At 40.7% G+C, this 138,902-nt stretch overlaps 1 pseudogene; it reads right to left on the bottom strand.

Annotated features, from left to right (window-relative positions):
* Positions 1-52,510: 52,510 nt before the first annotated feature.
* LOC122808263 lies at positions 52,511-138,543 on the bottom strand (annotated as a pseudogene).
* Between the last annotated feature and the right edge of the window lie 359 nt (positions 138,544-138,902).

Raw genomic sequence — 138,902 nt, 5'->3', positions numbered from 1 at the left:
CTGTCATGGAATATATGTGGATTGTAATAGTCCACACAATCCCAGAACATGTCCAACAGCATGCATAGATATCCCCAATAACACAGAATGGCAGATGTGTAGCAATCACATAGCAAGCATACCACATGCATATGTGGAAACATAGTGGCAGTGACAATGGCATGCAGGTGAAATACTCTGTAACAGCCCAGCAGCTCTAGTGTCCCCACAGGGAGCATGTCTATAAACACATAGCAGAAAGTGTTGTACAATACAGTATATGTCCCAGTGGTAGATAAACCATAGCCATACCACTTGCGTTATGTGAACATTAAGTTGGAGCTGATATGGTGGCGGAAGACTGATATGTGTTATGTATTATATATTATGGTAACCGTGCCATAATAGTTGCTCAGACATATTTCCATCTTTATGTCTTTCAGGGACAATGGGACATCCAAGGAACCCAGCCTACAGTGCCACTGAGGATGACATCATACTCACCATCCTCATCCAGCACTATCAGCTGCTGTTCTCCAGGACAAGCCATGACCAGTATAAGCACACCATCATGTGGAATGATGTGGTCCACAGGGTGAATGAGTTGGGCATGCACAGCTGTACCTATGACCAGGTCCACCATCGTTGTAGTGACCTGCTCCACCATGTATGTTGCCATGCCGCTGCCATGCAGGGAGACCACCTTGCAACAGTGGGGGGCCATAACAGCCATCCTCCCTCACCAGAGTTGAGGAGCTGCTCTAAGCCTGGTGGCACCTACCTGCCCACAAGAGCTACAGACCTATACAGTCATGGAAGTAGGTGCTACCCACACACCAGACATGGAGCATGCAGCTAATGTCCCAGGCCATATCAGTAGACCACTGTTGTGTATGCATCTGTACAGGTAGATCATGCATATGTGAGATGTGGAGTCTGTTGATGTGTAGTACTGATAATAATTTGTGCATAATCTGTAGTACTGTGGACTTCAGCTGTTGTTTTACTGTAATATTGTACCCACCCTGTAGCAATGCCACAGCTTTTGGCCACTGACATCAACTCTATCTCATCCCAATGTAGGTACCTCTGGAATACCAGCAAGGCAGCAGCCAGGTGCTGGTGGGTATATGGTTTAAGGTCATGCTTGGCAATACACTGTGCATGTCATAGCTAAGGTGTAGGTCATGTGCACATCTAACACACCTACCCATAATGCATGCTGTACATGTTCACTGACAGAACACACATCTCATGAATGGGATTACCTCAAACACATGCAATACACAGAGCATCTCAGACAACTGTGGCTACACTCAAGTGCACATTGCCCAGACACAGCTGACATCTGCCTAAAATACACAGCTATGTCATACACAGAGCAGTTGAACAGGCTACACATAAGGAAATCACAATCCCTCTGCAAACACATGCTCCAAGGTCCTAAACATCATCAACACATTTAACAGAATATACTGGTGGGATAGGGTCCTGTCCTGGGGAATTCCCACACTCTGGAACAGACTACCCATTCATGTCAGGTAATGCTACTCATTGGCCCTCTTTACCAAAACACTTGACAACTGGATGGGAAATGTGGAATTCACCCTGGGTAGTACATCTGTGCCACAGCCTGACAGGGGCACAGGGGAATAACATTATTGGGTGGTGCATGCCTGGGAACCCCTGTGGCTAGGCTTATGTAGGCCCTAGGATCAATAGACTCATACTCACCTATGAACCTATGTGTACCACAGGCAACATCAGCCAGGGCTCAATACAGATATAACCTGCATAATGGTGGGACATTGCCAAAGCCATGTGTTGCAATGTGTTCTGATGTAGCAGCACCATGTTGGAGAAGTCCTGGAAGTTGCAGTTATGATACATATTCTGCACAATCCACACCTCACCCCAACCCAGGGATGATATCCCCATCTGTACAATGCTGGTGCCACTGTACACCTGAATGTTTGCCCTGCATTGGCAGGGAATATGCCAGTATACATGGTGTTCCTAGTTTGGGATGCTGCAATATGACACACATGTAGGCCACAGATGTTAAGCATTTGCAATGTAGCAGGAGATGGTGAGGGTGTGTCATCCTGAAACACAACAGTGCACTGGAGGGGAGAGACAAACCCACTGAGAATAGCTGTATCTGCACACAGTCAAGGTCATGAAGTGTAGCAGAGATAACCCTGACTCCATGCCACTAGTGATGGTATTGTGTGACCTCCAAGGGGTGTGCATGTGTCTAACATCCAAACATGCTGGTTTGGGGAACATTTGCAGGCCTGACTGACCAACTACTGTCTCATGATGATGGCCCATGCTACTATACCACTGCCAGGTAATGTGACCACAGTAGTACACATAGCAGTTATTGCTACCCACCATCATATATGTGTGCACACATATGCACCCACAAATGGTATGTATCCCAATCAGCATTTGCACAACTGACACATATGGCTCATAATGCAATTGACTGCCTAGGTCATATGTCACATATCAGGTGTGTGTAGTGTTGCCATATACAGTAGTGTTGTGCCATGACATGTCATGGAAGAGGGTGCCTTGTCAATAATGGTCTGTACACTCACCATAGGTACAGTGCATTGTGTCTGTGGTTGGTCTAATGGTATTCTATCACGCATACATGCACCACTGATGATGACATCTGTGATTACACATCAGGCATTCACAACACACGTCTCCACATATAACCCAGAAACACACACAGCCTGTGAGCAGCAGAGGAAACATAACTGACACACAGATACACATCCTGCAATGGTGTGTACACCTGTGATGTATGGTGCCCAGTACATGCCAGGGTGCTGAACAGATGCACAGCAATGCTGTGGACATGGGTGTAGTGTGTTCCAGGGGGAGGGCCATCACCTACTAACAGAAGCCATGCATCCCAGCCATGTATAATGTTGGTAACGGGGATTGACTACAGTTGCACTACATGCTGTTGAGCACCACATGTCCTGCATGCTGTCATGTGTGTAATTACAGGTCTGTGTGTGATAATGTACTGCACCATCACCTGCTATTGTTTGTGTTATGATGGTGCTGGAGTTGTCTGTAGGTGCTGTCTGGTGGAGTGTATGGGTTGTCATGTATGTCGACTGCATGTGTGTATGTCTGTGTGTGGGACCATGTCTACACACACACATGTGTGTGTATACTGTTTAGCAGTGATGTACAGATCTTTCAGTCTGTTCCCAGTTTTCCCCTTACAGGTGGCGAGGTGAGGCTGGGTCCCTCCCGCAGGGAATCTGATGTCACTGATACAGACAGTGACCATGAAGATAGGTGTGTTGAGACACAGGCAGAGTCATCAGGGGCTGCCGCTGGGCCACCAATTGACATCCCACAAGTATCCACCCCATCCACGCAGACAGTCACACTCTCTCTACATACCTCATCACCATTGACCTTAGCTGAGGGACAGTCTACAGTTGGCATTGGCCAGGACAGTTTGGTATCCATGGCACATGTGTCAGGACACAGCAGCCATAGCCAGATGTCCGGCGGGGTACCACATAGGCAGATGTTTAAGGGTGCTCATTGGAGCACTGCTGGTCATCATGCCCCTGGCAGACATGCCACATGTATATCTACCACAACAATGTTCCAGGCTGTCATGGAGGCACAGTCATGAATGGAATGGTACAACAGACAGGGTCTAAGGGCACAGAGGGCTCATCACATCTCTGTAAATGACAGCATCCATGACCTAGCAGGTGCCATTCGTAATTACACTGAGGTCATGGATAGATGGTGAGGTGAGACATTGGATCTCATCAACAATGTCATGTCCATGCATCAGGACAGGGCAGGATGGTTGTGATGGCCACATCAGAAGCTGGAGGTTGCTATGGATGACCCACCAGTCACAGTCACTCTCGTAGTGGCAGTACCAGCACTGTGGGGGGGACTGTCCACAGACCGTCATAGTAGATCATGTGCACATGGCCCTGGCCAGTCCCAGGAGGGACCTGGATCCAGTGGACATTTGTCAACCTCCTGATATTGCCTGTGGCACCCCTGCCAGGCACAGGTCCCATGTCCATAGCCAGAGATGGTGAACTGCAAACCCTGCCAGGTACAGTCTGCAGCTGTCTCACAAATCCCCATATAGGGCAGCCATATGGAGGAAATGTGTGCATGCAGACACATACACATAAACAACAAACCTAGGGCAACCATATACCTGCACACATGACATCAACATTGGCCCATAACACTACTCAGCCCCCTCACACACACAAGCACACATTGTCAATTGTATGGCTCAGGCTAAGCCTCTGGCAAACCAACAACACACCCTGTACATATGATGATACCTGTGCCACATCCTGTAATCTGTAACATCGATGCAGGGACAGGCTAACATGGTGCTGATGCACAGGGTGACTGTACAACAGTGTAGCATTAGAAAGCTGTGTAGCAGATTGTCAGCAGTAAAGTGAAATGTTTATCATCCTGGAAGGTGTAGCTGTGCAGCCATGATGCATTATAACTGTAATTAACAATGTTGTATTGTTTTCACCATGATCTATTCTGATTGTGTGGTATTTGTCCATGTGCAACATGGCTGTTGGGTGTAGTGGGTTCAGCAGGCCTTCTACAGTGGACACCAGTAAGTGTAGTGGGTGGTACACATGACATGTCTGGGTACAACACACAGATCCTTTGGTTTGGATGCAGTACAGATACAAGACTGTACACATGGAGGTATGTCCCCATGCAGGTAACACATCTGCTGCCCATGTAATCTCACCAAGACAGGATAGGCACATCCACACATTGGTATATATGCAGTCTGCTATTTGAATGACATTGAACATGCTAACAGCAGGGTGTATGTCCCTTTCCCCACTCTACTGCAATCCTCACTTCAGCAACATGGGTGTGCCAGTGCTGGTGCCATAGCCCTACCCTTTGGAGGGTGTGAGGCACTCTACTACTGTGAAAGGTGTAAACAACAACTAACCAACTTGATAACATACACTGTACAATATTACAGACAGCTATGTGGAGGGATAGATGCAATTGTAACTTCAATGATGGTGGATGTGTCCACAACAGCCACACCCAGTGAGTTATAGCAACCCCAGTATTACTGCACACCTCTACAGTGTGGAGGAGGGCATTAACACATCTATGAGCTGTGAATGACTGTATGTCCACGGGATGGCACTTGTGGAATGTTGGCATTTGCCAAGCAGTCCTGGGGGAAACATATTCTGTGAACGGAGGTAGATCCCTTAACATCTACACACATTCCTACATGTGGGGTGGTGTACAAAATCCTGCTATGATCTACATAGGCTGTGTGCACCTCCTAACTCTCATCTACACCTGTCATGATTGCGTCAAGGAGGTATACCAGGTTCAGGTGGTATTCTGTGCCTTTGACAAGTCCAACATTGGTGGGGTCCAGGATTTTAAGATTACCAGTGACATTGGCCATGGGTTCATTGTTGATATGTTCCATGTCCCTGCAGACCAGGCTCATCAGATTACTGGATGGTAGTTCCCAGATGACATGGTGGATTTGTGGTTGTCCTTGGCAACAGTGGTGAATCCATTGTCAGGTGTAAGCCTGTTGGATCGTATGAGGGATCCCAGCTACTTACTGAGCCTGCCCAGGAGGTTCCCCAATCATGAAACTTCACTTGACTGTATTGCATGATATGTTACTGATGCCAGCCTGACATCATACAGGTGGGATGGAGTACTGTTAACATGTACTGCCCTTGTTGGGTAAGGTCCTGATTATGGGATCTGCTAAGGTTGGTAGTGTATTGCAGGCCAGACGTGCTTGGCTGGGGAGGGAGGAATACCTATACCTGCCAGACATATGTTGTTTGGGTCTCTCAAACCCATTAATGGTGCATGTGGACATATATGTTTTGGTTATGTTCCCAATTTCATCTAAAGCTGTATGTCCATATATACCTATATAGATATATATGGGTTTACCTTTGAAAGGGAGAAAAATAATTTCACTGAATGGCCCTTTCTGCAAACCGAAAGGACAAATCCATTATTTTGAATCACACCAGAGTTCAAAACTCAGCAAATCAAAATGCAGATTCACCGATTTTCTGCTGTGAATGACTGTATGTCCACGGGATGGCACTTGTGGAATGTTGGCATTTGCCAAGCAGTCCTGGGGGAAACATACTGCTCCCACACCCCCTACTTTAATATTCCAACTCCAAGATCACACCACAGTGGGGAAAGGGACATTTTCCCGATCTCCACTATAGTGCAATCAGCACCCAAAATGCTAAATCTGCAATGAGTGAATGCATAGTGACATTTGCTCATTGCACATTTGATGCATTTATTCCAAGATTTTGCAATGTTGAAACTTACCTTCGACCTTCCAGCTTTTGGAGAAATGATTTTCTCACATTGAAAGGTTAACCATATATATGTTTACATATATATATATATATATATATATATATATATATATATTTATTGCTGTATATCTGTGGACATATGGATGTATACATATATATCTATAGATGTATGCATGTCTATGTATATATGTATGGGTCAATGTTCATTAATCAAAAGTATGCAAGCCCCCCTGCACCCCCCATGTGGGAGGCTCCGTCCGCACACCCCCCTACTTTAATATTCCCACTCCGAGATCGCACTACTGTGGGGAAAAGGGAATATTCCCTTATCCCCACTGTAGTACGATCTCAACAAGTTTCCTTAGTGGTACATCAACGGTATATATTGATGTACAACTAAAGGTATATGCTAATGGCATGTATTTTTCTTTTGTTGCTTTCTTTAGCGAACGTGCATTTTCGACAAAATGCACGTTCGCTAAAGTGATTTCGACAAAGTACGGTTTGATGAACCGTACTGTAGACAAAACAACAATGACCCATATGTATATATTGACATATATGTATGTATATATTTCTATATCTATATTTACAGTCACTCCCCCACAACTCCCTCTACCTCCAGCCATACCTACGCGAAAGTGCTTCTTCGGTAAAAAGCACTTTCACGTAAGTATTCAGGGCTGTTTCAGATTCAGTGAAACGACCGTTCGCTCATTAGTCCCAGACCCATATATATATATATATATATATATATATATATATATATATAATATGTATGTATATATATATATATATATATATATATATATATATATATATATATATATATAGGTATATATATCTATATATGGATATATATATATATATATATATATATATATATATATATATATATATATATATATATATATATATATATGTATATATATATATATATATATATATATATATATATATATATATATATATATGGATAAATATATATACATATATATGTATATACATGTGACTATACATACACATGCAGATATATGTACAGTACGATAGATTTGTAGAAGGTGCACACAATATGGAACAGCCACTATGCCTACAGTTAACAACTGAACAACTGGACAGTGTATGGGCCACCCATACAAATGACATTCATTGCCTGCAACATATACCCACAAAGAGGTCATAGGGAAAACACCACACACAGGTCTGCAGAAATGTAATACCTTTCATTGTGTACTATTATATTTCTATATGCCATATCGTATAGCTGTTCAGACACTGACATCCATATACACAGAGGAATGCAACTGTGAAACAATTATACTACTGCAGTAGTCTGGAAAGGTTCACAACCGTTGCTGTCCAGGCCAGACTCTTCGATTTGTACAGTAGTAAGGACAGACTGTGCCATAGGATACCAACTGGTCAAAAGTATGTAATGCAGGTATATAGTTCAGCAACCTCTATCTACACTCTGTACAACATCAGTAGGTGGTAAAGATGTCATGTGACCAAATGTTTCATAGGTTCATAGATTCATAGGTAAGTACTAGGCTGTCTGCCCTTGGGCATTTATAAGCCTAGCCACAGAGTGATGGCTTTCGCCTCCCCATTAGATTAGTAACCTGGGCCTCTGTCAACAGGGCTCCTGAAGTGATCCCAGGGTAGAACTTACGATTACCCATCCACTCATCAAGATTTCTCTTGAAGAGGGTCAGAGAGGAGCTCTGTCGAATATGGATTGGGATTCTATTCCAGAGTGAGGGGAGTCACTGGGACAGGAATCTATCCCTCCAGCATGTTTATTGTTGTACATAGGTTCAAGTCACTAGAACGAGTGGTTCTGAGGGATCTCGTTTTTTTGAGGTGAAGCATGTCCATTAGTTCAGGGTGTGACATGGCCATATAGGTCAGGCATAGGTCACCTCTGAGCAGACGGTAAGTGACTGAGAAGAGCTGGAACTTTTTTAGTCGTGCTTCATAGGGTAATTGTTTAAGGCCCTTAATCCTCTTAGTGTGGTACTTCTGTGGTCTTTCTAGTTGTTGCAGGTGTCTAGTGAGGTACATCCCAAATGGGGCAGTGTACTCTATTATGGGCCTAATAAGTGAGGAGTAAAGGGGCACAATCACCTCCTTGGATCTGGATGAGAAACCCTTTATGATCAGGTGTACCACATAGAAGGATTTCCTGACCATTTTGGCTATGTGGTTATCAAAGGAGAGCATGCTATCTACTTGAGTACCCAGGTCCCTAATTACTTCTTCTGTACTTAGTGGATTCCCATCTATGTGGTAGTTTGTAGGTACTTTGTTTTTCCCAAATGGGATTACTGTGCATTTTTTGGCATTTAGCTTGAGGCCGTGACTTTGACACCAGGTGTTTGTCTCTGTGAGACCCTTTTGCAGGATGTCTGTGTCAGCTGGAGAGTCTATTATTGCAACCAATTTACAGTCATCTGCGAACATGGTTAGCCACAGTCCCTCCGCCTTTGCCTGTACTTCAGAGAAATATATACCGAACAGGAGAGGTCCCAGGACTGAGCCCTTTGGGACTCCGCTTGTGACTGGTTTAGAGTCAGATATGGCGCCTGCCACTCTTACCATGTGGCTTCTGTCTGAGAGCCAATTGGTAACCCATCTCGTGACATACGGGTTAATATTTAAGCTGGTGAGTTTGTCTATGATTCCTGAGTGTGGAATGGTGTTGAACACCTTAGCGAGGTCCAGAAATGCTGTGTGGACCACCTTCCCTTCATCTATAGCCTTAGTGACTGTTTCGAAGAAGTCATCCAGGTTCAGGAGGCAAGATCTGCCTTTAACAAAGCCAAACTGGGTGGGTTCCAGTGTCTGGAGATTCCCAATGATCTTGTTAATGAGCTCCATGATAATGCGTTCCATGGCTTTGCAGACCAAGCTAGTCAAGCTTCTAGGGCGATAGTTCCCAGGATCAGTTGTGGCACCACCTTTGTGGAGTGGTACGACTGTTGCTGTACGCCATTCTTTGGGTGCATAGCCTCTGGAGAGGCTGAGTTTGAATAGTGATTTGAGATGGGGGGGTTAGTTCATTTTGAAGCTCGTGTAAGACACAACCTGGGATAGCATCTGGTCCCATTGATGCTGTGTTTTTGGCCTTTTCAAGGGCTGTCTTTACTTGTGTGCCTGAGATATCTGGAGCGCCACATTCGTCTGGGATGGGTGCTAGCCCCTTTGGTGGAGGGGGGGGGTGAAGTTTGCACTGAACTTGTCAGCCAGGATTTTGGCAATGTCGGTTGGTTCGGTGTATTTATGGCCATTATGCACTAGCTCGGAGCATATCTGAGAGTTTGCCCTTAGACACTTGACATAGTTAAAGAAGGCCTTGTGGTTATCCTTACAGTCATTGGTTATTTTTCTTTCGAAGTTGGCCTTGGATGATTTAATGAGAGAGCACAGTTTTTTACTGATGTTAATCAGAGATGCCTTCTTATTTTTGGATTTCGTTCTATCTTGCAGGAGTTTCCTCCTTCTGTTGTAAAGTTTATTTATGGCCGGAGTTGTAACTGTTACATAATAAGGCATAACTGACACCATCACATGCACACTGACAAACAGAACAGTCTGTATGGCAGGAGGCGGTAGGCTTGCATTAACCCAGGATATGTAAGTAATGTAAATATAGGTGAAGTATACAGTACTGTACATCCAGATACCTTAAGGTAGCTCACCCCTGATACCCCCACATATTTTAACAGCCTAGGTCATTTATGGTGCTCCCCACTGACTCATTAATACAGGGCCATGTACCACTGTTATATACACTGGCCTCTGAAGTGCATAAGAGCACACATTTATTATGTAGGTGACACCCACACATATATGGCCCCAGCCCCACCATATGTGTGGGGGATACATTAGAAGTGAACTGCTGGCAGCAATGGCAGTGTGATGTACTCACAGTACACTATGGAACAACTGCCTACAGAATGTCATATGTGAAAAGTCTGATATGTAGGTGAAGAACAGAGACTGGGACTCAGGCACACATGTGGAGAACTAAGCAGGTTGCTGGTGTTACAGGATAGTCTACAACATACCCTTAGTCAGGGTATTGAGATCAGAAACAGAAATGGATGTAGCCATGTACTGATAGCACTTAATGCACACACTGCCATTGGCATATCTGACACAGGACCTGTGGTGGACAGATATGACATGACAGGCACACCTCTGGCCACCAAGAGGATAGGCCCACAGTTGAGAGCTATGCAGACAGACTGCATTCCAAGGTATAGTTGTTTGTACACACACACCGTGTAACACCAGTGCTATACAACACATAACACAACTCTACTCACACTCTGTCTGTAGTTCCTGATCCTCCTAAAGATATGTAGCTGCCCTGAGTGTGCAGGCTCTTCTGTAAGAGGTAGTGCTACCTGCTGTCTGTAAAACTGATCCCCATACACAGGTAGGATCTCCATCATCACACAGAAAATGTAATGGGACCACACCCACATGATGTAGGGATTTATAGTGGGTGGTTGCCATGACAGTGGTAATTGGAAGTACTACACATGTGTAATCATATAGATATATGGCTATCTGGATAAGTATATGTACATATATTTCCATCATATGTCCTGGACATGGAGTGTAGCCCTACCCCAGCCCCTATAGTCCCAAAGCTGTAGTGCAAGGGGATGTCAGGTATGTATAGCAGGAATATTAGTACACTATTGCTACTGTCATTGGGATTGTATCCACAGACATGATGTGTGTGGAAGGTCACATCTGTTTCTAACATGTGTGCCATTGGCTACTGACAGCCATCCTAAGAAAATAATTGTAATGTACCACTGCTAGCATGTAATGGCCCTGTGGGCTGCAGCAGAGATATTGGCCAATATATGTGGACATTCTGACACACACTGTACGGCCCAGAGGTATACACATAAGCCCTTAGTGCACAACACGTGTAACATGCCTGCCAATATGGATGTAGACAGCCATGTAGATGGGTATAACACATAAAGACTGGTATACATTTGCCACCAGGGTTATGCTTTCACACAATCCTGTCTGGTCTGACCACATAATGACTGCTGGTGCAGGGGTGCCATGGCCACATACTACCCACTAGATGTTGACATACATCTGTACAGCATCCCACTGCTCTGTCTGATGTACATGACTTTTAAGGGAGGCACAGCAGCAGTACATATGGCAAGTATCTGCACATGACATCTCACTGGGTAAGTACACTAAGCTGCTAGGCATGTAACAATGCAATGTTCAGGCTAGAGGCGGACTATCTCAACACTGGCCTACATCCCCTATGGAGGAATGCACATGTACCTGCATATATAGCAGGCTCCACAGGTATGTCACAGCACAGGGTAAGATACACCTTTGTGAAAGTGCATAACCACAACCAATGTGAACACAGCCACAGCCTCATAAGGTAAGCTAGCATAATATTCCAGTATATGGACTATATGTTCTACACCATCCTCATATGTGCCACTCACAGAATGACCTTACATATACTGGACTGCTACACAGTCTGTCTGATGGCTGTCTATGGTATGGGACATGTGTGTGTATGGCCGTATGAACATGTATGCCAATATAGTACCATGCAGTCGGGCAGCATGTAACATCAGATAAGAGTGGAGCTAGAACAATGACATCTACCACAGTCTGTACACAGTCTAAAGTACATATTAACAATACACACACTTCCGACATTCACCATTAGTACACAGACCTCAGTACTGTACAATCATCCACAGAATGTCCAGGTTATGTCATGGAATATAATCCCTACTGTACATAACATGTGTAGCAGTCTGATATATCACTGGCTTGTTATCAGATATAAAAAATAAAATGGGCCACCAAGGTCAATTGCTCCACTTTATTCAGACACACAAAAAACAAAGGAACTGTGTGTCTGAATAAAGTAGAGCAATTGACCTTGGTGGTCCATTTTATTTTTTATTTTTTTGTTTAGTTGTGCTTGGTCCCTGTGGACTTGCTGTGTTTTATTTTGTTATCAGATATGATGACACTAATTATGGTGTATAGCACATATGCACCACTTCATGCACGTCATATGTACAATGGTTGACAGAGGTGTGGCTGGAAGCACATACACAGGGCCAATATTGACATGTTGCTGTGATACCCTCATACATTTACTGTTGTAACAGGGTTTGTTGCAACATATGTCCTTTGAGGGATATGAAGTCAGTTACTGTCATGGCCTTCAACATCTACAGACTGCAATCCTTACACTACCTTCTGCTAACACATAAAAGCAAAGGCACAACACTGGCCAGTCTGCAGATGACCTTGCGGATGGGGATTCCTCATAAACATGGAACTGACATGGCAGGCATTGCAACATGTACAATATCCATATCCAGACAAGCACTGTTAAACCAACATTACTCCAAATGCAGTATTGCAGCACTTACAGTCTATAGTCAGGTCAGGCACATCCCCCTCCTATTTGTTGCCCTCTTTCCACAGTGTATTTTGTTAGAGGTAAATCCCCAATCCATCTGAGATGTTGTTTGCTGAACAACAGATCTAGTTCCTGCTCACAGTGAGCGAAAAGGGCCAACACCACCATGATGTTCCTAGATATTGGAGTGTTTTCCATGCAATTGGCTATGGGAATGTTACCACAGCTGTTCTGCATGGAATCAGCTAGGGGAGGGCTGCAATTTGTGCAGAGGCCATCAGCTAATCATGAGCATCACTTAAAATACACATGCTGCTGCCTAAGCAAAGCAGGTGTGGGTCTCCCCATCCACCAAAGAGGGTGGGAAAGGCAGACATAGGCAAATACCTGTCAGGGAGGGGTGGGAGAGTAAAACTGTAGCATGTTTGTGTCACACACCTACAAGCACAGGGTATCAAACCCCTGACAACTATGTAGTGCTAGTACAGTTAGATGCAGTTATTGGATGCACCACATCGATTACCTGTTGTGGAGCACTCAGAACATATATGTGATGGTGAGTGACATCTGCAACAGGGATAAGGTACATATTAGGTAGGTGACGTACACATGCCTGTCTGTATGAACAGGTGCCAGTGTCAACACAGCCACAGTCTCACAGGGATGCACAGACATTGGCACACTTGGCAGGGCCAGGAGTGCAACTCATCAGTAGTGGGATTGCCATGACACATCACTGTGTAGGTATCATATGCAACACATGGGTCATATGGAGGTTATAAGGGAAAAGATTATGAGGAGGTGTCAGACATTGGACAGCATGCTTCAGTATGTCCATGGGGGTTGTAGTGAGTGTGGATGTGGCCATATGCACCATACAACACACACACACAAACACACTGGGTGCCAGTACTGACATGCATGGGTGCATGTCTGCACAAGTGTGTGGTGGTCAACTGTGCCAACAGGCTATACAAGGGCAGGTGATGGGTATACCTTGGCATCAGGCCACATAACAATGGTCTGCATTGTGGCTCAGAGATGCCCTGGTTCTGCATTTGCCCACACAGGTGGGTATTGTATCCCCATCCAGTCACCTGGGTGACTATTGTGTGTGGCTAATGCTGTGCATCTCCTGCCATGTATGTGTTCTTTAGTCCATGACATGGATGGTATCTAGGATGGGCACAACTCCAACATGCATGTACAGTGATATGTGGAACTGTACCTGGGGTGTCTGGTCCATGTTGTGAACATGGATTATCATCAGATATGCTAGTCTTGCCCACCTGTGGCAGGAACTGGTAATGGGCAGCAGGTTTACCCTGCATCTACATTGATAGCTTGCTAGCAGTATTCTGTACCTGGGGTGTCTGGCCCATGTTGTGAACACGGATTATCATCAGATGTGCCAGTCTTGCCCACCTGTGGCAAGAACTGGTTATGGGCAGCAGGTTTACCTTGCACCTACATTGATAGCATGCTAGCAGTATTCCCTGGTGTCAGTGGCATCTGTCCATACAGGGTATGTTGCCAGGCATGGTATGTCCATTGTGGGTCATATGTGAAGGCACCACAGGTGGTGCAGGTGTCCAGTGGGGAACATGGGGGAGGTGCACTGTCTGCATGTACATGCATATTGGACAGATAGGCAGGGTGACATGCCCTCTATAGCCCACTGCTATCACTCCATAGTCACTATTGGTGGCCAACATGCAGTGTACTACCCACATATTGGCTGTTGCCTAGGCATGTGTGTTTATGAGACATGGGTAGAGAGTGTGATCTGGGTAATACTGGGTTTGCAAACTGTGATTGCCTGGCCTTGATGTCACATGTATGGGTATGGCTTTGCACCCCAGCCTCTCAGCTATTTTACATCTGTTATCCCAGTACAGTTGACATTGTGATATATAGTAGGGCCACCATATAAGAAATATGCAAAACCCACTATACATTGGCCATGGGTGTCACACACTGACAACCAGCTCTACACAGGCTATGAGTTACAAACCCACACACCTGTCATGTCTTGGAGTAGAACCCCTATCTAACTAGTTTATTACCCTACAGCACTACACAGTCATAATACATGCCACAGACATTATTGGGGTGTTTTTTTTCCCCAAAGGTGTATTTCACAATGGATGACATCTGCAGGATTATCAAAGTAGGGCATTTCAAATGTACTGTGAATGAGTTGCCTAAAATGCAATGCTCCCTACATAGACAGTGAGACACATACAAAACATCCACAACCAACATGTGTGGCTATAGAATCCCTGACTGAGGTCTAGATCACACTACAGCATAGAACTGTTATAGGACGCACCACATGGATTGCTAGAGAACTCCTTCCCCAAAGGTGTATTTCACAATGGGTGACATCAGCAGGATTACCAAAGTAGGGCATTTCAAATGTACTGTGAGTGAGTAGCCTAAAATGCATTGCTCCCTACACAGACAGTGAGACACACACAAAACATCCACAACTGACATGTGTGGGTATAGAAACCCTGACCGAGGTCTATATCATATGATTGTATGGAGCTGTTATTGGATACACCATGGGGACTACTAAAGAGCTCAATCCCCAAAGGTGTATTTCACAATGGATGACATCAGCAGGATTACCAAAATAAGCCATTTCAAATGTAATACAAGTGAGTAGCCTAAAATGCATTGTTCCCCTACACAGACAGTGAGAGACACTCAAAACATCCACATTCAACATGTGTGGGTATAGAACCCCTGACTGAGAGCTATATCACATTACAGCATAGAGCTGTTAGAGGACACACCACAGGGTTTATTGGAGAACTCCTTCCCCAAAGGTGTATTTCACAACGGATGACATCAGCAGGATTACCAAAGCAGGTCATTTGGAATGTACTGCGTGTGACTAGCCTATAATGCATTGCTCCATTCACAGACATTGGAACACACACAAAACATCCAGAACTGCCACACTCCAGCAGTACGTAGTTACCGGATGTACTACAGGGATTACTGGGTTGCAACCTTTTCAGAGGTGTATTTCTAGGTTGGTGACATCAGCAGCCTTGGCAAAGTTGAGTACATGAATTGTAAGGAGTGTGAGTACCCTAAAAACATTGCTCTCTACAGAGGCAGGCACACACACACACAATTGCCATGTCTGGGGTTAGAACACCTATCTAACTACTTTATCAAACTACAGCAGTATGTACTTACAGGATGCGCTACGCAGATTACTGGGTTCTAATTCTTCCAGTGGTGTATTTATAGGTTGTTGATATCAGCAGCCTTGCCAAAGTTGATTATATGTATTGTAAGGAGTGTGAGTACCCTAAAAAACATCTCTTTCTACTCAGTCAGAGACAAACATGCACACAAACACACAGTTGCCAAGTCTGGGGTTAGAACACCAACTTAACTACACTACAGCAGTGCATAATTACAGGATGCGCTACAGAGATTAGTGAATTATAATGCCCCCCGAGGTGTATTTATAGGTGGTTGACATCAGCAGCCTTGCCAAAGTTGAATATATGAATTGTAAGGAGTGTGAGTACCCTAAAAACATTGTTCTTTATTCAGTTAGAAACAGACACACACACAAATGCACAGTTGCCAAGGCTGGGGTTAAAACACCTACTTAGCTACTTTATCACACTACAGCAGTACACAGTTGCAGGATGTGCTATGGAGATTACTGGGCCATAATGCTCCTGGGGGTGTATTTATAGGTGGGTGACATCAGCAGCCTTGCCAAAGCTGAGTATATGAATTGTAAGGAGTGTGAGTAGCCTAAAAAGAATTGCTCTCTTCACAGTTAAACACACACTCCCAATTGACAAGTCTGGGGGTAGAACTCCTACCTAACTAGCTTATCACACTGCAGCAATACACAGTTATGGGACGTGCCACATAAATTACTGGGCTATAATTCTCCCAAGGGTGTATTTCATATTGGATAACCTCAGCAGGCTTGTCATAGTAGGGTGATAGGGTGGGCGGTGTGTGCATGGGCCAGAACCCAATCATCTAGGGGTTGACATGCCACATACGGGCACACACGGGGTCATATGTCACAGGTACGTGTATACAGCTACTACATGACTATTTCCTTGTATAGTCATGTTGCACAGCTGGCACATGCACCACATAGTCTGCAATCCTGACAGATACTGGTGGCTATTATTTGCAGTGGATGACATCTGCACCTCATGTGTTTGGGGCCCTTTGGCTGTGTGCTGGGTGGGACAGGGCTGGATGGCTCCTTGTCACAGTCAGCCTCTTCCACACATCTATGTCTGTCTGCCTTTGGCTTATTATAGTGTGTTGTCCTTACATATATGTCTGTATTCCTATCCACTGTGTGTGCAAGGCAGGAGTGGTGCATACTGCACTAAGAACTGCGACTGCCAGATATGTCTGGTTCACTGGTGTTTGCAGACATGACCTTCATGTGTTTAAGTGTGTGACCATGCCCAGTATAACCTTTCAGTATGTTGTTGACTGACATTGCCTTCATTTCTCTGTGTGTGTGAGCATGCCCAGTATGGCCATTTGCATTGCATGTGTGGATCAAGCCTAGGTAGTTTGTACTGCGGTGCTGACCTTTGTGTTGTACACTGACAGGTAGCATGATGTGTCTGTAGGGTATCCATTGGTCAGTTGGCATTGACTGTTGCTACATTTCTGCATAGTGGGGGGGGTGTCACCTGACTGTTTCTACATTTCTACACAGGTCTGGGGAGGGGCCACACCTGACTGTTACTCTATTTGTATGAAGGATGGGGGAGGGCACACCTGACTATTTCTACATTTCTACACAGGAGTGGGGGGGGGCACACCTGACTGTTACTATAAGTCTATGTAGGATGGGGGGGGGGGGTCACACCTGACATTTATACACATTTGTTAGGACTGAACTGGTATGTTGGTTACTCCATTTCAGTCTGTAGTCTTACCTATCGAGCTGGCTAGAGGCATACTAGTGTACTACAGATCTTAGCTTTTAATTACCTAAATATTCGTTTCTGACTTCCTAGACTTCACAACTGACATCTAACTTCCTGGCCTTCTGTAGTCTGTCTGTATAGGCCTGGGGAGGGGGTTACCCATAGGCCTCATTCAGAGGCCATAGTACAGCATTTGTTTGTGTTTGTCACACCTGTCCTGCTGGCTGTCACTGTTGTTGGGTTTGTGACTGGCATGTGTGAGTCACTTACCCTGTGGGTGTTCCAATATTGAGGGTGGTGCTGCAGAGCTGCCTATGTCAGATGCACACAGTACACTTCCTATACATGTTTGAGCACAGGTAGTGTCATGTTTGGCATCCCTTTTACTGCATGTGTGAGTCAGAGAAAGGTGTAATTCCTGGGTCCTTACTGTGTCAGTGCATGTGCTATGCTTTGCCTCTTCGCCAAGGCCAGGGCATACTGGGCACACCTCCTTCTGCCTATTGGGGCAGGCTCAGGTTGTTCCTCCTCCAAGTCACTCTGTGCCTGTGCAGGCCTTGGCAATGGTGGTGGTGGGGGGGGTGTGGCCATGCCCCATGCTGTTCCTGCTGCAGCTGTTTCTGCAGGATCATATTGTGTAGCATAGCACGTACAAGGACAATTTGGGTACATGTAGTTGATGAGTACTGCAAGGCTCCACCAGATGTGTTCAGGCACTGGAACCATGACTTGAGCATCCCAAACACATGCTCTATTATGATTCTTGTTTGTGTGTATGCCTCATTATGTAGTTCTTGTTTGGGTGTGTGTGCATTTCTGATGGGTGTCATCAGCCATGGCTCCAGTGCATATCCAGCAACCTCCACTAGGTGACCGTGTGGGATGTCCCCATTGGCAAATCTCTGGTACAGCTGCGTCAGATGCTAGATGTGGGAATCGTGATAGCTTCCAGGGCAGCCAGAACACACATTCATTATTATGCCCTGGGCATCGCACATGACCTGGCAGTTGATGGAGGGGAAGCCCTTGCATTTGATGTAGACCCTACCTCCCTCCCTGGGTGGCGCTTTGATGCATATATGCATGCAGTCCATTGCACCCACTACCTCAGGGTATTCTGCTATTCGGTGGAAGAGATGCATATTGCTGGCCAGTGCCTCACGAGTGTTGAGGATATATACGTGCTCACCGACATGTGCTGGCATGGCATCCAGGAACTGGTGGAGTACCCTGGATACTGATGCCTGTGAAATAGTCATCATATCTCCAGGTGGCCTTTGGAAGGTACCTGTAGCTAGTATTCTTAGGCCTACACATACCTTGGTATCCACTGGGATGGGTTCCCCTCTGTTAGTTCTGTGTGTGAGACGTGGCCGGCACAGCATATAGTGCTCCATTATCTGCAGCTCATGTAGCCCTTGGTAGGTTACCCTGGGTCTGTACACTCTTCTTCATCTCCTCACTGTGGGTTGGTCAGCAGCATTCACATCCTCACCACCCTCAACCTCTTGCACATGCTAGCAAAAGCAGCCCCTAACATTTTTTGTTTTGCTTTCGTTTTGTAAAATTTCCCCATTTGTATACACAATGGTGGTGCAGAGTTTTTGGTAAAAAACTAGGGGGAAAGGTGTTTGCATAGTTTATAGTGGTGTGCTGGGCTGGTCTGGTCTGCTGCCTGTGTAATTGGCTGATTCTGATACATTTCACCTGCCAGTTAAGCTAGTTCCCCTTGATTACTTTCCTACTGCTGTTTTCCCTTCCCATTGCCTTCCTGTTTAAGGTCAGGGGCGCACTGCACAAACAGAGTGCTCAAATGTGCACAGAGCTATTTCCTGGTTTACTTTTTTTTTTTGTTTAGAACCTGGTGTGTGGTGCCTACACCCACTTAGGCTTTGTAAAGAGTGCTAGGCAGGTTTAGACACACCCCCTAGCTTAGCTATGCTAAGTTAGGAGCAATCCCGAGCCACAGGGCTCCAATCTTCTTACAGTATGCCTGAACCCCCCCCCCATGATGTCACCTATATCCTAGTCTTGCACCCAGCTGTTCATACTCTTACACTGTTGGGACCTGCCTCACATGCTGGGGAAAACTGGGATTCACTGTCCTTCCCTCATTTGCATAGGATTGCCTGCTAATGCATAGTTACATGTCTCACACTGAGCCTCCCCTCTTGGCAACCATTACTCATTGGCCAGGTTGCCTCCTGCCTGCCATTGACTTGCATGGCAGAATACTGATTTTAGTTAGAATGCTTATTTTAGGTTTATTTTATTACCCCTCCCCCCCCGATCCCATTTGCACTCCGCTGCCCAATGCTTAAACAGCTGAGACTGGTGAAAAAAAATAAAAGTTCTTATTTTTATTTTTTTTTATTGTTTGCAATGCCAGTGACCTTATACTTGGCCATTGGCATGCTTCCTGAATGATATGCAGCCTTTATTTGCAGCTGTCATAGCTCCATTTCGGATTTTGCAGAAATGTACTCGGTTACTAACCGAGTACATTTCTACAGATAGCACTAGTCTTGTACTGACTATTGCAAGCTTCCTGGATTGCAAATCACCTCATTTGCATGAATGTCCCCTGAAAATAAGTTGATTTGCATACCAGGGCTTAGTCCGTTCATGATTAGTGCAGGAGCTCTCGTGCATGCCCCTTCAGGCTGTTCCTGGATCGCACGGCAGACATATTGCCTGCTAGACTCCTGCACTAATCATGCACGCCATGCAGGGCATAGAGAATCCGGAGGATTATTGGTTTTGTCAACAACAAAGTTATCACGTCCACTGCTTTTTATGCATAGGCCAATTCCTTGCACTTACAGTGGATATAAAAAGTGTACACACCCCTGTTAAAATGCCAGGTTTTTGTGATATAAAAAAATGAGACCACAATAAATAATTTCAAAACTTTTCCCACCTTTAATGTGACCTATAACCTGTACAATTCAATTGAAAAACAAATCTAATATAATAAATAAAAACGTACAATATGCTGGTTGCATAAGTGTGCACACCCTTAAACTAATACTTTGTTAAAGTACCTTTTGATTTAATTACAGATTCAGTCTTCTTGGGTATACACCTGCTATCAATTAAAGAGACTCTGATTAATCCCAAATAAAGTTCAGCTGTCTTAGTAGGATTTTCCTGACATTTACTCAGTTGCCTGCTACAGCAAAAGCCATGGTTCACAGAGAGCTTACAAACCATCAAAGGGATCTTTTTTGTTGAAAGGTATCAGTCAGGAGAAGGGTACAAAAAATTTCCTCAGTATTGGATATACTGTGGAACACAGTGAAGACGGCCATCCAAAAGTGGAGAAAATATGGGACAACAGTTACATTGTAATGAACTGGACATCCCTCCAAAATTGATGAAAAGACAAGACAAAAACTGGTCAGGGAGGCTGCCAAGAGACCTACAGCAACACTGAAGGAGCTGCAGAAACTTCTGACAAGTACTGGCTGTGCACTACATGTGACAACAATCAACCATATTCTCCATATGGCTGGACTATGGGCTAGGGTTACAAGACAGAAGCCTTTTCTTACACAGAAAAACATCCAGGCCCAGCTAAAATTTGCAAAACAATACATCAGGCCTCCCAAAAGCATGTGGAAAAATGTGTTATGGTCTGATGAGACCAAGGTTGAACTTTCTGGCCACAATTCCAAAAGGTACATTTGACGCAAAAACAACACTTTGCATCAACAAAAGAGCACCATCTCCATGGTGAAGCATGGTGGTGGCAGTATCATGCTTTGGGGTTGATTTTCTTCAGCTGGAACTGGGGCTTTAGTCAAGGTGGAGGGAAGTATGAACAGTTCCAAATACCAGTCACTTTTGGCTCAAAACCTTCAGGTGTCTGCTAGAAAGCTGAAGATGAAGAATTTCACCTTTCAACATGACAATGACCCCAAGCATACATCCAAATCAACAAAAGAATGCCTTCACTGGAAGAAAATTACATTTTTGGAATGTCCCAGCCAGAGCCCAGACCTAAATCCAATAGAAAATCTCTGGTGTGACCTGAAGATGGCTGTGCAGAAGAGATGCCCTCTCATTCTGATAGATTTGGAGCGCTTTTGCAAGGAAGAGTGGGCAAATATTGCCAAGACAGGATGTGCCATGCTGATAGACTCCTACCGAAGAAGACTGAATGCTGTAATTAAATTAAAAGGTGCTTCACAAAGTATTAGTTTGAGTGTGCACATTTATGCAACCAACCTATTGTACATTTTTTATTTTTTATATTTTGTGCCATAACAGAATTGTTTTTCAATTAAATTGTACAAGTTATAGGTCACATTAAAGGTGGGAAAAGTTTTGAAATGATTTATTGTGGTCTCATTGTTTTATATCACAAAAACCTGGCATTTTAACAGGGGTGTGTACACTTTTTATATACACTGTACTTTTAAATCTACCAGTTGTAATGAAAATTCTCTAGGCATAAAGAAGGTTCAGAAATTAATAGTCAACAAACCTACAAAAGTTGCAACCACATGGTCCTTTCTTTCTTTTTTCTTTCTTTTTTTTTTTTTGAAACCTATTTAGGGGAACTGTTGGGCTTTCTAGAAATATATGACATTGTAATCTTGTTTGAAAGAAAATTAAATCAAACCATTCTCTTTTATCAACTCATCATTACTCAAAATTATCATCCAGTTGTCTTTATATTTTTATAGCAAAGGAATTCAAAGAAAGGGAAAGATCAAATGAGCTGGTGAAACTGATATAACTTTTTCTCGAGTTTTCACTATCACCATTCCTTCTCATGTAGCCACCTGTTAAAATTGTAGAGAGATAAGTATGTCTATTTTTAGACTATTCAAAGCTCAAAAAATAAACTAAAATGTCTGGGTCCTCAGTCTGACCACAAATAAAAATCATTGTTAAGTTTGTCATCTGATGTACGTTTGGAAAAATCATACAAAATGGTCTGAAGTAATATGATAATATGCCTTAGTATGCATAGCATAACTTATCACAAAATAGATATATCCAGCAAGGCTTGCACACGCTCAAGCAGTCATGTCAAATATGTATATGTCCAGACAAGTGGTTCATAATCTGGGCTGTGCATTAACAATGTCCATCAATGGAAATGATGCACCCTCAATGCAAATAACATAAAATCAGTAAAAGACATTTGTGCAGCATCCATTAACTGAAAAATATTTATAAACAATTATGGATTTCATGCAACAACATTCATAATGAGGAAAAATGTTTGCAGACAATTACAGATTTTGTTGTAATGCTTGTATGGATGTATATTGGCTACAATATATGGAATCTGACAGAATCTGCAAAAATCCACATTGCAAAAACTTAATTAAGGCAAAAGGCCATTACAGCCTCTTTGTCATGGCTTATAGTAGCTAATATTGAATGTGGGACCTGTGCGTGTGTGTGTGGGGGGGGGGGGACAAGTACCAAAGACCCAAGGAAATTAGGAGTTAGAAAAGCAGATGTGGGGTAAGGATTAAGAAGAGGGACACACGAAAGTATACAATTTTTTTTTGTTAAATAGGCCCTATTTTTTTTTGAAGAATGGAAGGATTGGAAAGAGGGAAGAAGGAGGAGGAGGGGTAAAACAGCAGGGATAAACTTATAACAAATATAAAAGGATATAACAGCCAAAGGAGGGTGGAAAAAACATTAAGAAGAGTTAAATTACAAAGACAGCACACTGTACAACATGGGTGAAGGAAAATGGACAAACAGGGCAGGGATGCATTCCAGCTGTGGTGCAATGCATAAATACAGATGCAACTATACATTATATAGTGCTGAGATGTTGTGAGCAATTTAATAGTCAGGCTTGATGCTGTATGACAGCTGGTAGATGTGTGTTGTAGTGAAAATAAATGGTGATTGCAAAACACAGTTGATACTGAATCCAATCAAGTCTGTCAATAGTGCAAGTGTAAGCCAACCAACAGCATACATGAGCAAATCCAGACAGGAAAATGCAAAAGGAAAGTGGAAGATAGATCACAACCTCCACTCCTGCATGTGAGAGGCAAACAAACAAGCGCAATGCCAAACAGCAGCACTGTGGCAAGGCAAGTACGTGATTGTGTAATACATAGCATGTACACAAACTAAATATAGGTGAAATGGACTGCATAAGTGCAAACATATGCCTTGTCAGAGGCAACACAGATGTGTTGTCATATATATGTGACCTGCATTGGATTAACAATATCCTGTCTGAATGAGAACTCATTATTCACACACACACAGCAATGACATGGAATAATAACCTGTAATTAAAGTATAAATAATGTTAGAAAAGGAATGTCAGCTTGTGCCTAGGAATGGGTAAAAACAGTTCTGTTTAGTACTCAGAACAAAAGTACAACAGGAAAAATGACCTTGCCTGCATATGCTTTGTTATGTGTATAATGACAAAAGTTTTACACAAGATATTATTGTGACAGTGAAACTACATGACAACAATGATAATGTAGAGGAAGTTAAACATATGGCATGTATATGTGCAACATATATGAAAAAGGTTAAAGGGGAAGGGAGGTGGACAACAGAGATCTACATCAGTAAGGAAATGTAAGAAAAAGAAATCAGGCACACAATAAATATAGGCAATTGTATTTAGAGGGGCAAATTGCACATGATTATGTTCACTACATAGAGTGGTGTGGAAGTCCAACCAAGCTACACTGAAGCAAATGGCTATTATATGTCATATGTGTAGACAGAATATATGATGTCTCTAAACACGATTGTGTACAAATTACACTAAAACAGTAGTGTGCAACAATTAAACAGCAAAATGCATAGGTACACAAAATAATATTAATTGTCCCATACACATATATACTGTCATTTGAACACAATAAACAAGGCACAACAAACATACTGTCATTCCAACATAATAAAACAGGCACAACAAACACTCCTATATATATATATATATAGAGAGAGAGAGAGAGAGAGAGAGCACTGTCCATGTGTATGATTGAGCAAGGAACAATCCTGTACATGAAAATGGAAGAACTGAATTTACACAGTTCCAAGGTACAAGGGCATTTGTGTCATGGACATACTATAGTCAGAGACATGTACATGTATGAAAATCATTGTATATCTACAGCTAATCTGTAAATGTGGGCATCTTTGCCAATATGACCATGCATGCTGTAATATGATATAGAATGACAAATAAGGCATTCAGGAATCATAATAAATAAAGCATCAACTGTACTTTGCATACAGTAATGTAAAAATGACTGTCTACACATTATGAGAAAGATAACTGTCCATGAAAAGCATTCACAATATGTGCCACTGCATGCCAAACACAAAGCTATTGTCAGTGAGACAGCATGATGGCATGATGTTACTCAAAACACAAGGGCAAGAAGCGGTCATGCTGTTGAACAGACATAAGACAGCAACAATCACGAGAGAAACAGGTGCAATTCATATACATGGATATGTGTAAATAAAAGAAATGGACCCATCTCACTGAATTATGTGCAAAATATGTGAATAATACATTTGTTGGTTTGCTATACAGTGGAGCAATACAAGCAGAACAAATGCATCTCACCTACACCTTGTTAACTGCACCAGTCAGACCTGTCACATGCATACAGTCCACAATGAATTGGACATAATATTATGCTACATTGCATGCATAGGAGTACACACATCCACACACAAGTAAGGAGTAGCACCCCTGCACTATGGAGCAATGTATGCATTAAGTATAGCTCATCATGTAAATGTAATTGCTTACACATGTGCACTTGGTTAATGTGTGTCATACGTCAAGTGCAACCTAATGCCACCTATCTCAGTATGTCTGCAGTGTACAGTCAGATGCATATTGGGTACATATGACAGCAATATACTGTGCCCACACAACTGTGTCTTATACATTACATTTTGTTAAAATGCAAACACCATGGTGGCAGCATTACATAATTGGATCACACAGACAGCACTTACAGTCTTGAGGGGCCACCCTAATGGGGTTGAACATCATGAGTGATGTCACATGCAGTTTTCTAGAAGCTTTAGCTATTTTGGGAACAAATTCCCAATCAGGTCCCTTATCTGTGTCTGGAAGACATCTGTCATCACCTTCTGGATCTGGTCTCATAAATCATCTCCCCATTACAGTGGTTGATGTCTCCTATGACATGCAGCAGGAATGATGGCACATTTAAGTCCTGGTTTATCATCATCATCGTCATCATCATCATCATCACCATTGCCAGTGCTATCATCATCCTGGTCCTCTGACTCTGATTTGCTTGGCAGGGATCTGCCATGTCATCTTCTCCATTATCCAAGAGGAGAGCTGTCATGGGTCTCACTCTCTGTCAAGGTCCCCCCCCAAAATATACAGAATCCATGTTCACCTAAATTTAGGACTACATAACATAAACAGACTGACATGATCTATGGGTAGAAATGGTTCATTATGTCAAATTACAGTACTGTATGACCATATGCCACTGTAATGCCATATGTGATGGAAGGCATTTTAATATATAACAATGTAAAAAAATGTTGTCTATCATACAGTCATGTGCAATACATCTTTGTCATAAAACACTATACAATGGACACAAGTGCTGTGAAAGACACGTTATGTTTTTAACATGATAAAAAAAATTTGACACTGTAACTGTGACATGTTTGTTGAAAGTGTGTCACAGTACAATACATATGTCAATTAAACATATTTATCAGAGCAATATTGCCCATAAGCTGTCTTTATACTTTGTGTAATATAATAACTATGGTTAGGAGGTGTACAGTCAGGATCATACAGTATTCTCAATATCCTGTTATCAATGTTTATTGATGATATCAATAGAAGGCCATGAGTGGGCCACTATGTCCATCATAGAATGTCCTTATTTTACTCCAGTGCATTATATATCATGGAAGACACAGTTTGTCAGAGAAAATGCTATTACTTGTTCAGGTATGAAACAACCATCAATATGCCTGAAAAACATGTACAAAAACAGAACATATATACATCATGACATGTCAAGACAAGCATGACATGACAGTGTGGTATGCAATAATGATACATGTCTGTATTTCAAAACAATTACTACACTGTCAGCTAACAATATAACATTTTAAATACAGCCTATGATATAAGACTCTTGACATACCTTACAACATTGCCATGCAAACAGTCTAACAGGAATCATAACCTCCATGGTACATTATTTTGTATGGGTTCCTCATACGATTAAGTTGAGGTGTCTACAGCAAAGTTAAGATCATGTTTAACTGAGGATTATGTGGAACCAAAGTGTCATTTGAACACCCATGCATAACATATGTGTCTTAACAATATGTAAGAAGCACAAGAAGTGAATAACTTAATAGCTATATGCAAATGAGATGAGCAATGTAGCATGGTCAATGGAAGACATCACAACATCAGAGAATTAAAATGCAGTACAGAACCTCAGAAAAACTTGACAATCATAAACACAGGGACAGTATGTGATATCTACCAATTTAGTTTATTTCACACAGTATCCTTCATCAAGAGCTGCATAACTGTCATTACTTGCATTTGTAGTTATTCTTATTTTTGTACCTAATCAAGTCAAACACTATAATGATGATTAGTAAATATTTAACAAGGAAACAGATAAGAATAACAAGACTGGGTTTGTGCAAAAAAAAAAAACTGTAGAAATAGGCTGGCAATTTTGTGTTAACCTGTCAAGTTGTTTACTAAAGAAGTGCATGATATGTTAAACTGAAGAACATGTCAGAAATCATCTACCACCCTCATTACAAATGTTAATACAGCAGACACCCATTCAACAATAGAATAAGCAAGGTATGCACAACATACAGTTACTGAGCACCACTCCTGGACATAGAAGATTGCCATCACCTCCTTTTCAAAAAGTGCTAACACAACAACTTATATATGAAACAGTCCAGGTAAAAACACTATCACAGTTACACATATATGTCTGTCATTTAGATTGTGCTTAAAAATAAAATATTTATTTATTTATTTATTTGACATTTTCTTACCAGGAAAATCTGACTTGGATAATATCTTGTTTTCAGTGGAGGCATCGTGAGAAAAGTTCCAGACTGACATAACATGGTTATTGTTAAATAAAGTTATTACAAACCATAATACAGAAGAATGGCATCTTAACTAATTAAAAAAATCAGTTTTAGCTCATACAGTGTAAACCTATGGATACATACTTCAAATATTTACGCAGCTATAATAAGTCTCTGCCTTATATACCAATATTCCCCATTGGGCGGGTTTGGATGCCCTGGAGTATTGGTTACAGAGGTCTGAATTTTATTCTCCAGGTTTTAATACTCTCCTTATTGGACTTGCTGAACATGTATTGACTAAGAATGTCTTTTACTATCAAGACAAATATCATTGGCAAACTCAAGGGACGGCCATGGGGGCATCATTTGCCCCAATTTACGCAGATTTGTTCATGGCCTATGTGGAAGAAGTTTTGATCTATGATAATACTCACAATATTTACCTGGATGAAATCGACATCTGGAGAAGATTTTTGGATGATTGCTGGATGGTATGAAGATGGTATGTTATATATCTAAGGGAATTTGTAGAGTACTTGAACGATAATAAGTGGGGTATTAACTTTACAGCTAATTATCACTCCCAGAGTATTACAGTTTTAAATGTATTAATTACGAGGAATGAGGATCATACTCTAGTAACACAGGTATATCGTAAGTACCCCCAGTACAATTCCCTTCTCCATGCCTCCAGCTATCATCCACCCCACATCTGCAGGAACATAACCAAGTCCCACCTCCTCAGAATCAAATGTATCTGTTCGGAGAATAACGCATATGAACATCATAGGGAGGACCTTATTTCTAGATTTAAAGATAGAGATTATGCTATAGGGCATGTCCTAAATGCTAGCAATACTGTCTCTGCTATGGATAGGCAGGAGACTTTACAGTATAAACAAAAATCAGGGAATAACCAAGCAGTCACTCATCTAGTGACCACCTACGGCAGAAATACAGATCTTCTACTCAATAGCATGCAGAGACATTGGAATATAATATAGGCTGATGAATATTTTTCCATGATTTTGAGTGGCAGGTGTCTGTTCTCATTTTGTAAGGGTAGAAACATTTGTTCCCAGCTGAGCCACTATAAGCACATTCTCAGAGGCCCCAATAATCTTAGTCAAAGAACATTGATCGGGGACCCACTAGTAGGTTGTGTACCATGTGACCACTGTACTCATTGTAAGACTTTTAGCAAAACAAAGGACTTTACTAGTCATAATACAGGCAATATTTTTAACATTCGTTTTTTTGCTAACTGTGGGTCTGATTGGCTGGTTTACCTAGCTACCTGTACCTGCTCTGCATTCTATGTAGGTCGAACCGCTAGACCACTGTGGATCCATATTTCTGAACATCTAAGTGAAATCAGGAACAAAAAACCTAGTAATGTCTTATTTAAACATACTAACAAACACCCCAGTGCTGCATTTAAATTTACAGTTATTGATAAAATCATGGGCAATAGGGATTCTAAAGCAAGATGGCATAACATAGCCTTTTAAATTCGAAAGTAAAGAAATGGATTATAAAATTGGGTGCATTATTTTCACCTGGTTTAAATGAATATTTGTTAGGAGCCAATGGTTGGTGGTTATGTATTCACATGCATAGTACTTAAATGTGCCTAACATTACTCATTTGATACACTGAGGAAGGCTAAGTTATAGTGTTAGCCAAAACCGGTTTGTTGCTTTGGACTATATAGGAGTCTATTAAACTCACAGTTTTGCCATTGTCTACTGGCTTCCTTTTTTGTGTTATGCTAAATGAAAACAATGAATTCTGAGAGCTTCTGTAAGTTATATGTTAATAATTTACAGTACTGCCTTATGCTTACTAATGTATGCACTATAGATGCAGCCAAAATGAAAATATATCTATAGTGCATTGTGATAAACCTGTAATGTCTGTGTTACGTTTTCAGAGAATGAAGAATGATGAGTGTTTCCATAAGTTGTATGTTTACTGCATAGTTTACATATACTCTGTGATGGTTAGTAATATAACAATAGTTGTTAGTACATTCAATCTGATAGAGATGTGGGGATGGCTTTAACAATTCACTGTTTACTGTGGCGATATGCAAATAAATGAGTGTGTGGCACAAGGATTGTGTGGTTTTACTTTAGTTGTATTAACCTCTACAATGGGTTCAAATCTCCCATATAACCTATACTGATAAAGTAATGGATTGCTACACGTGACAATGTTATTACATGTCTTACAACTTCAGATGTGGTTTTCATATCCATTATTATGTTCTTTAATACATAACAGTAATAAACACGATAATGGATTATTTTGAATTACTTACATTAGTAAGATGAACAAAGCAAATAACTTGACAAATGCTTATAACATCATTGTGTCATTTGCAAGCTTTCATAAGATGCATAACATGTGCATATAACAATATCCTCCAAATGTCAAAGCATTCTTGAGGAGACAATTTCTCTCAGTGTATGAATGACATTATAATTGAGGCTCTGTGTCAACATGGCGACAGCCTCCTTGGATGGATGGGAAATAGTGTGTGGAGGAATGAGGTATGGCCAGAAGTGATGAACATCATCAATGCTGTATGAGATCCCAATCGATCTTGTGATGCATGTCATTGATATTGCTCAAACTTGATCCTCCATGCAGCTAACTGAATATGCCTCAATGAGAGGGTGAGGAATATGAGATCCCAATCGATTTTGTGATGCATGTCATTGATATTGCTCAAACATGATCCTCCATGCAGCTAACTGAATGTGCCTCAATGAGAGGGTGAGGAATATGAGATCCCAATCGATTTTGTGATGCATTTCATTGATATTGCTCAAACATGATCCTCATGCAGCTAACTGAATATGCCTCAATGAGAGGGTGAGGAATATGAGATCCCAATCGATCTTGTGATGCATGTCATTGATATTGCTCAAACATGATCCTCCATGCAGCTAACTGAATATTCCTCAATAAGAGGGTGAGGAATATGAGATCCCAATCGATCTTGTGATGCATGTCATTGATATTGCTCAAACATGATCCTCCATGCAGCTAACTGAATATGCCTCAATGAGAAGGTGAGGAATATGAGATCCCAATTGATTTTGTGATGCATGTCATTGATACTGCTCAAACATGATCCTCCATGCAGCTAACTAAATATGCCTCGATGAGAGTGTGAGGAATATGAGATGCTAATCAATTTTGTGATGCATGTTATTGATATTGCTCAAACATGATCCTCCATGCAGCTAACTGAATATGCCTCAATGAGATGGCGAGGAATATGAGATCCCAATCGATCTTGTGATGCATGTCATTGATATTGCTCAAACATGATCCTCCATGCAGCTAACTGAATATGCCTCGATGAGAGGGTGAGGAATATGAGATCCCAATCGATCTTGCGATGCATGTCATTGATATTGCTCAAACATGATCCTCCATGCAGCTAACTGAATATGCCTCAATGAGAGGGTGAGGAATATGAGATCCCAATCAATCTTGTGATGCATGTCATTGATATTGCTCAAACATGATCCTCCATGCAGCTAACTGAATATGCCTCAATGAGAGGGTGAGGAATATGAGATCCCAATCGATCTTGTGATGCATGTCATTGATATTGCTCAAACATGATCCTCCATGCAGCTAACTGAATATGCCTCAATGAGAGGGTGAGGAATATGAGATCCCGATCGATTTTGTGATGCATGTCATTGATATTGCTCAAACATGATCCTCCATGCAGCTAACTGAATATGTCTCAATGAGAGGGTGAGGAATATGAGATCCCAATCTATCTTGTGATGCATGTCATTGATATTGCTCAAACATGATCCTCCATGCAGCTAACTGAATATGCCTCAATGAGAGGGTGAGGAATATGAGATCCCAATCGATCGTGTGATGCATGTCATTGATATTGCTCAAACATGATCCTCCATGCAGCTAACTGAATATGCCTCAATGACAGGGTGAGGAATATCACTGAAGGTCGGCCACCATTAACTCCTCCGATAAGATCTTGGCATTTTTGGCATCACATCATACCACCAGTCATGATTGTTATATAACCGCTGGAGCTATTGAAGTTGGTGTTCCAGGTCTTGCCTGTAAGTCATGCATTTCAAACTGTTGCAGCATGTACACTACGTCCAAATTATTAATGTATTGCCATTTGTTTTTTGTTCAGCAGCACAGTTGCACTAGCATTGTGGTCACATACAGGATGTGGATTCCTAAGGTAAGAGTTATTGAATATTATGTTAACAATGCTGTACATACTTAAGACTTCAAGCAACAAGTGTGATGTTTGTCTTTTTCAATTGCGTAGGTCCATCAGCATCTGCACAGCAGCAACCCATTTCACTTAAGTGTCTTCATATATGCTATTGTGATCAATAGATTTCTGTGCTTCTGCCACCTGTCATGACAGTGGATTATGTTCATGTGTTGATTTGTTTATGCCATTGTAAATTACAGATACATCACCTCAAGACATGGCCCATGCAGATGCACCTACAGACAGACCAAGAATGGTTTGTCACCTTGTTTATAAGGCATAGTTAATCAAAGCACATCTGTGATGTATGATATTCATGATGATTTTTTCCATACACAGGGACACCTGGACACCATGTTTACCATTTGTTATGGGAGTATGTATATATCATGTTAGTTTGCACTTTAGTTGTCCTGTGCCTCTGCCTTCAGTCAAGTCTGTGAAGCATTCCCACATGTTGACATTTGTATGCCTTGTCATACTACAGGATCTACATTACAGCAGATAATGTAATTCCCAAGCAGGGATGATGTAAATGGCAAGACATCCCATATGTATAATACATATCAGTATTGATGATCACATCTGTATACTTCATAACTACTGTGTTCTTCTTCACCTGCCTAGGACAACAGCAATCTTCACATCAGCCTCAGCCAGACTGTATGTGTCTATCGTATGTTGTTTGTGTTATACCTCTGTTGGAATGTGACATAATGGCTGCTATTTAATTACTGATGTGTTTCCCCATGACAGCTTCAGTTCAAACTTCACCTCTGGTGATGGAGTCCCAGCAGCACATCAGGTATGTTTTACTATTTTTTTATTTCCAATTGTCAGCTGTGTGCAATAAAATCTCATTTTTATATAGTGTCTATAAACCTCACCAAAGCATGATGTCATGCTAAGTCCATATTCTCTGTAGTTATATGAGTATAGTATGTCCATTAGTCATTACCAAGCTGCATTATGTTGTTTGTCCATGTAAGTAACTTGTGAAATCTATCTCTTCTTTTAGCCTGTCCACTGTCTGCCTTATTCAGTAGCCTGTTCACTGATCCTGAACTGGGATGAGATACAGTATTTCCCACAGTAATAAGACAGTCCATGGCAGGCAGGCTACAGATTTGGGTTTATTGTACAGCCCAGAAGAGAACAGCCATGTGGATCATGCTGTAGCCTCAGATATTAGGTAGGTATCTTGTTGGAGCTTTTCTCCCCGGGCCTCCACTGAAAATGGGCTCTTTTAGGCCCAGTGGACTTATCCCAGTAAACTAATGCAATAAATAAATAAATATTGAGGACGATATGGCCAGACATTCTGATGATGTAGTGACAGCAGCTGCCAGAGGTGATAATGTCCATGAGCCAGTTTCACATACAGAGTCAAGTGATGAGGGTGACTGTTCCCCACAACTGAGAGGTATTGTCTGTCACTGGACACATGGGAGTGTTGCTGCTGTGCATGGATGTGTGTCAGAGGGTGACTGTCTACTATTACAGGTGAATGAATATTCCCAGAAATTCATGGACTTGACCGTTGTGTACCTTCCTGTGCTACTGATAGTGTAGCATACCAGCTATATGTGTTATACAAAGATCAAGCATTCAAACATTATGAGATCATGTCTGCATTGGCTGAACAGCATGACAGTGCATTGTCTGTTGCCCTCTGCATTGAAAGTCTTGTTGCAGCAGTGTTAGAACAGTTCCATAGTAATAACCAGGTATTAATGGAAGACCTGGACTGCAAGCCACTTTCTCTCTTTTCAGAGATCAGATCTGTGATCTGAAAGAACAAATGGTATTGATGCTGAGTACAGAATGATCTGAGGTACCATTGTATTTTCCTCATCTGTAATCTCACCAGGGAAAGCATGACAATCTTCAATGCCATGTACCCCAAAATCCTAAGAAACTCCCTTGTAGGTACATGTCTTTGACTGGAGAAACTTCAGAAGAACTTTTGAAATATATCTACTTTGTCTAAAAGAAGAAAGACACTTCCAAAAGCAGAGTTCAGCAAAATATGAGAAAGGATGAAAGATGACATGAAAAATTGGTTTAAAAACCAAGATTGAACAGTTCTTAATGACTCTTGTCAGCTGGAAAAAAAGAGTCTGCAAACATATGTCAATCATCCAAATATAGAACAAATTGAATACCCTGAAGCCTGCAGTGAGTAATGACTAGAGCTAGGCATTTTGAGAATATCATTGGTACACTGGAACATCCAAAGGGTGAAACAGAGAAGTAATAACATAAGCATACCTCTCAACCTCTTAACACAAAAAATTTGGACAAAGCCTAAAATAATGGGCGGACAAAGGCCCAAAAATAGGGACAGATTTTAAATATTGCACTTATAAACTTAGAAAACTGCTAGTATAACAGGATTTGTGTTAGCATGCATTATCTGAAGGATATAAAGCAGATCTGTGATTTTAAGCACTTCAAATTTGAAATACCTCTGCACTTTTTAGCATAGGCTAGATTCAGTCTTACAGAATCTAGACTGTCTTGTATTACATGAGAACTAAATCCAGCTCTTCACTGAGATACTGAAAGATCTGAGGCATCAGTTGCTTCCAACTAACTATAAGTGCCTGTTTTTATTCTTATATTGCACTCTTAATTAGTATTTGCGTTCTACTGTCTGTTTGAATTGTTGGAACTGTTTTTGGCCACATTTTGCTGCATACTGTACTAGTTCACCGATAGCATAGCCCAGTTCCAGGCTTGCTGTTTCTAGGTCTATTTTGTAACTTCTGACCATCAAATTTAAGCCATCTTTGTTGGAGAAGACCTTTCCGCACACTTGTGGGAGGAGAGTGTTGTCTGGGTCCCATCTAATTGAGGGTGATTGTTCAGAGAGTGCATCCTTATTGGCTAGTTTGAGTTAAAAGGGTTATTTCTTCTTTTATTTAAGCCCCACATCTGCACTTGCTTGCGTGTAGCATTTGTTACCATTGGTGGTTATAGTAGTAAACGTTTTGCTTGTTAAATTTTCCCTTAACACTTTGCTTGTGGTCCTCCAGAGGTTTTATGTGGCTCAGCTCTACCGTCAGGCAGACACTAAGCCTAGCCCCAGAGGTAACAGCACACCTCTCACCCACTAGCCATTCCTAAGTGTGAACTTTCTTCTTGACCATATAAATTTACCTAATATTATGGATGGACAATTTCCCAGTTTCTCCAGCCATAGGCATCCTGAGACAGTGTAGTAACTGCCTGATGTTTAACAACCACCCTCTGCCCCAAGACCACACAAACTCATCATGTGAGAGATGCAACTATATTAAGAACCTTAAATCCATGCTCTCTCACATACCAGTCAGCAAATATGACAATGAGCGGGTCATAAGCATACACACCTCATCTCCTATTCCACTCAAACCTACATCACACATACCTATATATGCAGAGGTCCTCCCCTGCCATAAACAAACTTTACAACAAAAGGAATAAACTGTTGCAGAAAAGAGGAAAATCCCAGGATGCAAAAAACTTCCTTACCAGCCTCAGTAAGAAATTGAGATCCCTCATAAAATCCTCCAAAGCTGGTTATGAAAATAAAATTGCCAAAGATTCCAAAGACAATCACAAGACATTCTATAACTATGTCAAGATTCTAAATGGCAATGCTCAGATCTGCTCTGAGCTACAACAATATGGCATTAAATATACTGATCCCAAGGATATTGCTAATATCCTGGCAGATCAATTCATTTTCAACTTCACCCCCCTCTCACCCCTTAAACGGCCCATCTCAATACCGGAAGATTGCCAAATTCCAGTAATAATGGCCACACAGGTAAAAAACGCACCATCCAAAGCTAAGAATACAGCACCCATAGGACCAGATGACATCCTGGGCTGTGTACTACATGAACTACAAAATGAACTGGCATCTCACCTAAGTGTCATGTTTAATCATAGCCTCACCTCAGGCTTCATGCCCACTGAGTGGTGCACAGCTACAGTTATCTGACTCCATAAGGGGGATCCACCTTGGATCCTGGGAACTACCGCACCATCAGTCTGATGAGCCTGATCTGCAATGCCATGGAATGTATTATCATGAAACTTATAAACAAAGACATTGGCAACCTTCAAACACTGGACCCCACCCAGTTTGGGTTCATGAAGGGTTGATCTTGTCTCCTGAACCTGATTTACTTCTTTGAATCAGTCTCCAGAGCAGTGGATGAGGGTAAGGCAGTCCACACATCCTATCTGGACCTAGCCAAGGACTTTGACAGCATCCCCCACTCTGAAATCATAGACTTACTAAGCTGGGCCTTAATCCCTACGTCACACGATGGGTTTGGCAACTGGCTTGCTGACAGAACCCACACTGTAAAAGTAGCCAACTCCAAATCCAGCTCCAGACAAGTGACAAGTGGTGTACCTCTGGGTTCAGTCCTGGGACCGCTCTTATTTGGCATCTACTTCTCTGAAGTACAGACAAACACTAAGGGACTTTGGCTAACAAAGTTCACAGATGACTGCAAACTGGGAGCCATTATTGAATCCCCAAATGATGTGGATACTCTACAAAATGGCCTTACAGAAACAGATGCTTGTTGCCAGAGCCGTGGGCTCAAGCTCAATGCCAAGAAATGTATAGTTATCCACTTTGGGAAAAAACATGTACCCATGAATTACCATATAGGTGGTAGTACACTAACACCGAAAGTGTGATAAGAGACTTAGGGACACAGGTGGGCAGTGGTCTCACCTTCGATAACCACATCACCACAACATTCAGGAAATCCTTCTATGTGGCACACCTCATCACTAAGGGCTTTTCATCCAGAAATAAGGAGGTCATTGTCCCACTGTACTCATCCCTCATTAGAGCCATTATAGAATACAATGCCCCATTTGGTATATACCTCTCAAAACAGCTGCAGCAACTGGAAAGGCCGTAGAAATACCCCACTAAAAGAATCACAGGCCTAAAGCAGATGCCCTACGCTGACTACCTTAAAAAAACTCCAGCTATACTCTGTCGTATATCATCTACTCAGAGGCGATCTCTGCTTAACATACAAGGCCATGTCAAACTCAGAGCTGTTGGACATGCTACACTTAAAAAAATCCCAATCCCTCAGAGCCGCACACTCCAGGGATCTAAACCTTGTCATCACAATAAACAAAACATGAGGGATACGTTCCTGACTCAGAGACTCCCCAGACTTTGGAATAGTCTGCCTATACATGTCAAGCAGACCGCCTCTTTGTCCCTCTTCAAAAGGAACCTTGATGATTGAATGGGAGAAAGGAAATTCACTCCGGGGATCACGTCAGTCACCCTGTTAGACAGGGGTCCAGGGAAGTAAATAGTGTGGGAAGAAATAGCCAGGGAATTGTTATGGCTAGGCTTGTATAGACCCTATGAACCTATGAACAGAAACATACCTAAACAGAATAGACCTCCCAAACACAAAGTCAAGCCCACTACACATACCACTTCCTCTGCAGAACACAATACACATAATAGTTCACATACCAGTGTCTCACCTGTCAAGCCCCAAAGACAAAATACAAAACCAAACATATTAGTCATAGGTGATTCCATCGTGAGACACACAGCTGACCCTCTCACCAGGCTGGATAAGGAGAAGGCCAGGATCAGCTGTCTGTCAGGTTCAAGGATCCGCCATATCACACAAGCACTCAAGTCTCTCAACAACAGGTACTGTTATGACTCCATCATAATCCATGTTGGTGTAAATGACTTGAGCTGTACCTCTTTGGACTATATGAAGAGAGACATGATTGAGCTCTCGGACTCTCAGGCTGCTATGTCCCTAGCCTTAAGCAGCATTTTACCTTCACCTGAGATGATGCCTCAATACAAACAGAGAATGATTGACTTTAATAACTGGCTTAGTTTCTGTTGTCATTCAAAGGGGATACAGTATCTGTCAGCCTGGGATGACATGATTGACAGACCTCGATGCTTTTCCAGAGATGGTCTTCATCAGTCACCCCTAGGATTTCAGCTACTGGCCAAAGCTGTTGTCACCCCATAGTTCCTTTTTTAGGATGTTCCTCAAGGACAAAATTCCCGATGTAAGAACTTCTAAAAATGACCTCAAGGATTTGCTGCTAAACAATAGGAGTCTTAACATGAAACTGCACTTCTCACTGGAAACAGTCCTCACCTTGGAAGACATACACATTTGTGCAGTCACAGAGACCTGGTTCAAGACTGTGGAGACCACCCTAGCCATATCAGGCTATACCTCCTTCCACATGTTCAGACCACAAACTGAAGGTGTGAAAACTAAAGGAGGCAGTGTATCAATATTCATTAAAGGCAAATACACCTGGAGATACTTCAGTTGCAATTAACTGTTGGTATGATACCTATTCAAGTCATTGCTGGCTGCAGGACCCTCTCCTTGAATCAGGGCACCCACTCTGCCTATTTGGATCTACTTGAGTCTGTCAAGATACATCTGAACACCATGGTTTTGGGTGACTTTACTACCCATCCATTGACTGGGGAAATTTCTCATGCGTAAACTCACTTGCCTAATGGTTCCTCAACTTTATTAACTCCAGTGCCCTGGATTAGCTAGTTGACACCCTCATAAGGGGTGCCAACATCCATGATCTGGTGCTTACGAATATGAGGGACCACTGTAGCACCCCCATTGTGAGGTCTTCCCTGATGAGATCTGACCACGCATCAGTCTCATTCAAAGTAACTATCACAACTGACCCCCCCCCACCCCACCCCACAGCACCAACTAAACTAAAAAACTTCTCCAAACCAGATTATAATCTCTTATGGGATGGTATAAATGACTTCATTGCACCTCCCCCCTCAGATGGAACTGGCAACTATAGCGAGTTCTACACAAATGCTTTATACAAACACCTGAATGACTGCATTGACTTGGCCATACCTGATAGGACCAAAACAGGCTCCTCAAGGAAGAACAAACCTGTTTAGTGGACAACTGCCATTAACAGGCTTTACAATAAGAGAAAGAAATTGTTGTCTATGAGTAAGAGGGAGTGAGCCTTAAACTTGAAACACTCCCTCCTCAGGTTAAACAAGCGAATAAGACTTCTTGTGAAGTCCTCCAAATCTAACTATGAATCTAAATTAGCTTTCTCAACTAAGGACAACATAAGGCATTCTTTAGTTACATCCATAACCTCAAAGGAAAGGCCTAGATTTGTGCAGAACTGGTAGTTAATAATGCCACATTTACCAAGTCTGTGGACATTGATAACCTATTAGCCAACAGATTATGTGAAAACTTCATTCCCCTGTCCCCGCCACACTTAGGTTCATAGGTTCATAGGTTGATACTAGGCTATCTGCCCTAGGGCATTTATAAGCCTAGCCAGAGTGTGTTTGGCTTTCGCCACCCTTTTAGATTAGTTGACTGTGCCTCTGTATAGTAGGTCACAGAAGATAGCCCTTTTAAGGTTAGTTTACTGTGCCTCTGTCTAGTAGGGACACAGAAGAGATCCCAGGGGTAAACCTGTGATCTCCCATCCACTCGTCAAGATTTCTCTTGAAGAGGGTCATTGAGGGGCTCTGCCTAACATGGATTGGGATTTTGTTCCAGAGTGAGGGGAGCCTCTGGGATATGACTCTGTCCCTCTAGCATGTCCTATTTATTTCTGCGCTGAGGTTTAAGTCCCTGGAGCATGTGGCTCTAAGGGATTTGGATTTCTTGAGGTGGAGCATGTCCATTAATTCTGGTTTGGACATGGCTTTATACGTCAGGCACAGATCGCCTCTGAGTAGGCGGTAAGCAACTGAGTAGAGCTGGAGTTTCTTTAGCCTAACTGCGTAGGGCATCTGTTTGAGTCCCTTGATCCTCTTGGTGAGGTACTTTTGGGTTCTTTCCAGTTGTTGCAGGTGTCGCGTAAGGTACATTCCAAATGGGGCATTGTATTCAATTGTGGGCCTGATGAGTGATGAGTAGAGGGGCACAATGACCTCTCTTGATCTAGATGTGAACCATTTCATGATAAGGTGGGCTATATAGAAGGTCTTTCTAACCACTTTGGCAATGTGATTGTCAAAGGAGAGATTGCTATCTACTTGGGTCCCCAAATCCCTAATTACTTCTTCCGTACTTAATGGATTACCACCTAAGTGGTAATTTGTGAGCACTTTGTTTTTCACAAAGGGGATGACTATGCACTTTTTGGCATTTAGCTTTAAGCCATGGCTCAGGCACCAGTTATCAGTCTCTGTGAGTCCCTTTTGGAGGATGCTTGTGTCAGTTGGCAAGTCAATTATGGCACCCAGTTTGCAGTCATCTGCGAACTTGGTCAGCCATAGTCCTCCCATGTTAGCCTGTACCTCAGAGAAATATATACCGAGCAAGAGAGGTCCCAGGACTGAGCCCTGTGGGACACCTCTTGTAACTGGTTTAGAGTCTGACATGGCACCTGCAATTCTGACCATGTGGGTTCTATCCCTGAGCCAGTTTGCAACCCATCTTGTGACATAGGGGTTGATATTTAAGCTGGTGAGCTTATTTATGATGCCCAAGTGGGGTACTGTGTCGAAGGCTTTTGCGAGGTCCAGGTAGGCTGTGTGGACTACCTTCCCGTCATCTATGGCTTTGGTGACTGTTTCAAAGAAGTCGACCAGGTTCAAGAGGCAAGATCTGCCCTTAACAAAGTTGAATTGGGTAGGATCCAGTGTTTGGAGGTTCCCAGTGTCTTTGTTTATGAGTTCCATGATGATACGCTCCATAGCTTTGCAGACCAGGCTAGTCAGGCATATAGTGTGATAGTTTCTGGGATCCATTGTGGCACCACCTTTGTGGAGTGGGACTACTGTTGCTGTATGCCATTCCTTGGTTACATATCCTGTAGTAAGGCTGAGATTGAACAGTGACTTTATGTGAGGGTTCAGTTCTTCTTGGAGCTCGTGTAAGATGCAGCCCGAGACACGGTCCGGTCCCATTGATGCTGTGTTTTTTGCTTTGGAGAGGGCAGCTCTCAAGTGTGCATCTGTGATGTCAGGGAGGCTACACTCTGTTGGGATAGACATTTGCTCTTTTGGGGGGGAAGGGGGAGGAGAAGTTTGCACTGAACCTGTCTGCCAGGATGTTGGCAATGTCTGTGGGTTCAGTGTATTTTTTGTAATTTTACACTAACTCAGAGCATATCTAGGAGCTGCCACCCAGGTTCCTGACATAACTAAAGAAGGCTTTGTGGTTATCTTTAGTGTCTTGTGCAATTTTTCTTTCGAAGCTGGCCTTAGACGATTTTATGAGGGATTGTAGTTTCTTGCTAGTACTGATCAGAGATGCCTTCCCTTTTTGGGATTTTGCTCTATCATGTAGTAGCTTCCTCCTTCTGTTGTATAGCTTATTTATGGCTGGGCTCCACCAGACAGGTCTCTTGCCTTTGGAGGAGTGAGTCTTGGTTTTATTTGGGATAGCACGATCCATGCATTCCTGTAGGTGTCCATAGAATGCGTTTGTAAAGGATTCTGTGGTTTGGGCCGTATTTTCTACTGGCCCAGGGGCTTTGAAGGATTCCACTTCGGTTTTGAGAAGTGTGAAGTTTGCTTTTGAGAAGTTCTTCACCGTGGTTTCCTTGGCTGGGGGTGGGGACGGGATATGGATGTCCAGTGAGATTAATTTATGGTCAGATCTTACCAATGAGGGGTATACCTCTGGTATGGAAAATAGAGTCCCCATGTTGGTGATGATCAGGTCCAATATGTTTTCCCCTCTTGTGGGAGTGGTGACCAGTTGTTCCATAGCATTTGAGTTTATAAATTCTAGGAACCATTGGGCAAGGGCATTGGGGCTTGAGTAGTGCTCCCTTTCTATGTTTGGGTAGTTGAAGTCACCCAATATGATGGTGTTTGGAGAGACCTTCATATTCTCCAGTGTTCTCAGGAAAGCCGAGTGGGGTTCCTGAGTTTGGGAGGGTGGTCTGTAGCAGGCTACAAACTGAAAGGCAGTTTTGCCCACTGTTAGTTGCACATGGATGGTCTCCGATGCTTTGTGCAGTGCCACTAACCTGTAGGTGTGGGTATCTTTGATGAATATGGATACTCCCCCTCTTTTTGTGGTTTGGTCAGAGTTTTAGGGCCAAAAAGCATGGTATGAGGTATAACCTGGTAGCGCTGGGGTGCTCTCGGGATCCTTGAACCAGGTTTCTGTTACTACACAGATATCGATATTCTCCATATTGAGGAGAGCCTTGAGTGCGTGCATCTTGAGGTTTAGACTTCTGGTGTTGAGCAGCATTACCCTTAGTTTCTTTTTCCTTGTGTTGTCTATGGAGGTGGGTTTGTCTTTTGAGCCTTGCATAAAAAAGGCACTATGGGGGTGGCAAGAGCCTTAGCCAGTATTCGAAAGCCCAGGGGTGACAGGTGCAAGCCATCCCTAGGGAAGCAACGTGGCTTGTCGAGCATGTCATCCCAGGCTGACAGACACTGGATCCCCTTTGAATGACACCAATACTTTAGCCAATTATTAAAATTGATCATTTTGTCTTTATACTGTGGCATCATTCTTGGTGAGGGTAAGATGCTACTCAAGGTCAGGATCATACCGGCCTGGGCTACATGATCAGAGAGCTCCTCTATGTCTCTTTTCATGTAGTCCAGGGAGGTACGTCTCAGGTCATTCACAACAGCATGGACAATGACGGAGTCATATTTGTACTTGCTTTGGAGTGACTTGAGTGCTTGTGTTATGTGGTGGATCCTGGCACCCGACAGGCAGCTTACAGTGACCTTCTCCTTGTTCAGCCTGGTGAGTGGGACGTCAGTGTGTCTGACAATAGAGTCACCTATTACAAGTGTATTAGGTGTGTTGTTTAGCCTTAAGGGCTGTGACTGTGTGGCACACTGACTTTGAGAACTATGTGATACGTGGGTATTGTTGTGGGGTAGCGGTTGCTTGGAAGTCTGCTTTGGAGGTCTCTGCTGCTTGGACAGATTTTTATTTAGAGCCTCCAAGTATGTTTTTGTGAGGTTTATGTGTTTGGTTTGCTGTTGCGATAGGTCTATGTGAGACTGGATTTGTGGTGTGTGTGGTTGTCTTCTCCTCCTGACTGACTTACCCCAAGACATCCCCACCACCTGTCTTCTACCTTGTATTTCTTAAGAGCAAGTCATGGAGCCCTCTCTAGGGTCAAAAACACACCATCCAAGGGACCTGATGACATCCCAGGTAGTGTCCTACACGGGCTCAAACAAGAATTAACAATGCCACTGTGTACTCTTTTCAGTCATAGTCTAAGCACTGGCTTCATCCCACCTGAATGGAAAAAGGACACCATTATCCCCTTGACAAAGGTGGTGCTTCCACTGACCCTGGGAACTATAGAGCAATTAGCCTGACTAGCCTTATCTGCAAGGCCATGGATAGAATCATCATGGACCTTATTATGAAAGATATTGAACGTCTTTGAGACACTCACCAAGGCCCTTGATGAGGAGAAATCTGTGCATACAGCCTACGTAGACTTAGCCAAGGCTTCTGACACCATCCCCCACTCAAGTATAATTGACAAGCTCACCCATTTAGGTATCAACCTGTATATCATTAGATGGGTCACTAAGTAGCTCACTGATAGAACCCATATTGTTAAAATAGGGGAATCCACCTCCAACAGAAGAACTGTAAACAGTGGTGTTCCACAGGAATTAACCTTGGGACCGCTACTGTTTTGAATCTATTTCTCCGAAGTGCAAGCTAAAACTAAAGGTCTGTGGCTGACAAAGTTTGCTGATGACTGCAAACTGGGAGTGGTCATAGAATCTCCAAACGATGTCAACATCCTACAAGAAGGTCTTATACAAACAACTGATTGGTGCCAAAGTCATGGCCTTAAACTCAATGCAAAAAAATATATTATCATCCCTTTTAGTAAGAGCAATGTTCCTGCTAACTACCACATCAATAGCAACACCCTAAGTATGGAATCAATGGTGACAGACCTGGGCACACAGGTTGACAGCAACCTTACCTAAGATCACCATGTTTCCATAGTGGTAAGAAGGGCATTATACAGTGCTCATCTCATAAGTAAGAGCATTGTCTCCAGAAAAAAGAAGTTATAATCTCCCTGTACTCTTTCCTTATCAGGCCAATAATTAAGTACAATGTCACTTTTGGTATGTAACTTTCCAAGCACCTGCAACAATTAGAGAGACCACAAAGATTCCTCACAAGGAAAATTCAAGGTCTTCAGCATCTGTCCTATGAGGATTGTCTGAAATCACTGTCACTTTATTCAGTTTCATACAGACTACAAAGAGGCAATCTCTGCCTTGCATATAAGGCAATCTCTGACCATGCTTTATTGGAAATGCTGCATATCCATAAGTGAAATGGTACTTGAGTTACTCACTCTAATGGCCTTAACCTGGTATGTGACATTAATAGAACCTGCTGGAGGGACAAATTTGTCTCCCAGAGTTTACCACACATTTGGAACAGACTCCCACCTTATGTCAAGCAGAGCACCTCGTTGGCCCTCCTCAAATGCATTCTGGATGATTGGATGGGTAACCATAAATTTACACCAGGAGCAGTACCTATGTCACTCTTGGACAGGGGTGATAAGTGCTGATTGTGGAAATAAGGGTGAAACTTGGATAGACTTATAAGGGCCCTGGGGTCATTAGAACAGTAACCTCCTATGAGCCTATGATCCTATGAACTCAAATATATGTCATTATTTGGTCATTATTTAGTGACCTCAATACTCTGATTTGCCAGAAAACCACAGATTTTTATAAGGAACAGACCAAATATTTGAGGTAAAAATCTGGACATTCTGTGAAAATCTATATGTACATTTGAGAGGTATGAACATAAAGGCAGACACAGCAGATCTTAAAAAACACCTAAAAGGCTCTGCAGTAGAAATGTGATGATAAGTGTCTTTTAGATCCAGCTTTATCATGAAAGCTAGAGGTGAGTCAGAGGTATAAGAGACTGAAGAGATAACAACTTGAACTTCAGAATTTTGCTAAAAATGTTTAGGAAACAGATACAGTATAGTACGGTCTATCATGATCTTTCTGTTTAGGTAACATTGCCTAGGAGATAATGGGGCACAGGTTACATAACTCCCTATGATGTGCTACATGGTGGGAAGAAATATCAAGATCAGATTCCCTGGGCAAGAGAGGGTTCTCCTGGAAAAGAGGAAGGGAATCCCACTGTCAAGTACACCCCCACTCGGATTATAATCAGAACGGATCTGTATGAAATAAGCTGATGCTACAAGGGAAAGTAATGTCTCATGAAGAGGCTGTCAGAGTGGGAAAGGGGATGAGCCTAAACAGGTGGATAGTTATGCTGACTGAGAAGACTGTCTTTGATTTTTAGAATTTTTTCTAATAAAGCATCCTTTCCATTGGTTTTTAAAACCCTGTTTTTTTTTTTTTTTTTGTCTTCTTGATGCTTATATTCCTTTTGTAAAAGGAGGCTGCAGTGAAAGAAAAATTACTGTTTGGTCTGTAAAAGGAGGACTGAAAAATATGATAGATTCCTTCACTCAGACTTTCTTTTCCATCACATTTTTATGCACCTCAGCTGCAGATGGGCCAGAAAGAATAACTTTATTAAAGGGAGAATTTAAAATCTCAGCTTTAACTTCTTCAGGAAGATTTTCAAAATGAAGCCAAGCAAATCTGTTCAAATCTGATCCAGAAGCCATAGCTCTGTTAGAAGTATGACCAGCATTACAACCACACTTTAAAATATACCCACATGAGAAAAAAGCTGTCACGGAACCATCTAATGAAGTATTTACATCAGAAGATAAGTCATCCATTAACTTCTGCATGTTCTCAAAGGACAATAACCAAAAAGCCTTAACATATGAGCTTGACAGTTTTAAATTCTGAAAGCTAAAGTACTAGAAAAATCCATTTTTCTTTGCAAACCATCTAATGAAGTATTTACATCAGAAGATAAGTCATCCATTAACTTCTGCATGTTCTCAAAGGACAATAACCAAAAAGCCTTAACATATGAGCTTGACAGTTTTAAATTCTGAAAGCTAAAGTACTAGAAAAATCCATTTTTCTTTGCAAACCAAACATTGCTTTCAATCCTTATCAGATGGAATGAGGTTAACAGCAAGAACCAGTTTAGCTGAAGCCTATTTGGATAGAGACACAACTGCTGGGTCTAATTTAGATTAGAAAACAAGTACTTGTCTGCTTGGGGTAGTTTACATACCTTCTCACACTTCTTTGGAACAGGAAGCTGACACTCCTGTAAGCTAGAAGTATTGAAAAAAATATTCTGTAGAGCAGGTATGACAGGAGGAAGAGCTGACGCTTTAGGCATCTCCGACTGGAGCAAGCTGTATTACATTTTTGTGTCACATGAACTTCATTCTAATCACACTGAAAAAGTCTTTACTCTTAGATAAAGTGTCATTAACTGAAATTTCTTCACCAGAAAAATCTGAAGACATACATTCCTCAGAAACAGAATGCTCAAATGGAGAAGAAATTCCTGAATTGCAACCATCTCCCTGCAATGCCTATTCTTGTGACTGAAATTCTATGTCAGAAAAAGAAGGAACTATTTTGCTTTTGTTACCTGAAGAAAGAGTCGGCAAGGAAAAGCACTAACTTCCTTGACAAATCCTAGTAAATCTACACTTTCAATAGAAATAGAAACAGGAGACTGAATATTTGTTTCACCAAGCATTCTTTTCTTGAAAAGAAGACTGACTGTTAGTAAGCACAGCATTCCCAGCTTCCACAACTCCCTGCCAAGTGAAAACCCTTCACCTGTCCCTTCCCTTGATCCCAGCAAAAGTGGATTTCCTTTGCCCACCAAAGGCATCCCTACAGTTGCAGAGGATCTGGCTTTCTCCCAATCATTGGTGCCTGAAATGTTTGCACCAAGAGTACTGGAAGAAAAAGACAGACAGCTGGAGGAATAATCAGCAGCCTAAACAAAGTCACGCAGCAGTGGCTGAGGGAGAATAGGAGCTGATCTGACACCATTTTCTGCATGCAGTGGAAGGTAATACTGTAGAGACTCAAGGAAAAGATAGCAAAAGTGGAAACTGGACCCTGGACAAGTCAGTAAAGTAAATGGTTCTGAAGTACGTAAGTCCCTGACAGCTCCCCAGAACTACAGTATCCTGGCCCAAATACACTAAATATTCAAAACTAAGAAAAATTGTATGGAAAAACAGAACTTTTCCTCACAAAAAGTTCACAGAACCATAAACATGAGAATTGTCTTACAAATCAAATAATAGTCCCAAAACATTTTTTCGTGGATAACCAATGTCATTTTGGTAGGAAAAACAACAGTTTTCTTCATAAAATAATGTATAATGGAATACTTTTGCCAATATGGACTTATCTTCCTATCTCTTAATGACTGGTAGCTGACTAACAGTTCCATGGGGTCTTCTGAAGGAGAGCTGTCTTTAACAGCAAAAAAGCTCTGAAGCTTTTCGCATACCAAGCAAGTCTGATTTCAGTTTCAAGCAGTAAAATGTGCCTGCTCTTAGTATTATAATGAGATTTTGTCAGGTCTACATCATCTTGAAATGTATTTATTTGCATATCAGATTGGATGATTTACTGACCTGCATGCAGATTTCTTTTGTGAATGAAGCTTATGGGCTTATGTAAGTGAACAAAAAAATGTCATAATCTGATTTGCTGGTTACACTTCATAGATTCATAGGTGCATACTAGGCTTATGACCACCAGGACCTTTATAAGCCTAGCAGTGCAATCCAGCCCAATTGTGTCCCTATGGAACATGGGGCATTTATTAGAAGGGGATATGTTCGAAAGTTTCTAGAGGCTATGTGGGGGGTATGTAAGTTTGGGTATTACTGTCTAGTTAGACAAGATTTTCTTCTGGCTTTCTTCCTCATATCCAACAACACAGGGTGCTACATTATCTCCTTGAAACATGCATACCGTTGTGCATTACTCCTATATTAAAAAAGTGAACCTTCTTTGCTTTCCAGTTTTGAAGATTGTTAATTAAATGTTTTAATCAAGTTCCATTCATTTAATTAAAGCTTCAGAATATGATACCCATCAATGGAGCAGCATTTTATATCCAATTGTCAACATTTTAAAAAATATCAGTAGTTGGTTGTCTGTGATCATGGTATAGAAGGGAATGGATTTTTGCCCTTTCCCAGTGTTAGTGCAATTTTGCTGTTGGTCAACATAATTAGCAAGGAGCATAACACATGCTTAAGCTTTTTTTTTTTTTTTTTTTGCTTTTCAATATTTTGTGTGCTGATCTTATGGGACTGATCTTAGATGTAAATATTGTTTGTTTGATTTTTTTATTTTTATTTTAATTTCATAGAGGTAAGAACATGAATAGAGACCTCTTGTCATAATGTTTAAGGTCTCTGCCTCCCTTGCTGAAGGTTCAAGGTTCAATCCTGACCTAAATCTAATGCCTTTGTATCTCTGTGGTGTTCCTTCTCACCTCTCAAAAACATGCAGAGTATTTTTACCTCATACTCACACAAGAAGTGAGTTGTGCATAGCAGCAGAGACTCTGGACGGTACCCTTTAGCAAAAGAGTTAAATAGATCAACTGCTTTGGACATAAACTATGGTGAGCAGTAGCCTCAGGAGAGGAGAACATGGATCACAGTCTACACACCGTGACAGGGCTATCCGATAAATGATGCAAAATATGTCAGTTGTGTTGACTAATGTCTCCAAATAGGTATGGCTATTTGCTGGTGATAAATGGGTTCAGGACCCAGGCTCAACTTACACTAGGGACCCATGTTAACAGAGGTAGGGGTGTATAAGCCCCTGTTGGCCAGTGTGTCCCTGACATAAAGACCAGAAGCTCTGGAGCAATACACTACTGGATGGCTAGAGTCCTGTTGCCCAGCTTGAGTTATTGGACATAAAACCAATCAACTTATCAAACAAGAACTAAGAATTGCTGAACTCAATGTAGGTTCACTGACATAATGAAATTTGGAAGTGGATGACATGATGGCATGTAGGGGTCTAGACATCCTATGCATCTAGGAGATAACATGAGTGCAGCTAAGCCACAGGCTTGAAAAGGTATGGGACTTTATACGAAAGTAAGGAATGTCATCAGAATTAGAAACAGACTCATGACAATGAGACCACATTCTGAGAACAGGCACTATTCATAATCTCAGCTTATGCCCCATAGAAGGGTTGTAACAGTGAGGAAAATAATGCATTGAGGTAGCAATCTGAAGACCTGCTAGATAAAGCAGGACAACATAAATTGATCTTGATACTGGCTGATGTGATTGCACATATCAGGTCAGACAGAACAGAATATAAGTACTGCTTAGGTCCACATGAGAGTGGCAACAGGAACAAAAAGGAGAGGCCATTCTTGACTTCTGTTTGGCAAATGGCTTGATAGTCACCAACACATGGTTTAGCAACAGAGACAGTCATAAGATCACAAAACAGAGTGGCCAACATGCAACACAGATAGACTTCTTCCAATTAAGGAAAGGGCACTGGGTTAGAATCAGCAATTGCAAAGTCACTACAGTGAAACAAGTCAGCCCACAGCATAAACCACTGGTTGCCACAATCAGCTGCATACAGTGGTCAAAGAAGGCTCTAAGGTCAGCAGAGACCAGTTTTAAGACCTGGAGGCTAACTGAAGAGAAAGCACATGAGTTCAAGGAATTGCTCAGGGCTATAGCACCTCAGGAAGAAGATGATGCATAGGTGACTTGAATAAGAATGGTAGCACCTCAAAACAGCATGTCTGAGGATTATAGAATAGATATGTGGCTGAGCCAGGTATGGAAATAAATAACATAAGCAAAGCTAATGGTAGAATACAGAAGTCCAAGAAGTCATCAAAAGAAAGGAGAAGGGCAAAACGTGAGAAACAGAAAAGATGGTTCAGGCTAGGAAAGAATATTTGTTGACTAACGAAGACGCTAAGAAAAGAATTGCAATAGCATAGAGCAAGGCATCAGAGGCATTCTTTCAGCTTCTGGAAAGTGACTCAGTAGATGACACAAAGTAAGTCTATAAGGTTGCAAGGCAAAGACAGAAAGATAAAAATGATAGTCAGACACCTTTTATGGGAATGGCAGTCCCAAATTCTAGTAGCTCCTGAATGAAGAAAATCTCATAAAAGCTGTACTGCTCCAGACACAGTCTACAATGAGAAAAAGAGGAAGAGCCCACCCTAGAAGTAAGAACAGTACTAAGGAAAATGAAGTCAGGGGAAGCAGCAGGCTCAGATGAAGTCACAGCAGATATGATGAAGATGCTGGGTGAGATAGGGGATAAATCGCTCCTGACAGTACGTACTTGTGGCAGTATGGTGAGAAAGGCATATCACAGATGACTAGAGAATAAGCATAATAGTGTGTGTGTGTGTGTGTGTGTGTGTGTGTATGTGTGTGTGTGTGTGTGTGTGTGTGTGTGTGTGTGTGTGTGTGTGTCTGTGTGTGTGTGTGTCTGTGTGTGTGTTTGTATGTGTGTGTGTGTGTGTGTGTGTGTGTGTGTGTCTGTGTGTGTGTGTGTGTGTGTCTGTGTGTGTGTTTGTGTGTCTGTGTGTGTGTGTCTGTGTGTGTGTTTGTGTGTGTGTGTGTGTGTGTGTGTGTGTGTGTGTGTGTGTGTGTGTGTGTGTGTGTGTGTGTGTGTGTGTGTGTGTGTGTTTGTAAGTTAGGGTTAGAGTAAAGGAAAGAGAGACAACAGATTTAGTGTTGCACTTGTATACTGGTATGAGTGGAATGTGCATACATGTCTGTATTAGTGGTACTGCTGGAGCCCTCACCCCCACATTACCTTACTTGTGTGCTAATCCTAACCCTACTCCCTCCCCTAAACTCAGCCCTATATGTTAGGGTACTTAACATTCTTTTCCTAAATTGGTGTTTTTTTTCCAAATACCAATCAATCACAAAAGGAGACAATTTGTTTTCCTTTTGCAAATGGTATAGTAATTCAATGAAATTGCCTTTTCACCAAAGGTAAGTTTGAACATGCAATTTGATAAACTGTGTCTCAAACAATTATGTGCAAGCAGTTGTAATGCACTCACCTGGACATGCCACAGTTACAAGTATTGTATGAAAGTTCTGTATGGACATTTCAAATGCATTAATATACACAAACCATAAACACAATAAGTCGACATTTATATTACAATGAATTGTAAATGCCATACAATAATAGGTAACAGATGTTCTCGCCACTGAGAAGATTACACACTGCAAAGTAACGTACTGGTATCCTGTCATCATGAACATTGACAGAAATAGCTTTCAAGCTTGTAACAATGAAAAGTAGATTGTATAGAAAGTAAGAAAAAGTGAGGGAAGGGAGGTTAAGCAGGATACAGAAAGGCATCTACAGCAAAAAATTAAGTTGTGATTATATTGATTAATTATTAGACTTACCCATGTTTTGAAGAACGATAGAGACAGCTTCATGTATTTTTTTTTTGTTTTGTTTTAAGTTGGACTATTTTCTTTAGCATTCACTTTATTTCTTTATTTGGTAGGCTATTTTAACACACTGGGACTAATTTAGCGAAAGATCTTTCACAGGTACCAATAGAGAGCTGTGACCTTTTCATTTTGAGACCATAATTTCTTTGAAAGGATTGTGCTTTTTAGTACACATTTCATTTATTCATAAAAGTATGACAATATCCTTTGTAAAGAGTTTTAAAGTTACTAATTTCAATAGATACTAATTCTTCATTTATTCGTAAAAGCATGACAATATCCTTTGTAAAGAGTTTTAAAGTTACTAATTTCAATAGATACTAATTCTTGTCAGGAATTCAATGCTGTATGGCATTTTGTAGAGTTAGGCCGTGACGTTCTTCATTGCTGGAAAGATATATGAGTCTCACTACTTTGTTTTCAGCTGTTGTTATGGATGACAGTGATACTAGATTAGGAGAGAACATTCTATTCTGGTAATTAACACACTAACACCTATAGCTCAATGTGCATCAAGAGTACGAAGATGTAAGAAGAAGAGGAGATTTTTTTTTTTTTTTAATGAAAGCATGAGATCTATAGTGCTCTATGCAGGCAGGGTATGTTAATGGAGGCAGGGACACAGAAACTAGACCTGAATGGTTGGATCGGTGGGGGGGGGGGGTTGTCATTCATCAGCCCCCTGGTTGGTGAGCCTATAGAAGGAATGTCTATTCTTTTTTTTTTGCTCTTGAATACAAGATCTGAGGGGGGCATAGATCTAACTGTAAAATGCTGATCACTTATTGACTGGTCTTTTTTTTCTTTTTGCTCTTCACTTGAAGAGCTGAGGAGATGAAGCTCTCATAGTACCAGTTCAGGGTGATGACTGAACCAGCTATGCATCTGGCAGTGATCATGTGATCATTGATGAAGACTGAACCTCTGATCCTGCAGCAGTAAAGAGAGAAACCTTAATCACTGAATAGGCATGTTGCTCACTAAAATTGTGATTTTTTTTCCCAGTTTTAGACATAGTTCTGCCAGGATGCTATATCACTGACAACTTGGATTAAAGTTTTAAATTAAGCTCTATTTTTGTCAACTTTACAAGTTTTGCCACACATCAAATCACTGTTTATATAGCCAATTAGGTTGTGTCCATGTTTCAACTCATTGATTCCAATGTGACTATATCCTGCAAAAGTAAAGTAAACAAAGAATACTGAACTTCATCAATGTCACAAGCTTAGATTTACAGAATTGTACAGAATTGCAAAGGAAAGTTTGTAGCTGATATATAAACAAACTTGAAAGGGCAATTTCATTCATGAAATTAATATATTTCAACTGTCTTTCATTTTCAAAATTATGTGCAGCAACTTGTGTTTTTTTTTTTATCTTAACAGAAAATTCTATGACATGTCCAGAACAGTGCAAACAATAATTAGACAGTATTAGTACAATCGTGCAGCGGTTAGCATTGCCGCCTCACAGCAAGAGGTTCTCTGGTTTGATTCTCGGCTGGGGTGCCTTCTGTGCGGAGTCTGCATGTCCTCCCTGTGGTCGTGTGGGTTTCCTCCGGGTGCTCCGATTTCCTCCCACATCCCAAAGACATGCAGTATGTGGATTGGACACTCTAAATTGGCCCTAGGTGTGAGTGTGTGCATGTGTGTGCCTTCTGTGGAAGGTTGTGCACCGGGCTGGCAACTCGACACCGTAAAACTCCACTACCAATCATGAGCGGACAGATGATCCGTTGTGGCGACCCCTAACTGGGAAAAAGCCGAAAGAAGAAGAAGAAGAAGTACAATCATAGTAAAGTAATATGAGCACTTTTTTTTACTTGGATAAAACTCAGAATAGATCTTATTTAGAAGGAAAAAAATCCATTTCTATTACTACCACTAGTTTATGAATTCAAAATGATCTTGCTACATCCTTAGTGAGATGCTATATTTAAGATTAGATACTGTTGTTTTTGACTAGATGAGCAGAAATAAAATATTACCCTGTTAAAAAAGTTTCCTTTTTCAAAATATTGTAAATCAGAATTTACTATGTCATCTTCTGCAGCTACCTCAATAAACAGGTGTAAAGAGACACGACAATTCTCTTGTACTCATTTCTGAAATTACAGTTAAAGACTCCATAAATGATGCCATTCAAAGAGCTATTAAAGTAGGCCATAAAGTAACTAAGGATAATCAGCCAGTCAGCAATTCTTGGAACCTTCCCTGGGGGACTAAATCCAACTGCTAGAAGAATTACAGTAAATGGACCCCAACAAGCTGCAAAAAGAACAAAGACAGCAAACATGGTCAAAAAATTTCTCACTTCATTAAATTTCAGCTTTTGTTTGCTATCCCTCCTGACTCGATACTTGGCTTGAATGACCAACACTCAAATCCTCATGTAGCAGAAGATCACAATGGTGACTGGAATTATAAACTGGAAGGACACCAGAGCAAGATTCAGGGACAAATTTATAGACATACTGAATACACATGAGTACACTCTTGCATCATATTGTAAGACATCTGTGGATGTAACAGGCATCTGTAAAATAATAGCTACCATCCACGTTAAGAAAATGTAGAAGCAGGTGTTCTTCATGCTGTAGATCTTATCATATTTAGTACTGTGGCAAATACAGAAGTATCTGTTAACTGCTATTGCTAAGATGTTGTAAATAGATCCAGAGAGGCTAAAAGCCATAATAGTTGAGGACAGCTTGCACTGGACATAACCCAGGGCCCATTTCTTCTGTAGGATAGCAATTGCAATTAATGGATAAGGGTACACTGCTACAATCAGATCTGCTGCAGATAAACTGATCACGAAGATATTACCTACAAACAAGAACAAAATTTAATTAAGTATTCTTTCTATTTATGTACTAACACAGTAAGAATTGTAAATACTGAAGACAAAAATGACTGTCAGCCTCTGTACAACATTTAATTTTTGAAATCAGCAAAAGGAAGCCACTATCCTGAAAAACACCATATCTTAGTACTCTGTGCAATACGATTGCACTAGAATTAGTTTATATATATATATATATATATATATATATATATATATATATATATATAGTCTTTGGTATATACCTGTCCAAATATCTGTCATAACTTGAATGCACAAACCACTTTATTTCTAAGAACATCAAAGACCTAAATCATAAAAAGTACAAAGACCATCTCAAAGCCTTGTTCCTCTCCTCAGTGTCATACAGGACATCTCTGCCTCATGTACAGATCCTCAATGGGCCTTATCCTGTCAGATCGAGTTCACATTCTCACGTCCAGTAGGGGCATAAACATCCAGTCAAGAGACATAAATCTCTTTTGCAAACTAAATAGAACATGTTGGGGTTATATATGTATCACAGAGAATAGCACTTCTTTAGAATTGCCTTCTACTGTGCATAAAACAAAATACTTCCCTTACACCATTCAGATACAATCTGGAAGAATATATCCAAAGTGCATTAACTTGACTGAAAATAAATAAATGTTGAAAGGACTCCAGTCACATCTAAACAGCTTCAAGAATTTATTAAAATATAAAAAGCCAGTAAAATAACATGTGCTTTCGTCTCACCACAGAGACTTCATTGGATAAATAATGCCTTCCACATCATTTCCTTAAATACCTTCCTTAATTAACCCCTTGCAGTACGTCATATAAAATAGCCTTTCACATTATAAATATAACATTAATAAAAAACTGCTTACCAAGTATGTCAACCTTTTCCACAAATTTAAAAAGTTAAAATAATAAATGAATTTTTCGTTTATACATACAGTACCAAGAATTACAGAACCAAAACATATTGTTTAAGTCTCCATTCATCCTATAATAGTTGCCCTTTCCCTTAAAATGGGTTTAACAGATACATATTCATTCAGACTTGGGGGGAGGTGGCTTTTAACATAAGTTGCCATATCAGCTCCTTTTTTATTAATGTTAATTTCCAATCACCTTCTCTTGGGTTCTTTCTCACTGCATCCAAGATGCCAAACTTGAAACCCCCAAATTTGACACACTCACATTAGTGTTTATATAAGGCACTAGTTTCTTTTCTTATTCTTATGTCGTAAAGGTGCTCATAAATTCTATTTTTGTGCACCCTCTCAGTTTTGCCTATGTAAAAACTTGGGCAGCCCCCACAGTTTGGTAAATATACCAGTTTGGAGGTTGCACATTTACCTTTTTCGAAATGGATTTTACTCTGCAGTCCATTTTCTAAGGTTAGATTTTGTGTACCAATGATGTAGGAACAAAAGTTGCATGCTCCACAAGGTGTTGTCCCTCTTCTCACTTCCCCATTTTTGAGTTGATCACCCTCAAGGAGTTCCTTAACATTCTTTTCTATCCTGTAGGATACATTATTTTACTGGCTTTTTATAATCTGGAAGAATGGATGGGTAAACATAAATTCACCCCTGGTTTAGCAACCTTGTTCCTCATTGATAGGGGAACATGTACATGTTCTGCTTGTCTCTGGGTTATTCCTGCTTAAAGTGCAAGGACTAAAAATGTCATGAGAATGTATGGCTAGGCTTCTAAAGACCTTTATGGATCAACAGCCTAGTAATTATCTATGAACCTATACAGACACACACACACACACACACACACACACACACACACACACACACATATATATATATATATATATATATATATATATATATATATGTGTGTGTGTGTGTCTACCTGAGAACAACAAAAGCTGTAAACGCCGACAATGAGAACACCAACACCGGAAGACCGACAACAGAAATTATTAACAATTCTAAATCCTGACACTGAAAACACCGACGTGAAACAAGCATGACTGTGTAAGTGTGCGTTAGTGACGGACTTTATGGCTAGGGTGCGGGTAAGGTAAGTGTGCGATAGTGATGGACTTTAGTGTTAGGGTGCGGGTAAGGTAAGTGTGCAATAGTGACGGACCTTAAGGTTTGGGTTAAGGTTAGTGCATAGATAGTTGTGTATGTAAGGTATAGTGTAGGTTTGTAAGGTTTTTGGTGTGCTTGTGTTGTGTGTGTGTTTTTTATGTAGGTATTGAGTAGGTTAATGGGATGTGTGAGTCACTTGGGTAATTACATTATGGGATGTTGCGGTGTAGTGGGATGTGTGTGATTTGCAGGTACATTCTTGTTTATGTTTTAGTTGTGATAGTTTAGTTTATGTGTGTAACTTTGTATAATAGTGTGTAAGAATGCTTGGTGTGGTTTACTTTGATGTTTCTATTTGTGTTTTGTGAGTCGGTGTTATGGTGTTCAGTAATGTGGACTGTTGGTATTGTGTGGTTTCGGTGTTTTAGTGTTGGCATTTTGGCTGTCGGGTTTGTGGTGTGTCGGTGTAGTGTGACTGCAGTGAGGCAACTAATATACTTTCACCTCAATGATCGTGATGACAAAATACCAGTACACCTGTATCTATGTTGTGTACTGTGTCATTTTCTCATTAGTGAAAACACCTGCCTCCTAATATTGTATGATATTTGCAGTTCAGTAGCAGTGCAATGCATGTCAGCTTATTGTGTTTATGGTGTGTATATTAATGCATTTGAAATGCCTGTTTAGATCTTTTGTAAAATATTTGGGATTGTGATATGTCTCTTCATCCTCTAACTGGAATGCAGTTTGAATCCATGTAGTATGCTGATACCTAAACATAGTGAGTTACAATTATAATGTTATAGTTTTGTTACAGTCAAAATGCCTTAAGTCAGTAATGTCTTTGATTGTCTCTGAGAGCAGCGTTAGTGCTCCTGCATAACTTAATTACTCTGATCTGTGCCTACTCTAAGCTGCTAAAAAGCTGTCCATGGTCCATTTCCTTCGGTAAAGATAAGTGAACTCAAGAATGTTAAAGGAAAACTTCACCTTCTCCTACCATTTAGCTCAACTCTTAGGTTGCTTTTCTGTCTACAATATGATTCCAGTAGTGTGCAGGTACCTGAAACCTACCTGTACTTTATAAAACTTTCATTTTCTCACTTTAGAATCAAAGGAAGGGAAAGAACACCTTTTTTTTAAGCTTAACTTCTCACATAAGTTGCAGAACAGTCTGTCTACACCTGCATGACATACCACAGAAACAGAGATATTTGTAGTCAGGTACTACTGACAATCTTATATGGATAATTAGTCCTGCTGTCGAGAGCTTAGGCTGCTGTAAACAAGACAGAAAGGTGTGAAACTGTTTTCCATTGTTTTTTCTGCACAAAGAAAGAGAACTTAGCAGAGAAGGAGCAGAATAAGTTATTTCTTACATTTATTTCATTGAATTGCTTTAATTGCATTTTTACTGAATTACTTAACTGTAAACTGCTTTTTCATACTGAGAGTTGTATTTTCTGTTTGTGAGTAGCTAGTAGCTGTTCACCACCCTCCCTCCGTGTTGATGTCTTGTTGTTATAATTGGTGGCTTTGCAGATACCCTCCCATACTGTAAATTTGATCTGGGACAATCCTCCTAGTTTAGTGTCATTAGCTCATTCTACCTAATACAGACAGAACATTTGAGAAGGCCAACCCACTTAGTTTCTTAACCTTGAATAATAGTCTGTTACTCCTTTCTCCCTGACTACTTTGTATAAAAAACACTTTGCTAGAATCTACTATTGCTAGAATCTCCTTTTGTTCTGACGGAGTGTGCTTCTCAAACAATCTGGAAATATAAAGCTGATAAGTATATTTTTGGCACTTTTTAACTGTTCAGAGTTCTGCACGGTCTTAATTTTTGCTTGACTGAATTCTTTATATATATGCTGGCATTGTTCTCTGATACTCTAAGTGCCTCCATTTTGATTTTTTCCTAATTTATTGCTTTCTGCACATGTTTTTAGTCATTTTTTAAATTTAATTGCATTTATTTAAACTGCATTTGCTTTAATATTGCTACACACTCAAGTGTGCTAACTTGCACTACATTTGAATTGTTTTACTGCTGTTTTAGCTGTTTTTCTGTAAAAAAAAGCTCTAAGCTTGTTTCCCACCTTTCCTGTAACTAGTCTAGTCAAGATACACATTTGCTGTATCCAGAACTGTTTGTAAGCTTTTGAGCCCCCCCCCCCCAAGCCTTTCTGTGTTGCAGGGAAGCCTTCTAGCTTATCAGTGGGAGTGATAAGTACTAGGTAGCCTATCTACCACAAGAAGAGTGGATTCTGGCCCAGAAATTGTAGTTTAGTGGATGTTTGGGCAGTTTTTCCATCCCCTTCAACTTTCTGGTTTAAAAGCCCGCGTTTGCGCTTGTTTCCTGCCTTTCCTGTAACTAATTTAGTCCTGATACAGATTTGCTGTATCCAGGACTATTTGTAATCTTCTGAGCCCCACAAGCCTTTCTGTGTTGGAGGGAGCCCACCAAGCCTTTCTGTGTTGGAGGGAAGCCTTCTAGCTTATCAGTGAGAGTGGTAAGCACTAGGTAGTCTATCTACCACAAGAGGAGTGGTTTCTGGCCCAGAAACTGTAGTTTATTGACTGTTTGGGCAGTTTTTCCATCCCTTCCAACTTTCTGGTTTAAAAGCCTGCATTTGCATGGGTTTGCACTTGTTTAAGCTCCGCTCAGTGGCACCGAGCTCAAATAAACTATTACTGGTGCCGGAAAGTGTGCTCTGCAGTTTTTCCCTTAGATCTTGCTAGTTCTTTCTTTCTTTCACTTCAAATAGCCTGATCGCTTTGCACTTCAACAGGTTTTTGTAGCAATTATTATTACACACCTAAGAGCCATCAGCACTAGTCATTCTTCATGGAAATAGCTCCAATAATTAGTAGTTATGACCACCCCTCCTGGCATGATTAAAGGGCAGTTCCCTGTGCTATCTCCTATTAACCTGGTGCACTTGGGCATTCTGAGGCAGTGTAGCAACTGCCTCATGTACACAGACAACCCTCTCCTCTTACCTTCCAACACTCAGACTTGTGAGAGATGCACTTATATCACCACATTGGAAGATATGCACTCTTCAGCCAAGACCGGAGTAGTTGGTCAAAAGGAGAAAGTCAACACCTGCACAACACCACATGGAACACATAGCCCTCCAGAACACCCACTATCACAGCTCTCACATAAAACACAAAACACACACCCACCTTCATGGAGATACTCAATAGAAATTTACCCAAACAGCAGAGACCTCCAAGACAGAAATGCACTATACCACCACAACACAGCACAAACCACAGGACACATGGCTCACCGCCAAAGTGTGACCCTCAACCTAAGTCCCTAAGGCTTAAAACCTTACCCAATAGACTAATCATAGGTGACTCAATAGTGAGGCACACAGATGTCCCACTCACTAGGTTGAATAAGGAGAAGGTAACGGTCAGCTGTCTATCAGGTGCCAGAATCCGACACATAACACACACACTCAGGTCACTCCACAAGTACAAGTATGACTCTGTCATTGTCCATGTGAGTCTGAGTGACCTGAGATGCACCTCCCTGGACAACATGAAAAGAGACATGGTGGAGCTCTTGGATTATGTGGCCTAGGCAGGTATGATAGCCCTGAGCAGTATCCTATTGTCACCCAGAATGATACCACAGTACAAACAAAAAATTATTGACTTCAACAATTGGCTATGTTTTTGGTGTTATTCTAAGGGATCCAGTATCTGTATGCTTGGAATGACATGATTGACAGACCTCAATGCTTTGCCAGAGATGGCCAGCATCTGTCACCCCTGGGTTTCCAGGTAATGGCTAAGACTCTTGCCACCCCTATAGTGCCTTTTTAGGTGGTGTTCCAAAGACCAAATGCAACCTGAGGGTATTGCTGCTTGTTAGAAAAATATGTACTTAGACACATATAAACTGTTAGAAAAATATGTGCTTAGACATATATAAGCTGTTAGAAAAATATGTATTCAGACATATATAAGCTGTTAGAAAAATGTGTGCTTAGGCATATATAAATGTACTCAAACATATATGAAGTGCAAAGGTTGAAAACAGTATAATATGTAATGCATTTAATTCTATTTTACTAGAATGGCAGTAGAAATGAACTTGCATATTATTGCTTGAAGCTTAGCTGTAGTGTGATTAAAACTTTGACCCTGAAAGTAGCTGGTTTGGCTGGCTCATGTCTTTCAGTAAATATTATCTGCAAAGTTAGAAAGTAATGAATCTGTCTGTATGTGTATCTTTTCCTGCTTCCACCGAGGAGAATGGCCTTGTGAGCACTACCGGAGATAATGTCCAGCTGGTGGACAGAGAGACAAAGAAATGTATTAAGAAGACATTCATCCATTGTATTCGAACTAATCTAAGAGCCTTGAATTGGTTACATCCTCGGAAAGACATTGTGACTGACCAGGTGCCTTGCAAGGCTGCAATATTCTCATGGGAAAAACTTTTTGAAAAAGCATTACATCAGCGTTTTCTTATGTACTGTGGTGATGTAAAGGCCCTGTCACTGACCACGTCAGTGAGGTGGGCAAAAGCTGATTGTAAATAGTATATAATGAAGGGTATTTCCCAAATAAAGTTAGTCAAAACTCTGTACATGTTTATGTATGTTTTTTTGCCTCCTAATGATCATTAGTAGAATGCATATTTGTTAGAACTTGAGCATCCTGTGTTACTGACTGTCATTTTGAAAAGCCTAATGATTTTTACAGTCTGATTTTAACAATTTATTTAACATTTTGGTCCTTCTGAAAAGCCGGAATTCCCTTGGTAAGCTGCAGGTCAGAGTGCATGGGTGATAATAAATCTGCGCAGGAGAAGCTGCCAAAACAAAATGGTTCTTCTTAAAGTGAAAAGACCTCCGACTGAATTGTTGTGTGTAAAGAGGCTGTCCACTTTCTGATCTGTGGCTGAAAAGCGGAAGACTGGGCCCCAAGAAAAAAGACAGTCATAAAGCGGGAGGCTCAGGTAAGAAGAATTTCCCTCTTTGTCTTTGTTTTAGATCAGGGACCAGGTTACACTGTGCTATTGCTAAGGTTTCTGATAGCAGGGAGAGAGAGTCGAAGTATTGTATCTTGAGTCATAGATCAGGGAATAACAAAGCAAAGTAAACAGTCATTCTAGACACTACTGTGGATATGGGGAAATAAGATACCACGTGGTACAAGAGAAGGGTTACGTAACAGTCTTTTTAAGACATGGGAGATCAGTGCACTGAGAGATCACGAGATCCGCCCCTAACGGATAATGTGAAGCATATGCAATTGCAGCAAGCAGATAATGTGAGATATTTTGCAAAATGTGTTAACAACTATGAATTTGATAGTAAACTAGTTAAACTCCTTAAACAAGCTTAAATCTGATGCAGGACGTCAGGCAAAAAAAAAAACAGCACCAACTAGGCATACCTCAAGCACACAGGTGGATTGAGGAAGCAAATTGTAAAAAAACAGAAGCTTAGAAAATTCTGAAACATTTTTAGACAACAGAGTGAAAGGTCTGACAGACAGAATCTCTGAAAAATGGAAACTTAGAGCAGACTGGACTTGCATTAATTAATGCATACAACAGGAAAATGAGACAATAGATGGATATTATGCTAGATTATTAGAATGCTTTAAACAACAATTAAAAAAATGCATTTTTAAAAGGTTGCATTGCCTCTGTCAGTAGCTTTATTACAAAGCATATGATAGATCACTAAAGAAGCAGGCTGCAAGCCTTACTTGAGTATGCTAGACGTACTGAAAGACACTTTAATAGTAAAAAGAAAAAAAAGGCACAAGTCTTCACTGCTGAAGACGGAGCTGAAGTATTTGTATTACAGTCAGATAAAAAGGGCATCTAGCTAGGGACTGTAAACAAAATAAGAAAGCAATGACAGAAGATAAAGGAGATGAGGACTGACTATATGATAGTGATAATAACCAAAAATCATCAGGAAAGGTTAATAAACAAAAAGAAAATGTAAATGTAGTAGAGGGAATAAAGGAAGTACAAACAGATGTAGAGGATAAAAATGGAAATAAAATTTTAGATTTAGCATTGTTGAGCCTGGAGCTCTACCTAGCAGATACAAAGCCAGAAGTGACACTTCTGGTGGAGGGAAGGGAAGTCAAATTCCTGTGTGACTCAGGAGCGTCACGGACTTTGATACACCCCTCCAAGTTACCAAAACATTCTGAATCACCTGATTATATATTAGTAAAAGCAGCAAATGGACAGCTATACAGGGAACCACTCTCCCATAATATAGCAATAACTGACCCTGTTTCAGGTATGACTCACAAAAGTAAAATTGTAGTTTCTGCAAAATGTCCAGTAAACTTACTGGGAAGAGACCTTGTGCAGATATTTGGCATAGCAGTAGTTCCTACCATGCAGGGTATGAAAGCACAAAGACAAATGGATGCTTTTGTGGTGTGATCAGAGGGTAGAGCCTATTATTGGTACAGCCAGGACCTAGTTATGACTGGTCCAGGGGCAGTAACCAAAGAACTGATGAACGTAGCCATCAGTAAGGTACCCTCCCTTGACACTGATCAGCAGCACTTGTTACATTGTACTCTATACTACTGTAGCACACCAGGACCTGATAAGAAATATAAGCAAGAATTGTTCAAAAGGGAAAAAAAATCCTGCTGACAGATTAATATTACAAACTTTATGTTGGGATACTGAGGGAAACAGTGTAGTAAGCTGTTCATTACCTCAGGAATTCATGAGATTGTATAAGTCCAATAGACTGCCACATGTCAGCTTGACAAAAAACAAAAGTGTTAAATGGGCAGACTTAGAAAAAAAGGTAACAAAATGGGAAAACAGACTGATTTAGAAATGTCAGGACAAGGGATACAAAAACAAAAACTGAATTGGTTGACACAGACACATACAGCTGTACACTTGCAATCTAGTGAGGACAGCTGATTAGCATTTTTATTAAAAGAAAAAGAAGAGGCCTTGTGTAAAATTCCAACAAATCTGTGGTCAACAGGCAAGTTAGATGTAGGGCTTATTCAAACAGCAGGACCAGTTACAATTACCCCAAAGTCAGCTTTTAGACCACAGAAAAAGACAATACCTTTTGAGAAAGGATGCAGAAGTAGGAATTAAGCCTATAATAGCAGCATTACTCAAAAAAGGAGTACTGGTAGAATCTCCTGATTCACCATGTGATACACCCCTATTTCCTGTTAAAAAAGCAAACGGGAAATGGCAGATGGTACAAGATTTATAAGCTGTAAATAATGCAGTAATACCTAGAGCACCTACGGTGCCAGACCCACATACCTTGTTAAATGATTTAAAGCCACAACAGAAGTATTTTACTGTGGTAGATATAAGCAATGCTTTCTTTTCAATACCTATACATCCTGATAGTCAATATTGGTTTGCATTTACATTTCAGGGTAAAAGGTATACATATACTCGACTACCACAGGGATATTGTGAGAGCCCAATAATATTTGCACAAAAAATGGCTAGCAACCTGGCAGGGTTTACCCCACCGGAAGGTAGTCAAATTTTACTTTATGTAAATGACATCTTGCTAGCAGCACCCAGCAGCAGTGCAGGGTGAATACAGTAGCATTATTAAAATTTTTAGTAATACAAGGACAAAGTAAACAAAAGTAAGTTACAACTTTGGGAAAAAACACAGGTTAGATACCTGGGATATGTGATATCCAATAAAGGTAGAATACTAGATAAAGGGAAAGAGAAAAGAAAAAAAACAGCAATTTTGCAAGCACCCAAACCAACAACTAAGAAAGAAATAATGTCTTTCTTAGGTACAACTAATTTTTGTTGGAGCTGGGTACCAAATTATTTTACAATGGAGAACAAAAGCAGAAATGGCTTTCTGCAGGTTGAAGCAGTTAATAGCTTCTTCATTAGTTTTAAGACTTCCAAGTTATCACAAACGTTTTTTTCAGACCGTAGATTGTAAGCAAGGGTACATGACATCAGTATTAAAGCAACAACATGGGGATAAGCAATGCCCCATAGCTTACTATTCATCACAGTTAGACCCAGTGGTGCAATCTTTGCCTCACTGTGTACAAGCAGTAGTTGCAGCAGCAATGGCAGTGCAGGCTTCAGCCTCAGTAGTGTTATTCCACCCTCTCACATTGAGAATGCCTCATGCAGTTGCAATAATTCTGCTACAAAAAAAAAAAAAAAAGTTGCATACCTTTCTCCTGCTAGACATCTTTCATGTATGACCATACTGCTGAGTCAACCTCATATAAACGGTTAGCTTTACCTGGACAAAATCTTACAGATATGCCCTTGGATAATGCTGAGGTGACATATTACGTGGATGGCTCATGCAAAAGGGGTCCTACAGGGAAGAATCTGGTGGGGTATGCAGTAGTTACAGACACTGAAATTTTAGAAGCACAAACTGTGCCACACAACTTGTATGCTCAAGCAGTGAAACTGGTAGCTTTGACAGGAGCATGTATTTTAGTAAAAGGCAAGAAAGTAAACATATATACTGATAATCAGTATGCTTTTTCTACAGTGCATGTGTTTGCACAACAATGAAGAAAATAGAGGGATGATTACATCCAGTGGAAAACCTATTAATCATGCGCAATTTATTTTGGAGCTATTAAAATCTATTCAGCTGCCTACCAAAGCAGCTATTTGTAAATGTGTAGCTCATACAAAACAACAGGATAAGATTTCAAAAGGTAATGCACGAACTAATGCAGCTGCAAAGCAAGCAGCCTCAGACTCAGAAACTTTATTTCTAAATGAGGAATTACAACCCTCTGAGATTTTAGATTTAGACATGTTAAAAACAATGCAGATGCTTACTACAAAAGCAGAAAAACAAAAATGGGTAAAACAAGGTGCAATTTTTGAAAATGGACTGTACATTTCCAAAGGGAAAAAAAAAAACAATATTGCCGTCTAATTTATTTAGATATGCAGCTTTGTTGAGCCATGGGCAGAGCCATGTCTCAACAGGGGGGATGGTACAGTTAGTAAATAGAATATTCCAAATATATGGATACATAAATTATACAATAAAATTATTTTGTGCAGCTTGTCATACTTGTAACAAGCACCATGCACAAGGAGCATTTAAAAACAAGCAAGGGAGTTTCCCTACACCACCATATCCGTTCCATACTATTTGTATGGACTTCATAGAGTTGAATAAATGTGAAGAAAGGAAGTTGATGAGTGAGACTCAGAAGAATTGGATTTGCTGTTTACCTCTAGCATTGCTGAGCATGAAAACAGTAACAAATGTAAAGGGTTTGATCCCCTTTGAAGTAGTATTTGGAAGGGCATATTATGTGCCTCAGTGGAAAGCTCTCATGCCTGCAGAGCTGGAGGCTGACAGTTCATTAGCTAATTATATAAAAAACTGTTAATGAATAAATCTGTTTTGCAGTTTAACTCTTTTTCAGATGAAAGACAGAACAAGAACAAAGAATGTTCAATTTAATACACAAGGGCAAAATGGCCAAGAGTAAAGCAAATAAAAAAGCAGAGCAACCCCAGAACTATTGCATAATTATTTTGTTGGCTGTGCATTTGTTGACTATAAGTGTGACAATTTTTCTCTTATTGTGGTTTTTCCCTGCACTCAACCACACGAGGGAAAGCGAGAAGACGTGATGAACTGTTTATAGACTGGCATCCAAACTTTAACACATACCTGGCCATGAAGCGTGTGTATACAGAGACTATGAACATTTCAAATTGCTGGGTTTGTACAGCTATACCAACAACATATAAAAGACTGTTAATGTCCACTGTCCCTCTGGGGATAAAATGAGACTTGGGAAAGTTTTTCTTAATATAGGAACTGTGAGATCACAGGACAAAATAGCTTTATTTTTACCTGTCACACAAAAAGGAGTTGTATGTACTACAAAAGTGATACCCTCCAGGTGGGCTGGAGTAATGGTAATATAACAATGTCTTATAAATGTTACATTAAAGTCAGAAGTGGGGATACTGTTTGTGATACTAACTATGATTCATATCTGAGTTCAATGAAAACTACATTAAATGCAGTACGTGACAATCCAGTCTTAACTAAACAATTGTCTATTAAAGATAGGAAAATGTTTCATGCAGGGATAACACGTATTAGTACCAAAGTAATGATTTTATTTGTGGGAAAAAGGCATATAAATGGTTACCTGAGAATTGGTCCGGCAGTTGTTTTTTGGGTTATCTGGTTCCAGCAATAAGACATACTGCAGAGTTACCTTTGGGTAAGATACGAAATGTAAGGGAAACAGCTCGAAAATCTGAAGGTCCAGTTAAGAAACCTGTGAATCCAGTTGGTAAAATCGAAGCTGGTTGAAAAGACCATAATTCAGTGAAAGACAAAAGTAAATTGACTCATATGGACTTGGGCAACAGTGTTATATCCAGGGCAGGAATGCCACCAGCCTATGGAGCAGTCAAATCGATCTGGGAGCTGAGAAAGCTGTCAAGAAGCCATGAGTAATGCAACTTTTTCCACCCTAGAATTGGTGACTGATAAACTGAATGCAATGAGAACTGTTGTGCTACAAAATCGAATGGCTCCTTATGTCACCCTAGCGGCAAGAGGTGGTACACGAAGAAGAATGCTGTGCTTTTATCCCTGAGGATCGTCACGAGACAAATAATCACCTAGAGGTAATTCAGCAAGTATCAGCAATGACTAAACCAGGCCCAAACCCACTGACGGACTTTTTCCAGAATCTGTTTGGGGGGGGGGTTCCATCCTATTGAGCATTTTAATTGCTATTTGTGTGGGTATACTCCTAATAGGAGCATGTGTTTACTGTGGAATTCCCTGCATGAAAAGATTAATCAAAAAATTTGTTGATATATCTGTTACTGAAACTTTTTACCAAAGTGTTGAAATTGAAAGATTAATTTCAGATGATGCTTTTTCTGAAATATAAAACCAATGACTTGCTTAGCTGAAAGTCCTTAGAAAGGAAAAGGCTAAGAAATGAAATAATATTGTTTATGTTTCTAATAGAATGAAATGCATTAACAGGAGGGAGAATGTTAGAAAAATATGTACTTAGACACATATAAACTGTTAGAAAAATATGTGCTTAGACATATATAAGCTGTTAGAAAAATATGTATTCAGACATATATAAGCTGTTAGAAAAATGTGTGCTTAGGCATATATAAATGTACTCAAACATATATGAAGTGCAAAGGTTGAAAACAGTATAATATGTAATGCATTTAATTCTATTTTACTAGAATGGCAGTAGAAGTGAACTTGCATATTATTGCTTGAAGCTTAGCTGTAGTGTGATTAAAACTTTGACCCTGACAGTAGCTGGCTTGGCTGGCTCATGTCTTTCAGTAAATATTATCTGCAAAGTTAGAAAGTAATGAATCTGTCTGTATGTGTATCTTTTCCTGCTTCCACCGAGGAGAATGGCCTTGTGAGCACTACGGAGATAATGTCCAGCTGGTGGACAGAGAGACAAAGAAATGTATTAAGAAGACATTCATCCATTGTATTCGAACTAATCTAAGAGCCTTGAATTGGTTACATCCTCGGAAAGACATTGTGACTGACCAGGTGCCTTGCAAGGCTGCAATATTCTCATGGGAAAAACTTTTTGAAAAAGCATTACATCAGCGTTTTCTTATGTACTGTGGTGATGTAAAGGCCCTGTCACTGACCACGTCAGTGTGGTGGGCAAAAGCTGATTGTAAATAGTATATAATGAAGGGTATTTCCCAAATAAAGTTAGTCAAAACTCTGTACATGTTTATGTATGGTTTTTTGCCTCCTAATGATCATTAGTAGAATGCATATTTGTTAGAACTTGAGCATCCTGTGTTACTGACTGTCATTTTGAAAAGCCTAATGATTTTTACAGTCTGATTTTAACAATTTATTTAACACTGCTCAATATTGCTGCTGGAGGCTAAGCTCTCTCAACCCAGGACTGGATCAGACAGTAAAGAGGAGAAGGGAAATACTTGCATCACACCACCAATCTCATATAGACCCATTAAAGCAGCACCGGCAAAAAATACACATAAATACATGAAAACATACTCAGAGGCTCTAAATAAAAATCTGCAAAACCAACAGAGACCTCCAAAGCAAACATCCAAGCAACCATCACCCCCAACACAAATCATGAAACACATACTTCACAAAACCAGTGTGCCATGCAATCACAGCCCTTAAGGCAAAATAACATACACAACATACTAGTAACAGATGACTCTATAGTCAGGCACACTGACATCCCACTCACTAGGCTGAATAAGGAGAAGGTTACTGTTAGCTGTCGGATGCCAGGATCCGCCACATAACACAAGCACTCAGGTCACTCCAGAACAAGTACAAATATGACTCTGTCATTGTCCATGTTGGTGTGAATGACCTGAGCCATATCCCCCTGGACTACATGACAAGAGACATTGAAGAGCTCTCTGATCACATTGCCCAGGCCGGTATGACCCTGACCCTGAGTAGCATCCTGCCCTCACCAAGAATGATACTATGGTATAAAGAAAAATTTCTCGATTTCAACAATTGGCTAAGTTTCTGGTGTCATTCAAAGGGGATCCAGTGTCTGTCCACCTGGGATGACATGCTTGACAAACCACACTGGTTTGCTAGAGATGGCTTGCACCTGTCACCCTTAGGCTTTCAAATACTGGCCTAGGCTCTTGCCACCTCCATAGTGCCTTTTTAGGCAAGGCTCAAAAGACAAACCCACCACCGTAAATAGCACAAGTAACATAAAACTGAGGGTAATGCTACTCAATGCCAGAAGTCTAAACCTCAAAATGCACACACTCGAGGCACTTCTCAGTATGGAGAAAATTGATATATGTGCAGTAAGAGAAACCTGGTTTAAGGCTTCAGAGATCACCCCAGCACTACCAGGCTACAACTCATACCATACATTTCGGCCACAGAACCCAAACCGAAATACAAAAGGTGGGGGCGTATCCATATTCATCAAGGATGCCCACACCTCCAGGTTAGTGGCACAGCATGATTGCTTCATAGATCATCCACATGCAACTAACAACGGGCAAAACTGCAATTCAAATTGTAGCTTGCTACAGATCACCCACCATGTCCCAGGACCCCCATTCCACGTTTCTGGAAGCACTGGGAAACATAAAGGTCCTACCAAATACATTAATATTGGGTGATTTCAATTACCCAAGCATTAACTGGGAGAACTACTCAAGTACTAACTCCCTTGCCCAATATTTCCTAGAATTTATAAACTCAAATGCCCTGGTACAACTGGTCAACACTCCCACCAGAGATGACAACATATTGGACCTGGTCATCACCAACATGTGCGATCCGTGTTCCACGCTGGTGGTCATCCTCTCGCTGGTTAGATCTGACCATAAACAAATCACTTAGGATATCCACATTCCGACCCCATCCCCGGACAAGAAAACCACTATGAAAAACTTTTCAAAAGCAAACTTCACGTTACTTACATCTGAGGTGGAAAGTTTCAAAGCCCCCATGCTGAAGGATATTGCTGTCCAAGCTGCAAAATCCTTTACTAATGCATTCTATGGGCACCTACAAGAATGCATGGATCATGCCATCCAAAGCAAAACCAAGACTCACTCCTCCAAGAAAAGGAAAACAGTCTGGTGGACTCCTGCCATAAACGAGCTATACAATAGAAGGAGGAAACTAGTACAGAAAAGTGTAAAATCCCAAGATGGGAAGACATCCCTGATCAGTATCAGCAAGAAACTATGATCCCTCGTAAAATCATCCAAGGCGAGCTTTGAAAGAAAAATTGCCAAGGACTCCAAAGATAATCACAAGGCATTCTTTAGCTATGTCAAGAATCTAAGTGGCAATGCTCAGATATGCTCGGAGTTACTGCAGAATGGCACAAAATACACTAAACCGACCGATATCGCCAATATCCTGGCAGACAGGTTCAGCACAAACTTCACTCCCCTCTCACCCCCAAAAGGGCCCATAACTATACCAGAAGAATGTAGTGCCCCTGAAATCACAGACACTCAGGTTAAAACAGCCTTCTCCAAAGCCAAAAACACAGAACCAATGGGACTGGATAGTGTCCCAGGCTGCGTCTTACAAGAGCTCAAAGACAAACAAACCCCTCACCTAAATACAGTGTTCAAACTCAGCCTCTCCACAGGCTACGTACCCATAGAGTGGTGCACAGCAATGGTTATTCTGCTCCACAAAGGTGGAGCCACAACAGACCCCGGGAACTATCACCTATAAGCCTGACTAGCTTGGTCTGCAAGGCTATGGAGCACATCATCATGGAACTCATTGACAGAGACAATGGGAACCTCCAAACACTGGACCCTACCTAGTTCAGCTTTGTTAAGGGCAGATCACGCCTCCTAAACCTGGTGGACTTTTTTGAGACAGTTACCAAGGCTATAGATGAGGGAAAGGTGGTACACACAGCCTACCTTGACATTGCTAAGGCCTTTGACACCATTCCCCATTCTGGTATTATAGACAAGCTCACCAGCCTGAACATAAACCCCTACATCACAAGATGGGTTGCCAACTGGCTCACGGACAGAACCCACATGGTGAGAGTTGCGGGAGCTAGGTCTGACTCTAAACTGGTTACATATGGCGTTCCCCAGGGCTCAGTCCTTGGACCCCTCCTGTTCAGCATATACTTCTCAGAGGTACAGGCAAGCACAGGAGGACTATGGCTGACCAAGTTCGGAGATGACTGCAAACTAGGGGCTATAATTGACTCTCCAACTGACACAGACATCCTCCAAAAAGGTCTCACTGAGATGGATACCTGATGTCAAAATCATGGCCTCAAGCTAAATGCCAAAAAGTGCATAGTCATCCCCTTTGGTAAAAACAAAGTACCCACAAACTGCCACATAGGTGGTAGTCCCCTAAATACGGAAGACGTAATAAGGGATCTGGGGACCCAAGTAGATAGTAATCTCACCTTTGATAATTGCATTGCCAAAGTGGTTAGAAAATCCTTCTACGTGGCCCACCTAATCACAAAAGGGTTTGCATCCAGATCAAAAGAGGTCATTGTGCCCCTCTATTCATCACTCATCAGACCCATCATAGAGTACAATGCCCCATTTGGGATGTACCTTACAAGACATCTGCAGCAGCTGGAAAGACCACAGCAGTACCTCACCAAGAGGATCACTGGTCTCAAACAGATGCTCTATGCAGCTCGACTGAAGAAACTACAGCTGTACTCGGTTGCATACTGCCTACTCAGAGGTGATCTCTGCCTGACATACAAGGCCATGTCCAACCCAGAATTGATGGACATGCTCCACCTAAAGAAAACCTTATCCCCTCGAGCCACACTCTCTAGGGATCTAAACCTCACCACAACAATAAATAGGACATGCTGGAGGGATAGATTCCTGTCCCAGTGACTTCCCATGCTTTGGAACAAGATCCCAATCTACATTAGGCAGAGCTCCTCGCTAACACTCTTCAAAAGAAACCTTGAAGAGTGGAAGGGAAACATAAAGTTTACCTCAGGGATCACTTCAGTCGCTCTGCTGGACAGACGCACAGGGAACTAATCCAAGGGGGCGGCAAAAGCCAACACATTCTGGCTAGGCTTATAAATGCCTTTGGGCAGATAGCCTAGTACCTACCTATGAACCTAATGTTAGAAGTCTAAATCTCAAGATGTACTTGCTTGAAGCACTCCTCAAAATGGAGTACATTGACATTTGTGCTGTAACTGAAACCTGGTTTAAAGTGGCAGAAAGCATCCCTGCACTTCCAGGCTATAACTCATTCCAAACTTTTTAGCCCCAAAACATGGACTGAAGCTCTAAAGGCAGTGGTGTTTCCATATTCATAAAGGATATGCACACCTCTAGACTAGTAGCTCAGCATAATGCATCTGAGATACTTCAGGTACAACTAACACTGGGTAAGACTGCGATCCAGTTCATAGCCTGCTATAGGTCCCCAACCATGTCCCTAGACCCTCATTCCATGTTCCTAAGCACCCTGGAATCTATCAAGGCCCAACCCAATACTCTCATATTATGAGACTTCAACTACCCCTCCATCAACTGAGGAAACTACTCAAGCACCAATGCACTGGCCCAACCCTTCCTGGAATTATCAATTCCAATGCCCTGGACCAGCTCATTCCTACCCCCACTAGAGAAAGCAACATCCTTGACCTGGTTATTACTAACATGGGCAACTGTTGCTCTATACCAATAGTCAATTCATCCCTGGTTAGATCCAACCACAAACTAATCTCCATGGAAATCCACATCTAACCCACACTCCCCGCAAAGGTATCTACCATGAAAAACTTCTACAAAGCTGACTTTGGACTCCTAAAAAAACAGAGGTGGCTAACTTCACGGCACCTATACCAATGGAAAATAGATGCATGACTGTTAAATCATATACCAATTCACTGTACAAATATGTACATAAATGCATGGAACTAGCCATACCCAAGAGAACCAAGATGCTCTCCTCCAAAAAAAGGAAGCCAGACTGGTGGTCCCCTGCCCTTAATAAACTGTACAACAGAAGGAAGAAACTATTGCAGAAAAATGTGAAATCCAGAGACTGGAAAAATTCCCTTATTAGCCTCAACAAAAAGTTGAGATCCCTCATCAAAACCTCCAAAGCCAGATATGAAGGCAGAATTACAGCAGATACTAAAAAGAACCACAAAGCCTTCTTTAGTTATATCAAGAATCTCCATGGCAATACCTAGATTTGCTCTGAGTTACTGCACAATGGTACCTCCTATACTGAGCCAAGAGATATTGCCAGCATACTGGCCAACAGATTCAGTGCCAACTTTACCCCTCTTTTACCCCCTAAAGGACCAATCTCAATACTGGAAGAATGTCAGGCACCCTGCATTACTGCAGCAGAGGTTAAAGCTGCATTGTCTAAGGCCAAGAATAGTTTCATAGTTTCATAGTTTCATAGTTTCATAGTATAGTACTAGGCTATCTGCCCTGGGGCATTTGTAAGCCTAGCCATAGTGATGTGGCTTTTGCCACCCCATGAAATGGTACAAAAAATGTACAGAATAAATTTAGAATACTGTGCCTCTGTCTAGTAGTGACACAATGAAGGTCCCCTTATATAATAGAATTAGTTTACTGTGCCCCTGTCTAACAGTGACACAGATGTGACCCCTGGGGTAAACTTACGATCTCCCATCCACTCATCAAGATTTCTCTTGAAGAGAGTCAGTGAGGGGCTCTGCCTAATATGAACTGGGATCTTGTTCCAAAGCATGGGAAGCCTCTGGGTTATGAATCTATCCCTCCAGCATGTTCTATTCATACTTGTGCCAACGTTTAAGTCTTTAGCTCTCGTGGTCCTGATGGATTTGGATTTTTTGAAGTGGAGCATGTCCATCAGATCCTGATTGGACATGGCCTTGTACGTCAGGCAGAGATCACCTCTGAGCAGGCGGTATGCTACTGAATAGAGCTGAAGTTTCTTTAGTCTGGCAGAATAAGACATATGTTGGAGACCCCTGATCCTCTTGGTGAGGTACTTTTGTGGTCTCTCCAGCTGTTGCAAATGCCGGGTGAGGTACATACCAAATGGGGCATTGTACTTAATCATGGGTCTGATGAGGGAGGAATATAGGGGTACAATGACATCCTTGGATCTGGATGTGAATCCCTTCATGATGAGGTGTGCAAGGTAGAATGTTTTTCTAACCACTTTGGCAACGTGGGTGTCAAATGAGAGGTCGCTGTCGAATTGGGTCCCTAGGTCTCTGATTACTTTTTCCGTACTCAGTGGGCTGCTGTCTATGTGATAATTTGTGGGTACTTTGTTTTTCCCAAAGGGGATGACTATACATTTTTTGGCATTTAATTTAAGGCCGTGATTCCGGCACCAGTTGTCCGTTTCTGTGAGGCCTTTTTGTAGGATGTGTGTGTCTGCTGGTGTATCGACTATGGCGCCTAGTTTGCAGTCATCTGCGAACTTTGTCAGCCACAGCCCTCCCATGTTTGCTTTAACATCTGAGAAATAAATGCCGAATAAGAGGGGTCCCAGGACAGATCCCTGTGGGACACCACTTGTGACTGGCTTTGAGTCTGACATTGCTCCAGCGATTTTAACTTTATGGGTTCTGTCCTTTAGCCAGTTTGCAACCCATCTAGTGACATAAGGGTTTACTTTTAAGCTGTCGAGCTTATCTATGATGCCTGAGTGGGGTATTGTGTCGAAGGCCTTAGCCAAGTCCAGGTATGCTGTATGGACTGCTTTACCCTCATCAATGGCTCTAGTGACTGTTTCGAAAAAGTCAACCAGGTTTAAAAGGCAGGATCTGCCCTTTACAAAGCCGAACTGGGTGGGGTCAAGTGTCTGTAGGTCCCCTATGTCACTGTTTATGAGTTCCATAATGATTATTTCCATAGCTTTGCAGACCAGGCTGGTTAAGCTTATGGGGCGGTAGTTTCCAGAGTCTGTAGAGGCAACTCCCTTGTGGAGTGGGACCACTGTTGCTGTATGCCAGTTTTCAGGTACATATCCTGAAGTAAGGCTAAGGTTAAATAGCATTTTTATGTGTGGGTTTAGCTCCTCTTGAAGTTCAGGTAACACGCAACCCGGGATACCGTCAGGTCCCATTGATGCTGTGTTTTTTGCTTTGTTTAGGGTGGTTCTCACTTGGACATCTGAGATGACAGGGAGATTACATTCAGCTGGGATAAGTATTTCTTCTTTTGGGGGTGAAGGAGGGGAGAAATTTGCACTGAATCTGCCAGCCAGAATGTTGGCAATATCTGTGGGTTCAGTGTATTTTTTGTTGTTGTGAACCAACTCTGAGCATATCTGAGGGTTTCCGCCCAGGTTTCTAACATAGCTGAAGAAGGCTTTGTGGTTATCTTTAGTGTCCTTAGCGATTTTTCTCTCAAAGTTGGCCTTGGATATTTTTATTAGAGAACATAGTTTTCTGCTAATGTTGATCAGAGATGTCTTCTATTCATGGGATTTTGCTCTGAAGTGCAGTAGCTTCCTTCTTTTGTTATACAATTTGTTTATGGCTGAGGTCCACCAGACAGGACGCTTACCTTTGGTGGAGAGGGACTTGGATTTGTTTGGGATTGCATGATCCATGCATTCTTGGAGATGCCCATAGAAAGCATTTGTGAAGGATTCGGCATTGTGGGATGTGGTATCCACTGGCACCATCTCAGTCTTAAGAAGAGTGAAATCTGCTTTTGAGAAGTTTTTCACTGTGGTCTTTTGTGCTGGGGGTGGAGGTGGGATATGTATATCCAAGGTGATTAGTTTGTGGTCAGATCTCACTAGTGAGGGGTATACTTCCGGTGTGGAGCATTTTGTCCCCATGTTTGTGATGATCAGGTCTAGTATATTATCTCTCCTAGTGGGAGAGGTGAATAGTTGTTCCAGTGCATTTGAATTTATGACATGCTGGACAAGCCACGCTGCTTCGCAAGGGACGGCTTGCACCTGTCACCCCTAGGCTTCCGGATATTGGCAAAGGCTCTTGCCACCCCCATAGTGCCTTTTTTAGGCAAGGCTCAAATTCTAAACCTACCACCCTAGAACACAAAAAGTAAAAACTAAGGGTAATGCTGCTCAATGCCAGAAGTCTCAATCTCAAGATGCACGCACTCGAGGCCCTTCTCAGTATGGAGAACATCGATGTCTGTGCTGTGACTGAAACCTGGTTCAAGGCTCCTGAGAGCACCCCAGCACTATCAGGTTTCACCTCATATCATGCGTTCCGCCTCCAAAATCCGGACAACACCAAGAAAGGAGGGGGGTGTCCATATTCATAAAGGACACCCACACCTCAAGGTTGGTGGCAACGCACGATGCATCGGAGACCATCCAGGTGCAATTAACCATAGGCAAGACTGCTCTGCAATTCGTAGCATGTTACAGGCCACCCTCTCAAACTCAGGAACCTCACATGGCCTTCCTGAAAACAATGGAGGGGATAAATGTATCTCCAAACACCATCATACTAGGTGACTTCAACTACCCTAATATAGACTGGGAACACTACTCAAGCCCAAACACTCTAGCCCAAAGGTTCCTGGAGTTCATAAACTCAAATGCCATGGAACAACTAGTCACCATCCCCACAAGAGGAGAAAAAATACTTGATCTCATCATCACGAACATGGGATCACAATGTTCAACACCGGAAGTATACCCCTCACTGGTGAGATCAGATCATAAACTAATATCCCGCCCCCACCTGAAATAAAAAAGACCACAGTGAAAAACTTCTCAAAAGCCGACTTCACACTTCTAAAAACTAGTGTGGTCTCCTTTAAGGCCCCTGAGCCAGTGGCAAAACATTACTCAAACCGCTGAATCACTTACAAATGCCTTCTACCAGCACCTACAGGACTGCATGGATCAGGCAATCCCAAACAAAACTAAGACTCTTTGTACCAAAGGCAAGCATCCAGTCTGGTGGACCCCAGCCATAAACAAGCTCTACAACAAAAGGAGGAAGCTACTACAAGATAGAGCAAAATCCTTGAAAGGTAAGACACATTTGATCATTATAAGTAAAAAACTAAGAGCTCTCATAAAATCATCCAAGGCAAATTTTGAGAGAAAAATCGCCAAGGACTCAAAAGACAATCATAAGGCCTTCTTTAGCTATGTTAGAAACCTAGGAGGAAACTCCCAGATATGCTCAGAATTAGTTCAAAATGATGTGAAGATTACTGAACCTACACACATTGCCAACATACTGGCTGATAGGTTCAGTGCAAACTTCTCTCCCCCCCTCCCCCCAAAAAGAAGAGATATCTATACCAGAGGATTGTAGCCCCCCAAACATCTCCAACGCCCAGGTGAGAACTGCTCTCTCCAAAGCAAAAAACACAGCATCCATGGGACCAGATGGTGTCCCCGGCTGTGTGCTCCACGAACTCAATGAGGAATTAAACCCGCAGTTAGGACAGCTGTTTAATCTTAGCCTCACCTCAGGATATGTACCCAAGGAGTGGTGCATGGCGACTGTGGTCCCACTTCACAAGGGCGGTGCCTCCACTGACCCTGGAAATTACCGTCCCATTAGCTTGACAAGCCTTATCTGAAAAGCCATGGAGAGGATCATAATGGAACTCATAAATAAAGACATAGGGAACTTGCAGACTTTGGATCCAACCCAGTTTGGCTTTGTCAAAGGCAGATCATGCCTTTTAAACTTGGTTGACTTTTTCGAGACAGTCACCAAGGCCATTGATGAGGGAAAGGCAGTTCATACAGCCTACCTTGACCTGGCAAAGGCCTTCGACACAATACCCCACTCAGGTTTCATCGAAAAACTCATCAGCTTGAATGTAAACCCATACATCACAAGATGGGTTGCAAACTGGCTAAGTGACAGAACCCACAGGGTCAGAGTTGCTGGAGCCATGTCAGACTCAAAGCCTGTCACAAGTGGTGTCCCACAGGGCTCAGTCCTGGGTCCACTCTTGTTCGGCATCTACTTTTCTGAAGTACAAGCAAACACAGGAGGGTTATGGCTGACAAAGTTTGCAGATGACTGCAAACTGGGCGCCATAGTCGAAAACACATCTGACACAGATATCCTTCAGAAGGGCCTCACAGAAATGGATAACTGGTGCCAGAGCCATGGCCTAAAGTTAAATACCAAGAAATGCATAGTCATACCCTTCGGGAAAAACAAGGTTACCCCTAGCTACCATATAGGTGGCAATCCACTGAGCACAGAAGAAGTCATTAGGGATCTGGGGACCCAGGTTGACAGTAGCCTTTCGTTTGACACTCATGTTGCTAAAGTAGTTAGGAAAACCTTCTACATTGCCCACCTGATCATGAAGGGATTCACATCTAGATCAAGGGAGGTCATCGTCCCCTGTACTCATCACTCATTAGACCTATGATTGAGTACAATGCCCCATTCGGAATGTATCTGACCCGACACCTGCAGCAGCTGGAAAGGCCCCAAAAGTTCCTCACCAAAAGGATAAAGGGTCTCAAAAATATGTCTTATGCTGCCTGACTGAAAGAACTCCAGCTCTATTCAGTCTCATACCGCTTGCTCAGAGGTGACCTGTGCCTGACATATAAGGCCATGTCAAACCCTGATTTGATGAATATGCTTCACCTCAAAAATCTAGATCCCTCAGAACCACAAGGGCGGAGACTTAAACCTTGACACGGTTATTAATAGAACGTGCTGGAGGGACAGATTCATCACCCAGAGACTCCCTATGCTGTGGAACAAAATCCCGGTACATGTGAGGCAGAGCACCTCGCTGGCCTTGTTCAAGAGGAATCTTGACCAATGGATGGGGGATCGCAGATATACCCCAGGGATTACTTCAGTGTCACTGCTTGACAGAGGCACAGCAAAATAATAGGCATAGTTTTATTCAAACTAAAGGGGTGGCGAAAGCCAAATAACTATGGGCTAGGCTTATAAATGCCCTTGGGCAGATAGCCTAGTATGAACCTATGAACCTATGAACCTATGAATTCCAGGAACCTTTGGGCCAGGGTATTAGGGCTAGAATAATGTACCCAATCTATGTTTGGGTAGTTGAAGTCTCCCAGTATGATGGTATTTTGTGATACATTCATATCCTCCAATGTCTTCAGGAAGGCTGAGTGGGGTTCTTGAGATTGGGAGGGTGGTCTGTAACATGCTACCAGTTGTATAGCAGTTTTGCCTATGGTTAGTTGCACCTGTATGGTCTCTGATGCTTCATGTGTTGCTACTAACCTGGAGGTGTGGGTGTCCTTGATGAATATGGACACTCCCCCTCCCTTTGTGGTTCGGCCCGGGTTTTGGGCCAAAAAGCATGATACGAGGTATAGCCTGGCAGCGCTGGGGTGCTCTCAGGATCCTTGAACCAGGTTTCAGTTACTGCACAGACGTCGATGTTCACCATGCTGAGGAGTGCATCAAGTACCTGCATCTTGAGATTTAGACTTCTGGCATTGAGCAGCATTACCCTTAGTTTTTTTCCATTTTTGTTTTCTAAGGAGGTGGGTTTGTCTTTTGAGCCTTGCCTAAAAAAGGCACTATGGGGGTGGCAAGAGCCTTAGCAAATATCCGAAAGCCCAGTGGTGACAGGTGTAAGCCATCCCTTGCGAAGCAGCGTGGCTTGTCCAACATGTCATCCCAGGCAGACAGACATTGGATCCCCTTAGAATGACACCAGTACTTGAGCCAATTGTTAAAGCTGATCATCTTGTCTTTGTATTGTGGTATCATTCTTGGTGAGGGCAAGATGCTGCTCAGGGTCAGGGTCATACCAGCCTGGGCTACGTAATCGGAGAGCTCCTCTATGTCTCTTTTCATGTAGTCCAGGGAGGAACGTCTCAGGTCATTCACACCAGCATGGACAATGACGGAGTCATATTTGTACTTGCTTTGGAGTGACTTGAGTGCGTGTGTTATGTGGCGGATCCTAGCTCCCGATAGACAGCTCACAGTCACCTTCTCCTTGTTCAGCCTGGTCAGCGGGACATCAGTGTGTCTGACTATAGAGTCACCTATTACTAGTGTATCAGGCAAGGTGTTTGGCCTTAAGGGCTGTGATTGGTTGACACACTGATTTATTGAAGTATGTGTTGCATGTGTTTTGTTTTGAGGTGGTGGATTTTGGATGTCTGCTTTGGGAGCCTCTGTTGTTTTGGTAAGTTTTTATTAGAGCCTCCGAGTATGTCTTTGTGTTTTTATGTGTTTGGTTTGCAGTTGTGGTAGGTCTATGTGGGACTGGGATTGTTGTGTGTGTGGTTGCCATCTCCTCCTGTCTGGTCATGCCAGCCCTGAGTTGAGAGAGTTCAGCCTCCAGTTTGGCTATATAGTTGCATCTCTCACATGTATTTGTGTTTGCTGGGAGGAGGAGAGGGTTGTCTGTGTACATGAGACAATTGTAATATTGTCTCAAGATACCCAGATTGACCAGCTGAATTGGAGACACCAGTAATCTACCACTCGACATGCTAGAACAGTATAAGGGAGTGCTGTACCTTTAAGGGAAGTGGATATTCACAGGGGTGGTAAGTAGATGTAGTGCTTTACTTAGTACAAGAGTGCTTACTTAGTAGAGAAGTATTGAGAACAAGTGCTAGGCTTATAATATAGTGAGTAGTCTGATTATACTAAGAGTAGAGCTTCCTTAAGGGAAAATTTGAAGAGCAGACTTGGCGGAGCCAGAAAAATTTTAAACTTGTTTAACCGGTGCTGCGCTATGCGCACAACTATGCAAAGCCGTGCAAACGCGGATTTTAAACAGTGAACTACAAAACAGCTAGAAATGGTCGAAAACAACCAATTACTACAGCTTCTTGTGCTGAGGACACTTCCTACAGGGACAGGTAGGCTGCTCAAGGCTCCCCACTCCCACTGGAGAGCAAAGAAACTTCCCTCTATCCAAGTAAGGTAATGGAAACCACAGGAACTACACCACAGCCCAGAATACAGCAATGCCTGTAAACTGGTCTAAACTAGTCGTGGAGAGGCGAGAAAACAAGAATTGTTTTTGTTTTTTTGGTAGAAACACACAGAAAATGCAGAAACAGTGATAAATTAGTTACACAGGCTAGCACACTTTAGTGGGCAGCCTCCACAGTTAAATTAAACAAACAAACAAACAAACAAACTTTCGATCAAATTTGACTAAAATGTAACTTTAAGTGCAGATTTTAAAATAATGCAGCAAACAGTTAAAAAAAAGTTCAAGCTAGTTCAGGGTAAGCTACAGAAGCTATTCCAAGTGAAAAAAAATCAAAGATACTTAAATCCAGAAAGTAGTCGCTTTTCTGAGTTCCCTGCTGCTAGGACCACACTACAGAACCACGAGGAGCTTGTCTGAGCAGTATAGCCAGAAAAAGATGCCCAGAGGCGGATTTTTAACAGTGAACTACAAAAGAGCTAGTAATGGTCCAAAACAACCAATTACTACAGCTTCTTGTGCTGAGGTCACTTCCTACAGGGACAGGTAGGCTGTTCAAGGCTCCCCACTCCCACTGGTGAGCAAAGAAACTTCCCCCTATCCAAGTAAGGTAATGGAAACCACAGGAACTACACCACAGCCCAGAATACAGCAATGCCTGTAAACTGGTTTAAACTAGTCGAGGAGAGGCAGGAAAACAAGGATTATTTTTTTGTTTTTTTGGTAGAAACACACAGAAAATGCAGAAACAGTGATAAATTAGTTACACAGGCTAGCACACTTTAGTGGGCAACCTCCACAGTTAAATTAAACAAACAAACAAACTTTCGATCAAATTCGACTAAAATGTAACTTTAAGTGCAGATTTTAAAATAATGCAGCAAACAGTTAAAAAACAGTTCAAACTAGTTCAGGGTAAGCTACAGAAGCTATTCCAAGTGAAAAAAAGGAAAGATACTTAAATCCAGAAAGTAGTCACTTTTCTGAGTTCCCTGCTGCTAGGACCACTCTGCAGAACCACGAGGAGCTTGTCTGAGCAGTATAGCCAGAAAAAAATGCCCAGAGGTGGATTTTAAACAGTGAACTACAAAAGAGCTAGAAATGGTCCAAAACAACCAATTACTACAGCTTCTTGTGCTGAGGTCACTTCCTACAGGGACAGGTAGGATGCTCTAGGCTCCCCACTCCCACTGGTGAGCAAAGAAACTTCCCTCTATCCCAGTAAGGTAATGGAAACCACAGGAACTACACCACAGCCCAGAATACAGCAATGCCTGTAAACTGGTCTAAACTAGTCGAGGAGAGGTGGGAAAACAAGGATTTTTTTTTTTTTGGTAGAAACACACAGAAAATGCAGAAACAGTGATAAATTAGTTACACAGGCTAGCACACTTTAGTGGGCTGCCTCCACAGTTAAATTAAACAAACAAACAAACTTTCGATCAAATTTGACTAAAATGTAACTTTAAGTGCAGATTTTAAAATAATGCAGCAAACAGTTAAAAAACAGTTCAAGCTAGTTCAGGGTAAGCTACAGAAGCTATTCCAAGTGAAAAAAAATCAAAGATACTTAAATCCAGAAAGTAGTCACTTTTCTGAGTTCCCTGCTGCTAGGACCACTCTGCAGAACCACGAGGAGCTTGTCTGAGCAGTATAGCCAGAAAAAAATGCCCAGAGGCGGATTTTAAACAGTGAACTACAAAATAGCTAGAAATGGTCCAAAACAACCAATTACTACAGCTTCTTGTGCTGAGGTCACTTCCTACAGGGACAGGTAGGCTGCTCAAGGCTCCCCACTCCCACTGGTGAGCAAATAAACGTCCCTCTATCCAAGTAAGGTAATGGAAACCACAGGAACTACACCACAGCCCAGAATACAGCAATGCCTGTAAACTGGTCTAAACTAGTCGAGGAGAGGTGGGAAAACAAGGATTATTTTTTTGTTTTTTTGGTAGAAACACACAGAAAATGCAGAAACAGTGATAAATTAGTTACACAGGCTAGCACACTTTAGTGGGCAGCCTCCACAGTTAAATTAAACAAACAAACAAACTTTCGATCAAATTCAACTAAAATGTAACTTTAAGTGCAGATTTTAAAATAATGCAGCAAACAGTTAAAAAACAGTACAAGCTAGTTCAGGGTAAGCTACAGAAGCTATTCCAAGTGAAAAAAAATCAAAGATACTTAAATCCAGAAAGTAGTCACTTTTCTGAGTTCTCTGCTGCTAGGACCACTCTGCAGAACCACGAGGATCTTGTCTGAGCAGTATAGCCAGAAAAAAATGCCCAGAGGCGGATTTTAAACAGTGAACTACAAAAGAGCTAGAAATGGTCCAAAACAACCAATTACTACAGCTTCTTGTGCTGAGGTCACTTCCTACAGGGACAGGTAGGCTGCTCAAGGCTCCCCACTCCCACTGGTGAGCAAAGAAGCTTCCCTCTATCCAAGTAAGGTAATGGAAACCACAGGAACTACACCACAGCCCAGAAGACAGCAATGCCTGTAAACTGGTCTAAACTAGTCTAGGAGAGGCGGGAAAACAAGGATTATTTTTTTGTTTTTTTGGTAGAAACACACAGAAAATGCAGAAACAGTGATAAATTAGTTACACAGGCTAGCACACTTTAGTGGGCAGCCTCCACAGTTAAATTAAACAAACAAACAAACTTTCGATCAAATTCGACTAAAATGTAACTTTAAGTGCAGATTTTAAAATAATGCAGCAAACACCGTTAAAAACAGTTCAAGCTAGTTCAGGGTAAGCTACAGAAGCTATTCCAAGTGAAAAAAAGCAAAGATACTTAAATCCAGAAAGTAGTCGCTTTTATGTGTTCCCTGCTGCTAAGACCACTCTGCAGAACCACGAGGAGCTTGTCTGAGCAGTATAGCCAGAAAAAAATGCCCAGAGGTGGATTTTAAACAGTGAACTACAAAAGAGCTAGAAATGGTCCAAAACAACCAATTACTACAGCTTCTTGTGCTGAGGTCACTTCCTACAGGGACAGGTAGGCTGTTCAAGGCTCCCCACTCCCATTGGTGAACAAAGAAACTTCCCTCTATCCAAGGAAGGTAATGGAAACCACAGGAACTACACCACAGCCCAGAATACAGCAATGCCTGTAAACTGGTCTAAACTAGTCGAGGACAGGTGGGAAAACAAGGATTATTTTTTTGTTTTTTTGGTAGAAACACACAGAAAATGCAGAAACATTGATAAATTAGTTACACAGGCTAGCACACTTTAGTGGGCAGCCTCCACAGTTAAATTAAACAAACAAACAAACAAACAAACTTTCGATCAAATTCGACTAAAATGTTACTTTAAGTGCAGATTTTAAAATAATGCAGCAAACAGTTAAAAAACAGTTCAAGCTAGTTCAGGGTAAGCTACAGAAGCTATTCCAAGTGAAAAAAAAGCAAAGATACTTAAATCCAGAAAGTAGTCGCTTTTCTGAGTTCCCTGCTGCTAGTACCACTCTGCAGAACCACGAGGAGCTTGTCTGAGCAGTATAGCCAGAAAAAAATGCCCAGAGGTGGATTTTAAACAGTGAACTACAAAAGAGCTAGAAATGGTCCAAAACAATCAATTACTACAGCTTCTTGTGCTGAGGTCACTTCCTACAGGGACAGGTAGTCTGCTCAAGGCTCCCCACTCCCACTGGTGAGCAAAGAAACTTCCCTCTATCAAAGTAAGGTAATGGAAACCACAGGAACTACACCACAGCCCAGAATACAGCAATGCCTGTAAACTGGTCTAAACTAGTCGAGGAGAGGCATGAAAACAAGGATTATCTTTTTGTTTTTTTTTGTAGAACCACACAGAAAATGCAGAAACAGTGATAAATTAGTTACACAGGCTAACACACTTTAGTGGGCAGCCTCCACAGTTAAATTAAACAAACAAACAAACAAACTTTCGATCAAATTCGACTAAAATGTAACTTTAAGTACAGATTTTAAAATAATGCATCAAACAGTTAAAAAACAGTTCAAGCTAGTTCAGGGTAAGCTACAGAAGCTATTCCAAGTGAAAAAAAGCAAAGATACTTAAATCCAGAAAGTAGTCGCTTTTCTGTGTTCCCTGCTGCTAGGACCACTCTGCAGAACCATGAGGACCTTGTCTGAGCAGTATAGCCAGAAAAAAACGCCCAGAGGTGGATTTTAAACAGTGAACTACAAAAGAGCTAGAAATGGTCCAAAACAACCAATTACTACAGCTTCTTGTGCTGAGGTCACTTCCTACAGGGACAGGTAGGCTGCTCAAGGCTCCCCACTCCTACTGGTGAGCAAAGAAACTTCCTTCTATCCAAGTAAGGTAATGGACAACACAGGAACTACACCACAGCCCAGAATACAGCAATGCCTGTAAACTGGTATAAACTAGTCGATTAGAGGTGGGAAAACAAGGATTATTTTTTTGTTTTTTTGTTTTTTTGGTAGAAACACAAAGAAAATGCAGAAACAGTGATAAATTAGTTGCACAGGCTAGCACACTTTAGTGGGCAGCCTCCACATTTAAATTAAACAAACAAACAAACAAACAAACTTTCGATCAAATTCGACTAAAATGTAACTTTAAGTTACAATGGGACCCAACAATATCCCTGGCTGTGTTCTACATGAATTACAACGTGAACTGGAACCAAATCTGTGTCCTCTGTTCACTCACAGCCTCACCTCAGACTTTGTTCCTACTGAATGGTGCACTGCTACAGTCATCCCCTCTCCATAAAGTAGGAGTGACTACAGACCCTGGAAGTTATTGCCCCATTAACCTGACGAGTCTGATATGTAAGGCTATGGAGTGCATCATCATGGACCTAATTAACAAGGATATAGGGAAATGTACAATCTCTAGATCCCACACAATTTGGTTTTGTGAAAGGTAGATCATGCCTGCTCAACCTAGTTTACTTCTTTGAGTCAGTCACCAGAGCGGTGGATGAAGACAAGGTAGTTCATACCGCCTACCTTGATCTGGCCAAGACCTTTAATACCATTACTCACTCAGGAATTATTCATAAACTCACCAAACTAGGCATCAACCCCTATATCATTAGGTGGTTTGCAAACTGACTCACAGATAGAATACATAGTGTGAAAGTAACGGACTCCAAGTCAGACTGCCGACCAGTCATGAATGGAGTTCCACAGGGATCGGTCCTGGGTCCTCTCCTGTTTGGCATCTACTTCTCAGAAGTTCAGGCCAACACAGAGGAATTCTGGCTGACCAGGGACTCTGGCTGACAAAATTCACAGATGACTGCAAGCTGGGAGCCATTATTAACTCCCCAAGTGATGCAGACATCCTACAGAAAGGCCTCACTGAGCCCAATAACTGGTGTCAAGTCCACAACCTTAAGCTTAGTGCCAAAAAATGTGTTGTCATCCCCTTTGGGAAAAGCTCAGTCCCCCCTAGTTACCACATTGATGGGAGCCCACTGAAGGTGTTATAAGAGATCTGGAGACACAGGTTAACAGCAACTTCTCCTTTGACCATCACATTGACACTGTGTTCAGAAAGTCCTTCTATGTGGCACATCTCATTACCAAGGGTTTTGCATCCAAGAAGAAAGAGGTCATCATTTCTCTCTATTCTTCTATCATTAGACCAGTCATAGAGTATAATGCCCCATTTGGCATAGACCTCACTAGACACCTGCAACAGCCGGAGAGGCCACAAAAGTACCTCATGAAGTGGATCCTAGGCCTTAAACACATGTCCTACATTGACAGACTCAAAAAACTCCAGCTATTCTCTGTTTCATATCTGCTACTAAGAGGTGATCTCTGCTTGACTTACAAAGCCATGTCTGACCCAACTTCGGTAGAAATGCTACATGTAAAAAAATCCCAATCCCTCCGCACCACACCCTCCAGAGACCTCAACCTCATTACCACAATCAACAGAACATGCTGGAGGGACAGGTTCATAACCCAGAGACTGCCCATGCTCTGGAATAGACTTTCCATACATGTCAAGCAGAGCATCTCACTAGCCCTCTTCAAGAGAAATCTTGATGAGTGGATGGGGAATAGAAAGTTCATCTCGGAGATCACTCCAGTGGCTCTACTTGATAGATGCACTGGGAACTAACGACGGGCAGCACAATGCCAGGGAATTTCTATGGGCTAGGCTTGTAAAGGCCTCAGGGCCCTTAGCCTAGTACACACCTATGAACCTATGAACCTGATTTACAACTGCTTCCAATGTAGCCATGCCTTTCACAGCAAAACAGAAAAATTAGATCAGTCAAAGCTTCAAAGGCAGTTGTCACTGACAAATCTACATAAACAACACCGCATATAGAGTTGTTCAACAACTAATGACTCTTTTAAAGGTGTTTTACTTAAGTGGTTAAGGTGTGCAGTATATCAGTTTATTGATCTTAGAAAAACAAAGTCTAAGGCTGCAAAATTCTGGGAAGTGACAAACATTTTAAACTAGAAAAATGGATTCTTTTTTGACTGATTCATACTTTATAACATTAATGACTGTCTCCCCACCCGGTATTCTGTCTCAGGGTACTTAAAACAGATGGCCTTAATGGCCATGTTTTGCTGGTGATACACTCCCAATAGCTTAGTCTTATCTATTTGTTTCTGCATACAACATAATGTATTTTAACAAACTATAACACTAACTGTGAAGTGGGTTTTTGCTCATTTTGTCTATCACAGTTAACAAATGTAATCAAATAAATAAATAAATAAAATTCTGTCAATGTGGTGATAGTTCTTAAATCCCTAATTTCTAAGTATAGTACTTCTGAGGTTAAAGCAACTCTGAATAAGGAAATAATTACATTAGATATGATCTCAGAGAAAATATGCTTCTGGACTTTTTTTTATGAAGATAGAGCCGTCATGCTCTCCCCCTGCAAAAATCCATTTAACTGTGTTTGTTTTCTTCATTATTGCAGCAATCCATTAGGATATTGAGACAGTAAGGTTAATAAAATGGGCAATGATGAAACAGGCATTGTGAAGTCATTCAGAAATGGTATGTCTGGCATATGTCATGCAGGTGGAGATATATTGAATAGCACAAAGTATGCAATCATATTCTCTATATAAGCACTTATAGCAGCTATACAGCTCTCTGAAAATAGGTAATAAACAGAAAATATGAGCATGCATAGTAGCAGTATACTTTAAGCGTTTTTGAATGTTAATCATTTTATAATATGATCTCACAATTTCAACATGCATCTTTTGTAAACCATGTAATTTGTAAGTTGGTTAGGATCCATATGAGCTCCCCAAAAAAGTGCTTATCTAGTGCCTACCTGTTTTAGCTCATGTTCAGTAATTTCTTCTTTTTCTTCATGAGATAGAATCATAAAAACCATATCCCTTTGAATTAAAGTATATTAATTGCAAGATGTAAGTCTAAAATTAATTATCTAAGTGCATATGTACAGCTATGCTGATTTTACCTTTTCATCCATTCATTCTCCAATACCTGCCTTATCCTTTTCAAAGGTGTAAGGGAACATATGTGCATCTCATCACTCAGTAGGTATAAGACAAACAACTCATCCTGGAAAAGATTCCACTTCATGATAGGATGCACATGCACACTCATAAATGAGTAACATGGAAAACTGTCACCTCACTTATGTCATATCATTGGATACTGTGGAAAAACTAGAGCACCATGCAAAACCAATGTTTTATTGTACACAAAACATTCGGTTAAATACAGCTCTATCAAATACAATGTGGTAAGACATTAATTCTAATGATGCTACTCTTTGTAATATGATTTTATATAACCTAATTAGCCAATTAGCAAAGCAGTCCTAATGGGAAGTAGTTTAGGAAGTCTATAACTCCAGTACACAGATGACACAAATCTGTTTTCATAATGTAACTATTCCCAGTTGTATGAGAATTACTGTCCCTCTCCTGACTTGTCCTAAACTGTTTTAAACTAAAGTGACATAAAATATGGTAATGGCAAACAAAATCTCAAATCTGTTAATAATGCAAAGTTAGAGATTTATTCAGATATTTTGTCCTGCAGATATTTCATCATCATCAGTCCCTGATTTCTTGGAATTTCCAGACATACAGTATATTGTCTTGGATAAAATCACAGACTTAATAATCTGGTTAAATAAGATGTATCACGTCATTATTAATTTTATTTAAAGTATATAAGGGTTATATTGTTATGACAGCTATTAAGTAGGGCAGGACCAGCTTAAATGTCACACTGATAGGGGAAGGGATGTGAATTTAACATGTATACAAATAACACTCTTACAGCACAATAAACATTTCCCTTGCCTGATAAAAAGTATATATATATATATATATATATATATATATATATATATATATATATATATATATATATATATATGTATATATATATATATATATATATATATATATATATATATATATATATATATATATATATATATATAGTTAGAAAGCTTGTTAGAAAACTATTACTCTGTTATTTTTGTTTTACTTGGATTGCTTGTCTGTGTACTTAATACAGGATTTTTGATTGGAAGCAGACTGCCTACCCTGTTTGGATTACTTTCGAATACTTAGTTGTTGGTGTGTCTTTCTGCTTATCCTGGTTAGGGGTCGCCACAGCAGAACTCCGGTCCGCTAATGTTTGGTCGTGGATTTTTACGTGCCGAGTTACCAGCCCTGACGCACAACCTTCAACGAAGGCACGCCCATTCACGTATGCCTCCACACAGAAGACGCTCTAGCTAAGAATCGAATGGGACAATGTCTTGCTGTGAGGCGACAACGCTATCGCAGCACCACTACCGCTTTTTATTAATGTTTTGACTTAGGACGAGTTTAAGTTAACTACCTCTACAACCATTATCTGATCTAATTAATATACAGGGATAAACTAGATATATATGGATTGAAAATATTCCACACAGAGAAATTTCTTACACTTTTTTGTTTTTGGACCTACTATACTTGTTTAGTGGGTTGTTTGAGACTTTCAGGATACCACAGAGTTTACTTGTATTTTGGTTGGTACTTTGGTTTCTGAGACCAAGGTTTTTCTTCTGTCAAAGGATCCCTGATTGGGTGAGGAATTCCAGCATTTTAAAACATGGATAATGACAGACTAAGAGATTTACTTACTGTACCTATCTGGAATGATACAGAAGCAGTTCAGATAAAAATGGATACAGAAAATGGACAGGGAAGAATGGGCCCAGAAAATATTAATTCAGAGACTTTTTCTAAACTAGAAAAGCAACTGAAATGGATGCAGGATCTCTACAGGGAACACATTTATTTACAACAAAGTATAGATTAAGAAGGGACTACCCACTGGACTTAGATTGAACAAAAGACTAATGTGGAAAAGTATGGACGATTCACTTTTTAAGGAATGGGAAGATATTTTAGAGGATGCCAGCTACAAACTTAGTTATCTGCTATTAAGGAATAACCTTAGTGTGCAGGAAGCTACAAAAGCTGATATCATATCTTTAAAAAGAACATTGGAAAATGAGAATCACAATGACCTTGATGCTAAATTTAAGCTGCTTAAAGAGAGAGTGAAATGATATGAGCAGTATATTAAAAAAAAAGAAAGATTAATAAAATGACATGAGATCAACTGGACAAAGATGATCCTGGGAGACTTACTAGGAGATACAATACTAATAACAACAGCAACAACAGGAGAGCCAACAACAGGGAAGGTTTTAGTTATAACAGGGGATATAGGGAAAAGTATAACCAGGCCAGCAGACCTCAATGGGATTTTCCAAGGGGAAATTCTTGCACAAAACCAGACAGGGGCACAATACAGGACCACCGGGAGGCTGCCCCCCAACATTTCATTCCCCACCATCCCAATCCCCTGTGGCTATCAGCACTCTGCAAAAGCCGTTGACATCACAGATGGATCAGGACAGGAATATAAGACACAGAGGCAACCAGAACTGACAGACTGTTTTACAGGACGAGTACCAGGACAGCCGGGACCACTGACAATCCAGCTACCAGGAGCAGCAGCACCTTCACAGAGACCAGTTTCTTTGAGAAGACCAATATTGACAGCACAGACACCAGCCACCACACTAATACCAATGCCAGCACCAGCACCAGAGCAAGAATGATGACAACAACCAGAGCCCCAGAACTTGTCCCTCTTACCAGGCTCCCCCCTTCCACAGCCACAATGAGGAATACTACTACAACCCACTGAGATTCCAGAAATCACAGGAGGAATTCCAGAGGTCTCAAACCCTATCCATGAACCCCCAGGGAGACAGGAGAACTAAACAGTGGACAGGGGTGAGGGAAATACAATACCTGGGCAATCCTGACTGGAACCCCAACTACAACCCAGGTCCCAGGCTCAGACGGAGGAACCAGCCACAATAACAGGTGCTCCACTTATCTGGAACCACTCTGTTAAAGCACTGACTGAAGATGAAAAAAGTGTGCTGTCCAAAGGACTTCCTTTTGTTCCAAGCTGCAGGCATGAGGTAGCTCAGGTACTGACAGACTTTAAAATGTTTGTGAAGAAGCTCAACTTAAGGGTACAGTTTTATGGCAAAATTAATGACATTGAAGATAAGTCTACTGATGAAACTATAAAAAAGCCTAGCAGCTATTGTCCACCACTACATCAAACATTAGCTGCTTTCAAAGTGAAATGTGAGATGGATATAAGGAAATTACTTAAAAAACCTGCTAAGAAAAAAACGTTATAACTTAACACAGGGAGAAAGTAAAGCATTGATCGAGCTAGGCAATAATAAATCCAGGTGCGTAATGAAGGCAGACAAGGGAGGAGGTATACTTGTGACTGATACCACTAGCTACAACCAAAAGATAGAGAACATGCTGGAGTATAACAGATTTTATATGTTATTTACCATGGATGATACAAAAAGAGCATATGATTTATGGAACACTAATCTCACCACATTGTGGCAAGAAAAACATATTACTGAAGATCTTTTTATTTATTTATGGAGCCTATGCCCACATTTACTTTACTTTTTTGGAATACCAAAGCCACACAACAACAGAGAAGACTCACCTTATAGACCAGTGGTAGCAAGTGGAGGCTCCCTTACTGAAGCCAATTTACCTGTCTTACTTAATGAAATATTTAACAGAAAAGAATAAGTCATACATAAGAGATTCAATTGATTTTTTGAGGAAAATAAAAAACATTGAGGTGGAAGCTGACAGTATTTGATTAACTATTGATGTGGAATCCTTGTACACAGTGCCCCCTCACAATTACTGTATAACAGCAGCTATGGAATCTTTTAAGAAACATAATAAAGGTACATAGGCACAACTGCAAAGGTTAAGCAAGCTCATTAATCTTGTACTGGACTTTAATTTCTTTACTTTCAACTGCAAACACTACTAACACAAAATTGGTATAGCAATGGGGGCTGCCATGACTCCCAGCATAGCTAACATAGCCCTGGGCAGATGGAAGGAGGACTTTGTGTTAAACAATACAGACTACGTGCAGCATATCACATGTGATTTATGTTATATTGATGACATCTTTATTGTGCGGGAAGGTGACACCTTGCAGCTTGGAGATTTTATCACTTACCTCAATCAAACAACCTCCTTTCTAAACTTTACCTCTTCCCATGGAAACAGGACTATTTGACCCCAGACAGTTCGATCCCAATGCATTTCAATGCAATTTCATCTATAAATTTATATATATTGTCTATGGAACTTTTTATTGGACAGTTCGACCTCAGACTATTCGACCCTAAACATATTCTAATATGTACTTTATCATTATGCAATAATAATACTTTTATTTTTCATTGTATATATTTTTATTAATATTTTTATTTTAATTAATTATTACATCTGTTAGTATAAATATAACTAAATATGTTAGTATAAATATAACATAAACTTTTAACATATAATAACTAATGTTATGATTTAACATATTTAGACTAGTGTTTCTTTATAACTTGCTTTCTGACATGTTTTTTAATTTAATACTTTTGTTATATTATGTTTTTATTTTAACTCATCTATTATATACTATAAATAAATTATTTAAAATTAAATTAAATTAATGTTTTATTCAGGTTAATATGCTCTTTAACATTTACTGAAATTAATGTTTTATACAGGTTAATATGCTTTCTTCATTTTCATCTTTCTTTTAACCCGTTAAGAAATTGTGTGCTACTCCCCATAGGTATTCCAAATTTGTTCTATTACCACAATCTCTTGCTAATGTTAAAAGCTATTATTATTTGTTTGCTATTATTTTCTTTTTTTTGTGGTTCTGCTCCACTGATGAATGCCTCATAATCTTGATCTCTTCCACCTCATATTTTTCGAATGCCATCTATAAATCTCCAAATTGTTGGATGATCTACTCCAAACCACACAGACCATGCAAGGCATACTGACACTGCTACTACTAACTCTTACTACTCTAGCTTACACCACATCCATGCACTCTATCATAGCATTAAACACTACCATCCACATAACACACACACACACACACACACACACACACACACACACACACACACACACACACACACACACACACACACACACACACACACATAAAAAAATAGTAATATGCTCCACACTATTTAACAATAACTCATTATTCTGCATACACAAAACACTAACCACACTACCTCTCAATAGACAAACAGTATCTAGAAGACACATAGATATAGCCCACACCATAAAACTCACACTATTCCTCAAAACATGGCTACTAATCTCAGGGGACATACACCCCAACCCGGGCCCATGCAACTCAATTCTCTCACAGAAACAGAAATCAGATCTACTTGTTATTAATCTAAACTCAAGAAGTATATCCAACAAGCTACATGACTTACAAGCATTTATAGCCCACTGCTCCCCAGACATACTAACCATTATTGAGACGTGGCTAAAACCTACCACACAAAATGAAGAAATTCTCCCCCCAGACTATAACATCCTAAGGAAAGACAGAAGAGCCAAAAAGGGAGGCAGAGTTGCAATCTTATTTAAAAATACACTCAACCTCCAACCTCTAAAAACTCGACTTCCAAAATTACAGAATGCTGAGACATTAGGTTCCGTTATGTCCCTCAACAACAAAAAGAGAATCAGCATCCTTTGCAGTTATGTTCCTCCAGAAAATAACTCACCTATAATAGAGAAAATATTACAATGGGCTACAATCAACCTGCCCCAAGAAACCATCCTGCCAGGTGACCTAAATCTAGACTGCCTAGCCTGCAACTCCAACAATCCCTCAAACCATATTAACTTTTTCGGATTCTCACAATTAATCCATGAACCCACCAGAGTAGACAAAAAATCTAATAGAACCTCCATTCTTGATTGGACTTTAGTTAACCTCCCCAAAGAAAATGGTAATGTGGGCTGCTTACCTGATAGATTAAGTGACCACTGCCCCACATTCCTCCATCATAAACAAACAAAAATACCCAAACCCATGCTGTTCAAGGAAACAAGAGATGAGCACAAGGTAAATCCACAAACTCTTAACAGCATGTTACAACAATGTGACTGGAACCCACTAAAAACTCTACCATTAGACCAGGCAGTTTAGTTTTTCAATACTACTTTTATGAATGTTCTAAATATACTAGCTCCCATCAGGAAACTTAGAACTAAAGTTAACTGTATCCCCTGGATAAACAGGACAACAAAAGCCTTACTAAAAGCCAGAGACAATGCCTGGAAGAACTGGAAAAAGAACACTATCCAAGAGAGACAAAAATATCAAGAATTTCGAAATAACACCAAAAACCAGACAAAAATGGATAAACAAACCTACTTCCTAGACATGCAAAACAAGCATTTCAAAACCCCCCAACATTTCTGGCAGGCTATCAATACCCTTCTAAAACCCAGCAAAACTACCACCCCATCTCCCACCAACAATTCTGATAATGATAGCATAGCTTCTCGATTTAACCATCACTTCACTGAATCTATCCTCTCATTATCTACCCAACTATCCAACAATAACACTAAATTCACCCCAACTGTAGATCAAACTAACATACCCACCTCTACACTCTCACCTGTAACAACCTCCACAGTTAGAAAACTACTCTCTAAACTAAAACCCACCACTCTCGCAAAAGATGGTCTACCCACTAATTTCCTAAAATTAACTGCAGAGTCACTAGCCTACCCTGTCTCAATTCTTATAAACCGCTCAATACAAGAAACCTATATACCCCAACTATGGAAAGTGTCATATATTATTCCCCTTCACAAAGGTGGTAACTCCTATGAACTATCAAAGTAGCTGTTAATTGCTATCCTATCCCCCCATTTCCAAGCTTCTGGAGAAATGTATTCACACCCAGGTAATGCACTTCTTAACCTCGCATAATCTCCTCTCCCCCACACAGCAAGGCTTCTGCCCAAACCATAGTACCACTAATGCTCTTCTCTCCTTTACCAATTAGGTTAATCAACTAAGAAACAACAACAACTTTGTATCAGCCATATCTATCAAAAGCATTTGATATGGTCTCCCATAACCTACTCTTAAACACTTTGTCCACCTTATCCTTCTCCCCCTCCAGTACTTCCTGGTTCAAAAACTATCTCTCCGATAAAAAACAATCAGTCAAATGGTAAGGTGTACTATCACTTCCACTACCAACCACTATAGGTGTTCCTCAAGGGTCAATACTAGGTCCTCTACTATTCACCATTTTCGCCAATAAACTGCATACCTCTACCCTGCATGTATCACTTATACAGTACACAAATGACTCCACCCTAATCTGCTCAGCCCCATCCATAACCACTCTTCAACAGCTTACCCAAGAATCCTTCTACTCTGTGGAACAATGGATTACTGATATCCAACTTACTGTAAACCCCAACAAGACCAAATTACTCCTTTTTACCCCCAATAAATGCAAAACTACACCTCCTTCCTTCACTATCACCTCCAACAATGGGACACCAATCTCCCCTTCCCCCATACTAAGCTGCTCGGGGTTGAAATAGCTAAGGATCTAAACTTTGATGTCCATATCTCACAAACCATTACAAAGGTACATAACAAATTAGGAACTTTATACAAACACAAACATTTCCTATCAGACCAAGCATGAATCTCCCTAGCTAAAGCCCACCTCTTGTCTACCCTAATGTATGCATCACCGATCCTAATTCATATTAGGAAAACAGACCTAAACAAACTAGAGTCATGTTACAATACAGCTGCAAAATTCGCAAATTACTCCACTTTTGGAATCATCACTGTCTTGCCCTAAACCAGCTACAGTGGTTAGAACTTCCTCAGCTAATTAGTTATCACTAACTAGTACTCACCTACAACATAAGAAACCCTCACAAATCCCCATCCTAAACCAACTACTAAACCAATATTTAGCAAATTGTCCTCTACGCTCATCCAACAAAACCCTGCTCTGCATATCCAAAGCCAATAACACTGCAGGGAAAGGACTTTTCTCTCACACCATCACTAGGGAATGGAATAACCTCCCCCAAAATATCTCCTCAGCATCATCCATCTCACTTTTCAAGAAGTCACTTAAGTCATACCTCTTGCAATCATGGCTCTAGCCTTGCATCACATAAATGATTTCCTGCTCTCCTCCAAATCTTGCCACCCTCGTCTCTTCACTAATTTGCAGTACTCAAATACTGCCTTTCAGGGTTTACTATCTTGCAAATTATTTCTTATCCTGTGAGGTGTCTCCCTAATGGCATCAGTTTTTTGATTGCATCTTTCAATATATGCTTTGTTCTACCAATATTGACATCCAGGGTCTACTATGTATAAACTAAACTTGCTTAGAAAAAAAACTAATTGTACAATCTATCTCTTTGATGGTATATATGCCACTGTACAGAATTTTTTTTGTTGTTTGTTGGATTTTGTGTTGTTATGGAGCTTTTCTCCCTGGGCCTCCACTGTAAATGGACCTTGTTCCAGTCGGACTTTCCTGGTAAACAAATGTTAAATAAATAAAAATAAATAAAATTCTGTTTGCATTTTTCTGTGTGTAGCTTCTACATAGTTGTTTGTTTGGTGTTCTCTGTTTAAGGTTCTGTCATACACTGACCATATTTTAGGAAGAAATATTGGTATTTTTCTTGCTCCTCTGTGATTTGGTTATTTTATTATCTATTTATTTATTTATTTTACATTTGTTAACCGGGTTAGTCTGGCTGAGCTTTTGGTTCATTTTCAGCAGAGACCCGGGGAGAAAAGCTCCTCAAGACTAGAAAACAATTTATTAAATTTTAGTAACATAGTAGTAACAATCAGCCATAGGATCTTGCAAGCAGAGACCTGGAGACAAAAAAAGCTCCTCAGGCAATTCAGTTATATAGAGTATTAACAATTGGCAGACAAGTATGTGAGTTCTTGCAAACAAAGGGTCGGATTCACAATGGCTTGCATGGAGTGTACGAGTAGAGTAAGACTCCATGCAGCCATCATGTCCGACGAGCGATCCAGGAACAGCCTGTAGGGGCGTGTAAGAGAGCTCCTAAAACGTCTCCTACACGGACAGGGCTGGGATATGAAAATTACCTCACTTGCAGCTGAAAGGCATGCAAATGAGGTAAATTTGTGATTCAGGAAGCACAAACCTGTCCGAGTAGGAGCCGTGTTAGTTGCAGAAATGTACTCAGTTGACAACTGAGTACCATTCTGCAAATAGCACAATGGAGCCTTGTAGCTCCAAATAAAGGCTGCATATGGTTGAGGAAGCATGCCAATGGCCAAATATACGGCCATTGGAAATGTTCCCAGATGCAAAATTAAAATAAAAATACTTTTTTTTTTCTGCGATTTCCGATGTTTAAGCATTGTGCAGTGCAGCGCAAATGGGGTGCGCTATAAAAACCATAAAATAAGAAAATAAAATCCACAAATGTGGAACTTTTGAAAATTGTTAAATTACAATGTAAGGGAATAGCAGGCTGCAGACAACATGGCCACCGAGTAGGGGTTGCTAAGGGGAGAAGCCCAGTCTAAGACATGTAACCAAGCATTAGTAGGCAATCCTATATAAATGAGTGTTAGGATAGTGAATCGCACTTTTACATAGCAAATGAGCACAGTCAGTGGAGTGTAGGAGTAGGATATGGGGAGTAACAAAGTAGGAGATAGGTGACATCACAAGGCGGGTATTATGAAAGTCGTGAAGCTCATTGGAGCAGAGTTGCATGTGCTAGCTGTCAGTTATACATCATGGAAAGAGGTGTGTCAACAGGTAGGCCAGGGAAAGCCAAGAAATGGAAGGTGTATACTGTGGATAACACCAAAGTTTCTTGCTGAGCGGGTATGCATGCATGTGCATGCCTGTAAACTCGAGTAAGACAGAGTGTGCATGTGGAAGCGTGAGTGCGCGCGTTTAAGCCGGAGTAAGCATGTATAAGGCTGTTTAAAGACCTGTAAGCATGTTTGCGCTGGTGTGCACGCATTTTAACCTGAATAAGCAAGTATTAGTCCATCTAAGCATGTGTGCATGAGTGCAAGCTGCTGTGAGCGTGTTTGCGCTTGTATGCGTGTCGCTCCCCCCTGAGGAAACAGAAAGGAAAAAGGAAGCACAACAAATAGTAGGAAGCTACCAGGGAATACTAGTAGAGCTAGCAGGTGCAAACAATTGGAAACAGGCAATTACACAGGCAGAACACTAGCCCAGCCCAGCACTTAAAACTCTGCAAACAACAGTGCAGTTTGTTTCTCTCAAGAGACACTGCAACACTGGAGTAAGCTACTAGAGGTGAAAACTGAAAAAGCATCACTCAGACAAAAATGCTAGGGGCTGCCATTGCTGTTATAAGGCGACATGTGCAACATGCTGAGGGTGGTGACAATGCAAATGCTGCCGGACAACCCACAGTGAGGAGACGGAGAAGAGTATACAGGCCCAGGGTCACCTACCAGGGGTTACATGAGCTGGAGATAGTGGAGTGCTATAGAGTGGACAGATACCTCCTGCAGCAAATTGTTGAGCTGTGCAGGCCACGCCTCACACATAGAACCAACAGAGGGGAACCCATCCCAGTGGAAACCAAGGTATGTGTTGGCCTAAGTATACTAGCAACAGGTACCTTCCAGAGACCAACTGGTGATATGATGGGGATATCACAGGCATCAGCATCCAGGGTACTGCACCAGTTCCTGGATGCTATGTCAGCACATGTCGGTGATCATGTATATTTCCCCAATTCCTGTGAGGTATTGGCCAGCAATATGCGTCTCTTCCAGCAAATAGCAGAATACCCTGAGGTAGTGGGTGCAATAGACTGCCCGCATATATGCATCAAAGCACCAGCCGGTAAGTGGTGTAGGGCCTACATTAACGGCAAGGGCTTCCCCTCCATCAACTGCCAGGTCATGTGTGATGCCCAGGGCATAATAATGAATGTGTGTGCGCTGGCTGCCCTGGAAGCTACCATGATTCCCATATCTGGCATCTGATGCAGCTGTACCAGACATTTGCCAATAGGGACATCCCACATGATCACCTAGTGGGGGATGCTGGCTATGCACTGGAGCCGTGGCTGATGACACCCATCAGAAACGCACACACACCTGAACAGGAACGCCATAATGAGGCACACGCAGAAACACGAAATGTAATCGAGCGTGTGTTTGGGTTGCTCAAGTCATGGTTCCAGTGCCTGGACACATCTGGTGGAGCCTTTCAATACTCACCAACTACATGTACCCAAATTGTCATGGTATGTGCCATGCTACATAATATGATTCTGCAAAAACAGCTGCAGCAGGACCAGCATAGGCCTGGGCCAAACAGCCCCCCACCATTGCCAAGGCCATCACAGGCAAAGCGTGACTCAGAGGAGGAACAACCTGAGCCTGCCCCATTAGGCAGAAGGAGGCGTGCCCAGTATGCCTTGGCCTTGGCAAAGAAGCAACGCATAGCACATACACTGGGTCAGTAGGAACCCTGTAAATGATACCTCTCTCTGACTCCCACATATAGTAAAAAGGATGCCTAAGTTGACACAACCTGCTTTCAAATATGTGCATGGAGTGTAGTATGTGCATCTGACATAGGCAGCCCAGCAGCACCACCTGAGGCACGATTGCCATGTGTTAAGCAATGTAAGGTAGTGCTAAACAGCATTTACCACCATGTAGTATATGCAAACTTGATTACCTTGAGTATCATCCTACCCTCACCAAGCATGATGCCACAATATGAAGACAAGATGATCAATTACAACAATTGGCTTAAGTATTTGTGTCAGTGAAAGGGGATCCAATGCCTGTCAGCCTGGGATGACATGCTCGACAAGACATGATGCTTCGCTAGGGATGGCTTTCACCTGTCACCTGTGGCCTTTTGCATATTGCCAAAGGCTCTTGTCACCCCCATAGTGCCTTTTTCAGGTAAGGCTCAAAAGACAAACCCACCTCCATAGGTATCACAAGGGATAAGAAACTAGAAGTAATGCTACTCAATGCCAGAAGTCTAAACCGCAAGATGCACACACTCCAAACTCTCCTCAGCATGGAGAATGTTGATATCTGTGCAGTAACAGAAACCTGGTTCAAGGCTCCCAAAAGCACCCTAGCACTAACAGGTTACACCTCATACCATGCTTTTTAGCCACAAAACATGGAACAAACTACAAAAGGAGGGTGAGTATCAATATTTGTCAAAGATACCGACACACCCAGGTTGGTGGCACAGCATGAAGCATCAGAGACTATCCATGTGCAACTAACAGTGGGTAAAACCGCCTTCCAGTTCATAGCCTGCTACAGACCACCCTCCTAAACCCAGGAACTGTACTTGGCCGACTGGAGAACACATGAAAATATGAAGGTCTCCCCAAAAAACATTATATTGGGCGACTTCAACTACCCAAACATAGACTGGGAGTATTACCCTAGCTTCAACACCCTAGCCCAAAGGTTCCTAGAATTTATAAACTCAAATGCTATGGAACAACATGCTACCACTCCCACAAGAGTGGAAAACATACTGGACCTGATCATCACCAACATGGGGACTCTATGCCCAAGACCAGAAGTGTATCCCTCACTGGTAAGATCAGACCATAGAGTAATCTCACTGGATATTCACATCCCGACCCCAGCCCATGGCCAGAAAACCACAGTGAAAATTTTTCACTAAAGCAAATGTCACACTCCTCCAAACCGAGGTGGAATCCTTTACAGCCCCTGTGCCTGTGGAAAATATGGCGCAGACCTCAGAACCCTTTATAAACGCATTCTATGAACACCTTCAGGAATGCATGGATCATGCAATCCCAAATAAAACCAAGACCCAATCCTCCAAAGGCAGGCATCCTGTCTGGTGTACCCCAGCCATAAACAAACCATGCTATACAAGAAGGAAGCTACTAGGAGCAAAATCCCAAAAGGGGAAGGCATCTCTGATCAGTATTATTAAAAAACTACGGCCACACATAAAATCGTCTAAGGCTATCTTTGAGATAAAAATTGTACAGGGCACTAAGGATAATCGCAAGACTTTCTTTAGTTATGGTAGGAACCTGGGTGGGAATTCCCAGATATGCTCAGAATTAGTCCAAAATGACAAACAATACAAATCCACAGACATTTCCAACATCCGAGCTGACAGGTTCAGTGCAAACTTCTCCCCCCCCCTACCAAAAGGGCAAATATCTATCCCAGCAGAGTGTTGGCCCCCTGACATCTCAGATACTCAGGTAACAGCCAGCCTCTCCAAAGCAAAACACACAGCATCGATGGGACCAGACGGTGGCCTGGGCTGTGTCCAACATGAACCCCAAGAAGAATTGAACACAAACATAAAACCACTGTTCAATCTCAGCCTTACCACAGGATATGTACCCAAACAGCAGTGTACAGCAACAGTGGTCCCTCTCCACAACGGTGGTGCCTTAATGGATACTGCAAACTATCACCCCAGAAGACTGACTACCTTGGTCTGCAAAGCTATGGAAAGGTTCATCATGGACCTCAGAAATAAAGATATTGGGGACCTACAGACACTGGATCCTACCCAGTTTGGCTTTGTTAAGGGCATATCCTGCCTCTTAAACCTGGTTGAGTCATTTGAAACAGTCACCAAGGCCATTGATGAGGGGAATGTGGTCCACACAGCCTACCTGGACCTCGCAAAAGCCAACTGGGTGCCATAATCGACCCTCCAGCTGACACAAGCATCCTACAAAAGGGCCTCATAGAAACAGACAACTGGTGCCAGAGACATGTCCTCAAGCTAAACGCAAAAAAGTGTATAGTCATCCCCTTTGGCAAAAAGTAAGTGCCCACAAATTACCACATAGGTGGTAACCCATTAAGTATGGAAGAAGTGATAAGGGACCTGGGGACCCAAGTTGATAGCAATCTCTCATTCGACAACCACGTGGCCAAAGTGTTTAGAAAAACATTTCATATAGTCCACCTAATCATGAAGGTATTCACATCTAGATTAGGGGAGGTCATTGTGCCTCTATACTCATCCCTATCAAGGCCATAATTGAGTACAATGCCCCTTGTGGGATGTACTTTATCAGACACCTGCAGCAGCTGGAAAGACCACAAAAGTACCTCACCAGGAGGATCAAAGGGCTCAAACAGATGCCATTTGCTGCCCGGTTAAAGAAACTGCAGCTCCACTCAGTGGCATACTACTGCCCAGAGGCAATCTGTGCCTGATGTATAAAGCCATGTCCAACCTGGAATCAATGGACATGCTGCACCTCGGAAAATCCGAATCCCATCAAGCTATGCGCTCAAGAGACCTGAACCTCAGGACTGAAATAAATAGGACATGCTGGAGTGACAGATTCATAACCCAGGGGCTCCCTCCACTCTTGAGTAAACTCCCACTCCAGGTTAGCCAGAGTCCCTCATTGACTCTCTTCAAGACGAATCTTGATGAGTGGATGGGAGATTGTAGGTTTACCCTGGGTATCACTTCTATGTCACCGTTAGACAGAAGCACAGTATACTAACCTTGAAAAATGTCATGGCAAACTCCACTTAAAATGTGTGTTGAAAGCCAAACACACTCTGGCTAGGATTATACATGCCCTAGGGCAGATAGCCTAGTATGAACCTATGAACAGAATCACACACACCAACTAGTACAACTGTGGTCAATGTGGAGTAATGTTTGGCAATGTCCACCCAAGTTGGTGAATACACAGCAATGTTGGACAAGCCTGGTTTAAGTAGGCCATAGCTGAACAAAATGCAACATGCTCATAGTTGCCCAACTGGCCCTTAACCAGTCTGGTCAGTATGAACATTTAAAGCAGTGATGGGACTCAAACCCATGATACTGTGCACCATAGTGCAAGTATTGAACCACTACACCATGACAGTATTGCAGTGTTCAGTCAGTATGAAAGAATGTTGACAGGTCTTTGCAAACTATCCCATGGAAACCCTGCAGGCACAGCATAATCCCTGTTGAGTTATGACACAAAGGAGTCTGGCAGTAAGAACACAACATGACTTCCAACACACACAGTATAAATGTCAATATTGGTCATGTTCACACACAACCACAAATGTAGTGGACTTCAGATAACAACATATGGAAAGGTCACACTGGGCATGCTCACACACTTGGATAAATGAGACATATGTCAGCCAACAGACCATGGAAAGCCTGAAATGGGCATGCTCACACACTTAGGCCATGTCTGAGTATAGCAGCCGTCCACACATATCTGGCAGTTGTATGTGTTAAGCCAGGAACCTCCCACGATCCAGCAATCTGCCCTATGCACACAGTTAAATGACAACAGACACATATATTAATATACTGGAACCCTGTCATGATCAAGCATGTTATGCAGATGCACAAGTTGTTCATAGAAACTGGGAAAGCTACAGCAATAAATACCTGCAAACAGTATCAGCAACAAATATTGTGCATCCTGAACATAAACTTAGGTGCAGAGGTTGATACTTGGCTGTCTGCCCTAGGGAATTCATAAGCCTAGGCAGAGTGTATTTGGTGTCCGACTCCCCAATAGAGTAGCCTACTGTGCCTCTGTAAAGTAGGTCACAGAAGGCACCTTTTAAGGCTAGTTTGCTGTGCCTCTGTCAAGCAGGGACACAGTGGAGATCCCAGGCGTGAATTTGCAAGTTCCCATTAATGCGGCTGGATTTTGCTGGAAGAGGATTGGCGTGGGGCTATGTCTAACTCTAATTGGGATTCAATTCCAGAGTGAGGGGAGCCTCTGGGTAATGAATCTGTCCCTGCAGCATGGCCCATTTAGTTTTGTGCTGAGGTTTAAGTCCCCGGAGTGTGTAGCTCTAAGGGTCTTGAATGTTATGAGGTGGAGCATGTCCATTACGTCTGGGTTTGACATGGCTGTGAATGTCAGGCATAGATTACCTCTGAGTAGGCATTAAGCAACTGAGTAGAGCTGGAGATCCTTTAGTTGAGCTGCATAGGACATCTGTGTGTAGCCCATGATCCTCTTGGGAGGTACAGTTGTGGTCACTGTAGTTGCTGCAGGTGTTGCGTAAGGTACACCCCAAAAGGGGCATTGTAGTCAAACATGGGCTGGATGAGTGACTAGTAGAGGGCCACAATGACCTCCCATGATCTACATGCAAACCCCATGTGATAAGGAGGGCTATATAATGGTCTTTGCAATGACTCTGTCAATGTGATTAGCAAAGGAGAGGTTACGATCTATGTTGGTCCCCAAATCTGTAAATACATCCTCTGTACTTAATGGATTACCACTTATGTGGTAATTTATGTGCACCTTGTTTTCCCCAAAGGGATGACTATGCATGTCTTAGCATTTAGCACGAGGCCATGGCTCTGGCAACAAGCACCCATCTCTGTGAGACCCTTATGGAGGACTCCAAAACAAGAAATGAGCCAGCAGCAGGTAGATTGTGTCAAGAAAGAGTAGTTTATTAAAACTACCCCAACAGCATAATGGCATCCAAAACAAACCGGTTTCGCAATGGTTGAAAACCTAGCCTTCTTCAGTGTACAGCAAGGAGCCAAAACAGAAATGCTGTATTTAAACAGATAGAGACATGCTGATTGGTTACAAAAATTTTTAGCATGTGATAATTATCAAACAGCATAAAATGGCAAAAATTATTAGTATGATTGAAAATACATTCAAAAGATGTATAAATCATTTAAAGGACTGAAGTACATTCATATTATGATTGACTATTTATATGTATGTATAATATAGAAAAAACATATACCTAATATGGTATTCCAAGTATTAAAATAACAAATATACATGATTCAATATTGAACAAAAAATAGATATGCATATGTACAAAATGCATAACAAATCAGAGTACATAATGCAATATTAGCATTAGCTATTTCAATATTTATAATTATATATATGTATTCTGAATATTAGAACACCATTTGTTCAACAATCATGTATAATGTATTTAATTTATAAACAGTCATTTAACCCAGGGCTGAATAATGCTCCTAGTTTCGTAATCCATTTCTTTTCTTTAAGGTTGAGTTTATTGTGCCAACCACTCTTTATGCTTCTGTCACCAATGATTTTGTCAATAATAGTAAAATGAAATTTAGCAGTGCGATGCATGAGAGTGTGTTTGTATAATGCATTGGTATTCTTATGGCATCTGATATCACTGAGATGCTCAGAGATACGTAATTTAACTGGTCTTGATGTCTGCCCTACATAAAATGAATGGCAGGTGCAACATGCCAAATAGACTGCCCAATCAGTGTTACAGTTAGCAAAGAATCTAATGTCAAAAACAGTGTTGGTATTCCTACTGGTGAACTCCTTAGTTTTCAACATATGCTTACAGTTGACACAGTGGCCACATGGGAATGAACCAATAAGCCTATCCACAAAATGGTAGTTTGATATATTTGTGGTAAAGTGGACTCATGATGGTGTTTGTAATGATTAAAATGACCAGCCAAGTTCTTTCCCTTACGAAAAGAGAAAAGGCATTTATTCGGAATAATGTTTTGAATTCTAACGTCAGCCTCCAAAATGTTCCAATTATCCCTGATAATCTTAATGAAGTTGTTGGTATTTCTGCCAAACGTTGTAGTAAATCTAAGTTTATTTGGCTTGATATGTTTCTTTTTGTATGTTAGTAAATTAGGTCTATGTAGACCTAATGCATAGTTCTGAGCCATGGTCACATATCCTGAACAATAGCCCCGCTCAATGAATCTATTATGCAAATCCTGAGCATGATTGACAAAAGTATTATTCTCAGAACAGTTGCGCCTGATCCTAATAAATTGCGATTTAGGGATGTTCTTTGCAATATGTTTTGGATGAAAGCTGGATGCGTGGAGAATCGTATTATATTGGGGGAATTTTCTATGAGTTTCAGTTGTCAAGGTGTTATCCTTATTTCTAGTTACCAAGACATCCAAAATGTAATGGATTCGATCATAGGTAATGGTAAATTGTATTCCCCATATATTATCATTCAGGTATTCCATAAATTCCTGAAGATATAAAATATCCGATCTCCACACCATCCAGCAATCATCCAAATATCTGCGCCAGATATCAATTTCTGGCAAAAACAAATTATGGGTGTCGTCATAAATCATAATTTGTTCTATATAGGCCATAAACAGATCAGCATAAATGGGGGCAAAAGATGCCCCCATAGCTGTACCTCTGATCTGTAGGTAACATTCCTGGTTGTAGAAAAAAACATTTTTAGTCAAAACATGCTCAGTCAGATTCAACAGGAGAGTATTAAACCCAGGTTGATATAATTTAGATTCATTGAGCCAAAATTCAATAGCATCAAGTCCACCCCAATGTGGAATATTAGTATAGAGTGAACTTACGTCCAAGGTGCAAAGTAGCCAATCTGAATCCAACTGCATATCATTTACAATACTCAAAAATTGAGTAGTGTCCTGTATTCGTGATCTTACATATAGTAACAACGGCTTTAAATGCAAAGTTAGAAATTCAGAAAGAGGTTCAGTTAACGACCCCATACCTGATACAATCGGCCTTCCAGGTGGATGTGAAAGGTCCTTATGTATTTTTGGTAGAAAGTAAATATATTGTCTAGTAGGATCAGTGATAGTTAAATGATAAAGTGTTTTCTTATCAATAATACCATTATCGACAGCAGAATTCAAAAAGTCATCAATATCCCTTTTGAAAACCATGGTGGGGTCCAGTGGCATTTTGGTATAATATTTAACATCATTGAGTTGTTTATGTGCTTCAATGTCATAGTCACACCAATTTAACACTACCACCGCCCCTCCTTTGTCTGCGTTGATAATTACCAAATCTTTGTTATTAACAAGTTCCTCTAGACAAGATTTTTCATCATCAGTGATGTTATTAGGCATTGGTCTCTCATAATTATGCTTGAAATGTAGCTCACTTAATACACTTTTCAAAAATAGATTAACAGCTGGATGCATAGGAGGAGTAAATTTGGAGGTATGATATTTAAAACCTTCCATTTGTGAATGTTCAGTGTCCCCTTGTTCCTGAAAAAACAATTTTAAATTAATAAGTCTACAAAATGTAAATAAGTCATTAGTAAATGAGTCTTCTGGAACAAAAAAGCCAGGGATGAAGGATAGACCTTTATTTAGTAGAGATATCTGTTCATTTGTAAGTATGGTACTTGAAATGTTACATACATTATTTCTTTTTTGGTCAGTATCTCCAACAAATTTTGCAAACTGGTGACTTTTTCTGTGCTTCCTGCCCCCCCTCCTCCTCCCCCTGTGTTCCCTAAAGGGGATACATAGTTTTTACGTTTGGGGGTGGGGGAATCCATGGTAGACTGTGTGTCAGTATCTGTACCAGACGAGGTCTCCAAATCAATGGACTCAATATTATTACTGTGCCCCTTAAGTATGGAACGTGGACGTTTCCTTTTTGATTTAGTGACTTGCTTCTTAACATTCTGTCCTTCTTGAAATCGGACATGCCTAACATTCTTAAACGGTTGCCCCTTATCATAATCTGAAAGATCACGAGAAAACTTTTTAAGTTTTCTATCCTTCAGAATGGTATCAAAACTCAACAGTTCAGTACTCAATTTTGATAATAAAGCAGGAAAAAAAGTTTCATTTTGATAATAATTACATTCCTCAATGGAACTCAAAACTAGAGTAGTTTCACTCTCAATGATTCTAGTGTAATGCTCTGATAAAGCTTTGACAAACTTCATCGAACATTCCTGTTGTATAAGATTCCATTCCGAAAGTAAATTTTCATCTGGATTGGCCACCAAGGGCTGTATTTTCACTCTGAGACCCCTAGGGCAAATGCCCTTGACCAAATATGCTTTTAATAGTTTGTGGTGCCAAACACTAGATCTCAAAGCCTTCATATTTTTATTAAGTGAGGCAAATAGTTGTTCACATTTTTGTTCGGGTTTTAAAGAAATCAAATTTCCTGAAGCAGTGGTATCATTCCCAATACCAAATGCTGCAATATCATCTTTATCTGATGATAGATCCAAAAGAAGCTTTTGGAGATCCATAGTATAACCCAAAATATTCTTTTAAGGAACCACGGCCTGTATATCAAGATCAAATGATCAAACAATAGTCAGACAATAATGGCAATACACCATAGAACTAAAAATTAGTTTGTTATAGCCACGTCTGATACAGGTCAATAGTGGTATTAATATAATAACATATTAAAAAATGTAATCAAATATCAAATGCTTGGCCCACAGATAACATTTATTTATTAATATTAGAAGAGGATAGTCCCAGAAGTGAAAAAATACAGCTCAAGAAACAAAAATACATCTAGAATCAATGGAGTGAAAATGCAAATAAAATATTATTGTGTATCAAAATATTGTTCGAATAATATCAAACATGTCATGGGCAGATACTGACTTGGTCTATTAATCATAAATAAATTATTGGCTTGTAGTAAATTGAAACAGTCATATGGGTCCCAAAAATTATTTTGATATAAAGTCATGTAGACTGAATTCCTTACTGTGGAGATAGAAAGCAGCATAAATCTACCATATCTTGATATAATAACAGAAAAATGGTCATAAATCAACTTAATTGTTTCTAAAGTTTGTTCACATTAACCCTAAAGTGACATATGGAGCTGGCACAAGTTAGATTGTTAAATCTTTTGAACAATGAAAAAACAATGAGGGAATATAACAAAACATAAACATAAACCATACATAACTATGCATCAAAAAGCACTGTTATTGTTCAAATTATGTAAAGTAAGTCATAGACTAATACTCACTTAGTATGCACTAGGTATATCAAACAATGGTTGGATTATACTAATAATCATGAATCAACCAGATTTACTAGTGTTCACCCTTAGTTAACATCTTAAACTTACACCAAGTATATATCCAATCAAAAAGTTAAAAAACAATATTGAAATTGGATAACAAATATATGCCCCAAAAGAAGGGGAATAATTGTTAAAGTCAGCCAGAGTAAAAGGTGAACACAATATGGAATCCAACAGGTTAACTCCAGCTAATAACTGGAAAAGTTGTCCATACATATAGACAAAAAATCCTGTGCTTTTTGAACATAAACAGATGTTATCTCAAAAAATGAGAATAAAGTATAATCCAACCCTACTTACAACAAAGTGCAAAAGACTCTAAGCCTATATAGGCCGTAATGAGTTATACAAAAGATCAAAAACATGACCTAAACACAAATCCTATGTTAATATGAAGTTGCACTATGAAAAAATTATCAAAACAGCTCACAACCCCTGAATACAGACGAGTTGTTGGCCAATGTAGCAATCATGTATGTGCCAAAAATCAGCCCCAAGACGGAAAATATGAGTTCCGCCTACCAAAAGAGTATGTGTAAACTGTTAACATAAAATTCAAAAAACAATAAGTCCCATCAGTTACATCAAAAAAATGAATGTAATATCTCGAACAATTAAATCCAAATCCCCAGATTTTACATTAGGATTGTTTAAACACTATTCCGATGTCATCCTCAGGTGGCAAGCCAAAAAATGAAAAATGTGGCTCCTGTCTTTTGTTTAAAAGTTGAATATATCAGTTGTTATAAGATGTTGATAAAGTTCACCAATCGTCATTAATCCAAACGCTACCACATGTACATAATGTCCACAGCATCAATCGCCATGTTGAGAATAAGGCCACACACATATACAACCGTTATAAATTGGAAAGGTGTTCATTAGGTTCCCCTGGTTTCATATCGTATAAATGTATACTTTAGAATGCCCCGGACAAAATCGCGATTCAACCAGTTTGTATATAAATGATCCGCTCCCCTTAAGGTCTGCACCAACAATACCGGAGATGATATCCCTCGTACTGCGATTAGTAAGAATGAAAACAGTCCAATATTCTTACGGTGTCAAATGAAAATGTTATACACACAAATGTACCTTCAAAAATAGAATATAGAGCAGCCCAAAGGAAGTAATATAAACATAAGTCCAAAGGCATAAACCAAGCACATGGTCCCAGATACAACAGCACAGTCCACCATGATTTCCCCGAACAGCAGAAAGGAAGTGTTGCAAACAAAGCATTCCCCTCCACATCCAGCTCTTAGTGAAATGGCTCCAAAAACCCAGTTTGCTCAATGGTCGTCAATCAATGTTCAAACACTACTCCCAAGTAACGTCCACAGCATCAAAAATAAATCGCCATAGTAAGAATAAGGCCACACACATGTACAGCCATTAATGATTGAAAAAGTATTAGTTAGGTTCCCCTGGTTCCATATATGCGATGTATATTCCAGAGAACCCCAAACAGAATCGCGATTCACCCAGTCCGTATGTAAATAGTCAACTCACCCTAAGATGTACACAAACAGTGCCGGAAAGAATGTCCCTCGTTCTGCATGTAATGCAAATAAAGATAATCCAGTATTCGTGCGACAGTATAATGTAAAGAGCAATATACACAAAGACTCCTTCAAAGGTGAAATGTAGAACAGCCCAAAAGGAATACGAACTCAAGTCCAAAAACAGAAAACCAACCGCATGGTCACAGATACAATCACACAGTCCACCATAGTTTCCCCCAGCAGGAGCAGAAAGGAAATGTAACAAACAAAATATTCCCCTGCACGTCAGGAACTGCACGGCTCAAAGTGAATAACTCCAAAAACAAGAAATGAGCCAGCAGCAGGTAGATCGTGTCAAGAAAGAGTAGTTTATTAAAAACTACCCCAACAGCATAATGGCATCCAAAACAAACCGGTTTCGGCAATGTGAAAATACATTCAAAAAGATGTATAAATCATATGCATTTTGTACATATGCATATCTATTTTTTGTTCAATATTGAATCATGTATATTTGTTATTTTAATACTTGGAATACCATATTAGGTATATGTTTTTTCTATATTATACATACATATAAATAGTCAATCATAATATGAATGTACTTCAGTCCTTTAAATGATTTATACATCTTTTTGAATGTATTTTCAATCATACTAATAATTTTTTGCCATTTTTATGCTGTTTGATAATTATCACATGCTAAAAATTTTTGTAACCAATCAGCATGTCTCTATCTGTTTAAATACAGCATTTCTGTTTTGGCTCCTTGCTGTACACTGAAGAAGGCTAGGTTTTCAACCATTGCCGAAACCGGTTTGTTTTGGATGCCATTATGCTGTTGGGGTAGTTTTTAATAAACTACTCTTTCTTGACACAATCTACCTGCTGCTGGCTCATTTCTTGTTTTTGGAGTTATTCACTTTGAGCCGTGCAGTTCCTGACGTGCAGGGGAATATTTTGTTTGTTACATTTCCTTTCTGCTCCTGCTGGGGGAAACTATGGTGGACTGTGTGATTGTATCTGTGACCATGCAGTTGGTTTTCTGTTTTTGGACTTGAGTTCGTATTCCTTTTGGGCTGTTCTACATTTCACCTTTGAAGGAGTCTTTGTGTATATTGCTCCTTACATTATACTGTCGCACGAATACTGGATTATCTTTATTTGCATTACATGCAGAACGAGGGACATTCTTTCCGGCACTGTTTGTGTACATCTTAGGGTGAGTTGACTATTTACATACGGTCTGGGTGAATCGCGATTCTGTTTGGGGTTCTCTGGAATATACATTGCATATATGGAACCAGGGGAACCTAACTAATACTTTTTCAATCATTAATGGCTGTACATGTGTGTGGCCTTATTCTTACTATGGCGATTTATTTTTGATGCTGTGGACGTTACTTGGGAGTAGTGTTTGAACATTGATTGACGACCATTGAGCAAACCGGGTTTTTGGAGCCATTTCACTAAGAGCTGGATGTGGAGGGGAATGCTTTGTTTGCAACACTTCCTTTCTGCTGTTCGGGGAAATCATGGTGGACTGTGCTGTTGTATCTGGGACCATGTGCTTGGTTTATGCCTTTGGACTTATGTTTATATTACTTCCTTTGGGCTGCTCTATATTCTATTTTTGAAGGTACATTTGTGTGTATAACATTTTCATTTGACACCGTAAGAATATTGGACTGTTTTCATTCTTACTAATCGCAGTACGAGGGATATCATCTCCGGTATTGTTGGTGCAGACCTTAAGGGGAGCGGATCATTTATATACAAACTGGTTGAATCGCGATTTTGTCCGGGGCATTCTAAAGTATACATTTATACGATATGAAACCAGGGGAACCTAATGAACACCTTTCCAATTTATAACGGTTGTATATGTGTGTGGCCTTATTCTCAACATGGCGATTGATGCTGTGGACATTATGTACATGTGGTAGCGTTTGGATTAATGACGATTGGTGAACTTTATCAACATCTTATAACAACTGATATATTCAACTTTTAAACAAAAGACAGGAGCCACATTTTTCATTTTTTGGCTTGCCACCTGAGGATGACATCGGAATAGTGTTTAAACAATCCTAATGTAAAATCTGGGGATTTGGATTTAATTGTTCGAGATATTACATTCATTTCTATTGTAACTGATGGGACTTAATGTTTTTTGAATTTTATGTTAACAGCTTACACATACTTTTTTGGTAGGCGGAACTCATATTTTCCGTCTTGGGGCTGATTTTTGGCACATACATGATTGCTACATTGGCCAACAACTCGTCTGTATTCAGGGGTTGTGAGCTGTTTTGATAATTTTTTCATAGTGCAACTTCATATTAACATAGGATTTGTGTTTAGGTCATGTTTTTGATCTTTTGTATAACTCATTACGGCCTATATAGGCTTAGAGTCTTTTGCACTTTGTTGTAAGTAGGGTTGGATTATACTTTATTCTCATTTTTTGAGATAACATCTGTTTATGTTCAAAAAGCACAGGATTTTTTGTCTATATGTATGGACAACTTTTCCAGTTATTAGCTGGAGTTAACCTGTTGGATTCCATATTGTGTTCACCTTTTACTCTGGCTGACTTTAACAATTATTCCCCTTCTTTTGGGGCATATATTTGTTATCCAATTTCAATATTGTTTTTTAACTTTTTGATTGGATATATACTTGGTGTAAGTTTAAGATGTTAACTAAGGGTGAACACTAGTAAATCTGGTTGATTCATGATTATTAGTATAATCCAACCATTGTTTGATATACCTAGTGCATACTAAGTGAGTATTAGTCTATGACTTACTTTACATAATTTGAACAATAACAGTGCTTTTTGATGCATAGTTATGTATGGTTTATGTTTATGTTTTGTTATATTCCCTCATTGTTTTTTCATTGTTCAAAAGATTTAACAATCTAACTTGTGCCAGCTCCATATGTCACTTTAGGGTTAATGTGAACAAACTTTAGAAACAATTAAGTTGATTTATGACCATTTTTCTGTTATTATATCAAGATATGGTAGATTTATGCTGCTTTCTATCTCCACAGTAAGGAATTCAGTCTACATGACTTTATATCAAAATAATTTTTGGGACCCATATGACTGTTTCAATTTACTACAAGCCAATAATTTATTTATGATTAATAGACCAAGTCAGTATCTGCCCATGACATGTTTGATATTATTCGAACAATATTTTGATACACAATAATATTTTATTTGCATTTTCACTCCATTGATTCTAGATGTATTTTTGTTTCTTGAGCTGTATTTTTTCACTTCTGGGACTATCCTCTTCTAATATTAATAAATAAATGTTATCTGTGGGCCAAGCATTTGATATTTGATTACATTTTTTAATATGTTATTATATTAATACCACTATTGACCTGTATCAGACGTGGCTATAACGAACTAATTTTTAGTTCTATGGTGTATTGCCATTATTGTCTGACTATTGTTTGATCATTTGATCTTGATATACAGGCCGTGGTTCCTTAAAAGAATATTTTGGGTTATACTATGGATCTCCAAAAGCTTCTTTTGGATCTATCATCAGATAAAGATGATATTGCAGCATTTGGTATTGGGAATGATACCACTGCTTCAGGAAATTTGATTTCTTTAAAACCCGAACAAAAATGTGAACAACTATTTGCCTCACTTAATAAAAATATGAAGGCTTTGAGATCTAGTGTTTGGCACCACAAACTATTAAAAGCATATTTGGTCAAGGGCATTTGCCCTAGGGGTCTCAGAGTGAAAATACAGCCCTTGGTGGCCAATCCAGATGAAAATTTACTTTCGGAATGGAATCTTATAAAACAGGAATGTTCGATGAAGTTTGTCAAAGCTTTATCAGAGCATTACACTAGAATCATTGAGAGTGAAACTACTCTAGTTTTGAGTTCCATTGAGGAATGTAATTATTATCAAAATGAAACTTTTTTTCCTGCTTTATTATCAAAATTGAGTACTGAACTGTTGAGTTTTGATACCATTCTGAAGGATAGAAAACTTAAAAAGTTTTCTCGTGATCTTTCAGATTATGATAAGGCAACCGTTTCAGAATGTTAGGCATGACCGATTTCAAGAAGGACAGAATGTTAAGAAGCAAGTCACTAAATCAAAAAGGAAACGTCCACGTCCCATACTTAAGGGCACAGTAATAATATTGAGTCCATTGATTTGGAGACCTCGCCTGGTACAGATACTGACACACAGTCTACCATGGATTCCCCACCCCAAACGTAAAACTATGTATCCCCTTTAGGGAACACAGGGGAGGAGGAGGGGGCAGGAAGCACAGAAAAGTCACCAGTTTGCAAAATTTGTTGGAGATACTGACCAAAAAAGAAATAATGTATGTAACATTTCAAGTACCATACTTACAAATGAACAGATATCTCTACTAAATAAAGGTCTATCCTTCATCCCTGGCTTTTTTGTTCCAGAAGACTCATTTACTAATGACTTATTTACATTTTGTAGACTTATTAATTTAAAATTGTTTTTTCAGGAACAAGGGGACACTGAACATTCACAAATGGAAGGTTTTAAATATCATACCTCCAAATTTACTCCTCCTATGCATCCAGCTGTTAATCTATTTTTGAAAAGTGTATTAAGTGAGCTACATTTCAAGCATAATTATGAGAGACCAATGCCTAATAACATCACTGATGATGAAAAATCTTGTCTAGAGGAACTTGTTAATAACAAAGATTTGGTAATTATCAACGCAGACAAAGGAGGGCGGTGGTAGTGTTAAATTGGTGTGACTATGACATTGAAGCACATAAACAACTCAATGATGTTAAATATTATACCAAAATGCCACTGGACCCCACCATGGTTTTCAAAAGGGATATTGATGACTTTTTGAATTCTGCTGTCGATAATGGTATTATTGATAAGAAAACACTTTATCATTTAACTATCACTGATCCTACTAGACAATATATTTACTTTCTACCAAAAATACATAAGGACCTTTCACATCCACCTGGAAGGCCGATTGTATCAGGTATGGGGTCGTTAACTGAACCTCTTTCTGAATTTCTAACTTTGCATTTAAAGCCGTTGTTACTATATGTAAGATCACGAATACAGGACACTACTCAATTTTTGAGTATTGTAAATGATATGCAGTTGGATTCAGATTGGCTACTTTGCACCTTGGACGTAAGTTCACTCTATACTAATATTCCACATTGGGGTGGACTTGATGCTATTGAATTTTGGCTCAATGAATCTAAATTATATCAACCTGGGTTTAATACTCTCCTGTTGAATCTGACTGAGCATGTTTTGACTAAAAATGTTTTTTTCTACAACCAGGAATGTTACCTACAGATCAGAGGTACAGCTATGGGGGCATCTTTTGCCCCCATTTATGCTGATCTGTTTATGGCCTATATAGAACAAATTATGATTTATGACGACACCCATAATTTGTTTTTGCCAGAAATTGATATCTGGCGCAGATATTTGGATGATTGCTGGATGGTGTGGAGATCGGATATTTTATATCTTCAGGAATTTATGGAATACCTGAATGATAATATATGGGGAATACAATTTACCATTACCTATGATCGGGAATCCATTACATTTTTGGATGTCTTGGTAACTAGAAATAAGGATAACACCTTGACAACCGAAACTCATAGAAAATTCCCCCAATATAATACGATTCTCCACGCATCCAGCTTTCATCCAAAACATATTGCAAAGAACATCCCTAAATCGCAATTTATTAGGATCAGGCGCAACTGTTCTGAGAATAATACTTTTGTCAATCATGCTCAGGATTTGCATAATAGATTCATTGAGTGGGGCTATTGTTCAGGATATGTGACCATGGCTCAGAACTATGCATTAGGTCTACATAGACCTAATTTACTAACATACAAAAAGAAACATATCAAGCCAAATAAACTTAGATTTACTACAACGTTTGGCAGAAATACCAACAACTTCATTAAGATTATCAGGGATAATTGGAACATTTTGGAGGCTGACGTTAGAATTCAAAACATTATTCCGAATAAATGCCTTTTCTCTTTTCGTAAGGGAAAGAACTTGGCTGGTCATTTTAATCATTACAAACACCATCATGAGTCCACTTTACCACAAATATATCAAACTACCATTTTGGGGGATAGGCTTATTGGTTCATTCCCATGTGGCCACTGTGTCAACTGTAAGCATATGTTGAAAACTAAGGAGTTCACCAGTAGGAATACCAACACTGTTTTTGACATTAGATTCTTTGCTAACTGTAACACTGATTGGGCAGTCTATTTGGCATGTTGCACCTGCCATTCATTTTATGTAGGGCAGACATCAAGACCAGTTAAATTACGTATCTCTGAGCATCTCAGTGATATCAGATGCCATAAGAATACCAATGCATTATACAAACACACTCTCATGCATCGCACTGCTAAATTTCATTTTACTATTATTGACAAAATCATTGGTGACAGAAGCATAAAGAGTGGTTGGCACAATAAACTCAACCTTAAAGAAAAGAAATGGATTACGAAACTAGGAGCATTATTCAGCCCTGGGTTAAATGACTGTTTATAAATTAAATACATTATACATGATTGTTGAACAAATGGTGTTCTAATATTCAGAATACATATATATAATTATAAATATTGAAATAGCTAATGCTAATATTGCATTATGTACTCTGATTTGTTATGCATTTTGTACATATGCATATCTATTTTTTGTTCAATATTGAATCATGTATATTTGTTATTTTAATACTTGGAATACCATATTAGGTATATGTTTTTTCTATATTATACATACATATAAATAGTCAATCATAATATGAATGTACTTCAGTCCTTTAAATGATTTATACATCTTTTTGAATGTATTTTCAATCATACTAATAATTTTTTGCCATTTTTATGCTGTTTGATAATTATCACATGCTAAAAATTTTTTGTAACCAATCAGCATGTCTCTATCTGTTTAAATACAGCATTTCTGTTTTGGCTCCTTGCTGTACACTGAAGAAGGCTAGGTTTTCAACCATTGCCGAAACCGGTTTGTTTTGGATGCCATTATGCTGTTGGGGTAGTTTTTAATAAACTACTCTTTCTTGACACAATCTACCTGCTGCTGGCTCATTTCTTGTTTTTGGAGTCCTCCATAAGGGTCTCACAGAGATGGGTGCTTGTTGCCAGAGCCATGGCCTCGTGCTAAATGCTAAGACATGCATAGTCATCCCCTTTGGGGAAAACAAGGTGCACATAAATTACCACATAAGTGGTAATCCATTAAGTACAGAGGATGTATTTACAGATTTGGGGACCAACATAGATCGTAACCTCTCCTTTGCTAATCACATTGACAGAGTCATTGCAAAGACCATTATATAGCCCTCCTTATCACATGGGGGTTTGCATGTAGATCATGGGAGGTCATTGTGGCCCTCTACTAGTCACTCATCCAGCCCATGTTTGACTACAATGCCCCTTTTGGGGTGTACCTTACGCAACACCTGCAGCAACTACAGTGACCACAACTGTACCTCCCCAAGAGGATCATGGGCTACACACAGATGTCCTATGCAGCTCAACTAAAGGATCTCCAGCTCTACTCAGTTGCTTAATGCCTACTCAGAGGTAATCTATGCCTGACATTCACAGCCATGTCAAACCCAGACGTAATGGACATGCTCCACCTCATAACATTCAAGACCCTTAGAGCTACACACTCTGGGGACTTAAACCTCAGCACAAAACTAAATGGGCCATGCTGCAGGGACAGATTCATTACCCAGAGGCTCCCCTCACTCTGGAATTGAATCCCAATTAGAGTTAGACATAGCCCCACGCCAATCCTCTTCCAGCAAAATCCAGCCGCATTAATGGGAACTTGCAAATTCACGCCTGGGATCTCCACTGTGTCCCTGCTTGACAGAGGCACAGCAAACTAGCCTTAAAAGGTGCCTTCTGTGACCTACTTTACAGAGGCACAGTAGGCTACTCTATTGGGGAGTCGGACACCAAATACACTCTGCCTAGGCTTATGAATTCCCTAGGGCAGACAGCCTAGTATCAACCTCTGCACCTATGTTTATGTTCAGGATGCACAATATTTGTTGCTGATACTGTTTGCAGGTATTTATTGCTGTAGCTTTCCCAGTTTCTATGAACAACTTGTGCATCTGCATAACATGCTTGATCATGACAGGGTTCCAGTATATTAATATATGTGTCTGTTGTCATTTAACTGTGTGCATAGGGCAGATTGCTGGATCGTGGGAGGTTCCTGGCTTAACACATACAACTGCCAGATATGTGTGGACGGCTGCTATACTCAGACATGGCCTAAGTGTGTGAGCATGCCCATTTCAGGCTTTCCATGGTCTGTTGGCTGACATATGTCTCATTTATCCAAGTGTGTGAGCATGCCCAGTGTGACCTTTCCATATGTTGTTATCTGAAGTCCACTACATTTGTGGTTGTGTGTGAACATGACCAATATTGACATTTATACTGTGTGTGTTGGAAGTCATGTTGTGTTCTTACTGCCAGACTCCTTTGTGTCATAACTCAACAGGGATTATGCTGTGCCTGCAGGGTTTCCATGGGATAGTTTGCAAAGACCTGTCAACATTCTTTCATACTGACTGAACACTGCAATACTGTCATGGTGTAGTGGTTCAATACTTGCACTATGGTGCACAGTATCATGGGTTTGAGTCCCATCACTGCTTTAAATGTTCATACTGACCAGACTGGTTAAGGGCCAGTTGGGCAACTATGAGCATGTTGCATTTTGTTCAGCTATGGCCTACTTAAACCAGGCTTGTCCAACATTGCTGTGTATTCACCAACTTGGGTGGACATTGCCAAACATTACTCCACATTGACCACAGTTGTACTAGTTGGTGTGTGTGATTCTGTTCATAGGTTCATACTAGGCTATCTGCCCTAGGGCATGTATAATCCTAGCCAGAGTGTGTTTGGCTTTCAACACACATTTTAAGTGGAGTTTGCCATGACATTTTTCAAGGTTAGTATACTGTGCTTCTGTCTAACGGTGACATAGAAGTGATACCCAGGGTAAACCTACAATCTCCCATCCACTCATCAAGATTCGTCTTGAAGAGAGTCAATGAGGGACTCTGGCTAACCTGGAGTGGGAGTTTACTCAAGAGTGGAGGGAGCCCCTGGGTTATGAATCTGTCACTCCAGCATGTCCTATTTATTTCAATCCTGAGGTTCAGGTCTCTTGAGCGCATGCAAGGTACAGGTAGACTGTGTGAACTACCTTGCCCTCATCCATGGCTTCAGTAACCATTTCAAAGATATGAACTATGTGTAAGAGGCAACATCTGCCCTTAACAAAGCCGAATTGTGTATGATCCACTGTCTGGAGGCTCACAATGTTTTTGATTATGACTTCCATGATAATACGCTCCATAGCTGTTTCTACCACACTAGTCAGGCTTATGGGGTGATAGTTCCTGTGGTCCGTTGTGGCATCACCTTTGTGGAGTGGAAGCACTGTATGTGTATGCCATTCTCAGGGTACATATCCTGTAGTAAGGCTAAGTTGGAACAGCGACTTAATGTGAGTGTTCAGTTCTACTCAGAGCTCATGTAGGACACAGCCTGGGACACTGTCCAGTCCCATACATATGCTTTGTTATTTGCTGTGGAGAGGGCACCTTTCACCTGTGCATCTGTGATGTCAGGGAGGTTACATTCATTTGGGATGGGTATCTGTACCCTTGGGGGGTAAGGGGGGGGGACGTTTGTGCAGACTCTGTCTGCCAGGGTGTAGGCTATGTCCGTAGGTTTGGCATATTTTCTGCTGTTATGCAACAATTCATAGCATATCTAGGTGTTTCCACACATATTCCTGACATAACTAAAGAAGGCCTTGTGATTATCTGTAGTGTCTGGTCAATTTCACTGTCAAAACTTGCAAGTGATGATTATATGAGGGATTGAAGTGTCTTGCCAATACTGTTCAGAGATGTCCTCCCTCTGTGGGATAATGCTCTGTTATGTAGTAGCTTCCTCCTGTTGTACAGCTTATATATGGCTGGGGTCAACCAGACAGGTCTCCTGTTTTGGAGGAGTCATGGTTTTATTTGGGATAGCATGATCAATGCATACCTGCAGGTGCTCATAGAATGCATTTGTAAAGGATTCTGCAGATTGGGCTGTATTATCCTCCAGCACGGGGCCTTTGAAGTATTCCACCCCAGTCTTCACAAGTGCAAAGTTTGCTTTAGTGAAATTCTTTACACTGATTTCCTTGGCTGGGGGTGGGGACGGGATATGGATGTCCAGGGAAAGATGTTTATGGTCTGATCTTAACAATGAGGGTTCTACCTCTGGTGTGGAACATAGAGTCCCCATGTTGGTGATGATCAGGTCCAATATGTATTCCCCCTTGTGGCTGTGGTGACTGGTTCTGCCATAGCACATGGATTCACAAATTGTAGTGGCTGTAGGGTGATGTTGTTGCGGCCTGAGTAGTATCCCCAGTCAATATTTGTGTACCTGAAGTCAACCACTATAATGGTGTGTGTGAAGACCTTCATATCCTACACTGTTCCCAGGAAAGCCGAGTGCGGTTCCTGGGTAGGGGGGGGGGTGGTCTGAACTACACACCAAACCAAAAGGCAGATTTGCACAATGGTAGTTGTATATGTTTGGCCTGTCATGCTTCGTGCAGTGGTACCAACCCAGAGGTGTGTGTATCTCTGATGTATATGGATACACCCCCTAGTTGTGTTGTGTGTTACAAGTCCTGTGGTCCTGTGGTCACGAAGCATGGTATAGAACATAACCTGGCAGTGCCAGTGTGCATATGTGACCCTGAACTAGGCGTCTGTTAATGCATAGATATTGTTATGCCCCATGCTGATGGATAGTAAAAGATGTACATTCCTCTTTGGAAAGACTGATGATGTCAACACCCTATAAATACAGCAGGAGAAGGGAAATCATCCAGTAATGCGAATAACGCGCTGTACTAATGCGTCTCTCTCAAGTATCATAACATAGTTAGGTAGGGGTTTGCATCCTGCAAACGCTGTGTGGGTGTGTGGGGAGGCAGGGGTGTGTGTATGTATGCAGTTCTCTGTGAAAGGAATGGCCTTTTGGAAGACTGGGATAACACACTAAAAGATGTACATTCCTCTTTGGAAAGACTGATGATGTCAGCACCCTATAAATACAGCAGGAGAAGGGAAATCATCCAGTAATGTGAATAGTGCACTGTGCTAATGCGTCTCTCTCAAGTATCATAACATAGTTAGTTAGGGGTTTGAATCCTACAAATGCCATGTGTGTATTTGTCACACAGTTTGTCAATGTGTTGTGTGTTTTGCTTTTATTATTGTATGACATATTATTATAACAGTAATTTCAATGCACACATCAGATATGTGTGTGCCACATACAGATGTGTACCTGTGACCTTTAATAGTTCCTATGTGTGAAGCCTGCCTCATATGAATACAGTTGCTACCTTTGCCAGCATGTGCCGCAGCTTCCCAGACCTTAGGCCATACATGTATGTTGGTGACAATGCAGGCTACTGCAGTGATCTGTGTCCACGGACATGGTACCTGTGCCTGGAGGGGTGCTACAGACAGTATCAGGTACTAAGCCAGACTGGGTACTGTCATCAGAGGCAGTGGGTTGTTGACTGGACACATGTCCCTGCTGGGACTGTCCAGAGCCATGTGCACGTGGTCTTCTAGGACGGTCTAATGACAGCACAGACCCAGCATTGCTGGGGCTGGTACTGACACTATGGGAGCGGCTGCGGGTTTGTTGTCGTCTGCAACGACTGCCAGCTGATGATGTTGCTGGCATACGTCCACGTCGATGCCTCAACCGTCCTGCACTGTCCTGGCTCCTGGACATGTAGTTGTGGAAGAGATCTAATGTGTCCCCCCCCAATGTCTATCAATGACCTCGCTGATATTATGGATGGCAGCTGCAATGTCACGCATAGTGTCATTCATAGTGGTGCGATGTGCTCTAAGCTCCCTCAGACCCTGTCTGGTGTACGGTTCCATATGTGCCTGTGCCTGCATTACAGCCCAGAACATAGCTGAGGTTGAAAGACCTCTGTGGGCACATCTGATAGGGGCAGTATGACCATGGATGCTCCCACGAGAACCCCTGGACATCTGCCTGTGTGGTACCATGTCAGGAATCTGGCCATGGCTGCTGTGAGGGGATGCATGTGCCAATGATACCACACTACCCTGGTCAATGCCCACTGTATGCTGTCCCTCAGCTAAGGACATTGGTGACAATGGATGTATCGGCAGGATGACTGTGCGCATTGATGGGGTTGACTGCTGTGTAGTGTTGATTGGCTGACCAACGACAGACCCTGTTACACCTCCCTGTGCCATTACACATGTATCATCATTATCACTATCCTCAGCAGTGGCTTCAGGTTCCCTGCTGCACTCCACCAGAGCAACATCAGAACCTGTGAGAGGAAGATAGGAAACACAGTTTACAAATGTGTAAACAATGTTAGCACACATGCACACAGGCACACAGGCACACAAGCACACAGGCACACAAGCACACAGGCACACTCCTCAGTACAACAGATACAAACACAGACACATCTGCAATCCAACACATACACAATACTGTTTGAGGGTGGGTGACAGTCTCACAAGGGAAAACATCACTGCACACGTGTCAGCATGCAGATTATGTGTTGCACAGAAACATGCAGTGCAAGTGTAGACAGCCCTTGTTAATAACAGTATACGTGTACTTGATGCTTGTGTGTAGTTGTTCAGTGATTGCCTCCACCCTGGGACACAATGTGTACAAGGACAGAACAATGTTGTGCAAGTGTTATAAGCTGTGGGTGCATATATTTGCACACACACACACACAACACATGATGGTACTACGCAATAACTGCTATGTGTACTTTTGTGGTCAGTAGAACTGGATGTGGTGTAGTAATGTGCACCATGATCAACATGCTTCTTGTGGTCAGTCAACAATAATAATGTGTGCCAGACATGCAGCTAGCATGCTGTACCTGAAGTGCAGTAACATGACTACATCCACAATTACACAGCCACTTGTTACATGGGTGTGTAAGGTGGCCAATAGTGAGCATTGCCTAACATGAATGTATTATTTGTTCAAGACTGTTGCACAAAGACATGATAGGCCTCTACCCCTCAGGTATATTATGTGTGCTGCGTAGATGATAAGTGGAATACTGAAGGGTGGGCATACAGCAGGTGTCATAATTGGATATGTGTAGCAGGCTAAGGTGTAGTCTCTATGCCAAACATGTGTGTGTTGTGTACATGTGTATCAGGTATGCCTATCCAATGTCCAGTACTGTGTTGCCACACGTGTGTCATGCTCTGTGTATTGCATGTGAGTGAGGCAGCTACTGAGAATAAAGGGATATGCGTAGTCTCACAGCAAACATGCACAGCATGCATTATGCATAGGCGTGTTACATGTGCACACACTACACCTCCATATGACATGCACATGTCATTAGCAATAGTATTGTTATTTCACACTCACCAGCATGGATTGGCTGCCTTGCTGTTACTCCAGAGGGACCTGCAAAAATATGGGAGTGATTGCCAGTGGCCACAACTGTGCCATTGATACTGTGAGTATGATAAAGTACAGTAGTACAACAGTTGGCTTTCACAGGTATACAGATTATACACTGAATATCAATCTTGCAGAAGAATCGGCAGGTTAACAGCTACACACACACAGTACACATCTCACACATGCATAAACTACCAGTACAGAGAACAGTCAACTACAGATATGGCATGTTACCTGCACACTCCATTTCAACATGCTGGGTGGCTCCAGCCTCCATGATGACACATGTTTGTGGATGTTGTTGTTGTTGTTGGCCTGGAGCCACAACAATTAGGAGGTGCTCCTCCACACTGGTGAGGGGGGGGTGGATAGGTACCCCACCACCTGTGGCAAGCTGTTGTCTGTGGATATCAGACACATGCTGCCGGACATGTCTAATTAAATCACTGCAGTGATGGCGTACCTGCTCATATGCCCGGTTATGCATGCCTATGTCATTTATCTGACGGACAAGTTCTTGCCACAGTGCAGCCCTCTCATGCTGGTTCTGGCTGGTCCTGGAAAACAGCACAGAGAAATTCTGCACCAGGCTCTGGTGGCTCTCCTGATCCTCTGCTGCTGTATAAGGTGGGTTACGCTGATGCACCATCACCCTGGAAGGAAAAGAAAAATATGTGAGCAAGTCATGCGGCACACTTAATATTCTAATGTAATGGTATCACTTAACTGCCATGTATAGCATCTGTCTGTCTATCAGGGGATACACATGTTCAATACCACATATCAGTGCTCAGCCCACAACTGTCTGACAGTGCCTGCCACACTCCATACAACAAACTAGTATACACCAGCACTCGGCACACTGTTTGGGATACAATGCACAACCTCACACTGGGGGTATGTATCAAGCTAATGGATGAAGAATATTGTCATCCCATGCAATGAATTCAATGCACATTTAAAATTTCAACGGTAATCCGCCCTAGTCTTTGATGCCATACCCCTACCTGACATATGTGCACAGTTGTTAATATAGCCAGCATACTGCTGTCACAGAGTATACATGCTGCCAGGTACACACACATACCCTGTAACACACATGTGATTGCAGCCATGGTACAGGCATCATTACACACACATTACACATACATACAACACACAAATGTATGATGACACAGATGAGCATTAACTGTGTACCTTATAGTACTGTGTGCCCCTACTTACATACCTATGCATGAGGTATGTAATCTGTGCAGACTACAGGAAACACACCAGACAGTGTTACCAGGGAATGTGAACATACACCATACTGTAGTGTTTAGGCCTACAACTTCAGGTAGTACAACAGTTCATATGTGAGCTGGATTCAACAGCAGTACCACTTACTGAGCATACATGTATTTCTTCTGCCTACAATGGGACACCGCAGTTGTACACAGGGAACTACGGTACAACATATGCCAATCTACTATGTTTGCATCCCGATAACTGACACATCTTTCTCTGGCCTCACACCTAGGACACAAACTACCATGACAGACACAAACTCACGCTAAGCTATCACACCTTTACAGACCTTGCACACAGTCAGTGTCACACTCATTCAACCTCACATAGCTGGTATTGCACTGAGTACATGTGTGTGTGCATTGTGTCATAGGTAGGTACTATGCTATTGGCCCTGGGCCTAGGGCAGCCTAGCCATATGCTACCCTGCCCTTTGGGACACATGTAATGTGATGTTACTTGCTCCTGTGAAATGGTTACACAGAGGTGACTCACAGGGTATATTACCTATCTCCATAACCTTCATCAGGGGAATGTATGACATCTACAAATAAGGAGCCTTGTTTGTTCATGCTGGGTGGTTTAGTCCAGGGTATGGCATATTTGTGTATAGGAACCTGTACCTCCAGCATGTGCTGTTTAGTGCAGTGACAAGGATTAGGGCCCTAGGTCATGTAGGCTGGATGGATTGTGAGGTGTTGCCATGGTGGTTGGCCGACTGGTATGGGTGTGACATAACTCTGTATGTCCAGCAGTGGTAACCTTTGTGTAGGAAGTATGCAAGGCACTCTAGCTGTGGTTTTGTGAGTCAGTCTGCATAGGGAATGTGTTTGAGGGCATTATCAGTCTTTGTTAGGTATGTCTGTGGCCTTTCCACTTGCTGTAGTTCTCATGGGAGGTACATACTGCATAGGACATTGTGAGGTGTAGAGGGGTACACTGACTTACATTTCCCTAGCTGACACATCTTTTGTGATGACACATACCATGTAGAGGGATTACAAGACTAGTGTGCCACTGTGGATATCAAAGGGGAGGCTATTGTACACTTGTGTCCCATGTTCCCTTCTGACACCTCCAGTGGTAGGCAGGCAACCACCTATATGGTAGTTAATGGGTAACGTGTTTTGGAATGGGGTATGGTACTGCAGTATCAACACTGGTGTTCAGTCCATGCCTTGGTCACCAGGCACCTGTTGCAATACATCTGCCCCCATGTCCCCCTCTCTCACTCATACATATACATATAAATATATATATCAATATATACATATCCATAGATATATATATATATATATATATATATATATATATATATATATATATATATATGTAAATATATATACATATCTACATATATGTGTATGTATATATATATATATATATATATATATATATATATATATATATATATATATATATATATATATATATATATATATATATATATATATATATATATACACACGCTATATATAACCATATATATATATATATATATATATATATATATATATATATACATATCTATAGACATTCATATCTATCTGTATATATGTATGTATCTACATATATATCTATATATATATGTATCTATTATATCTATATGTATATACATATTCTATCTATCTATATATCTCTATCTATCTATACATACCTCTCTATCTATGTACATATATATATATATATATATATATATATATATATATATATATATATATATATATATATATATATATATATATATATATATATATATATATATACACACACTTCTAAACATCCATTGCTGTACATATACATGCACATCTAGGCACATAGACTGGCCACCTTTCATGGTGGGAATATCACTTCTGAAACAGTTGTGAGATATACCATTCTGTAATGATATTTCACAGTGTTGTGCAGAATGAATTATGCTGTCCTCAGGCCGTATAGCTGTAGCAGGCCTCACTGGCTCAGTCCCACAGACGTTTACCACCACATGACATATACCTGCACTGCATGCTGTTTTCAATGCCACACACTACAACTTACATTGATATGTGCACATAGCAACCTTCAACTACATATGTATGTCCAGCCTTCACTAACAGTTGCAGTATGTCCCTTGCCCTATGCACATCTGCATATACATATAGATACAGACTGCTAACACATATGGAGGGTTCACAGTATGTAGATTACCTTTCAGACACATCATTCAGATGCCAGCAAATACATATCTGTTACATACATTACCTTTGTATTTCTCACCTCTGTCAGTTGTACCTGTTGATGTGTTGTATTTCTGTATTTTGTGGACTGGTGTCTCTGAAAGCTTTTTTCTTTTGGCTTGCTTGCTTTTTTTTGGTCTCTGTCTCTGTCTATCTCTCTCTCTCTCCCTCCAGTTGCTGCAATGATATTATTGCATGTGTGGACTGGCAGTACAGGCTGCTTTTATAGGTATCTGCACATGTGCATGTGATGGCCTCTGCACCAATTGGTGGCCAGCATTAAGTAATTGCATGCAGCCTGCTGTGTGGTAATTGCAGTTCTCACTGTGATTTCAGGACACTGCTATGAAATGATAGGTTAGGTAGGCGTAGGCCTTTCAGTTTTGCAAGGTGGGGACCATGCTGGTTTGTTGTGGACACTGTTGTGTCAGTCAGAAGGTTGGTATATCTCTCATATCTGAGGCTGTGTTGTAGCCACTGAAATGCATTTTGTACTGAAACCTGGCTGTTGCTTCTTCCAGTTCACTCTTCTCAGTGTGTATGTTAACTCACACTTGCTAATGCTAACACTGTTTAAATGGGAGTATGTACTTTCCTGTGGGATTTGTGGATTAACTGGCATACAACAGTAGTTCTTGCAATGTGTTGCTATGGCTTTTCTATTTTCCCTTTACATTCACTCCTTGAATGCCTGATATTTGTCTTTACTGGAATGTGTTGCTATGACTTTCCTATTTTCCATTTACATTCACTCCTTGTAATGCATGATATATTTCTTTCAGCACTAAGTTCTTATGTGTCTGCTGTGGCTTGGTGGTACTTCATGCAGTCTGGGGTTTGACACTTACGAAAGGTATTTTATTTTGCTGCTGAGCAGTACTAGGGCCTTGTCATACAGAGTGAATAAGGCACTTTTAAACAGTTGTAAGTGGGAAGCAGAAAGTCAGTGGGGACACCAGCTAGGGATGTGCAGGCTGGGTGTAGGGAAGGTCCATAGCTGCACATTTCTTTAACTGCAATAGCTGTATGTATGTTTGACATTTGGTGTGACATTTGAAACCTTCCACCCCTGAGAGAGGGGTGAGGACAACTACATATATTGTACTAACAATTATGATTATCAGGCATATGCAGTGCTTGTGAACTGTTATACTGTCATTAGTATGTTAGATGGCTACATCCTTTGATATTTCTGTGTTGTACTCCTACATAAGGGCATGCTTTTGGAAGTAATTCTACAGCTATTCGCAGAATGTGTAACAGCAGACAGGCTGATATGCCTGTGTGTTTCTGACACTTCCAGGCCTGAGATACTTTCAGGTATATATTTGACCAGCCTCAGGGAAAGGTACATATCAGTGATATACACCTGTGATATATTTCAGATATTCTGCAGTTGTGACTGTTGGGTATTTTGAGCATATGTATTACTACACCATTTCTGACATGCAGGTAGTGTCTACTGTAACTTATTGACAGTTACCATTATGTGAGATTCTCCACCTTTTTCCTTACTGTTAGTACATTTCACAGGGAGTCAGTGGGGCACAGGTAACATTTGTTTGCAAATCAGGGACATCCCTGTAAATCAGCCACAGTTGGGAGGTCTGGCCTCTTACCTATTCAAATATGGCGGTGTTTATCCTGCTCTGATACTGTGTGGGGTTTGTAAGGTGCTACTGTAACATTATTACCTACTAGCATGGCTGTGTCTCTTATCACACTCATGTAATGCAATTCCACAAGAATTGCCAGTAAAGATACACAGAACAAGCTTTGTGTAATGGCCTTCCTATTTTCCCTTTACATTCACTCATTGTATTTCATGATATATTTCTTTCAGCACCAAGTTCTTGTATATCTGCTGTGGCTCGGTAGTAATTCATGCAGTCTAGTGTTTCTAAGGTCCGGGGTTCGTGACTGACAGGGTTATTTTATTTTGCTGATGAGCAGACTACAGGCCTTGTCATACAGAGTGACTAAGTCACTTTTAAGCAGTTGTAAGCGGGTTTGCAAGAGTTTGCATGATGCTTAGCTATGCTTAGCTAAGCACACACAAGCGCACACCCGCTGACTATTGCTTAAAAGTGCTTACTACCGCTAACACCCGCGCTAATTTCTTTTAAAGAAAAGAAAATGGCGAAATAGGACAGTGGTGAAAAAGGGGGCACAAAGAGGGTAGGACAGTAGGAAAACAAGCTTGGGATATGCAGGAAGGATGTAGGGAAGGCCCATAGCTTCCCAATTCTTTACCAGTAACAGCTGTGCATATGTTAGAAATTTAGAGTGAGATTTGACACCTTCCACCCCTGAGAGAGGGGTGAGGACAACTAAATATGTTCTACAGCTAATTGTAATTATCAGTTTACATGTCCAGCAGACATGTATGCGAAATGGGCAGCTATGTATGGGGTGTAATTTTTTGTGGGAACAGAGTGCCCTTTTTTTATTTTTTTTCAGGTGAGAGTGGAATGTGAGGTACAGGAAGTAGGTATATTTGGGGAGGTAGGTTGAGGAGGTTAACAGACAAGACAAAAGACGCATACAGGGGTGGAGTATGACACATGTGGGGGGTAAACACAATTGACGGGGACGGATGTTTGGATATCGCAAGCCCATGAGCCCACAGATGGCAACAGTGGAACTAAGATCCCCACCCATGGGCAGTTACCACTGCGCATTCACAGCCCAGGCCAGGGCTGTGCTGGGGGCTGGATAGGATGGGCAGGCACACCCGTGAGTTGCGCCACTCTTGCCTCAAGCTGGCATAGGGGATCAGTCATGGAACGCCTGATCTCACTACGCACCACAGACCGGACCCTATGGAGGGTGAGTAGAGGCTCTCCTCCAGCCAGGCTTGCAGAGGGGGGACAAGCCCCATCCCCTGCAGCGCTTCCACCCGAAGGTGACACAGGGCCACCAGAGGAGGAGGTTCCAGCCTGGGCACTGGTGCCAAGTGCACTCAACAGATGAGGTGGGAGAGGTAGGTCTGCTGGAACCCGCCTTCCCTGTTGTCCTGTGTTTAGCAGTATTATATGGCATTTTGGATTAGTAACAGACAACACCATTCAAAATTAGTTGTAACACCATGCATCAGTATTCCCATTAACCAAACACACATGAATTCAGAACATTGAGCAGCAAGCATAACACATGCATATTTAGAACAACAGTGGACATTCCAACAGCATGCAGGGTTGATTGGTGGCAACAGGCCATCAGGTTTGGATATGTGAACAGGGCACATGTATCAACGTACATGCAGATTTATATAAACCAACAGGACAAATGTCCATGGGAATTAATTGTGAATACACATACCCAGTTTGGTGTGGAATGGCATAATTTGTGAGAATAGGGTAGGGCGGAGAAATATTACATTAACAACTTAAACTACCTATACATATACTGTACATTCCTAGTAGATGCAGATATATATCCCCTACATGTATTAGTACAGTTTCCTGTATGTAACCTTAGGAATGTTGGTGATGGGGATGTTACTGCTACATTAATATACATTCCATTTTTATTCATATATGTTCATATCTGGCTGTATTCAGGTAAAACATCCTGCTACATTTGATTTATATGGGTCTAGACAACTGTGGATGTTCAGCATTTCATACAACCATACTATCTCCATAATGCAAGGGTACAGCAACATATCCAAATTGTGGGACAGACACAGTCCAGGTTCTTTACTTTATTAAAGACATTTCACTCTTTGGTTGTGGCTGTCTCATTCATTTCATTATGTAGTGAATGCAGTATACCTTTATTCCAAGCTTATTACAGCTTTCTTGGTAGCTTCAAACTGTCTTTCTCACACTCTCTCACTTATTTTATATTTACATTTCAGGATGGTACTTAATTCTAGGCTTTATTAACATTTATTACTGTGTTACAACAATCCTTTCCAGCTGACTCACTTATTTCATATGGCAGAATTTACAAGGATGTATTCAACACTTGTCTATCCTTTGTTGATTGATTACAACACTCATTTTCAGGCTGAAGCAGTTATCTGATATTACAGTACAGGTGGAAACTCTATTTGAGACTTGTTTAATCTTTATTACTGGATTGCAATACTCTTTTCCAGGCTGCATCACTTATCTAATCTTACAATACTAGCAGAATCTTTCTTCTAGGCTTATTTGACCTTTATTACTGGGTTACAACACTGAACTCTTTTACAGGCTGTCTCACTTCTATTCTATAACAATACCAACAGAATAATTACTAACCTGCCTCGTGGCACAACCTTGCCAGCCTATCAGCATAGGCTTGCCGATTCGCGGAATGAACACCTGCAGCTGTAATATAAATGAAGGAATATTGGAACATACCTATCCATACTATAGGCTAGGATAGCATTTCTTACATACTTAATTACATGGATACTTACTCAGTAGTAGGGCGTTGGGCATTTGACGGGCCTCCTGGATCCATCGGATCAGTTGGTCCTCCTTTCGTCGCTTCAGGTCCGCATGGTGGTGACGGACCTGTTCACCAGTCCTCGGAATGTCTGTGGCACTGGTGAGATCATGTGCCAACTGGTTCCACGCCTCTGCCTTGTACGCTCCCCATTGAACCTGGCCCTGCATGAGTTGGCCTTCATGATGGTGGACTAGGAGCCAAGCCATATATTTTGACTCCTCAACGCACCACCTTTGTGCTCTAAAACGATTTCCCTCTCCTGCACCTGCCATCCTGACTGCAAATGGGTACCACAATCAGTTATGGTGTGTATTCCCACCTATGGGGCTTATATATGCCGGTTTTTCCACACTTATCTGTGATTGGCCATTTTGGATATTTCTCTGCTTACAGCAAACCTGCTTTGTCATGGTTATATTTTCATTCATTCCTATATGTATGGTAATACTGTATTTCTAAGTACAACTGTCATGACTTAGTGGTTCAGTACTTTGACTATGGTGCACAGTATCTCGGGTTCGATCCTTGCCATTGCTTTTTTATTTTACTACTGTCTAGACAGGCTAGGAGGTGTGTCTGTGTAAAGGCGACTTTGCTACAGCTTGCCCAACGTTGCCCGATGGTAAGCTGGTTGGCATGCTGTGCAGCTCTGCGCAAACGGCTTACGCTGGGCAACGCGTTATTTAGCTATAAGCACTCATATTAAGCTGGGTAAAGCGCTGCCCAGCTACGGGCACTCATATTAAGCTGGGTAAAGCGCTGCTCAGCTACGGGCACTCATATTAAGCTTGTTAAAGCACTGCTCAGCTACGGGCACTCATATTAAGCTTGTTAAAGCGCTGCTAAGCTATGGGCAATTATGGTCCTTTTTATATATACTTAATATAGATTTTGTTCAGAAATACATGGGCCATTTCATTACATTTTACTTAAATTAAATTTATATATATTGGGGAATTGTTTCATACTTATTTAAAGAAAAATGGAGGGGGATGTTGTGGGGCTCGAACCGTGACTACCTATTCTTTGGGTGACGTCTCTACCACTACGCTATTGCTACTTTGCTTAATTTGCATATGTAGATCTTATATGCTTTTCAATGTCATATCTGCTAACTGTGGTTGAGCGAAGGGCATACCCACGCAAACGAGCGCAAATGCAGGCAAACATTTTGGAAATTATAAAAAAAAGGGAAACTGCTATTTTTACATTTTACATATTTTCAGTAAGGTTTAGTCTGTGGGGATGTGTGGTGTTGTGTTCTTTGACATTTCAGCGGACTCGCTAGTGGGTGTTTACTTTCAGGACTCTGACTCTTCTGGGGGCATGTCCCTTTGCTGTACTCGGCAATCGGACACGCCCCCTACTTTCCTACATGGACTGTGTTAGACTTGGGTATGATTCAGCATGTCCTCATGAATATGCATGGCATGCTGACATCATACCGTTCAACTGCAGCCTCCGAGTAAGACATATTAAGTCTTACACGGAGGTTTTGTGAATCCGGCCCAAGGTTTTAAACAATTAGCAGAAGAAAATGTGACTAGTTACAATATTATTTAAGCTGCTTAGAGCAAAATGAGTTAATAGGCAGATGCTTATTTAAAGTGGGTAGGATCTAGTTGTATAGGAGTTTGGAAACAAGAAAGGAAAGTAAGAATGGCAAGTAGGAGATGTAGGGGAGGTAGAGTATAGGAGACAGACTAGACAGGTAGGTTGTTTTGAGACTGTAAGAATTAAGTGTTGTTGAAGATAGAGGAAGGGAAGAGGTAGAAGAGGCAGGGGAATAGTGTTAGAGATACATTAAGAGTGAGGTGGTGAAGTAGGTGAAAGGATAGTGGTTTCAGGGTGGTTATCCAATATAGTTATCTTCAAACCAGTTTAGTACTGGTTGCAGTCCTTCTGGTATGTTCTCTGCTAGTTCATCTATGGCATTCTCTATTTCATCCAGTGGTATGAAGGCGAGTGCTGGAATCATTCTTGCTTTTAGTGCAAATTCACTGTATTGTACTGGCCTAGCAGTCCTTAATGTGATATTATCTTTTTCATGTTTTTTAGTAGGTGGAAAAAGCATCCGTGGATTTTCTGTTTTTGGAAATGCTGTTTTTATTACATTTAATATGGCTATTTCATAGTCTGTTAATACTGAATTTGGCAAGAGGTTTGGCAAAAATGTCCTTTATTCCTTGAAACATTCTTTCATAGGTTTCTTTTCTCTTGTCTGGTAACAGACAGTAAGCTATTGGTTTAATGAATCCATTTTGTTCACTCATTATTATGTATACCTGTGAAAATAGTTTTGGTGCTATTTTGAATGTTCCATCTATGAATAGTTTTTTATTAGCTGGCTCCATGTACTTCTTGTTTCTCACCCAAATATTAAAATTATTTTTTTATCTTCTTCTTCTGAGTCGTATAGAAGAAACTTTTAATTTTTTCCATAAATTTTATATTTCTCTGGAATTATTAAGGCATATAAATCAATTGGTTGTGTTGCAGGTTTATTAACTTTTTCTCTTTTTCTTTTTATTATTTTTTTCATTGCATCACTATTTGGCAGTTTACCTTTCACTCCTTCTGAAGTCCCTTCTATTGCAGTGTTAATGATCACTGCTGGAATTTCCATTGTGTTTTCAGCTCTTTCTTTAATGGCTGTTTTTATCTTCTCCACCTCTATTTCTGACATGTCACTTCCATGGATGTGTTCATGCAACATACTTATTACATAATTTGTAGATACTCTTGTATGTACTCTGGATTTATAGTTATAAGATGTTCTTTTGTCACATTTTATTGTCTGATCATTGTTGTATTTCTCAAAGCAGTACAGATATCCATTATAACTTATTATAACTTATAACATTATAACTTATTTTTTCTCAATTTATTTTTGAGGCAATTTTTGACATGTTTAATGGATTATCTGCTCAAGTTATATATTTTTAATTTTTTTTTATTGATAACATCTTACTATTGCACTAAGTGGCAGTAGACTAATATATTACATTTTTAGTGTTTTTATGTATCTGATTTATTTATTTATAGTTCATATGGATATATTTGGATTTACAATTCATTACCATTTTTAGGACATTTTTTCTCTTTCATGTAGTTAAATGTATGTTTTGTCTAACTTTTACTATATCTATGTGTTTTACAGTTGCTATTTCCTTAAGGCTTTTTTCTTATTATTGGCGTGCAGGCTTTTGTTGTATTTCTAATTTTTTACTATGTTTGTCATAATTTATTGCTCTTTATATGCATTCCTAATAATTGATACTCATATTATATTTTTATTTGTGTTATACTATTTATTGTTTTAATCCGGTTTGCTCACTACCTGGAAGTTTGCAACATTTCCTAGCCTTCTTGTGGCAATTCTTTAAACTTCTGGATGTTCTCAGCCATGCTTAGTTTTTTTCTCCCTAAACTGTTGCATGTTCATACACTTTTTTATGTTTTGGAGGACTATTAGCCATTTATTTCAGCATACCAAAGGCAAAATATTTTGAAAAGAGAAACCTTAGTTTAGTTAGTTGGTCGTATACTAGGTATTACTGCATAAGAAAGATGCAATGTTTGTAACTCCTCATCTCGTTATGACTGACATTTTCAAAAAAGCAATTTATGTGGTAAAGTGCTCTCTATCCTTTTGCTTTTCAAAAAGGAAGTGTATCTTTTAATAGTGATTCTTACGAGCACGTTTGCAACGTTTGACTCTTGTTTTTCTGTTGAAGTTGTTTTAATGTGTATAAATATGCTAGCCTGCAGGCATGTTGTAAAGGAATATACACGTTTGCTTTTTTTATTTAATTTATTTAACTAATGTTTTTTTTTTCTGTAACGTAATAATAGTTGATGCACATAAATAGAAAAGAAAGACTATTTAAACAAATTTAAGAAGGTTTAAACAGTCTTTTTTTTTTTTTTGCATTTTTGTTCCAATGTGCTTTTGCTTCACTTATGATGTTCTGTTGTCTTATTTTACATGGGTCCAAATGTCTGGAGTCGAATAGGTCAGGATGAAATTGGCTGGGGGTGAATCGGCAGGGTTCAAACTTCCTGTATCCATTCCCATAGCTATACTTCAACCAATTTTTAGATATGCAGATTCCAAGGACAGCAACAATAACAGAATCACCACTGATCTATTCAGAACCCCAACAAGGGCTAACATATTACTCCACAGTAAAAGCCTGCATCCTGCAAAAATCAAGTATAATGTGGTGAAGTCCCAGGGCTATAGATTAGCTAGAATTACCACAGAGATGAAACCATTTTTGAGAAACCTAAACAACTTAGAGAATGATTTTTCTAGTGAGAGGATATGAAAGTCAGATATTAAAAACCATCCTGGAATGCATTATAGAACTGAAAAGGACTGAAGTACCTTCACTCAACCTCCCCAATAGGTGAATGTTAAATTCTGCTGAGAATAAGAAATGAAAAAATAGCTGCATCCTGTTATACTCTTTGGATAATCACAGTATTAAAAATGTTATCAAAGAAAACTAGGTCATTGTCACAGGAAGCCTTTTTCTGATTAACATCTTAGGTGAAGCCCCGTCCTTTGTTTACAGGAAGGCTAGGAACATTAGAAGTTTTGTTGAATTTAAACCTAGACTATATGAGAGAAACACTGAAGCTAATTGTACATTTTGTAAATTTATACAGCAAAGTGATAGTTTTTATTGCCCTTTTAAAAAAATCATTAAGACCAGTGCTGGGGTGACTATAACACTACTAAAGTAATTTACAGGGCACCGTGCAATGAATGTGATGCATTTTATGTGGGCAAAACTGTAAATAAACTTAAGCTTAGGATTTCATGTCATCTGGCAGAAATCTGCTCTGGATGTAAAAATAATGCACTAGCCAAACACCTTGCTCTTCATAAAAGACACACAGGTTTTAAGTTACAGATACTGGATCGCATGGACATGGGTGATCTTGAAGGAGATATCCCAAATAGGGTGGAGAAACGTGAACTCATGTGGCTATTAAAGGAAAAGTGTACTGGAACTTACAAAATTCCCACATTGTTTACATGACTAATTTTATTTTATTTTATTCTTCCGGGATGGTTTTAAATACCATGTTAAACCACTTTTAAATCAAGTACATATTTTGTTTCCATCATCATACATTTTTTATTTTTCTTGTTCTTTTTTCCACTTTATTCAAAATGATGTGTAATAACAATACTAATTAGATTACTATTATTATTTTTTCTAATTTGATTTTCTAGCATAATAAACTTCATAGGTTCATGGGTGGTTACCGGGCTGTTGACCTGAAGGTCTTTATAAGCCTAGCCATGCGTGCCCAATGTAACACTTGAGAAACACAATATAATGGATCTTGCCTAAACTCAAGATTTTAGTTAGCAATGACTGCCCTTATCTAGGAGGGTCATAGGTGAAATCCCCAGCAGGAATTTATGGTTTCCCCATCCAGTCATCTAAGCTATGCTAAAACAGAGTTATAGAGGGGCTCTGTTTGGTGTGAATTGATAGCCTATTCCAGAGGAGTAGCAACCTCCGAGAGACATATCTGTCTCTCTAACAGGTCCTATTTATGTCACAAGCCAGGTTAAGGTCCCTGGAGGGGGTGACCCTCTGTCCCTTATAAGATGGGCTTTGGGCAAGTAATTATATCTCACCACTTTACTGTGGTATTTAACAGCAGAAAATAAAACAGACAATTTCTACTGTTTATTAAAATACACGTGTAATACAAATTTGTGCATACAAAATGGCTTCTAAGCTGAAGTATTTTTATACCACCCTCTGTTATCTGAAACACAGGTGTGAGATATAACAGGTAGAAAGGAGCAATACATCAAGGACTAGAATGACATTTTATTTCAGTTTTAAAAACTTCTTTCCCTTCATACCATATGTGAAGAGTGTAATGCTATGCAACTTCATAATATCTTTATAAATGAACTAAGCAAAGGAACATGCAGCTGCAATCTTACCAGGAGTATGAAGCTTCTTGTTCTGCAACACAGAAAGGATTACCAGGATGTTACCAATAATATCTGTAATTATAGTAAAAATCATAACACTGGCTTGAAGGATAGTGACAGCTGCAGATGGCTGATATAGTAATAGGTCAGTCTGGTTTTCTCCCTTCAGTTCATTTTCACTACCGCTTGTGTTCCACGTGGGCATGTTTCATTAACAAGTATTTTTGCTGGATACCTTTACCTTTTAGAAAGAAACTAAATGTAGGAGCATGTAATTATATTTTGACTTGGAATAGAATGCAGTCCAAATGATGATTCTTTTCTTTAAAAAAAATAGCGATCACTGCTCAAATACCATGATTACTACAATCAGCAAAATCAAAGCATGAACCACCTTAAAAGAACAATATAGTGATTTTTTACTAAGAAAATATAATACTCCCAAGGCAATACAATAATCTGGCTGTGGTAGAAATTACTCTGTATGACTACTGCATTTCTTGTGGCTGCAAATAGTCTAACTTGAGAAGAAAAGTCAAATATGAAGCTGCCTACAGAGCATGT

The sequence above is a fragment of the Protopterus annectens genome, chromosome 8.part0 (genome assembly GCF_019279795.1).
Source record: "Protopterus annectens isolate FY-2018-M chromosome 8.part0, PAN1.0, whole genome shotgun sequence".
Classification (NCBI taxonomy): Eukaryota; Metazoa; Chordata; order Ceratodontiformes; family Protopteridae; genus Protopterus; species Protopterus annectens.
This window is presented reverse-complemented; position numbering and strand designations above follow the sequence as displayed.